We start from the raw sequence: 144,179 nt of genomic DNA, 5'->3' as shown, positions 1-144,179 counted from the left end.
GCTTGAGGAGGCCGCACCAGTAGCAGGAGGCACCACATCATCCTGAGAGGAATCATCATTAGCCTATGAATAGTCATCAAAGGAAGAATCAGAAGCCTCGACAATCAGGTGATCACCATTAGCATCCTTCTGCCAAGTGGTAGTGCCTTTACAACTTGAGAGAGAACAATTTGTGGCCAAGTGACCAATAGAGAAGCAACAACGACATCAAAAGGGAAGGCCCTCATAATCTAGTGAGTGATTCCATGGCCTATCCCTAACCATGAGAACCACAACCCTAAAAGAGGTATGGAGATTTCAATATCAATCATAATGTGTGCAAATGTAGAAAGATCCATGAAGGACGTGGTATCATCAACCTTCAAGAAGTGGTCGATAGAGTTACCAATGGCCTCAAAACAAAAATTCTCACAAAAATGAAGGGGAAGATTGGGAAGACACACCCACACTAGATGCACATTGAGTGGTTTAGCAAGAGGGTTGAAGGAGGCTCTCCATGGTTTGACCAAGAGATTTAACACCCCAAGCCAAAAACTTAGTCAACGCCAAATCATAGTTAGCAGAAGAAACAAAAGAAACAATAAAAAACCCTTAGCACAAGGGAAAATCTCAATGTTACCAGCAACCAAAGGCTTCTAAGAATCTATCACTGGTTGATGAAGATCTGGGAGAGAAGGCCAAAGACCAACAAATCTACACACCAACCTACAATGTTGGTAGAAATCCACATTTTTCACCACATCTTGGCCACAAACTATAAGAGGGGAAGTTTTGGCATAAACAAGAGGATTTTCTCCTTGAGAGGAAAGGCAACAATAGATCTGAAAATATGAGCAAAGCTCTTCCCACCAGTAGTAGAAGAAGGCCTTGGAGGAGGGACCTCAACACACACAACACCATTCAAGGATCCAGAATGGATAGAGGGAAAAAAACCCTCAAACATAGTGAAAGCTAGAGAAGTAGCGTCACCCACCACCAAAACAATAGAAGCCCTAGAGGGAGTAGGTAACCCAAACCCAACAAAAACACACGAGGGTGCAAAAACCCCCATACAAGAGGAAAATCTCATAGGTGGAAGGGGAAAAAACACCAAACCAGATGTCACAAGGCCTGAAGCAAAGTCAAGACCATACATCATTGCAAGAGTAGGAACCTAAAGCAACATTAGAGTTGAAGAAAAGACAATAACTATTGTAGTGGGAGCCGTGTTCAAAACTAACACATGGGTAGAAGTTGAGTTCAAAACTGACACATGGGCAACAGCCATTAGGAGGATTAGCACCGATGTTTGTTTATTCACATTATTTTATAGTTGAAGATGTGGAGGTGCCCTCTTTTTCCTCATTTTGGCATGAAGCATGAAGTATCTTTGATCCTTAATCCCTAGCATCCTATATATTTTTTTAGGATTAAGGGATTGTTCATCCTTTTAAAGGCTATGTCAATAAATTATTCAATCCTTTAACTCCCTAATATACTAAAAGGTCTATGTTAGAGGTTCACTAGTTCTTCTAACCTTGAAAATTTTGACAAGGTGAAAGCAATAAGATGTCATAGGTTATGAGATACTTTGAATCCCCAAAACACTAACAAATTCCTAGGTGACAATCAGTTGAATTTGAATGTCAAAGGTTACGAATATTGCAAACATATGAAACGCTGACAAGGTGGAATAAAGTCTCAAAGCTTAGCAAATTACATGAACCTCCAAACTTCAACAATAGGTTCCTTGGATTTTGAAATGTCTTCTCCCGCTCAGGTTTTCACCTCTGCATTTTGACCGTTTCTTGGGTGTGGCACCTCTGCTCCATTTGGATGTGGTGTCCCTCCTTCATCCTCACTAGCTATGATCCCTCCCCCCTTGGGCGTTGGCTTCTCTGAGGACCCGACTGTCACTACGTGTGCGCTGCCTCCTTCGATGTGTGACGATCCCTGTGACTCCCTTGTTCCTATGGTGGTCTTACCGCTTGTTGGGGGTGGTTCTGGTGCTCCCCACGTGGGAGCTTCCCTTTCGGAAGATGGTCCCCCTCTCGTGGATGCCCTCCCAGAGATTGTTGTTATTGCTAACTCTTTAGCTCTTAATAATGGTTCTTAACCAACTGCTATTGGTGCTAAGGTTCCACCCAGGCCTTCATTTGCTGGCAAGCGTAGCTTTTCTCGTGTGGCCAGGTCTACTGCCCAACCCTCCAAGGGTGTTCGTCCTCTTCCCTATGCCAAATCCTCCCCCATGGTGGTTTGTGGGCAGGATGTTGTGGACAAAATTGAGTTCTACCAACGTTGTGCATTAGTTTGCAGATTCTTTGAGCTCTAGCCTTTACTTCCTGACCTCCATCGTTGGGTGAGTGACTCCTGGAGGCCTTTGGTAGCTCATAATGTTGAGATTTTTCCTTGTGCTAAGGGCTTTTTTATTGCTTCTTTTACTTCTTCGACTAATAGGGATTCATTTTTGGGCAAGTTGTGGGCTTGGGGAGTTCACCCCCTCTCTGTTAAGCCTTGGACAACTTCTTTCAACCCTCTCACTAAACCGCTTAATGTGCGTCCAGTTTGGGTTCGCCTTCCAAATCTCCCTCTCCATTTTTGGGAGCTTTCTTGCTATGAGGCTATTGGTAACTCTTTAGGCCGATTCTTAAAGGTGGATGATGCCACCTCTTCTATGGGCCACACTACCTTTGCTCACATCCTAGTTGATATTGACATCTCTTTGCCTCTCCTGGGAGATGTGGTTCTTATGGTTGGTGATCGGCCTTGGACACAACTGTTAGACTTTGAGGGTCTTCCCTTCCGCTGTCAAAAATGTTTCTCTACGGGCCATCTTGCTTTGGACTGCTCTATCTCACGCCACAAAGGTGTTGCTACTTGGTGGAAGGATGCTATTGTTGATCACTTGACCATCTATGCTTTTGAATCTTATTTTGATGGTTCCTCTCAGGAGGTTGAGGTGCCTTCTACTACTGCTAATGTTGTTGTCGATTCCACCGTTTTGGCTCCTCCTACCCTGACGGACCCTATTGCCTTTGATCTGCAGCTTCTCTCTACACCTACTGGTCCTTCTTTCGATGCTCTACAACAGCCTTCTGTTCTACAAATATCTCTTGTTCTGCAGCAGTTGATTGTTGTCTCGCAACAGCCTGTTGCTAGCTTCACTTATGGTTTACAAGCTAGTTCCTCACCGCTTGGTCATTCCCTTGATGGCCCTGATAATAGTATCGCCTGGACTGTTGTTTGTCGCAGGCGGAAGGGGAAGTCCTCCCCGCCCCCCCTTGGATCAGTTCTCCACACCCCTTCTTGAGTTGGGTCTATGTTGTTGAAGGTTGGACAAGTTTCCTTTGTTCAGATTTGTTAATCCCAGACTTGCTCTGATGTGATGTCTTTTTGCCTGTGGGCTTTTCTTTCTTTTTTGATAGTCTATGACTATGTTAAGGGTCAGCACCCTAGTTAACGCTGCTTTTTTAATTAAAAACAATAGGTTCCTTGCACCTCCGAATCATAATTTTTTTGGATGTCCGTCAATTTTTTCTAGCTTCTAAAAGAATAAAGGAATTAGAATAGTGCATATGTTGGCAAATCCTCTATTTCACGTAGTGATTGTAAAGGCAAGATTCCATAGTTGAGAGATACATTTCCTTTCTTGTGCACACATAAACTAGGTTAATTGTCAATTAGATATGTGTAATATTCCTCCTACTAAGCCCACACCAAGATGAAATTTTCAAATTGTGATGCCTCTTACTTGCAAATGGAAATAGGGAGGAACTACATTGAGGGAATGAAAAGAAGAAGAACTTTTCAAACTTTTTACAATTTATGTTTTCCTGAGTTGTCTCATGTGTATACCATATCAATTTTACTACCAAAGGATCTATTGATGAAGGAGGAAGGGTAAATCCTTTTACCCTAAGAAAACATGAAACTAAAAGGTTGTTTATACCTTCTACAAGAGGTTTCTACCTAATGGGGTTGAATTTTAATTGAATGTTAAATTGGAAAATACCTTCATTCCTACCACACAATCACTATAAAATGAGGAGCTCAAAGATACCACAAGAATATGGCTTTTGTAGATATAAATCAAGGGTCCAAATGGTGTTATGTGTCTACAATTGCTCCCATCTTCTTTTTTCTTCCTGTATATACACCACCTTGCTGGGCATTTACAAAGGTTGGTCTCTATTCATAATTTTCAAACAAAATTTGAAGTGTTGAGGTTTATGCAAATTAGGCTATATACTTGCATTGTATTTGATACTAGATTAATGTAGAACATTCTTGTTTGTGTCAATTTTTTCTGATGGCTTTGTAATTCTTTTTAGTAAGTCAAAATAAGACATAATTTATGTTGTTATTTCACATGTTGTATCCACTTATGTTTAGGTGTTAGGGGAATCAAGGACTTACTACATTCACATTTGTTCCTCTTTATATCAATTCTTAGTTTGCATTCAAGGAGTGCCACAAAATTATTCTACTTATGCATTTATATGCAAAAGTAGAAACTTCTAGGATTGATATGTGGGTTGTTTAAATTTATTATGAATTACTAAGAATAGATTACTTCTTAGAATGAGAGGGAAATTGAGGGTCTAAGATCTACAAGATAGGTCCAAGTACATTAGGCTCAACTAAATACAATGATTTTCTTTTTCATTTTAGTTTTTTTGTCTATATATAACTATGTTACTACAAGAATTGGTTCTAGTTGAATAGTTGAAGTTGTTCTTACACATTTTTAAATTGAAAAATCATAGTTCTACTAATGATAAATTATTCTTAATTTACTATCCATTATGAACAATCCAATTTTATAAATATTTATAAAATGTTTTGTGAATTTGCAATTGATGAAAATCACTAGAAGATTTGTGTATAATCTCTTTTCCTAGATTAATAATGTGGTAAATGCCATAAATGAATTTATCTACATGAATTATTGATTAATTTTCCATCTTGTAATGCATCATATAAGCCATCTACCATGAATATAGATTTGTGATTTGCAGGTCAAGAAACCTACATAAAGAAATATTATCATGGCTAGTTCTAGGAATGTTTTTATGAGTAGATAGAGGTTGTTTATGTAGTCTATTATTTTATGTTATCTTTAAAAATCTTTAGGAACATTGTATCAAAGTTGAAAGGGCTCAAAGTGAAAAGGAAGCTCATCCACCTTTGATTTGAGCTTAATTTTATCCCTTGTATAAACTATTTCATCCCTAATTTTGGATATTGTGATAGCTACCTTAGAATTAGGGGTTACTAAAAAAAGAACAACAACAAATTGACAACTTTCCTAGGAAATTGGTTCCTAAATCCTTGGTTCATTCCTCAAATGTGGCAAGTTTGAAAGCTTGAATTGATGACTAGTGTGATGTTTTGTATTGCTTCATCTTTGCTATCTAGTTCCCTGCAAAGGGTGGTGACTATATTTTTGTGATTTAGAATTTAGCTAGTGCTTTCAACATGGATAGAAAGATCATTGTTTAAATGCAATCCTAAAAACAAGTTGGTTGGAGAGATGTACATGAAGGAAACACCCATTATGGGGAGATCAAAATAATGGTGTCTTTCAAATTTACCAATCAAATTTCAGAAATAGGAACTTCAAGCAGAGATAGTTCGTTCATGGATTCCAAAGAGAAACTATACACTTTGAACATTCAACTAATAATATAATTAAAAAACAAAGAAAAATACAATGGTTTGATCATGAGATAAGAAGATAAGATATGCTTGTTAGTAGGATAAATGTCATAGTATGATTGGTAAGTATTTATAAAATGGTCACATATAGTATCAAGATTGAAAGATATATTGTGATGGTCTCCATTTCACTTTTCTCAATACAACACATAAATACAAAGTCAAACATGGTTGTTATGTTTCTTTGGAGAGGAGGTGAGTGAGCTTTTGAAATTAGTTGATTCCCAAAAGGCTCATATACAAGGTTACAATATGGTTATTGGTAGAAGAAATGTGGATAAAAGGGTATGTAGTATCTTTGCACTAGATATAAGGAAAATGTTGACTAATATCTCCCTATTCCCAATATACCATAAGATGATGAAATTAAAGAATTATGGTCACACTTCAAGCTGTTGGAAACTTAAAGAGCAATATTTGAAAATATTACTGATCTCCCGAAGAGTAGAAAGGAAGAATTCCCATATAATTTTTATGAAGAAGACTATAATGATAAGGGTACTCAAATACAAGTGGATGATAACTATTGGTGGGAATTGTGGGGATAGATCCCATAATGTGCAAAATTTGATATGTGACATCAAGATGTAGAAACACATGATACTAATCGGTATCCTTTCCGTGTTAATTTTTCATATGGAGATGTTGAATATGAAGAAGAGGTTTAGTATCACATTGCACAAGAATGATAATGACTTCTTGCAGAGCTAGAATTACAAAGAGATCAACTTGTCACCATAAAGAATCCAAATGCCCTTTCAATGAGTAGAGATGATGGTTTTCCTTACGAGGAATAATTTTTTGAGTGCTATGCAAATTAAGATAACCAATATGTTGCATTTACATATGACTCCATGAAAGAAACAAATGACTACAATTATTATGTTGCAACTAAATCATAGTTTTTGGATGAGCACAGTGTTGACGTAGAACAATGTAAGTCAGTCACTCAACATAAAATATCTAATGGAACTCATACAACCAACCAATAAGTAGTATTAATGCAAATTCAAAATAAATATTACCATGTGATGAGACAAGTACTTGGATGAAATTGTGATACTGTTGTCAAGTTAGAGAAAAATTCTACATGTAGTAGTGTTGCCCAAGTTTTGGTCCTTATTCAAAAATTAGCTTGGCTTTCTCTTTGTTAAGTTAATCAAGTCGTTTTATCGAATTGTTGGTTTTTGAGTCATGTTTTGGAACACCCTTTGGAGTTTGACAACCTATTTGGAACAAACCAAAATCTACATCTTCACTTGCATCTAGGTCTTGCCTGATGTATTCATGTTCCATCCTTTCAGTTGGTCCTCGATGTCTCACTTTGCATGAGGATCTCCAACATGTTTCTCATTTTGGGCTCTCAAAAATAAAACAAAACCTTAGTGTCTTTATTGAAAAAATATTTTTCTAGTGTCTAAGTCCAAGTTCAAAAATGCTTGTCCAACTTCGACATTGGTTCTCGAACCTCTGTTAGGGCCTAACATTGAAAATGGAATGAAAAGTTTGAAAGATTGACAAGTTCAATATTTTTAAAGATGATTTTAAGGAAGTATCATCAGAACCTGATGGAAGTTATGAAAGCTTCTTAAGAAACTTTTCAAGTTCGAAGACAAATTTCGGAAGTGGGTGCGCTTGGCGACATCCTATAAGGAATTGTTTATCTCCAAGGCATAAAGAGAAGTATTGATAAAGAAGTTACTTACAATCACCTAAAGCGATTTTTGGAACATGAAGCAGACTCTGACAAAGTATTGAGAGCAATTTAGAAGTCTGATAGCAGTTAATGTTCCAAATTAAGGGAAGCTTCAAGAGTAAAATTGCACGAATTTCAAATGTACAACATCTATAGATAAAGTTGAAGTAGTTGAGCACTAATTGTACTTGTAGATTGAATTATTTATCTTCATTTCAAAGTTCAAATTGTGATAAAGAGATGAGATTTAGGGGAAAAATCAAGCATGTTAATCATGTTAAGAAACTGTGCAAGCCAATGAAGAGGTGAGTAGCTTATAATCTCATAGGGTCCATATTCTTTCCAAAATTCACTCTCAAGGTGTCTTATAGAGAATAGTGCTAGCCGTTTTTAGGTTTTTTGGTCAAATTATGTGAAATTCTTGTAAATTGTGGAAAGATGAAGGTTAAATATCAGGGTTATGAGCATTTGGATGGGCTATCTAGTTTGTTTCTAGAAGTGGGGGACACAAAGGTGAATTTTATAAATTTAGACAAGTTTTGGTAGTGGGTTCAAAACCCTAATAGGCACCAAATCACCCATAAGTTAGTAGGAAGTGGTTTATTAGATGTTGTCGCTTTCCCTGTAGTCCTGCAATGTGCTAAGCTAGTTGTTGGAGTACATCAATCGGTACAATCTAGATACCAGGGAAGTAAAAACAAAAGACAATTAGTTTCTAATTACCCTAGATCGTGCCACTATACATAATTTCTTCCGACTTCCAAATAGAGAAGTGTATTCCCATTGGGATTTTGTCTTGTCACAATGTAATTTTAATGCCAAGAAGGGGGCTTGGAGGAATGTGATTTCAAAGGAATGGTTTTCACCACCACGGATAGGGTAATCAAAGTTGCACAAGACCATACATAGAACCCACCTCAAAGGAGAAAATGCCAACATCATAGTCTTGTTACATCGGCTACATGGAGATAGAGATGCTTAGAATCTAGATGAGTGGATGTTCTTTTTCATCCAAGTCATCTGTGCTAGAAAGGAGTATATGGCTTGGGCCTCATTGATCAGTGACATGCTACATAGTATGATTACTTCCTTTTGTTTCAATCATTTTTTCTAGATTTCGTCATATTTTCTTTATGCCCTAGCTTGCACCAAGCATTGGCCTAGACTTAACTATGTGGAAGATTTTGAAGATGAACCCGGATTTGCAATTGCGACAAAGTTATGCCAATTTCAAAAGGGTGAATGATGTATTCACCATGGGTTTAGTAAGAGAACTGCAGGGGCACCTTGAAGTAAGGATATTTGTTGAAGCTGCTTAGTTGGTCAACTGATATGAAACAAATTTCTTCCAATTTCATGCCTTCACTTACATCTGGGTGGGAGGTTTCGATGGCTTCCCATTTATATTCCCTAGGTATGTGGAAGATAAATGGGTCCTTATTGAATTGTGTAGGAAATTTTATGAGGTCAATAAGGGATGTGTTGAGAAAAGGAAGATAGGAATTCAATTCCCCATCTCTCTAGGTTCGTATAGATGTAAATCTCAGTCAAAGGCATTAAATTGTGTAAAGAGTCTAGAAAAATATGCATTAGATGAATATGAAGTTATTAGATTATACTTTGACAACAAGGGTTTTGTTAAGGATAATTTATAGTTAGGCCCCACATATGATCATGTGCCTCAGTTAGAAGATTGGGGCAATTGTGATAATGATTTGTAAGTAAGAAAAAGGGAATGGACAAGGATGACCTTAAATCAGATAATAGGCTACCAATTGGGTTGGGAGGTAACCAGTGTAGTGGATGATGGGTTGGACCTGATTGACCCTACATATGTTTTGAATATACAAAGACAACCTCTAGACCCCATAGATTGGAATAAGCCAAAGGAAAGTGATCTTGATAATAGGATAGCAATTGTATTGAAGAGAACAATGATGTGGGTAGCAAAGAAGAAGGGAGAAGACTTAAAGGCCACTCCACAGAGAGAAAAGAGGGCTACCACTTTAGGAGGATTTGGTACTATTGGCACTTCTACCTCAACGCCTATTGCTCAAGTGAAATCCTCTATAATAGGAGGGGATGGAGGCAATGAAAATCCTCTGAAGAAAGATAAGACCCCAAAGAAAACTTGTGGAGGAGTCCCAAAACCTAATCTAGGGGGAGAAGGAGAAAAGAGGAAGGGAGTTAATGAAGAAGAATAGGGAAAATAGAAGACACCAGAGCTAGCTGATCAAGGAGATAAAGATAAAAATACAACAGACGATACTGAGCAAGATGTTGTCTTAATGGAAGTCTATGGTACATGGAATCCTAGTCAAGGTAGGCTTAAAATTCCCTTTCCTTTCAATTTGCAAAATATTGATAGGACACCTCCTATTAAAAGAACCCTCCTCTTATCCCCAAAAACTATGCAAAGTGCTTCTAAAACTTTATCTTTCTCCTCATGGCTTGAAGTTTCACTTTCCAATAAGAGAAAGAGGGAACAGATTAGGGAACAAGCTAGAGACTCTATATCTTAGATCTTGCAGTCTACTCCTACTCGCAAAAGTAAAAAGCTCAAAACTACTGCATGCCTTGTCGAGGATGAAGACTTAGATTATTTGTTCCTTGAAGTTTCCCACCGTAATATATAAAAAGACCCAAGTTAGGCTACTATAACTAGCTTTAACATTGCTTGCATTAATATGGGACCTTCAAGTGTGGATGTAGATTTGCATAACTTTCAAATTACAGCTACCAAGGTAATGGAGAGGGTGGAAAAAGAGAAACTAAGGAAGGATTAAATGTTCTTATGGATTCATTGTCTGATTGCTTAACATCTCTGCTTAAGAGCCCAATGATACAACAAGTGTATTTGATCCTAAATCTAATGTAAATGGAAATGATATCAAAGTTGCAAATTGATATACATTTGAGCCAAATCACTAAAAAATGGATTGATAACATAAAGGATTGAGCACCCTTATTCATAAAAAAAATGAAGTAAATCTTATGAGGAGGTGGTACTTGCTAGGAACGATATGACCATTAAGACAAGTAATTCAAAATTAAAGGAAACCACACATTGAAAAACTATGAAGGGCATATAGGAAATTGTAGACATGGGATTAGACACAATTGTTAAAGAGGGTATACTTCCAAATCCTACCTCTTTCCTATGTGAAAGTTGGATAGACAGTTTAAAATGGAAACACATTTTTTTGCAGCAAAATATAAAATAACAAAATAAGTTGTTGACAGAAGCTAATGACAAGATAATCTAGATCACATAGGAATTTGAAGACATTGGGTGTCACCTTAAGAAGAAAGACAACCCAAGCATTGCTACAACAGATGAACTTAAGATCGAGTTTGTCTAGAATGTAGACATTTTGTTTGATCCTAAGACATATGATGAAGTGAAGCATGAAGAGTCGGCAAAAAATAATGCTTTACTAATTTGGGGTGTCAGTCATTACAAGACATTCTTGACCAGCAATAAAACCATCAAGAATAAAAGGGCTCAATGGGCAACAAGAACTAGCAGTGTAATCATTCCCCAAGCCAATGAAATCCTAGGTGTCTTGAAAGCGTTACAAAGTTATAGAGACAAGAAGGCTCAACAATAGGTGGCACCATAGGGAGATGCTCCCACTTCTTAACGAATTTGGTTCAATAAATTTGCAATTTTTGTTTTCCACTTTAATTAATGTCTTATTAAGTTTTCTAAGAGACTTTGGTGGAAGTTTAATCAATTCTTGAAGTTAAAGGAACCGTTTTTCAAGATTTTGTAGACAACTATGCTTTGTAATCTTTAAATATGCATGTAATGGAATTTTCAAAGGATCCCAAATTTCAGTCCCCCTTATCCTTTGAGGCATGAGTGAGACACAATCAAAGTCTATTGGTCAATTTTGTATTTTCCTGAACATTAATTTTTGAGTTGCAATGCCTTTGTGCATCTGGTTTTATAAATTCCATGTGTTATTCTAAAATCTTGTTTTCAAAATAGAAGAATACAGTTACTCTTTGCGGTGTCCATATCCTCATCAGTTATCTTATATTCCTAGAAGTTAGTATGATTTAAAATTATGTGAATCTCAGTTGAATGAAGTGATTAATCTTTGTGTTAATGTTGCATTTGAAGGGTCATTTTATGTGTGAATGTCTATTTGATAAAATAAGTTGTTCTTGTCCCTATTATATTAAGATCTTTGTTGTTCACATATGTCATGGTGATAAGCAGATGTTAGTCCCCTTCCTACTTTCTAGTTAAAAGTATATCTCCCATTTTAAGTTTATTTTTCAGATTATTCAAGTAGATTTTTATAAGGGAGTTGTGCCTTCATTAAAATTTTAAGGGAAACTACTTGCCAAGCTCATGTTAGTTTACCCAACTATTGCTTAGCTCTTTGGTCTTCTTTGTAGGTATAGAGTCAATTGAAGATCAAATTAATAAAGACCAATCTGTTAACCAACAAGTAGTATGAACTTACAATGGGTAGAGGATACAATCAATAATAACAATGTTGTCAAGAAGGTGATAAAGAAAAGGAAGAGTCTAGTGTAGCAATGGGTAGTGAAAAAGAAAAAGGTACCAATAGCTCATGAACATGAAGTTATAAAATGAGAAAATTAAATAATGAGCACAACTGGTTCAACCCCTGTTGTTGAAAGTGCAATGTGTAGGTGAGTTTATGGTCAAGTCATGCCTTACACCCTTGGTGTGAATTATTTGATCTTTCCACATGGTTAAATGGACCTATTTTGTGAAGAGTTAAACATACAAAGGGAAGAGGAATTCCCACACATTGATCAATCTTGGTGAGTTATATATATATATATATATATATATATATATATATATATATATATATATTCCCTTCTACAATGTCATATGCTATTGCTATTATACATCAAAACGATGATGATAAAAAGGAAAATTCTATTGTATTAAGTAATTGGCTTTCACTTGATGATAAGTGGAGGTGTGGACCAGATCGCATATATGGAATATATTGGTACCAATGTGGATACAACAAAGTTTATTGAAGTAGATTCCAAATCTATATCCACCTTTTGTTACCTCTAGAATGATTGAAGGGACACAAATATTTTATTTTTGCTAGATAATGAGAGTTATCCCTTGGATGAGATGATGATCTGATGCAGAGTAGGGGTTTAGAAATCAATTTCAAGTGAAAATAATTACTTTTGGCTGCCCTTGCAAATTTCAAGTCACTAACTTTGGTGGTTCCACTTTCAAGCCCACATTTCTCCTAGTAGCCCTCCTGAAGGGTTTAATAGGGCATAAATTCCAAACCAGCCTCCATTCCAATAACCTAAAACCAGTTTTGAGTACCCTTTTGGGAGTTTAACAATATATGGAAAAATGAGATAGGTTACTTCAAAACAAAGGGCTCAAATCTTGACTGCTACGTAGTGGATTAGGCCTAATTAGAGCAACAAATGGAGTTTTTTGGGCATAAATTTTCATGCAGATGAGATATCCAAAATATAATCATATATTTGAGTACAAATTTTGGTCTTATTTAACATATCTTAGATTTAGGAAAGGTTGTTTTGGAAAATGACCCTCAAAAATAGACTGGTAATGTTGCCCTTAAGCCTAATTAGGCCTCTTTTCCAAAGCAACTATATGAGCTTCTTACCCCAACCTACCGAACTGTCTTCTTGAGTCTTAGACAAGTAAAAAAAGGTCTGAAAATTTCACTTTCCCCAATTGGAACAATTCTCAAATCACCTTTTTTGCAAAACCCTACATCTACCTAGCCAAATAAGACAAATACATAAGGATATTGGGCTAAAGCATCAACAAAACCCCAAAAAATTCCATTCCTTGCTTCTAAAATTCACACAATATTGAAAACACATGGAAATCATCCATTCCACCAAGTTTCAGTATTCTTTCATTGGTGGAATGGATCAAACTTCATGATTTTTTGTGCACAACCTTTCAAACCCTAGTTACCAGGTAGTTTTCAAAAAAATTGCAATATCTTGGTCCACACCCAATGAAAATTTCTCAAACTAGTTGCAAACAAAAGGGGATTCACATCTCTATCCAACCAAGTCAATTACACATCTGTACTAGACTGTATGTGGATGTATTGTCCTCTAGAGCAACAAAAAACTATCAAAATTGTAGAGAATAGAATGTACTTTATTGATTTTCTTCAAAAACAAGTTTTCCAACCTTGACCTCGACCATTACATCATGTATTTAAACATTTCCCACCATATCTAACCAGCTATAACTACTTTTAAAATCCTATGACCGTTCAACTTCCCACCTTTTGCATTTTGCAACTTTTCATATAACAAGTTTTACAAGATTTTGCAATATTTGAAAGTTTGAAGGCAAATGACTTTAGTTACATTCTAAATGGTTTATTATGACCTTATTGGACAATATAAGACTCAAACACCCTAAAACTTAACATAAGACCTTATTTTAAAAAAATGGACTATCATGGTGTCGCTACATCATACACCCAGACAAAAGAAGAACTCAAGTCCCCTTGAGAATTATGCTACAACAATTCATGCTTGAACACATCTTTGCTTTTCTCTCCAAGTGTCTTTCCATCTGGTAACCCTTTCCATTGGATCAAGAATTGAAGCTTTGCATTATTATTTGCATTGATAGACTCCTTGCCACCTAGAAATTGCTCCATCCTCACAAATCGACTTGATGAATGTCCCCTTATCTTTCCCTTATCTGTAACTGATGCTAAACTTGTCTTCATACCTGCAAACATATCTTTGTCATTCTTATCTTGAATTTCTCACTGCTTTACTCTTGTTGCACACATGCAATCACCTACATATTCTTGCCAAACACCTTCAATCACTGCACCTTTTCTCTTCATCTCTTCCACTAGATTCTCTTCCTCTAGAATCTTTGTTTTATCAGGTTTACGAACCTTTGTACTGGCATAAATAGACTGCCCACCAGCCTCTTTTGAAATCAAAGGACAAAGCACCTCTCCCACCATGATCTCAACATGCTTCACTATGCAATATTGCATTCTCACAATCAATGCCACATATATTGAACACAGCCTAGGCTTGTTCACTCACCAAAACAGATTGACTTTCATTCAACCAATTTCATTTTATTAACCATCTCTATAGACACCATGTTATTAGTACTCCCTGAATCTATTACTACTTTGCATACATTTCCATTGCATTTGCAAGTGGTCTTGAATAGTGTTATCCTTTGTGTTGATTCTTTCTCCTTGGATGCTTTGAGGAGTGTTCTTCTCACCATCAAGGATTCCCCAACTTCTGAAACAACAAGCTGATTAGGAGAGTTTACACTTTCATAGTCATCCTCTTGCACCAATTGAACTCTTTTGTCACCATCACTTGAAGTAGAAGCTTGTTTATCTGGACACCTCCATGCTTGATGCCCAAATTGATTGCAAAGATAACACCTTCCTGAAAATGATCTTGAGATTCTACCTCCACCAAATCTTCCTCTGAAACCTCTAAATCCACCTCTTTGATCAACAACTTGGTCTTTTCTTTTACTTGCATCTTCTTGGTCTTCATAGGCTTGCCTTGTACCTCTTCATCTACTAATGTTGTCTTTGCCTCTTCCTCTACTAGTGTTGCCTTTGCCTCTCCCTTATCTTTGTTGCCTTCTTTTTAACTTCTCTTCTACTCGAGAAGCTAACTGAAAACATTCTTCAACTGTCCTTGGAGTGGCTAAACTCAATTTATCTTGAATTTGAAATCTCAAGCCACACATATACCTTCCTATCTTTTCATTTTTGCCTTCAACATCACCAGCCCTAATACTCAACTTGTGAAATTTGCCAATGTAGGCCATGACATCCTTATCCTTTTGCTTTAAGCTTTGCACTTCTTAAAAGTTTGTATTGCATGATCACCTAGCAAGAATTGTCTCTTGATCTTTAACACTATCTTATTCCATGAACTGATTTTTGGTTTCCCCTTCTTCACTCTTTCCTCTTGTACATAATTCCACCATGTAAGAGAAGGAACTTTCAACTTAGTTTTTGCAAACTTTATCTTCTATTCTTCAACAACCTCCTTATACTCAAAGTAATTATCTAGTGCATCTATCCAATCCAATACCTCTTCTGCATCCAACTTTCCAATTCTAGTTTCACATCAAAATCATCTTCCTTAATAGCTTTCAACATCCTAATCATCCTCATCTTCCTAATCATCCTCATCTCTTCAGGATCTAGTTGCACAAACCTTTGAAACCCTAGTTACCAAGCAATTTTCAAAAAATTGCAATATCTTGCTCCACACCTAATGAAAATTGCTCAGATAAGTTGTAAACGAAAGGGGATTCACATCTCTATCCAACCAAGTCAATTACACATCCATACTAGACCATGTGTGGACGTACTGTCCTCTAGAGCAGCAAAAAACTATCAAAATTGTAGAGAATAGAATGTACTTTGTTGATTTTATTAAAAAACAAGGTCTCCAACCCTGACATCGATCATTACATCATGTATTTAAACATTTCCCACCATATCTAACCAACTATAACTACTTTTGAAATCCTATGACCGTTCAACTTCCCACCTTTTGCATTTTGCAACTTTTCATATAACAACTTTTACAAGATTTTGCACTATTTGAAAGTTTGAAGCCAAATGACTTTAGTTACATTCTAAATGGTCTATTGTGACCTTACTGGACCAGATAAGACTCAAACACCCTAAAACTAAACATAAGACCTTATTTACAAAAAATGGACTATCATGGTGCCCCTGCACCATGATCATTAAAGAGCACTTGAGTTGCAACTAGAAAGATATGTGTCAATGTTAGAAAATAATTAAAATGGGTTGCTACTTGAGTGTTCCAAGTGGAAAATAATATGGCTTGTGGCATGGTCATATAGATTTGCTAAGGGGTGTGGTGATGCATACTACCTCAACAGATTAGCCAAACAAATGGTGAGATTGTTACTCCATGATATTAGGGATTAACAGTGCATTTGTAAGTATTGATCCTATGTTGTGCATATTATATTTTGTTTCTTCTTGTGTCTTTTTTGTTATGTGTCTTTACATGGTCTTGACACTTGTTAGTAAAATCAATTGTGATAATCCCATTTCCTTTTGGGTGTCATTTGTTATGTTCTACTCCCAAAGATTTAGCTCCTCCTTATGTCCCACTAGTACAGATTCGAAACAAGAGGTAATATTGGAGCCCTATTTTACATTCCTCAAGATGAAAAAATATTAAGTTCCTACCCACATTGTTGCATTTGCCTTGTTCCACCATTTATTAATTGATCTAAAAGAGTCTAAGTTATTGTATCTTGTTTGTTGGCATCCCTCATAATCTTATCATGTGTTAGAAAGGGCATAAATCCAAAAAAAATGTGGGATGTGTTCTGTTCCAAAATGCGTGCAAGTTTTTGAAGTTCCAAAATTTTCCCTCCTAGAATACCTCCCCTCCAAGCCCCACCTTTACCAACTTTTTCCTATCAAGAGTTCAATGTTTTCCTTCTAGTCATACTTTTCCTTCAACATTAACTTTTCCTTTGTCTTTGTTATACTTGCAAACTCTACATTATCAACATATGTTTCTTGAGAACCTTGAACCTTGACACTTCGCACTAAGTTAATTTTAGAGGATTCAAAGTGCCAAACATCTTATTCACATACCTTGTGGCACAAAGTACAACATATCCCCAATCCCAAACTCCCAAATCCTTCACACAAATTTATCTTCTAAGTTGGAGTTTTGGTCATGATTTTACTCTATTAATGCAAAAAAAAAAATGAGTTGTCTACTTACAACATGAAATATTCAAGGGAACTCATACAAACAACCAATAAGTCCAAGACAACAGTGAATATGAGGAAGCACATGCAAATGCAACAACAATGTAGATCCAAAATAAATATCAACATTTGATGAGGCAAGTACCTACACAAAATGACAATATTGCTCCTAGGTTAAGAGGAAAATTCCATATGCAACCATTAAAAATTTACAATGGGTAGAGGATAAGATCAAGAATAATAATGTTACCAAGAAGGTGATAAAGAAGAAGGAGAAGAGTGTGACAATGGGTAGTGAAAAAGAAAAAAGGTATCAACAACTTGCAAACATGAAGTTCTAAAATGAGAAAATTTAAATGATGGGGCACAATTGGTTTGTCCCTTATTATTGAAAGTGAAATGTGTAGGTGAGTTTAAGTAAGAATCGAATGTTACTTCTTGTAGTCAAGACATGCCTTACACCCATGGGTGCAAATGATTAGATCTTTCCTAATGGTCAAATGAACCTATTTTGAGAAGAGATCAATAGACAAAGGCAAGAGGGATTCCTACATAGTGAGGTTGATTATTGCAACACTAAAAATTGAAGCCCCATTCATTGATGCTAGTTGAAATTTTCTCTTAGAAGGCCATGATGAAGAAGTGAACATTGTTAATTTCCTCCTTTCTATTGCTCCAATTGAGAATGTAAAAGATGAACCAATCACTTGGAGTAGAACCATCTAATACATAAATGCAATTCAAGGAAGCTCTTTAGGATTCACCAATCTCAATTGTTCAATTTTTTAAACCATTTTATATTTTCCCCTCTACCATGTCATATGCTACTATTGTTATACTCCAAAAGGATGAATATAGACAAGAGAAACCTATTGCATTGATTAGTAGGTCTTCGAATGATGTTAAGTGGAGGTGTGCACCATGAAAAGATAAGATCACATTATGGAATTTGATATTGGTACTAGTGTGGATGCAACGAAGTTTAATGAGGCAAAATTCAAATCTATACCCACCTTCTTTTATCTCCAAAATAATTGAGTGGAAAGATATTTTATTTTTCATAGATAACAAGTGTTGTCCCTTTCAATGGAATAATGATCATCTATGAGCACCTAAGTTGCACCTTTAGAGGTATGTGGTGATGTTAGGAAAAAAAAGGGGGGTCTACTATTCAAGTGTTCCAAGTGGAGAAGAATATGGCATTTGACATGGTCATATAAATTTGCTAAGGGGTGTGGTCATAGTGCATACTACCTCAAGATCCAATATACTTCGGATTACCAATGCCTTTGTATGTATTAATTCTACCTTATATTTATTTTTATTTATTTCTTGTTGTGTCTTTTGTGTTATGTTGTGTGTGTCTATGCAATCTTGATCCCTATTAATAAAAATGAAGTGTGATTGTCCCAGTCCCCTCTGTGTTTCCTTATTTTAGGTTTATTCCCAAATATTTGGATCCTTGTTAGTTCGACTAAATGAAAACATATTAAGTCTTTGCCCACTTTGTTGCAGCTGCCTTATTTTAACCTACAATTTATAGCTAATCTAAAAGAGCCTAAGTGGGTCTCCATTTGTCAAAATTGACTATGTTGTTTGTTCTCATCCCCCATATCCCTATCATGTGTTGGAAGGTGCAAAAGAAAAGAAAAATTCTCAGTGGGGGACGTATTATGTTCCAATTCCAAAATGAAAGCAATTTTCCAATGTTTGGAATATCACCTCATAACAAACCTCTTCTCCAAGCCCCACCTTTACCACCTTTTTTCCTATTGGGAGTTTAGAGTTTACTTTAGGTCATATGTTTCTTTTGATCCTATCTTTTCCTTTGTCTTTGTTAGAGTTGCATACTTTACCTAATTAGTATGCCTTTCTTTAAAACCTTGAACATTGACAGTTTGCACTAAGTTACATTTCAGAGTCAAAGTGTTAGTCATCTTCTTATTTGCATCCCTTGTGGCATGAAGTACAACATATCCCCAATCCTTGACTCCCCCATCCTTTACAATAAGTTTCCTTTGAAATTGAAGTTTCGGTCATCCCTTTACCCAAGTACATTTTCCTAAGTATCTTTAATCCCTAACTTTCAACATTTCCTTCCATATATTTTTATTAGAGTCAAAGATGTGAGGACATCTCTAAAGTGGTACATCAGTCATGAGTATTGAGCCAATCTTGATCCCTAACATTTTTCTCTATGTAATCTTATGGCATTGTAGTTTCAAATATGTCCTTATTTGGATACCTAGTATAAGAAATCCCTTAATCATAATCCCTGAAACATTGAATCTCAAATCATTCACACTAAATTACATTTGGAGCTAAAATGTTGGTCATTCCTTTTCCTAAGTACATTTTCCTTGGTATCCCAATCACTGAATTCCAACATTTCCTTCTATATGCTTTATCAGAGTAAAAAATGCAAGAATACTTCTAATGTGGTACACAGTATGAAGTATTCCTGACACTTTTCATTGTATTACCTTATTGGGAATACAATTTCAAATTTATTCTTATTTGCATGCCTAAAGCGATGTATTTCTTTCCTCCCCTAGTTCCTAACTCCCCAATAATGGTGTTAGTTATGAGATATCTCTAAACCCCAACCCCTAAAACTTTTCAACTCATGTTTTGCATCATCCACTCTTACCTATCTCTTTGCATAATCCAAAGCACCATAAATGACCAAAATTGACATCTTAAAATCCTTTTGTGTCCTTGCCTTGTCCCCCTAATTTGTTTCATAAGTGAAATGGCTAAGGAAAAGAGAAGTATTCAAATCCAATTTGTCAAAGTGTTAAATTTATCCTTGCTTCCTCTAAGGTAAGAGTTAATATGTCTCCTCAATCTCGAACTCTCTAACATGTCGCCTTAAATATTCTTTTCGAATTGGAGATGCGGATACCCCATATTTGTTTACTTTTGGCATGAGCATGAAGTATCTCCCATCCCTAACATCCTATAAACTTTTTCAAGAGAGGATTGTTCATCCTTTTAACTCCTTGATAGACTCACATGACTATCTTAAAGGTTTGTCAATTCTTCTAACCTCCAAAATGTGCCAACAAGGTTAAAACAATGAGATGTTAAAGGTTACAAGATTCTTTTAACCCCTAAAACATTGACAACTTCCCAAGTGACAATTACATGAAGTTAATGCTAGAGGGTCACGAGTTACTCAATCCTTTGAAAGGTCAATAAGGTAGAACAAAGTAAAGTTTCAAGGGTTAGCAAAATCCTTGAAACATTGAAACTTCAACGAAAGGTTTCGTGGACCTCTAAATCACTAGAAAACCAAATGGCCATCAAATTTCCACTAGCTTCTAAAAGCATACAAGAACTAGAAAGAGTGCATATGTCGATGAATGCTCTATGTCACCTAGGGATTCCAAAGGCAAGATTCCACAATTGAGAGATGTATTTCCTTTCTTGCACAAACATGAACTAGATAAAGTATTGATTAGAGAGGTGTGATCTTCCTTGTGATTAGCACATTAGAATGAAACACTCAAATCATGATGGTTCTATACCATAAAGGGAAATACAAAATAGCTACATCAAGGGAATGAATAGGAGAAGAGTTTTCCATGACTTCTTATAGTTCATATTTTCCCAAGCCAATCTCATGTAGATACCTTGGTTGATTTTACCATCAAAGGATTGATTGATGAAGGAAGAAGGATAAATCCCCTTACCCTAAGTAGATGTGAAAGTAAAAGGTTATTTCCATTTACAAAAGATTTCTAACTAATGTGATTCAATTTTAATTGAATGTTCAAATGGAAGTTACTACCATTCCCACCCTACAATCACTACAAATGAGGAGATCAAAGATACCATGAGAATATGCCATTGGTAATTGCAAATCAAGGGTCCAAATGGTGCCATATGTCTATAGTTGCTTTCAATCTTCTTCTTGGTTCCTTTATATTTACTAGCTGGTTGGGCATTTGTAAAGGTTGGTCTTTGTTCATGCTTTTCAGGCAATCCCTCGAGTATTAAATACGTTTCAGGTCGTAGACTTGAATTGTACTTGATGTCTAATTAATATAGAACATTATTTTGTGTTAATTTTTTGTGAACTTTGAAATTATTTTCAATAAATCAATATACAACATTACTTTTGTTATTATATTGCATGTCTCCACTTACATTTGAATACTTCAAGGGATTCAAAGAATTAATGGGTTCACATTTGTTATTTGCTATATCAGATCTTACTTAGTTTGCATTCAGGAGGTGTATAGTAAAATTATTCTACTTGTACATTTATATGCTAAAGTAGGAACCCTTTTGGGATTAATATGTGCCGTATTTAACTTTGTTGTGGATGTCTAAGAAAGAGTGTACTTTTGGAAATGGGAGGGCAATTGAGGGTCTAAGCTCTGCAAGATAGGGCCAAGTGCATAAAGCTCAATTAAATACTATGATTCACTTTCTCATCATGGTTTTTTGTACAGATCTAACTCTATTGCTACAAGAATCAGCACTGGTATAATAGTTGAAGTTGATCATGCACATCTTTAAATTGAGAAATCATATTTCTAGTGCTCATAAACTATCATAATTTGATGTCATTTCATTATGCACAATCCGTTGTTATAAATCTGTGTAAAATCCTTTGTGAACCTACGGTTGATGAAAACCATTAAAGAAAATGTGTATAACGTATTTTCTTGGGTTACTGATGTTGTAACTGATCATGAATAAATGTACGTACAGGAATTATTGATCAGATTTGCATCTTGTGATGCATCAAAAAATCCATCTGCCAGAACATCTTTTAAGTTTTGTGATGCCAATTAAGATTTAAATAGTAGTGAGGGCAATTAAGCCAATATTCCTTTTGTTCTTCAGTCATATATTATCAATAACTAGTTTAAGCCTTATAGATCAACACCCTTCCATAATACAGGTAGTTGTAGTAATGGTCATTTTCCTGTAAATAGATGTTAAAACTTCTAATAGATATAGATCATCATTTAAGAACTCTTCTAATTGTGGCGAAGCTTGCGAAGAATTGCAAAAATTAAGGTTTCCTATTTCCCCACAAAGTAAATTCTAAAACTCATTCAAAACAGATCAGCTGAAGACGATTGATAAATCACTTGCCAGAGAAACCTAACTGGCAAGGTTTTTCCAAATTATATTTTGTTTCCATTTCAGAAATTATAATCTTACCCTTGGGAAACCTTTTTCATCATATTGTTCATACTTCATAGTGACAGTGCACATATTGCAATTTGCCAATTTGCATTCAATTGTTCATATTCTCTTTAGACAAATTGCAGAGAGCACATCTTCTACAATCAAATTATCTTATAAAGAATGTCACTTTCCTGAAAAATTGAATCATATATTCCTGGACCAGCAAGAAAAGTTACCAAAAGCATTTGACATCTGGTAAAACATGTTTACTGAAAACACATGAATTCTGTTCAAGAATCAAAACAAATGAGTAAGATATATAGATATGAAACATTTGATTCAAGTTCTGTTGTATTGGTTTCTAACTGAATATGTTCATGGTAAATGCATCCATATCACACACATCCAAAGCATTAAAACACATGCAAGGAAAGCAATAGTTGCCAAGTAGAAAAACCCAATTGTACAGGAACTCAAAAGTTAGTGTCAAGTTTTTTTCAAATTTGAAAACTTGACATGCATATTAAGAAGTGGTGCTTTGCAGTTGTTACCAAACAACAAATGTTTCTGCATCAGTAGAAAAATGTTTTTGCTGTATTTTTCACTTATCATTTGACAGTAAAATGTGAATCCTTGAATGCAGCATGCAATTTATTGCATTAAACACTCAAACTGGATTTCAATCTAATCTCCAGCCCATATAGAGACACAGCCAATGCTCAACAGACTTTGGGAACTTGCTCAGCTTGACTGAATCGATTTGGAATGGCTATATATTTCCTAAACTTGCACATTCCCAACGTTTGAGCATTTGGGCTTTATAATGTTCGATAGTAAACTAGTGCAAACAAGAGTTTAGAGAAGCCATTTAGGGAATCCTTCAATGATAATAAAAATGCATATAGATTACAAGTATAAACTCCACGCATCTGCAGATTGAGCCAAGGAAGGATTATGTTCCAACAGATACCTCACAAGGCAATTTGAGATTTTAATTTTTATTTGGGTCATCTAATTAACACCTATCCTACATAAAAAAAAAAGCAGGAGGCTTCATACTAAATATTAAATAGTATAAATCAGGAACAAGAACAGTTTTTATATATAAATAAGTCCCATCAAATGAGAAAAAATTTCAGCTTATTGATGACAAAGAAATTCACACCTGTCAAATTTCTATTTGTCACAACCCTCATAGCACCCATAGTATGAATCTTCTATTGTGATGGAAGGCCAAGGCCTTTGTTCATTACATGCTTTATATTACAAAAGTCTTTACTCTTTCTACTTTAAATATGGATAAAATGGTAACCATACATATGATTCTGATGCACCAAGAAACTTAATATCAAAACTGTAAAATATACATTGAGACAGATTGGTAAAAAATTTAAGAACATAAAATTGATGTTTTGAATCCAAAACTGAATTCAGGTTGGCATATTATTGACGGATCTGGGAATTATTATCCTCCAAGTATCCTTTATAGTACTCTGTTCAGGTTCATACTTGATGTTGATTAGTGGCAGTGGAACCTGACGTGCAGCTATACGTGAGCAGAATCCAAGTTCCAGAATGTGGCAAGCTTAGAAATGCCTTTTTGATCCCAATTCATCTACATCCAACCAATAGACCTGCATTTTCCATTTCCATCCTACCTTTTCTTTTACATATCCTATCTAAATATTAACTCAATCTATGAGTGGATACTCCTGATATAGAGGGATCCATCAAAACAAACAATGTGTAATCTTGAATTAGAACTGGTTGAGTTATTTTACTATAAATCATTAATCAAAATATCAGATTCTTCCCTGGTTGCAAGATTCTTTACACGCACAGCACCACGTTTCCATTCAGCATCACCAACAAGAAACATTCTCTTTGCGTTAACTCTCTCTGCATGCTTGAAAGCCCTATATCATAAATCAAATAAGCATATTATGGTATATCAGCAAGTCAAACTGTAAAAGTTATTTGAGATTTATGTCACGATCAATCATGTATTAGTTATTGAATAATACAGACCATAAACCCATACAATTTTGAGATGGTGTTTGGATGAGAACCATGTAAAAAACCATCTCTTGCCCCATATATTCTCAAGGGAAGATAGGGAATACACAACACAGGTGCTCTTGCAAGGTAACAAAAATAAATTGGGTGGCCGAAATTTTCTGATATGTCATTATGATATATCCAGTAAACACAGCAAGGATGCATGAAGGAGCAGAGAATGGCAGGAAATCAGTCATTCCTATAAGGACTTGAAATCTCTGATCTTACATGTCACATGTGGCATGGATAGCTCATCATGCCAGATATGCCTAAAGGTTAGGCACATCCATAGCTAAGGATGGCCCTGTTAAAGGTACATATTTTCCAGCCACCATATTTAATGATTCCCTAATTGGAAAGAAATAATAGTTTTCTAGATTCAAAAAAAATTACAAATCTTACACAAATATATTTTCTTTGATGACCACTGCAGTAACAAAAGCAGTTTACCAAAGTGCTATGTGCAGCATATCATAAGGATTCTAATCCAAATAATGGGGCATAAAGTCATGGCACTGTATAAAATTCCAATCCGGACACACTTTAGTACCCAGAACATGAGCATGCAAGTTACGAGGAATTTCAACAACTCTAGATGCACAATGATACTGTGATGCAAATCATTGGCAAAGTATTTTTGAAATTTGATGAGAGTGAATAGAAAATACTCAAATCAATGAATTTTGACAAAAAAATCCTACTGAGATTAATTATATCACTGGTACCCAGGGTAGCCCACATCTTCCACACCAGGCAAACATTTCCAGAAAAAAAAACAGGCGGAGAAACAAGAGACCTGGTTGGGAAAAATTAACCTGAAAATTTCCTGCTAAGAAAATGCTTGGAAAGCAGAATTGAGATTCTGCATTTCCATCCCTGAAAAGACAATACCAGATGATTGCTAAAAGACAGTAGTAAGAGAAAACTAACATGAAGCAGAGAGAATGATTGTAAACACGGAACATAAAATCAAGTACCAGATGTAAAGCTGTTTCACATACAAAGTTACCTTTCAGAAAGGACTTCTGCAAGATCTGTTTATTTAATTTCCAAAACAAGAACATCTAATGAGAGATTGCTGGTATTTTAGATATTTTATAGCTTTTCTTATATGTAGCAATAGCATCGAGAAATTCACCGGCAAACATTTCCATTAAAAACACAGGTGGAGAAACTAGAGAATTGCCTTGGAAAATCACCCTATAATATCCCTCCCAATAAGGAAATTTTTCGATAACGGAATTAAGAGGCTGATTTCCATACCCAAAAAGATAAAATACTGGCTGATGGACCAACTTTCAAGCTAAAACACAGTACTAAAAGAAAAATAACAACATAAAAGAAAGATAAAACCAATATGCTATCCAGTGACAAAAGATGTAAAACTGTTTCCTGTGCAAAGTTACCTTTAGAAATGGCCTCCTGTGAGATTTGTTTATGTAGTTTCCTAAACAGAATCATTTAATCAGAGACTGCCAATATTTTACATATTTTTTAGCCTTCTTATACAAAGCAATAGCATCTATAAATTCAATTGCAAATTTTTGACCTTTCTTCAGGTTAGTTTTTTTGTTATCCAAGTCTTTCTGCCTATTTTGCATGATAATGGAGCTTTACCAGTATATTAGGATGATCTATAGATCTATAGTTTTAGTGGTTTTTCTTAACCAGTTGTGTCTATGGATGGCCATGGATGTAGTTTGCATGGACACTGCTGTTACAAAAAGCTAATTTTTGTATTCAGGGATATAAACATGGAAAAGAGATGCTGAATGTTCTTTTTCTGGGGCTGAAATTGTAATCTTTTTTTCCTAGTTGTAAGCTATATTGAAGAATGCATAACAGAATATACATTGAATTCAGCCACATTACAATAACAGCAATATACAGCCAAAAAAACTACAGGCCACAAAGGTGAAGTTGAATTCTTTGATGTTCTTTTTAAGAAGTGTTGGACCCTTTGTCAACTCCCAATTTGCAAATCCATTTTAAATACATACATTTTCTTCCCTTTGTCAGTTGAGACTGAAAGAGAGTAGCATACAGACCACCAAACATCGATGCCACAAGAGAGCTGTCTTAAATCATCAGATGCAAATCGGTTTTATGAAGAAACAAACATTATGACATTATATATTATATGATGACATGACTCAGTATTCCAAGAACTATATATCTAGAAAGAAAATGCCCACAAGAAATCTTAAAAAGAAACAAAGGGCAAAATCTACCCTTACAAAGAACTCCCAATATCCCCAAAGGCTTCTTTCTATGCAAAGAAAATACTTAAGAAGACGAAAACAGTGCAGTCAGCTAGGATGAAGTTAGAGTAAAAATTTCATTGACATGGTAAATATAGATGAAAAACGTGTGTATGACAGTGAATCACATAGAGCTAGCAAGTATAGGTCATTGGATTAATACATAAGGATTATTATTAATGATTAATAATATAAGTATTTAAGATTTATGTAAAAGCCTTTCTGTTTTAATTCAACAAGAGAAATGCTTAACACATAATAGCAATGCAAATAATTTATAAAGAGATTATTAGTGATCTCAAATCAAATGTGAGGATTCTGACAACAATAATCAATTGCAACTCCTACCATTTCAGGCGTTTGTCCTCCAGAATAAGATCCACAACATTCCCTCTGCTTCTTAAAGAGGAAGCCACCATAGCAGCTGCTTGCCTAAGCTCCTTGTCCAATGGAAAAACTATATCATCAATTTCCTGAGTAAGCACTGGGAGCAATTCTTTTTCCTTCAGCAACTGTCATCAAGACATATACGGAAAATGTAAGGGTAGAAAAATTGTAATGGCAAATTTTAGAGCATAATTGGAAAAATAATAAAATATAGATAAAGCATGCATAAGATTGAATTTTATCTTATCATAATGAATTGTAAGGATTGTGATAAAGGCATTCTTTATGACTTAGGCAAGGGATTCCCAGCTCACGGCAGGGAAGTGATTTGGCTGAACGAAGTAATGATCTTCCTAAGGGCACCTAATTGACCTGATGAGCATGGGATTTCTAGTTTGGCTGCTGAAACTTCTGATCCTTCTTGATGTGTTTCTTGCATTGACTATGATGGTCTTGTGCTCCTTTATCACACAGTTGTGTGTCATGTTATACTATGAGACTTGATTACTGATGGCCTGTAGCTTTTCAAACCTTGTTAATTTTACAGCTATGGTAGTAGCCATTGGATAGTGGCCTCTTGTAAAACTGCTATACAGTCATTTTGTGGTAGGTTGGTTTTGGATTTTGGATGTGTTTGTCCTTTAATGGGCATATACTTCATTTTTAAACTTTTATTTCGATTATATTAATAAAATTTATATAAGCAGTGAGAAATAAAGTGAAAGAAATAAATTTAATTAGTAGAGCAACATGACTGCAACAAAAAGTTCAGTCATATTCTAGATACAGAGAGAATGTTATGAGCTTTACTTCTACTATGACAGCATCACCAAAACCAAAACCACATGCAGGAATATCTTCACCACCAAATGTAGAGAGGAGCTGATCATACCGCCCACCTCCACAAACTGCCCTGAGTTTTCCATCTCTGTCAAATCCCTATGAAAAAAGAGTAAAAAGTTCATCAGGATATGCCCCTGGCTTTTGCTTACTAAGTTAAGAGATTAAATCAATTAAGACAAGTGCTTTGATAATGTACATTTTAATTTTTGCACAATAAATAAAGAAAGAAATTTATTGATGTCCACAGATGACAAAAAGTAGGTCAATGGATTGCAAAGGTGTCCAATCAGAATATAAAAGTACTAGGAAAAGGGACTTTCGGTTATGAAAAGTAACTGAAATATAAGCACTAAAGAAATATAAAAAGAGCAAGAAGAGTAAACCTAAACAATCCAGTACACATAGGAAGTCTTAATTGCTACTAAAAATTTATAATATTCAAAGAGAAACAGCTTTAAATATAAGAATAAAGCTTAACAATCATGCAATGGTCAACTTGCAACTTAAATAAACCAATAAGCAGGCATTGATACCAAAAGAATTACGAGTAAGATGGGAAAACTATTCCAGTAACTCCTGTGCTCCACCCTACGAATGAATATATGCAGTGGAATCGAAAGGAAGAAGATTTAGACGGTTATCTGATGCAAAATTATTTGATTTTAAAAGGACAAATTTCATGACAACCATGTAAGATCATGAGCAAGTAATATAGGGACCTGTTTTAAATTTTCAACCAGCATGGAAGCATATCATTTATTCATTTTCCAGATGATTTCATCTGGACTTTCACTGAAGGTATTCTGCAGTTTAGTATTTACCTTTATATCCTTGGGAAGGATGCCATAAACACTCAAAAGTAACCCTTGCATTTATGTGGTTATTACTCATTTACCAATCATTAAGGCATTATTGAAATCATGGCAATAGATAGAGGAATTTTGCAAGATAAGATAGAAGGCTATACAGTAAAGTAAAATAGTCGGAAATTGGTGACATGGCAAAGCAACAAGGATTCTGTATTATCATGAGAGGCAATAAAATTAATATTTACAATAGGTGCAATGATTTTGATGCAGTAAAATGAACACAACAGATTACCATACACAGATTCCATCCCTCGTGTTACCCAAGGTCCCATCCAAAAAAGGAAAAAAGAAGCAAAGAATAACAAAGAGAGGAACTGAAAAGAATCAGAATGACTGTTTAAATAAGTTATTTGCAGGAAAAAAGAAATCGAAAGAAAATAGATTAAATAGAAAATTTTGAATGGTAGCTTGAAGATAATTCCTAATATCAAAATCATTGACATAAACATTACCCTAAAATCATGTTGAATTAGTATGGAAACTAATGGGGAATAATTTACCTCAAATACAGTTCCAGTGTAATAGGCTAGGCCACGAACGACAGATGCATCAAATTCAATCCAATCAGCATAGCCATAATCATTTGCGAAAGAAAATAGTTGTTTCAGTTCAGAAACTCCACCATCTGAACCAAGCAACTCTGCAATACATAAAAAATAATCAATTCCTGAATGTGTTACTACAAAATATTCCATTATAAATTTCTATATTTTGGAAGTTGTAAAACCCAACGTGGATTTGCCTACAAGATATACCTCTTCAAGGTTTTTTGAATCATAAACATTTTGATTATTCCATCAAAAGGGTCAGTTAATTTCATTGAAGGACATGTCCTGAAGCTCACAATTTCACATTTAACTTAAAATGTGAATGGTAGGAACAAAATTTGCAATCATAAGCTAATGTTGGGCAAGCAAGTATTGAATAATATTGGCAAACCTTCAAGTTCAAACAATGACAATGACAAAGCCTGAAGAATTCCTCCAACAGCATCTGAAGGGATTCCAACTTTTGCTAATTCCATTTCAACCTCTTCCATAGGAATTTTACCCATCTGTCAATATACAATCAATACATTGATTATATGGAAAATGACATTATGAAAAATCATTAACAGACTTACTGAATAAGTTCAACAAGACATCAAACCAATTGGCATCAGGAAAATTAGATGATCAAATTGAGGTGGCATATTACACAATGCAATGCTGCTCCTATTTACCCAAATTATGCCTCAAGTTATACAGGGCTGATGTCTTTGGTTTAATTGCTCATTCACATGTCAAAAGCTTCTACATACATACATAATCAAACAATGTAACAAACATTTTGGGTATAATTTGTTAAAGGATAGAGTAAAGTATCGACAAGATTTAGGTAAAGAAAATATCTAAATTTTTTAGATAAATTATCTCATAGCAATCAACTTACATATGAAAATAAGTGGTAGTGAAGAATCACAATGTTTCATAAATAGATTTACTGGAATAGAGCATTAGATATCAGTTCAATTCACATTAAGAAAATTCCGTTAAACAAATGGAGGTGACATAACACAAACCAATGACTACCCATATTACCCAAGTTAGGCCTTTCTCTCTAATCAATAGTTCATAGACATTTTGTGCCCTTAATAGATTGTATGATAAATTAATGAAATTTATAGCAAACTGGCTCATATCTATTCTGGCATCCCTAGGATCACATTAATGAATAATCAATTAGCTTGCAAAGGAAATAATTTCATCCAATCAGCTTGCAGAGGACAACAACTTGGTGTTACATAATCATATATTAAAAGTTCTGCTAGAGATTAGCTTTGAACCAGTGTTCCACGGATGTTGGGGATGGGGAGACGGGGGGACGTGGGGACGGGGGGACAAAGGGAAAAAGTTTCGGGGACGGGGAGACTTGGGCCTGAGAGGGAGAAATGCATTTCCGTGGAACACTGCTTTGAACCATCCTGTGATAATTTAGTTCAAGGACTGTAATAATGGAGCCTTTACTTGCTTGTGAAATGCTACATGACTGCATTGCAGCCTCCATTTCTTTGTTGAGGACTTCTTTGAGGTCTGTATGACATAAAAGTAGAATTCAGGATTGTGGCATCTACTCTCAATAAATTCAACAAAGCTTCAGCAAGTTCTTGCACTAAAGAATCTGTTGCAATGATGACATTTTTTCTAGTGGCTTGTAACACAAATAGAGTTTTCTTTGCACCATTGCTAGTCTTGGATTGTCTATTCCCAATTCCACACCTTCAGGCCAAGCAACACAAGCTCTCAGGACTATCCTGGCACCCTAGATGAGCTGCACAACAAGACACATTAGATTTCAGGAAAAGTAGTGTGTTGATTCATTTTTGCAACTTCCATTTATGTGTTCTACTTTTAAACCTATTTATTGAAGCATCATATTTATTACTCTTCTGGAGACCATCAACATCTCTGAGCATCCTTTCTCAAGGCCTTGGTTACTGTTGACGTGTATTTTGTACACGATCATACACAGAATAAAATACCCAAAGGCATCTTATCCTCTCTTGAATAAAGTCTCTAACTGCTGAAGATTCGCATGAAGGATCAGTTAGGATGACTCCAATGTTCTTTTGGTAGGGTCTCTACGTGTGGATAAGCTCTCTGTGGTATGATGTGATTTGCTGGAATCACAAGGGGACTTACATCTGATGATTGAACTTCCGATCTGCTTTGCTGGAACACAGGCTCTTACTGGCTTAGATTTGAAAAAATGGAAAAAGGATGAGGGCGAAGAGAAGATCTAATCCTAATACTAAGAATGTAGGAGCAATGATTTGATTTTTGATGAAACTCTAACTAGGTCTTGTTTTGACATCAATGGACCATATCCACAAGGCTAGTGCGATCTTCTAAGGGAAGCTTTATGATGTTCAAATCATCACTGCAGGCATAGACACCATCAAGTTGATGCATATCAATGAAGAAGCGACAAATTGAAATTGAGCTTAAGCTGAATGATTCCAGTTGACTACACAAGGCAAGTCTGCAATCAACAAACTGCTAGTAGTATGGATATACGAATTCCACCATTAATCAATCGCATTTCCTCCATTCATCTAATCATCTACCATCTAGGATTGAAGACTCAACAAGAAACCATGCAAATTACAAGAAACGACACACTTCACCATTACTTCAATGAAAATGGAGTTTGTTTACAATCAATGGCAACAATTTCTTGCCTTGTCCTCCTATTCTACTCTAATTACTATTCTATCAACTTCTAACTACTCTCTATCTACTAATTGCTTTCAACTATTTCTATATTATCTCTCATCATCTTTACAAAATGAAATGTCAGGGCTTATATAGTGCCCTCAATACAATTCGATGGCCTAGATCAATTCGAGATCAATGGCCAAGATTTTACAATGAAAACCCTAATTAGGGTTTGTTACAACCATTACATAACATTTAATGCTTGACCAATGATAAAATTGTATTGCTTGGACACATGTCCTCTCTAGAAAATCGACCAATGGATAGCCGGGGTAGGTACATCAGAGTTTGTGCCACCTTCCATGAGTTAAGTACATTGAATCTGGACATGCTGAGGTGGACCTCACTGACTGGAGGAGTGATGACTGGGATGCCACCTCATCTGACACTTGTAGCTTGCTAGATATTCAATTTGATGTCGTTGAGAGGCTATCTTTAATTAACTCTTGTTCTAACTCCTTTTGTCCTTGATGTGCAAGACGATTGATGTACCTTGCCTTGGAATGCTGGATTTGGAAGAGGTCGCCCTTGATGACGTTAGTCCAAAGAAGGCCGTCCTTGTCGATGTTAGGCTGGAGGAGGTCGCCCTTGATCTGGCTTGATTTTCCTTGAGAAGATCTCCATTTGATGCCTACACAACATTTCAAAATTAGGAACATGATTTTGCAATGAATAACATAGATTAAATTAATTTTTAGGAAACTTCATAATAAGTCCTTGAGTTATCATTTCCTAAAAAAAACGATTGAGCTTATTGAAATTCAAAATTTAAGGCTATGACGATCAAAATTCGAAATTAAAACAATAAATCCATATCGCCATACCTCTCTTGAGAGCTCACTCTAGAATGCAAAATGAAGAAAATTCGCCTAGGCAAAATTGATATTAGATGGCTTCAACGTGATCTCTTGTTCAAATTAGGAACTTCGCCACCTTTGATATGTCCTTGACGTGATCTTCAATGTCCTTGGCAAGTTCGCTCAAGTGGAAACTAAGTTCGCACTCCTTTGATGATATTAGCGCCTTCCTTTGCTTGAAATGAAATTCGCACCTCTAACACACAATTCGCACTACTCCTTTGTCTTCCTCAAATCGCACTTGAATGATAAAATGGTAATGTGAAAATAACAATCTTCACCACCCTTTATAAGCGCTTACACCACCAATTCACTTAGGCCGACTTTTATAAAATAAGACAATTTAAATGATTTTTAATAAATAATAAAGGCCGACTTTCATAAACCAAGCGCTCCATTTAATTTTTTAATTAATTAATAATTAATTATTAAATGCCATCGTTTTTTAATTAATAAATTTGATCTTTTTTTGCAAGGCAAAAATAATTAATTAATGATCAAACGCAATATTTAAATGCCATTTTTAATTAAATTTTCAAATTATCGAATTTTCTAGCATTTAAATAAATTCAAAATGTTTGTTTAGCGCAAAAATTGGAAAAGTGGGAAGATTCAAACCTCATCGCCCTGGTCCCTGACTGAGGGACAGGAGCGATCTACCATTTTAGTCTCGATCCTTGTCCTTTTGACGTTCAAAATCTTCATTCCTACGTTGAAATTGCCATTTTTGCTAGGGATTTCGAGCTTGATTGACTTGTTTTTGCAAACGAATGCCCTTTAGATGTGATATCGCCCTGGTCCCTTGGAGAGGGACAGGAGCGATCTTCATGCTTTCTACTTGATTTTGCATCTTCGATCTCCAATCTTCATCATAAGGCAAATAATGACATCATTTCTCCACTCCACGCTTGTTTCATTTGACTTCTACGAGGCATATTTGATGTTTAGAGGATCATCGCCCTGGTCCCTTGGAGAGGGACAGGAGCGATCTTGATGTTTTCTCCATTTCAAGCTCAAATTGGTAACATTTTAATGTTCTCCTCCTTTGTATCGCCTTCCAAATGATGTTTTAAACTTTGTGCAACTTTGCTTTGACGTGATCTTCAAAGGATAACAAGTGTTCTAGCAAATATCGCCCTGGTCCCTTGGTGAGGGACAGGAGCGATCCTGGTGTGCTGGCTCAAATTTGCAAACTTCCAATCTTTGCTTCTTGTTCATCGCTTTCCAAATGGCGTCCTTGATCTTGCCTATCCTTGCCTTGTCTTGATTTTGAAGGAAAATGAATGATCATGTGCAAATCACCCTGGTCCCTGACTGAGGGACAGGAGCGAATTTGATGTTTCAAGCTCAACTACACTTGGCCACCTTCAAAAATTATCTTCAATGGTCTTATTGTGCCCCATTTTATTCATCTTTGGCTTGGAAATCATTCAAACTTGGCAAGAAATTCATCTAAGACAAAAAATCGCTCAGGTCCCTCCCTGAGGGACAGGAGCGAACTTGAGCATTTGGGTCCCTTGTTGATGTTTCATAATCTTCAATTTGTCTTCAACGGGTTCAACTCACCTCCTTTCTTGCCTTCGAACATAAAACTTGCTTGATCTTTGCCCAGTGCATACCCTATGAAGAATTTCGCTCTGATCCCTGGGAGAGGGACGGGAGCTACAATAGACTTCGCCCTGGTCCCTGACTGAGGGACAGGAGCGATTTTTGCATTTTGGTTCATTTTTCTTCACGACGGCACTTCAAGTTATATTCATTTGGTAAAATGCATCTCTTTGGACTTCTTCAAATCATCAAGTCGTTAAAATCCTGCGAGGACAAAGCAATGTCAGACTTTAAGCTCCGGTCCTTCACTGAGGGACAGGAGCGAAATTTGCTCTCTAGGCCAAATCGTTACAATTTTCATCAAAAAAAGTCTTGGCTAAGGAAGATATCATCTTACTTAATGCTATGAATAAAAGTTAATGTCCAAAAAAGGTCTAAAATTGTGCATATAAAGAAAATCGCTCTGGTCCTTCAGTGAGGGACAGGAGCGAATTTGACCTTCTAGGCAAAAACTTCATCATTTCATTGTTTTTGATCAAGTATGGATGCTCTATCATGCTCATTTCGTCCTTCACCATGCCTTTGATGTCTCAATTCGTCCAAACAAGGTCAGAAATGACTCCACTAAGCTTTTTCGCTCTGGACCCTTGGTGAGGGACACGAGCGATTCGCCTTGGACCCTTGGAGAGGGACAGGAGCGCTTTTCGCTCTGGACCCTTGGAGAAGGACAGGAGCGAAAATTGACTTTTCGAACTCTCTATCAGGACATTTAAGTATAAGTGACATTTCCTTCTATGTTTCTTCTTTCTTATACTTTAAGTTATATTCCATATATACTTTCAGGATGTTTGAGAGTGGTTTCAGACCTCCAGGAGTTATATTGCAAAATCTAGTTTTTTGAGGTTTTTCAGTTTCCAGACTTAGTCAAATTTCAGGATCAGAACATCACTCAAGCCGGACTTGCTACCCTATTGATCTCCCCGACAGCACTCAAAATGCAAAGGCCAACTAACAAAACCCTAAAAAAACCTAAAGAACAAACCCTAAAAAGCAAAAAAGCAAGGGTCCCCATTTGCAATGGGGCGATGTGTGAAAACGTCACAACAGTTACATACAATCTCCTGCCCAACTTCTTGGACTTAAAAATGACTCTTACAGTCATCATTCAAGTCGGCCAATAATTCTGTATCTGATATAGAGGGATTAACTCTGTCTCTCATGAGGTAAACATATCATTTCACTCACGTTTGAGTGATGGGTGGAAAGAAATGATGGGGAATCTTTGAAAAAATGAATAGAATACAAAAATGTATTCTTCTATTAAAAATCTGGATAAAACATTACAAATGGATTCACCTCCTTATATAGGATTTGGAGTGAAGATAAAACCTTAATAATTAGAAATTAACTAATCTAATGTAAAGTCACTTTATTACAGAATTTTTATTTATCTCTAATATCCCTCTCAAGACTCATTGTACTAAAATAAACCAAACTAACATTAAGCATTTCAAACTAAAAACACACTGAACCATCAATTCACCATTCTTTAGAAGCGTTACTTTGAAAACAAACCATACACCAAATATAACTCCATCAAGCTGCCTTGAACCCTCGTAAAGGTGTAGCTCTTGAGCCGAATTCCCATGTTCTTAGATTACCACCTCCCCGGACTCTCAAGCCACTGATCTCCCAAACCATTGGACAACGATCCATGTTGACCTACACTCACAAAGCTCTATCAAGTTGTCTCATGACCCTCACAATGGTATGATTGCCAAGATCAACAGACTCCCAAACTAACTGTGCAATCATCCATTCTGATCTTTTTCTACACTAGCTTTCTACCTATCTTCAAAGAACTAGACCTATACAAAAACATAAAAAGAAATTTCTTCACCATTATCAATATTTGGATGGTCTTCAACAATGGCTACATTAGCTCCTTTGAGCTTTTCTTTTAGAACATCATTCACTTGAAGTCTACAATTCCACGATGAATTCTGACCCATTTTCAAGCAATAATAGCATTCTGCCCCCCTTTTGTCCTTGTCATATCTTTTATGGTTTGAGTAAAATGCGATCTTATTTTGAGGATCATCTTTTGTATCTCCTACAATAGTTCTGTTTTCTTCAGCTAGAAGAGCTGAAATCATATCTTAAAGACTTTTAGAAGAAATTTGACTATGAGTAAAGATGACATTGCTGAATTTTGAAGATAAATTGTTTACTAAAATAGCTTTAGCATACTCAGCATCCACTACAAGTCTACAACATTGAATTATGCTAGTTAATGAAGAAGAGATCTCAGATTGTTTGCATGGATTGACATAGTGATTCCATCAGCCGACTTGAACTTGAAATGTTGTATCTATAAAGAAAATTTTACATTAATCATTGTTGCTCCAAATAGTATATTCAAATTCTTTCAAATTTCCTTAGATGGTTTTGCAAGATCTATATGATGTAATTCAAAATTGGAGAGGGCACAATCATTGTGACTTGGACTCACCCGAGACTCAGCAAGCTAATTTTTTACCCGGACCTGGACATGGCGCCTAAACTTGACACAGACTCGGCAAATTGGAAAACCTATGAATTTAGAGATTTTTAAGAATTTAAAACTTGTATCATGCACCCTTTAATAAATAAACCTTAAAGACGCAATAAACTCATCATATAGAAGCTACTTTGATCACATACACAGGTATACATTGATCACATATATATAAACTCAAATTTAGCTAAAGGAAATAACACATTTAGATATATAAATATTGTTAATGTATACAAAACTCCTGAAATATGAAATCTATGGCATTAATAGTCCAAAACAAATATCAAAACAAAAATTAGAAAACTGTGGCTTGGAGGAGCCTACATCGCTTGGCCCAATATTATGACAAGTCCTGCATGGGCATCTAATATAGGTCCTAGATGATGATGTAACCATGATATCTACCTCTGTCTTAGTGACACACCAACATCCAAGGTGTCTGCCTGTGCTCTATCCTCCAATGCCATGGCTACCACCTCTACCTTTCTATCCACCTAGTCAACCCAATCAAGGTCTTCATCATTGAAGACAAGATCCTCAACCTCAGTGATCCAATTCGATTGTGGATCCTCTAGTGTGTAAGAGTACCCTTGTTTGCCAATTTTAAAAACCTTTCCCACTGATATTTTTGCAACTTTCCTCAATGAGCATTTTGGTCAAATAGTTTGCATGTCTGAAAGATGAAAGATTTTGGTTTGCAGAAATATATATGTTTCAAATTGTAATGGTTTCATGTGACTTTCATGATGTTTCGGTACTCTTTTGAAGAAAAGAAGAATACAATGATTTAACCATCAACAACAGTTAATACCCAAAAATCAACAGTCGGCTGTTATGATAGAGGTGACTGAAATACAAGGGCAAATTGTTTTTATTGCAGATTCAAACATATAACAGTTGCACAGCTGATTACATCACTTAAGCATATAAAATGACCTTAGATATGTAAGGATCGATGTCTTATTAAATTTCAAGTGACAAAGCTTTTAGAGATGGATTCTCTGATGCATAACATCTGTCAGTATTATTCACCCAGCAGCTCAAACATCCTCAGCTACCGCACAACATTTTAGGGAATCTCCTTCACATCACTATGAATAAACTAGCAGCAAGAGGACTGAAGAATGTCCACACCCCTGCAAACCTGATTATGATCACCCAACACTATGAAGATTATGATCACCCAACACTATGAAGTAGTCTTCTCACACAAAATCACCACATTTCAGATAAGATTTTCTGCTCAATATGATTTGCACCTCCAAACATTTATCATGTTGCCCAATCTACCTTACACGTCCTCTCTTGACACCAGCAAAGACCAAGACCCTGCTCAACACATTATGCCTGGTTCAAAGTGCCAATCGACTCCATCCTAACTCCAGCAACTAGGAAAGGGAGACACGTCTAGCATATCCAATTCCGACGACCTTCAACAAGGGTTTATTGCTAGGCCCAACACAATGAAAATGGTGGCCAAAAATGGTATAGTATTGACTCAGTTTGTAAATCGCCCTCAAATCTGAAACCTCTTTTTTGCACAAATGCAAACCTTGTCTAGATTTACCTTTGAAGATGCACAACGAACGAGGGTTCTTGTCCCCACTCAAACCTTCAGCACTCTGTCAATCCCTGTATGGAACTGCTGTGTTGAAGACACAGGATTTTCGTCCTCAACTCCAAGAAACCTTTGGGGTTTTCATCCCATATGCAAGAGTTTGGCCACAGGCACAAATCTCTGAATCTTTGCAAAGAAGTAAACAAACTCTCAATCTTCTATATATCACAAATGAGACCCTCAGCCTTCTTTTATAACCAACCCCGATACTTTCTAAAACGTATGATATAAAATCACTTTATAATTTAATTAAGACTTATATCCCCGAGAAGTGATTTATTTAAATATTTAATTATTTAATTATTTTGGGCACTTTAGTCATAAGGTTAAGCATCCAACATTTAAAACTTTCCATTCTTATTCCAAAGAGCTATTATACTAAGGTAAGTGTTAAATTATTTTAATTAAAATGGAAACTTTAGTAAAATTAATTAAATATAGCTCAATATTACCCAAGTAGTGAAAACAATCGAAATGCGTCAAAATCAAAAACTGATTGCACAGGATTGATACTGATGATGAATGATGATAATCGAATTTGACTGAGTAACTCACTATAAATAGACGCTCTCTCCAAGAATCTTGGAGAGTACACCAAAAGTTGGAAATAACCTTGAAAAGTGCCCTCTGAATCCTCTAGGCCATCTGAACTCACTGGTAACATCAAATATCCACTCTAATATGGTTGACACACTTAGACGATTACAGCCAACTACAAAGCAAGAGAACCCAAAAATGGAGACACTGCAGTGCTCCCTTCCCAAAGATTATGTGTCCTCAAGCAATGCCAACTCTACCTAAAAATCACCATATTGATCCAAACTGAAACAAAACATGATTCCAAGGTCCCAAGTCAACCTAGGAGGTTTTTAGCTCAATCCACTCAAAGCATTTTCCTATTGGATACCTATACAAGAGACAACTGAAAACCACCTATAAGAAGAGTAATCAAATACAGCAAAAACTCGGTCAACTCAAAGAATTTCTCTTCAAAGAAACTAATCCAAGGAACCATAGGAGTAAGCTCAAAATAGTCAACATTAGCTCTCTCATTCCCAACATCTTGCACTTCCACATAATTAATTGTCACTAAAATCTAATTTGTTGTCCCAAACACAAGTGCAAATTGAATATAAGAAATAACAATAATTTTGTGCCTAAATATCCAACCAACACCAAAACCAATTAGTCACATCTGTCGTTCTCTCCGAGGCCCAAAACTAACCCTGACAATGAGCTGATTGGACTCAAGTTGCTCAAATCTGCAGCTATGCAAGTCTGAATTTTCAAGATGCAACATTTGCAAAGAAAAACAATTGTTGCAATACTGAATAATCTTGGCCAAAATAAAATTTCTGATCACTCCCTTGGCTAGAAATGTCTTCCCAAAGGCCACCAACTCAATAGAATACCAAATTTTACTCATAATCTCTTTGCAATCCATTTGCAAGAACTCAAATGGACTCATATGAAGACTGAAATAAGTGGTAACAGCAGCATTATTATCACTTTTTAGGTCCCCATCTTCCCATGTGTAGTGTCGTAAATTGTAAACCCTTAATTAGATTGTCCAATTCCACGCTTAGTTGACAATCACCTTAGTGTGTCTCATTGCATTGTGCATTATTGGACTTCCTTAGGCATTTAATTAATAATTTAATTAAACCTGTCATTTCACATATCATAAAATTGGGCCCTTGATCTTAGGTGTGCCCCTTTTTATTATTTCATCCTGATTTAATCCTAATCTTACCCCAATTTCAACCTTCAAAGTATATCCTGCATATCTATACATTATAGTTTGACCCACCGGGTTGGATTCAGCATTAGAACTTCGTTATCTTTCATTTCTCGAAAGTCGGAAAAATATTGTCAGGATCAGGGCGACCTAGCTATCTGGTCCCAATCTTTTTTCCCTAAATTTCATGAGGATAATTTGGTGGTCTTATTGAATTCAAATCCCGCTGTGTGAAAATATATTAATTCTAGGTCGGCTTTTGATCAAATTCAAATCTAGGGTTTCATACATAAGGCAAGTCTTTTCCTCATTTGGGGATCTAATTCTCACATTCAAGAGGAGATCCTTATGAGATGAAAGTACTGCTTTTAGGTGAAGTCGTAGACTTGCAAATTCATCCATTATCAAGTCTTCATCAACCATGGAAGCTTCAAGAGACATTGGAGGATAATAAGGGAATCACCGACTAATGATTGGCTTATACCTCTTCCTAAGGGATTGGGTATGATTTCTTCTTGTTCTTGTGTTCTACATTAAGCTTCAGATCTACATCATATTAGTTTTCAGACTCACATTATGGCTTTAGATTTGCATTCTAATTGTGATTTAAAGCATTTTCATTTACAATCATTTAGGGTTCACTCTAACACATTTGAGTAGGGCTCTTGTTTGCATTTTAGCTCATAGCAATCTTAGACACACTTAAGATTCAAGAGCACACAATTTTCCAATTACAATATCGGCTATTTGTCGAGATGGAAATCACCAAAACAAGGGGGTTGACCAAGGAAAACCCCTATATAGGCACAACCCTACCATTTTTCGTCTTGTAGGTGCAGCTATAAGTATCCGACGGAGCCGAAAGACTTTGGGAAACTTCAGGAAGCTGGTACAAGTCTGTTATCAAAAATTGAGCTTGGTTTTTAGAGACCAAGGTGCTAGGGCACCCTTGTCCTAGGTTCAAGGCATCAAAGCGCTTTGGTCCTAATTCTGCTCCAGATTTCAAGGTTGGCATCAAGACTATTTCACAATTCAAACTTCCTAACCACATATCGGTCTCAGAAGACTAGAGTGTTATGGTGCCTTGGTCCAATCAGTTCAACCTTAGATTTCAACCACATGTGCACAGTCAGATCCTCCTTTCATTTTTGTTTTTGTTGTCTAATTTATGTTATTTGCCAGTTTGCTACAATATCTTTTTATTCACTTTCCTTTGTACTTTAACTATAGTATTGCACTCTCTCATACATCACATATTCACTTCCATAGTAGCAAAGGAATAGAAACCCTAGAAGTATCACTTGACTCTCCTTCACAAGAGTTAGTCAAATAGGATCACTCCTCTAGGTGCTTCCATATTCCAATGTTTGTGTGAAAGTGGATTTAAGTCCTAATACTACTTGATTACATTTTGACACATTACACCATGGTATGCTTCTCCATCATCTTTAGTCATCAATAACCCCTAAAAGAGATATTATGCATAGATACCAACACAAAGAGTGACTTGTAATGTCCCCATCCTAGTCAGGGACTTGGGATTGAGGAGTTAGCCTATTTTTGGACCCTTGTAGGCTAACAAAGTATGGATAAAGGGGTCAGTAATGCAGTATCTTGAGGAGTGGTCTATCTATTTGTTCTAGTTCAGTGTTGAGTTCATTTCTGGTCTTCGTTTCATCAGTTTCTGACACTTTATGAGGATTTCCTATTTTTTAGGGAAAAATTGCTAATAATAGACATGGTCCTATTTTCATTGGCATGGCGAACTGTGGCCCTAGCTTCTGGCAGATTTAGTTTCCGAGCAATAATGAGAGAGATATGAATTTTTAAGTGGTTCCACAGGCAATTAATATTTTAATGAAATATTAACATAAAATCATAAAGTGCATAACTTAAATTTATTTAAGTGAAAATTTATTATCTCCTAAGCTAGGCATTGCTTTTAGGGTTAAGTTGGGAACCCTAAAAGCAAGTTATTATTTTTAAATCCCTAATTGCCAAAAATCGCACCTTTTGGGTATTTAGGCAGCCAAGATGGAAATTAAACCTCATTCTTGATATTGAGCATCTGACATTTTCTTCTGAGCACTTGGCTATGGCGGCTAGGGTTTGGACCTGTTTTGGAGAGCGTGCATTCTTTGGAATTCAGTAGCTTTGAGATTGTGAAAGATCAATCGAATTGTTGCAGCTTGGTTGGCTTCATTCAGAAGTCAAATTGAATTGAATTGGGGCAGATTTGGCTTCTTACAAGGCAGATTTGTCGTAGGGTTTTCCTATTTACTGTTTTGTTGTTGATTCTTCTGTGGTTTGGAGGCTTCTTTTCCCAAACACACAGCTTGCTCATTTATTGGCACCATCTTCTATTGTTTGGGTGTCAGTATTTAAATAAGAGCAGATCTGAATTGTTCCTGAATAAAAATCAGAACTTTGTAAGTTGCTGATTTATTCTTTCTTTTCAATAAATTGGCTAAGGACCTACGGGTATGTTTGTAAATTCTCCAATTCATTGTTTCAAATGATTAAATTTATATATTATTCAATATGTGTTGCAAATTAAAGAAACTGTAAAAATCCTCACTGGGGACTAACGATACTATAATGTTTACAACCAAACTGTGCAGAGAGATACTATTTAATACTGTAATGTTTACGACCAGATTGTGCAGAGAGATACTATTTAATTTAATCAGTTGATCTTTGAAATGTCTATGGATTTCGTTAATATTACCAATGTAGGCAATTTAACCTTCTTGCTCCACATCCCATTGATTGGACTACCATTTTATACATTCAATATTCAACATTGCGTAGATTGAACAAATAATACATTAAATAACTGTTGATTTAAGCATTGCTGGGTGCACCTGTTAATCTGCAGTATTGTTGATACCAGTTCTGTCGTGGTGATCTTCCTGAAATGTCACCACAAACTCATTGATTGGCTACGTAACAGTCTTCTGCTCCGGACTTGATTCCGCTGATTGCTAATCTTACGCAAAATGGGCTATTCCCGATATCAGGCCTCTGCATATGTTGCCAATGACGCCTCCCTTGCAGTTGGACTATCATCACCTCGTCTCGGCATAAACTTGCATTGTTGGGGGTTGATGTTGTTGTAACATTCTTCGGTGTTTGCCAACCGACTCCCGTCTCCCCTCTACGAATTACGCAACTTCCTCCTAATGGTTTGCCAATGAAAAACGACCATATCCGTTGCGTGGTGGTGATACACGTGACTTGCAGAGTCTTCAGACGCTCACGCTGAATGGAATGTAGACTGTGTGAGAGACTTTACCCGCATTCACCACTATTGTCTTTTCTTCCCTTACGACTGGTGTTAGGAACACACACACGTCTCTGCAATCTTCAAAGATCCACGCTAAAGTTTAACTTCTCGGATCAATGTCTGGTTCAATGTTTTTGGTTCCAATAGGCCAGTACAGGCTAACGAAAGGAATTCAATTTTCAAGTGTTGATATCACTTAGATGATCAATTTCCATCTTCAAGTATGATGCTTATCAAAGAAATCTCCTCCCCCTCTCAACTCAGATGCCCATCCTTTTATTTTCACCAGTTGGTTCAAAAATCCCGTGATAGCAGTTGGTTCAAAAAAAATCCCGTAATGGTTAGGATTATTTACGGTGATTAACAAAAATACATATAATGCCTTTTCATTATAATATATGTAAATATTAATTTTTATATAAATGAATGGGAGATTTATATAAAAGAATTAATATTTTTATACATACGTCTATCATTTATTTTTTATTAGGGGACATGACAGAAACCCTCTTCTGCAACTTCTGTCTATTTCTGAAAGACCATCTTAATAATTAAAAATTACAAAGAAGATCTACAAATTACAGCAGGTTGAAGAGTTGAACCAACAAGGGTTCATCACATGACTCCACCATGTTGTTGTTGTGCTACTCTGATTTCCAGGTGAGACCCACCAAGAGCACATTTGATGATTCTTTTAGATTCAACACTCAAGGTATCCATCCCATCAAACTGTAGACCACAATAGTACTCCCTTCCTTGTGGTAAACCCACAAGGTCAACCGTCAACCCCTGATGATTCAATCCACAATAGTCCACTGTAGGAAGTAAACCATCAATGATCCTAGGCGGCTCGATAGGTAACTCAATTGGTTCCACCTCATAGTCACACACCAAACCTAGATCCCACATCTCACTTGTGTCATCGAGAACAAGAGTCACCTCATCATCCAACTCAACAAGTGGATTATCAAAAGTCAAATCAACACTTATCACAAATAGTGGGTTATCAACAACAATGTATTCCCCACTTTCTAACTGAGATTGGACTCTGCTCTAAGTCACCTTGGATTTGGTCAAGCTCTTCTATCACCTACTTGAGTTCTATTGCCCTTTGCCTATTTTCTTGTTCCCTGAACCATTCAGCAACAACAATCTGATTTTCTGCTTTTAGAATAGCCACTTGAGTATCTTCCAAGACATCCCTAGTGTGTCCTTAAGCTCTAAGGTGAGCTTATCAACCTCATCCACTTTTCCTTTCAGTGCATCAGCATACACTTTAGCAATCTTTAAGCTATGATCTCTGTCTGAAAGTAATTGCAAATAATCAGATTTCATTGACCCCAAAGCTTCCACCTGCAAATATGCAAGAGAAAATTCACCTTCCATGCCTTTTTGTCTCCTCTTAATCTGGACCTTCCAGTAGAGATCTTCAATGCTCTTGTGAGTGTCATCAAATAGTACTAAAGATGCAACAACCATATCCTCTATGACCTTCAGCTAAGTTTTCAAACTATGCGTCTCAAAACCAGCACCTTGAACTATATATTTTCTGATTGGTCCTCCAAATCAGCCACCTTAAGGTCATCTTGTTTGCATAGCTTAGACTCACAAGTTAGGACAGCCCCTTGGTCAAAAGGAAATTCATCAACTGCTACAATAATTTCAAATTCATATGATAAATCTCTTTCCAACAACCTGTTGATTCTTCCCAATTCTGAATTCACCAAGTAAGCATCCTCATTAACATCAACCTCAAATTTGGGATTTCCCAAGTTCCTCATTTTGGCCTCCAAAACACAATCATGCATAAATGAACTGCTGCTAGAAATCACACATGATTCATCAAATCTTTCAAGGGTGTTGTCAATGTCATCATAGGCCTCATAATCCTTGTTGGATTGATCTGAATGTATATCCAAGGTTGTTATCTTGTCATCTATGTTAAACAAATCCTCATCATATGAAGATTCATGGACTTTGGTGAAAATAACCTATACTTGTTACTTGTTCAATCCACCTACAAATGCTTGTTGTGTCTTTTATAGGAAATAACCACTTGATTTTATAGGAATAAGCCACCTAAATGCATAAGCCATCCTAGTAATGAAACTGATGGCAACAACATAAAGGCACAACCCATGAATGGAATGAGGTGAGACCCTATCAAACAATTGCAGCAACTAAAATACCACAATCTAGAATAAGGTAACACTCAGTAGAGAATAGGTGATAGGTAATTGTTGGCCAACATAAGCGAGGAATAAATACCATAACCTCATAAATGACCACTAGTCAGCCAATAATAGGCTTGATCCACCCAAAAAGTCAACAAAAGAAATACTCAATAGCCATATGTAACTACTGCAACTTTATTGAGATTGCCCAACAAGAAGGTAATAAAACACTTGCCAAGATGTGGGTGTAGCAATCAATTTCGAATATGTTTAAAAGGAATGCCACATAGAGGAAGTTCCAATTGGAAAGAAGAGGGAAAGTAAAAATCACATGGCCATAGGGGAAAACACCCAGCAACTAGCCACATCACATGACAAAACCTAATAAAACACAAAAATTAGAGAGAAAAAATAAACCAAATTTTGAGCGAGCAGGATTGCAAGTGACCCAGATGCCCTTGCATCAAACAATCAAACCTGCTAAGTAAAATGTTCCATGATTTTAAAAACTAATGAATATTTTACAAAAGCTGGAATTAATATTCCATGCTTGATAACCTTGGATGCATTCATCCAAGTTGCTTTATCAATTTCCTTGCTCTTCCATTTGACCAAGTATTCTCTGTATTCTTTTTCCTTTGTTTTCTTGACTACTCAAGAATCTATTAGTCTTTCAACCTATTGTGACCATTTCACACATCGCCGCCCCATTGCAAATGGGGACCCTTGCTTTTTGCTTTTTAGGGTTTGTTTTCTAGGTCTTTTAGGGTTTTGTTAGTTAGCCTTTGCATTTTGAGTGCTGTCGGGGAGATCAATAGGATAGCAAGTCCGGCTTGAGTGAGGTCCTGATCCTGAAATTTGGCTAAGTCTGAAAGTCCTGATCCTGAAAATTTGGCTAAGTCTGGAATGTCTTGATCCTGAATTTGACTAAGTCTGGAAACTGAAAATCCTCCAAAAACTAGATTTTGCAATATAACTCCTGGAGGTCTGAAACCACTCTCAAACATCCTGAAAGTATATATGGAATATAACTTATTTCCTTCTATGTTTCTTCTTTCTTATACTTAAATGTTATATTCCATAAAAATTATCCTGATAGAGAGTTCAAAAAGTCAAATTTCGCTCCTGTCCTTCACTGAGGATCCAGAGCGAATTTCGCTCCTGTCCCTCTCCAAGGGACCAAGGCAAAGCGCTCCTGTCCCTCACCAAGGGTCCAGGGCGAAAAGGCTTATTTGAGTCATTCCTGACCTTGTTTGGTCAAATTGAAACATCAAAGGCATGGTGAAGGACAAAATGAACATGATAGAGCATCCAGACTTGAACAAAGACAATGAAATGATGGAGTTTTTGTCTACAAAGGTAAAAGCGCTCCTGTCCCTCACCAAGGGACCAGAGCGCTTTTCTTTATATGCACAATTTTTAGACCTTTTTTGGACATTAACTTTTATTCATAGCATGAAGTAAGGTGAAATCTTCCCTAGCTAAGGAATTTTGAGATGAAAAGTGAAAAGATTTGGCCTGGATTTGCAAAATTCGCTCCTGTCCCTCACTGAAGGACCGGAGCTTGATTTTCAAATTTGCACTGTCCTTGCAGGATCAGGACAATTTTATGATTGGAAGAGATCAAGGAGGGCATGTTTTGTCCATTGAATATAATTTGAGTGGTCCACAAGCAAGGAAATATACCAAGATGACAAAAGGCGCTCCTGTCCCTTGCTGAAGGTCCAAAGCGATTTTCTAAAAAGTGCAATTTTCTTGCAAGGACGAAGCAAGTTTTGTGATTGAAACGAATGAAAGAAGGCATTTTTAGCCCGTTGAAGATAGTTTGGAAGCCTAACAAAGGATAGTTTGGAAGCCTAACAAAGGACGGATAAGCTTGGATTTGCAAAATCGCTCCTGTCCCTCACTGAAGGACCGGAGCTTGAATTCCAAATTTGCATTATCCTTGCAAGATTTAAGTGATTTCGCGATTTGAAGAGGTCAAGGGAAGTATGTTTTGCCCGTTGAATATAACTTGAGTAGGCTACAAAGAAGAGAATCAACCCAAATGGCAATAGGCGCTCCTGTCCCTCTCCAAGGGACCAGAGCGATTTTCTCACAAGACAAATTTTTGGCAAAAGTAAAGCGAGTTTCATGTTTGGGATGAATGAAGGAAGGCATAATCGGTCCATTGAAGATAATTTTGAAAGTTAGCAAAACATAAGTGAGCTCATAATTGCCAATTCGCTCCTGTCCCTCACCAAGGGACCAAGGCGAAAATGTTCTAAGGAGCACTCAGTCCAAAGATCGAATAAATTAAACTCAAAGTTCCAAATGAAAATGCCATTTTGAACGCCTAGGATGAAGTTTTGAACGTGGAAACAAGAGATGCAAGGCTTAAAATACAAGAGCGCTCCTGTCCCTCTCCAAGGGACCAGAGCGAAGTTATCAACATTCATTATTTTTTGCCTTATTTTAGCAAATCGCACTAGATGCCAAGTTCGCTAAAAAACTTTGAAATATTTTTTAAAAATTCTAATTAAATTGGCATTTAATGAAAAGCGCATAGCATTTAATAATTAATTTTGAGCCTTGGAAAATCGTTTTTTTTTATTAATTGAGGCATTTCGAAATTAATTATTATTAATTTAAAATTTAAAAGAAGAGCGCTTGAGGTATCATTTTTTATTGCTTAATTAAGTCGGCCTCTTCCTTTTTAGTTTTATTTATTTTTTGGCCTATTTTCATCAAGTCGGCCTATGGGGAGGTGAAATGGTGAGCGCTCTATATATTTGGCATGTGTTTTTCATTATTCAAATCATTCGCTCATTGTTTCAAGTGCAAACTTGAAGAGCAATTTGAGGAGGGCGAAATTCATCTTGAAGGCTATTGGAGAGGAGAATTTCTTGCTAGATTGGAGGATAATTTCCAGATTTTTGAAGACATTTGAAGGCGAATTTCCAGATCTTGAAGAAGCAAGTGGAAGGTGGAGTTCTTTTCCAAGCTAAAGGAGGCGCATTTTGCTAAAGGGAGTCTTGATCTACATTTTGCCTAGCAAATTCACTTTATTTTTGCATCATTTTTTAGAATTAATTCCCAAGTGGAGGTATGGCGTAATCACCTTGGCACCATTTTTTTTTTAAGATTTAAATTTTGCGTTTTGTTTTGAAAATCCTAAATTAGGAAATGATAACTCAAGATTTATCATGAAGTTTCCTAATTAAAATCTTAAATCTTCCTTTTGAATCCTAATTTCTACACTTCAAGATATATTATTAATTGTGAAATGTTGTGTAGGTATCAAGATGGCGACTCTCAAGCTCGAAAGATCTACAAGTCGGCGGGTTCTCATCAAGGACGATCAAGCAAGGACAAGGGCGACCTCCTCCAGTCTAGCATCGACAAGGACGACCTTCTTCGATCCGGCATCATCAAGATAAGGGCGACCTCTTCCAATCCAGCATTCCAAGGCGAGGTACATCAATCATCCTGCACATCAAGGACACAAGAAGTTAGAACAAGGGTTCGTTGAAGACGCAGATAGTTCCAGATGAATTAATTAAAGCTAGCTTCTCAACAACATCAAGTTGAATATTTACCAAGTTACAAGTGTCAGACGAGGTGGCATCCTAGTCATCACTTCTCCAGCCAGTGTGGTCCACCTCAGCATTTCCAGATTCAATGTACCTAACCCATGGAAGGTGGCACAAACTCCGATGTTCCTACCCCAGCTATCCATTGGTGGAATTTTCTAGAGAGGACATGTGTCCAGGCAATACAATTATTTCATTGGTCGAGCATTAAATGTTATGTAATGGTTGTAACAAACCCTAATTAGGGTTTTCATTGTAAAATCTTGGCCATGGATCTCAAATTGATCTTAGCCATCGAATTGTATTGTGGGCACTATATAAACCCCGACTCTTCATTTTGTAAAGGAGGTAATAGAATAGAGCTAGTGAATAGAGAGTAGTTAGAAGGTGATTAGCTAGTTGATAGAATAGCAATTAGAGTAGAGTAGAGAGAGAAGGCAAAGATTGTTGCCAAGATGTTGTTGTAAGAGACTTGTAACTTCATTGAAGAAATGGTGAAATTTATGGGTTGATTCGACAATTTGCATGGTCTTTATACTTCTCATATTTGATTTCATGTTATTAGATAAGTGGAAGAAATGTGCTTGATTGATGGTGGAATTCGTATATCCATACTACTAGCAGTTTGTTGATTGCAGACTTGCCTTGTGTAGTCAACTGGAATCATTCAGCTTAAGCTTAACTTCAATTGTCGCTTCTTCATTGATATGCATCAACCTGACGGTGTCTATGCCTGCAGTGATGGTTTGAACATCATAAAGCTTTCCTTCGAAGATCGCACTAACCTTGTGGAGATGTTCCTGTGATGTCAAAACAAGACTTAGTTAGAATTTCATCAAAGATCATTCATTGCTCTTACATTCTTAGTGTTAGGATTAGATCTTTTCCTCGCCCTCATCTTTTTTCCTTTTTTTCAAGTCAAAGCTAGTAAGACCCTGTGTTCCAGCAATATTCAAAGCAGATCAAACGTTCAATCATCAAATGTAAGTCCCCTTGTGATTCCAGCAAATCACATCATACCACAGAGAGCTTATCCGCACGTAGAGACCCTACATACAAGAACCTTGAAGTCATCCTGATTGATCCTTTTCCGCGATATCTTCAGCAATCAGAGGCTTTATTCAAGAGAGGATAAGGTACCCTTGGGTATTTTATTCTGTGTTTGATTGTGTACAAAATACACGTCAACACAACCTCATCTCATTCCTTTTCAAACAATTGTTGTACCCATTCTTCCTTTTGACAATCAAGACTCACATCTTCTTCACTAGTTTGCCCTTCGTAATGATGGCACAAATCAGCAACATTAAAAGTAAATGAAATATCTACACCTTTAGGAAGCTCCGCCTCATATGTATTGGACATAAACTTCCTTCAGATCTTACATAGCCCAATCTCCTTCCATTTTAGCTTATTCTACATCCCTTGGGGAAATCTTTCTCTCTGCAAATGAGCTAACACCAAGTCTCCAACCTGAAATTCTCATTTGTTCCTCTTGAAATCTATATGTTGCATGTACTTCTTTTTATTTTTTCCAAATTCTTTTAACTTTTTGCTGCAACTTATGTATGTAGTTAGCAAAATCTTCTACTATAATACTTTCTACCCAAACCACCAATTATTATCAAGCTATCTACCCACCTTGGGTTGCACCTATACAGCATTTGGAAAGGAATTTTGGCTGTACTACTATTAACTGAGTTATTATAAGAAAATTGAACATGTGCCAAGAAAAAATACCATTGAGTGAGCTTTTCCAACCAAACATCTCAATAGGTTACTTGGACTTTTATTGAAAACTTTCATTTGCCCATCAATGTGGTCATGCTAGGCTCAACTAAGATTCAATTTGGTATCTAATTTCTTCCACAAAGTGCACCCAACATAACTCACAAATTCAGTGTCTCTATCTAAGACTACCTTTTGGCAATCCATAAAATCTATCACCCTAAAAATATGACATTTTGGAAAATATGTGGCAACAGGTTTGGCATGACTACTTTTTACAAGAATAAATTATGACATTTTGGAAAAACTATCAACTACCACACATAGGTGGAATCACTACCTCTTTGAGTCATTGGTAGCCCACGAACTAATTCCACACTTGCATCCTCCCATTGTCTCCCTAGAATAGGTACAGGCTCATACAACTGCATATTTTGACTCTTTCCTTGGCATATTGAAAAATTCTACAATTTTACACCATATTCTTCACAACCTTAACCATCTTTGGCCAATGATAACCTTCACTCAACTATGTCAATGTTTTTTCCTCTCCAAAATATCTAGTTAGGCCTCCACCATGCTTCTCCCTCATTAGATTTTCCCCCATAGATCCTTTGGTATACATAAACACGTCCCCTAGAACAACAAGCCTTCCTGAACAAAGTAATATAACCATGGTGTCTTGTCTTTATCTACTGGCCTCTTGCATGTAGCCCATGCGTCCTTGAAATCTAAATCATTTTCATATCGATCCTTCATTAAATTAAAACCAAAAACCTCTATTCTCATTTCTTTTAGCAACAAGCATCTTCTGCTTAGTGCATCAGCTACCTAGTTTGACCTACCATTTATATGATTCAAAACAACTGGATAACTTTGAAGAAATTCAAACCATTTCATATGTCTTTAATTGATTTTACCTTGGTTGTTTATGTACTACAATGCCTTATGATATGAGAATAGGAAAAATTCATTTGGGAGCAAAAAGTGCCTCCACTTTTCAAATGCTTGTATAATGGCATAAAATCCCTGATCATAAGATAGTATTGTTTAGCTTCATTCAACCTTTCGCTAAAGTACGCATTGAGTTTACCCTCTTGGCTCAAGACTCCTTCAGTTATTGTCCCACTCACATCACAATCTGCTTGAAATACCTTGTCAAAATCCCGCAATGCTATGACAAGTTCCTTTGTTACCTTCTCTTTCACAAGCTAAAAGCTCTTTATAATTGTTATTGTATACTAAAACTCACTCCTATCACCTTTCATGCTCGCTATGATAAGTGCACAAACGCCACTAAAGTTCCATATAAACTTTTTGTACAAACTTGCTAAGCCATAGAAATTTCTTGACTCAAATCAAAATGTATTTTCTAGAGATGGCCACTCTACAATGGCTTTTACCTTCTTTGGATCCATCCTCGAACTCTCTTGGGAAATGAAAAATCCTAAATACACTAATTCATTTTTTATAAAATGACACTTTTTCAAATTAATTAGCAATTTTTCCTCTTTTAATATTTGCAAAACTAGCCTCAAATGCTTCTAATGTTCCTTATTTATTTTATTGAAAATCAAAATGTCATCTAAATAAACAATCACAAACTTAACCAGAAAATGCTTCAATACCTCATTCATCAACCTCATAAAAGTGATTAGTGCATTGGTCAATCCAGATGGCGTAACAACCACTCGTCTAACCCATCCTTTGTCTTGAATGTGGTCTTCCATTCATCCCCCTCTCTAATCCAAATCTAATTGTACCCATCCTTCAAGTTATTTTTTTGAAATATTTTCCTCCACTCGTGCAATCCATCAAGTCATCCTATTTGAGGTAATAGGAACCAATACTTCATTGCTATTTTGTTGATGAATCACAAATTTGTGCACATGAGCCATTAACCATCCTTCTTGGGTGCTAATATTGTTGATAATGCACATGGACTCTTAACTCTCTTATCAAACATTTATCTAATATCTCTTGAACCTGTTTCCTCACTCTCTATTAGTGTCATCCTATACATCGTCTCGTTTCATAAGCTTGCCCCGAGAGTTAAATCCATGTGATGACTAATAATTCTTATAGTTGGTAACTCATCTAATAACTCATGAAAAAAATTCAATATACTTGTCCAATAATGTCTTCACCTCAAGTAAAATTTCATCTTATTCTTTGTGTAAACTTCAGCAAGTGCAACAATAAAAGTATAACACATTCTTTCCTCTTTTATATATTTTAAAAAAATGCTTTCCTAAAACCAAACATACCTTTGAACTATTGTCCATTTCTTCTTCCATGTCCTTTGATGGGCTCAATGTAAATTCATTCCCATCTTTTAGAATGGTGTAGGTGTTCATCTTGCTTTCTCGTCATATTGTCATGGTTTACTCAACAAAATGTGACAAGCATCCATAGGCATAATATCAAACAATATTTCATCCTTATATAATAAAAAAATCTACGAAACATTGCTCACTTACCAAATTTGATACTCTTTTTGCAACCATGAGACCTTGTATGGATTGGAGTATTTGATTCTCTTTAGTTTGAACTTCTCCACCACTACTTTAAACACCAAGTTGCTCATGCTTCCACCATCAGCGACAAAACTATGCAACATTTTTCTTTGGACATGCACATTGTCCTTAGCAGATTCTTCCTTTGTGCAAGTTCATGCTCCTCTGAATTTAATAACACTCTCTTCATCATGAAAGACTCTCCTTGCTCCAATTCTTCTATACGCTAGGGTGATGCGACACTCTCTTCATCTGCTTGGGCAATGTGGTTTCTTACCTCACCCATTCTTCCAAAGTTTTGTTGTGAATGTGGGCATTCAAAGGCTCTACGACCAACCTCCCCACATTTGTAACACATGAATCCTCTACCTTTTCCTCTTCTATATTAGAATAATATCTTTCTCTTTATGTTATTAATGGTCATTTAAGTTGTTTCTAATTTCGCCTCTAGTTAACGATTGTTTCTTTTAGAAACATTGTCTTTGTAACTCTATTTAAAGGAGCTTTGTCTCCTTGATTAATTGAACAGCATCGATTCTTTGAAACCCATATGCTTTTGCATCTGTATTATGGTATCAGAGCCTTGGTTAATTTTCGAAATAATTTTTCAATTAAAAATTCGTCATGAATTTTTAACAGTTGTTTTTGAAAAAAAAATTTGTTTATTCGAAATTGCTACTTTGGCAGTTCGTTTTGGCTGCAACTACTAGGGTTTTCTTGCTATTTTTTGCCCTCTCCCGCGACCCGTCTCTCCTGCATTTCGCGCAACCACGGGACGTGTTTTTTTTTCCCACTTGCAGATTTTTTTCTGCCATTTTTGGACAGAAATCTGCATTTTCGGCTAGGGTTTTGACCCTCCAGATTCAGTCGAAATTTTTTTCTAAGCACAGATTCGTGGTGAGTTTTTTGAGATCTCAACTGGGTCGTTGTCATAATTTTCTGAGTGCCTCGCTTTTCGTGCCTCGATTTTTGAGCCAGCGGATCCAGATTCCGATAGCAGATTCCTTCTAGGTTTTTCGCAAGGATTTCTGGGTTGTCTTTGGATTTTTCTGGGTCAGCCAGAATTTTTTTTCTTGAAATTCGTGCTAGCCATACTTCATTTTTTGAAGTTTGTACCTACATCTGCCTCTGTTTCTGCATTGGGATTCAAATTTTTTGAATTCCGTGCCAGTGCCTCTTCCCAGTTTTTCATTTTTTGTGCATTGGGAAACGTGCAAGATGGCGTCATTGACCAACTTGATGTTGGAAGGTAGTCAAGTTTTGTGCACTTAGCATCTTCTCAATACCTCGTTTTTCGTGCCTCGAAAAGCGTGAAGATGGCTTATGGGCATCGATGTTTGTTTCGGTTTTTAATATTTTTTTACCTAAAAAAAATTCTGATGGGTTTTAATATTTTTTCCCTTGAAAAAATCTATGGGCTTTAATAATTTTGTCCTAAAAAAATTATCTGTGGGTTTTTAAATAATTTTTTGTCCCTGTAAAAAAAAAAAAAAATCATAAGGGTTTATGATTTTTTCCTCAAAAATTGAACTTTGCTGCAATCTGTTTTTCGTCGCACCTGGAGTTGTTGTGCAAACATCTGCACTAGTCTCTTGTTTGCAGTCTATTTTCGGGCATCTTGCTCATCTGCAATAGTTTGGAGGGTTTGCCGATTTTTTCCTCAAAATAGTGATAGTTGTTCTTGGTGTGTCTCTGGTTACAAGGAGGGACAGTTCTCCAACATCAAGTTGGACGGTTGGTGTTGTTTTGGGTATCTCCAGAAGTTCTGCAGTTTATGGGAGGGTTGGTGGCAAACTCATCTCAAGTGGCAGAGTTAGTGGCAGGCTCTTGTCTTCTGTTGCAGCGTGTTCTGAGAAGAAGGGGGCAACCTTCTCTGTTATTTCTCTTGGTAGTTAGAACAATGACCATTAAAGGAAGGTATTAGAATAATATCTTTCTCTTTGTGTTATTAATGGTCATTTAAGTTGTTTCTAATTTCGCCTCTAGTTAACGATTTTTCTTTTAGAAAAATTGTCTTTGTAACTCTATTTAAAGGAGCTTTGTCTCCTTGATTAATTGAACAACATCAATTCTTTGAAACCCATATGCTTTTGCATCTGTATTAACCCTTCCAAAGGTACAAGAGCAAAATTCTTGAAAGGACCCCTTAGCTCATTTAAAACATTGAGTAGATCTCATTTTGGGCAAAGTTGAAGGCAAATTTGCAAGATCATGGTAAGAAAAGTATCAAAGTTCAAGTCTAAGACAAAGTTATGAGAAAAGAAGTGTGAATTGAGATTAAAAGAGCAAATTCATTCTTGACCCTTCCAAAGGGTCCAGAGCGAATTTTCATTATAGGTCTTGTCCTTCCAAAGGGTCCAGAGCGAATTTCATTAGGAGGTCATGTACCTTCCAAAGGTACCCAAGCGAAATCTCTTCTAGGCCTTCCTGGGGGTCAAAATAATGATATCTTCATATGAAAGAATTGGAATCTAAGGCCAAAATGATGAAAAGAAAGGCAATAAGTGAATTTAGCTAGTAAAGAAAGCTAATTCGCTCATGTACCTCTCAAAGGGTCCAGAGCAAAATTCCTTGGGAAAGAGGGTTTAGCTAATGAAATTGTGTTGAAGGTCTTCTTAAAGATGATTCTAGTGTTCAAACAATCTTAAGAACTATGAATTTGAGAGTGCTTTTATTTGAAAAGTGAGAAGGCTTGAGATAACTCCTAATTCGCTCATGTACCTTCCTGCAATGACCCTCGATTAATAAATATACCCCGGGTACTTAAATTTGTCAAAGACACATTGATCATTGCCAATTAAAATAATAAAAACATGAATTGTTATTTGTAAATATTAATAAGGGAAAAATAATAAGTATTATTATAAATCAAGTAAATAATAAATGATAAACCATTAATCATATATTATTATATGTAAATAATAATAAATAATAAAGAATAATTATTATTATTACAAATCATAAAAAAAAAAAATACTAAATCATTAATCATAAAATATTTGAAAGTAAAATAAATAATAAATTATTATTATTATTATAAATCAAATCAATAATAAATAATAAATCATGATTATCTAAATAAGAGTAACTAGTAATAAATAATAAATAAATAAAATCATTAAAATATAAAATTAAGGTAGCGAATAATAAAAAGAAAACATTAACAAATAAAACCATCATTCATCAAATTATTCAAACAAATGAAGATAGATTAAAACGCACATAGCAAATAAGGATCGATTAAAAACATAGCAAATAAACCAAATCGTGACATTCCAGAAGTCACGCCCACGGGTCATGGCCGTCGAAGAAATATATATCGTTTGGAAAACACGAGAGGGAGGGAAGAAAAAAAAGAGAGGAGGCGCAGAGGTGTGGAGGTGCGAATTTCAGAAGTTCAATAAACATTGCCATAAAACAAAGCCACACGATATAGGTTGGGTAGTATACCCTGTAGCTCCAGCGTACAGGCAGGCATGTAAGAAAGACATCAACATTGTGAAAGCCTTCTCATTACCAGTAAACAGTGAAGGAAGAAGACCCCAGTACGGACGTCCCAGGACAAAGGGTATACGCAACTCTCCAGAAGCCACAGGTAATTTAAAATATTAAATGTGAAGAGTCTAGTTACCAAAGCTGCGTTAAACAGTGATTGGAATTTAGAGGGAGATTCATAATGAATTTCCTAGAGGCAATATATATATTGTGTAGAGATTAATCATATGCATATGTTAGAGATAGGGAAGCTTGGACAGGGGTGGGATCCCTGCCAGGTTATGAAAACATATAATGAGATTACTCAATAATAGAGATCCCATAGAGACCTTAGGCAGATATTACCTGGGTTGTCTTAACTGAGAAAGAGTTCTCAATAGAGAGTTGGGTCAATCCATGGTAAGATCAACCTAAGTAATGCTTTCATCTTGTATAGTTAGTAACCAATCAATGAGTATTTAATTGTTAAGTATGTAGAATAACACAGTTTTGCTACTTATATTAATGACACATATTTATTTATCTTGCATATTATGGAGTACTAACGTTTGTTGCAAGTCTTCAATTTCAAATAGGCAACTTACCCACTAGGGACATTACAGTGGTATCAAAGCATAATCCTGCCATCCTATGGAGTTTATGTTAGTCTACCAGAGGAAGAAGAAACCCAACATGAACGAATTCGCCAATGAGATGAGATCTTATTTGGAACAAACAAATCACACCCTGATTAAGGAGATGAAAGAATCCAATCAGGCCATCCTACAAGCTTTGAAATCCATGGGAAACTCAACCAATAAAAGCCATACTACCGATAAAAGAGATACTAGCTCTAATCATTCAGAGAATAATAATGAATGCTCAACGTCCAAGGTGCCTCAACCCCAATTCTTACCTCACAATGAACCATCTCAGGAAGAGGAGGGAATAGAACAACACAGAATTAGCACTGAGGACATTGCCAGAGCATATGCCGATCTAGACCCTCATATCAGGGAAGTGGTATCCTTTAGAGATTTCTGTGAGGACAAGCGAAGGGAAGCACCCCGGAAGCATAAGAATAAAGGACTCCAACACAAAGTGAACAAAGTATCCCTTCCCAATTTTGACGGGTCAGGGAAACTCACAGCCCATGCATGGTTACAAAAACTAAACACCTATTTTTCTCTAAGCCCCATGACAGAAGAGAACGCCTCCAATTTGTGATTCTCCATCTAGAAGGAGCAGCTCACGAATGGTGGCATAATGGACTTATTTCCCTAGGTCATCAAAGTATTAACTCCTACGGGGAATTCTCTCAAAAACTGCCAGCAGATTTGACAAAAAAGACTCCGAATGGTATTTTCAAGAATTAGTACTCCTCAAACAAACTGGCACAGTGGATGAATTTATTAGCAAATTCCAAGAATTATCTATTATGATTCCTGACCTATCCCAAAAGCGGCTAACTCATATGTTTATAGAGGGGCTCAAAGACCTAACCAAAAATGTGGTGAAACCATTCGAACCCCAAAATTTCGCTGAGGCTATCAGGAAAGCGAGAAGGGTTGAGTCTAACCAATCCAAAGAAAAGACAAAGATCTACCCCTCCAAACCATCCTACCGAAGAGAGGACTCAAGGAAAAACAATTTAGAAAAGCCACGTTATTTATGTATGGAGCCCTGGAGTGTAGGACATAGGTGCCAAAAGAGGGATGAATTAATGAAGAAAAATTTATGTTTCAAATGTAGAGAGCCTTGGGAAAAAGGGCATCAATGTAAGAGAGGCAGAGTAAACCAAATAGAAGAATTTAGCAAGAGGGCTAAAACAGACGAAACAGAGGGATCACTGGCAGTCATCACTCAAAACATGAATAGACCTTTTCGAATTAAAGGAACTCTTAAAGGACAGAAGGTGGTTGCCTTAGTAGACACAGGCACTTCTTATGATTTCATTAGCCAACACTTGGTGACAAAAAGAAGACTAAAAACCCAAAATTTTCCCGGATTTAAAGTCGCCCTTGCAGATGGATCCATAAATCAATGTACAAAAATAGTCCCTCAGGTAGAAATCACTTTTGGAAAACATACAACCAAAAGAGATTTTTATGTAGCAAACATACAAAATGATGTTATCCTAGGAATGCCATGGATAAATTGTTTGGGGTGGTTCGTTATGGATTGCCCTAATTTAGAGATATGTTTTGAGCACGAAGGGAAACAAGTAATCTTAAAGGGCATGCCGGATGGGTGTCCCAAGCTAGTGTCTTGTAATAAAATTGAACAAATCCTTAGACATGATCAAGGTGAATGGGTAGCCCAATGTATGATACTGGGTAAAACTCCTTCAGATGAACAGAGAATCCATATAGACATCCAACCCATCCTTGAAAGATACAAAAAGGTTTTTGGAGACATTCCACCCGACCTTCCCCCAAAAAGAGGTTTTGAACATTCTATTGAATTAGAAGGAGCAAAACCAGTGATTACCACACCTTATAGACACCCCCACAAGTTTAAAGAGGAAATTGAGAAAACCATTAAGGAGTTATTGGAAATGGGTCACATTCAGCCCAGCAGCAGTCCTTTTGCCTCATCAATGGTGTTAGTCAAAAAGAAAGATGGAACCATGAGGATGTGTATTGATTATAGAGCCTTAAATAAGAAAACCATAAAAAATAGATATCCTATTCCTAGGATCAACGAGCTGATGGATGAACTACATGGAGCTTGTTATTTTTCCAAGATTGATTTAAGGTCAGGATACCATCAAATCAAAATGAGAGAGGAAGATGTGCAGAAAACAGCCTTTAGATGTCATTATGGGCATTTCGAATTTTTAGTGCTTCCATTTGGACTTACGAACGCTCCAGCCACCTTTCAATCTTGTATGAATCACACCTTTAGGCAACAATTAAGAAAGTTTCTTCTCATATTTTTTGACGACATTCTCATTTTCAGCAAAACATGGGAGGAACATCTCAAACACATTGAGGAAGTGCTGAATATACTAGAGACAAAGTCGCTATATGCCAAAATCTCGAAATGTGAGTTTGGCCTTAAAGAAATACTCTACCTAGGGCATAAAATTAATGCAGAAGGGGTGAGTGTGGATGAAGAAAAAATCAGGGCCATCCAGGAGTGGCCCAGACCCAAAACTCTCACACAACTTAGAGGTTTTGTGGGGTTATGCAGTTATTATAGACGATTCGTAAAGGGATTCTCCAAGATAGCAGCCCCACTCACAGACTTGACCAAAAAGGGAGCTTTTTCATGGGGTGACAGAGCCCAACAAGCCTTTGAACAACTCCAGGAAGCCATGAGTTCATGCCTAGTATTGGCCATTCCTGGTTTCTCCATACCATTTGAACTACAGTGTGACGCATCAGGGGAAGGTATAGGGGCTGTTCTTATGCAAAGGAAACACCCGATAGCCTTCGAAAGAAGCAAGCTCACAGAAATAGAGAAACATTATTCCATTTATGATAAAGAAATGTTGGCCATAATACACACCTTAGCAAAGTTTCGGCAATACCTGGTATGTGGAAAGTTCCTGGTGAAAACAGATCATAACAGCTTGCGCTTCTTCCTGAGCCAGAGGGACCTAAATGATAGACAACAAAAATGGGTGAGTAGAGTCCAAGCATATGATTTTGATATAGAATATGTTAAAGGGGTGAATAACGAAGCCGCAGACGCCTTATCCCGACGACCTCACGTCAACATTATCACTAAAATTACAAAGGATTGGAAAAAAAATATAATAGCAGAATACGCCAAAGACCCTCTAACCACCGAGATCATGGAAGGGAAGATGCCTAGTGAAGAATTCAGAGTTTGGGATGGTGTGATCCTCTACAAAGGTAGGGTATATCTAACCCCTCAATCTAAAATAAAAGACACCATTCTGAGGGAGTATCATGATAGCCCTCTAGCTAGGCACCAAGGGTACTATAAAACATACAAACATATAAGAGAAAAATACTCATGGAAGGGACTAAAGAAGGACGTTTACAAATATGTGCGGGAATGCATGACATGTCAACAGAATAAAACGAAATTATCACATCCGGCAGGACGATTACAACCACTCCCTATCCCAAACCAGAAATGGGAAAGTATATCTATGGATTTTATAATAGGATTACCCAAAGTTCAAGGGAAAGACAGCATTTATGTAGTGGTGGACAGACTCACAAAGTATGCTCATTTTTTCCCTACCTCCTCAGAGTTTAAAGCACAGCAAATAGCAGAACTATTCTTTAGAGAAGTTTTCCGCCTCCACGGGCTTCCCCAGAACATTGTAAGTGATAGAGATAGTAAATTCCTCAGCAAGTTCTGGCAAGAACTTTTCAGGTTAGCAGGAACAACATTAACACCAAGCACTAGTTATCACCCCCAGACTGACGGGCAGACAGAGATAGTAAATAAATGGATAGAAGGGTACTTAAGGAACTATGTCACAGGCCAACAAACAAGTTGGATTAGATGGTTGCATTTGGGGGAATATTGTTATAATACCACCCACCATTTGTCTATAGGGATGAGTTCGTTCAAAGCACTATACAGTTATGAAGCTCCATTCTTTGGGGGATTGAACACCCAAGATAGCAAAGTACCTAGTTCTCAAGAGTTTATCCAAAAGAATATTGACCTCATGAAGGCACTCAGAGACAATCTACATCATGCCCAAAATCAGCAAAAATTCTATGCAGACAAGAAAAGAGTGGAGAGATCATTTGAAATAGGGGATCTAGTCTTCTTACAGTTGCAGCCATATAAACAGACATCCATCACAAAGAATGGGACAGAGAAACTCAAACCCCGATTCTATAGACCATACCGTATAACATGGAAGGTAGGAGAAGTGGCCTATGAATTAGAGCTTCCCAAAGATAGCCGAATTCACAATGTGTTTCATGTATCCAGATTAAAAAGAGTTTTGGGACAACAAGTGGTGCCATGTGAAACATTGCCCCCACTTGACGATGAGGGACAACTTATCCTAGAACCAGAAGTCATCATTGATACTAGAGAGAAAAAGTTGGGGAACCGAACCGTGAAAGAGGTCCTAATCAAATGGAAGGGGCTACCCAATCAAGATGCTACTTGGGAGAAGGAAGAGGCTCTTAAAATGCTTGAGGACAAGCAAATTCGGGAGGGAAGGACTGCAATGACCCTCGATTAATAAATATACCCCGGGTACTTAAATTTGTCAAAGACACATTGATCATTGCCAATTAAAATAATAAAAACATGAATTGTTATTTGTAAATATTAATAAGGGATAAATAATAAGTATTATTATAAATCAAGTAAATAATAAATGATAAACCATTAATCATAAATTATTATATGTAAATAATAATAAATAATAAAGAATAATTATTATTATTACAAATCATTAAAAAAAAAAAATACTCAATCATTAATCATAAAATATTTGTAAGTAAAATAAATAGTAAATAATTATTATTATTATTAATCAAATCAATAATAAATAATAAATCATGATTATCTAAATAAGAGTAACTAGTAATAAATAATAAATTAAAAAAATCATTAAAATATAAAATTAAGGTCGCGAATAATAAAAAGAAAACATTAACAAATAAAACCAATCATTCATCGAATTATTCAAACAAATGAAGATAGATTAAAACGCACATAGCAAATAAGGATCGATTAAAAACATAGCAAATAAACCAAATCGTGACATTCCAAAAGTCACGCCCACGGGTCATGGCCGTCGAAGAAATATATATCGTCTGGCAAACACGAGAGGGAGGGAAGAAAAAAAGAGAGGAGGCGCAGAGGTGTGGAGGTGCGAATTTCAGAAGTTCAATAAACATTGCCATAAAACAAAACCACACGATATAGGTTGGGTAGTATACCCTGTAGCTCCAGCGTACAGGCAGGCACGTAAGAAAGACATCAACATTGTGAAAGCCTTCTCATTACCAGTAAACGGTGAAGGAAGAAGACCCCAGTACGGACGTCCCAGGACAAAGGGTATACGCAACTCTCCAGAAGCCACAGGTAATTTAAAATATTAAATGTAAAGAGTCTAGTTACCAGAGCTGCGTTAAACAGTGATTGGAATTTAGAGGGAGATTCATAATGAATTTCCTAGAGGCAATATATATATTGTGTAGAGATTAATCATATGCATATGTTAGAGATAGGGAAGCTTGGATAGGGGTGGGATCCCTGCCAGGTTATGAAAACATATAATGAGATTACTCAATAATAGAGATCCCATAGAGACCTTAGGCAGATATTACCTGGGTTGTCTTAACTGAGAAAGAGTTCTCAATAGAGAGTTGGGTCAATCCATGGTAAGATCAACCTAAGTAATGCTTTCATCTTGTATAGTTAGTAACCAATCAATGAGTATTTAATTGTTAAGTATGTAGAATAACACAGTTTTGCTACTTATATTAATGACACACATATTTATTTATCTTGCATATTATGGAGTACTAACGTTTGTTCCAGGTCTTAAATTTCAAATAGGCAACTTACCCACTAGGGACATTACACTTCCTAAGGGTCCAGAGCGAAATTGATCCTAGTGCCTTATTGTTGATGGTTTGAAGTGAGAAATACCATGTTAGGATGGATATATCATATGTGCCTGACACCATCTTTTGTTTGTTTTGCAGATCTACAAGACCAAGTTGGAAGGAGATTAGGCAAGGACAGGGGCAACCTTTTCAAGCTTCATCATCATCAAGGACACCTCAAATGCATGGAGGAAGACTTAAAGTGCTTCTAAGTTGAAGGACTTCAAGTGTTCAAGGAATTGCAAGCAATAGAACAAGTTATCCTCAAGATCTGCATTCTACCACATTAAGAGATCACAAAATGTCAAAGGAGGGATCATACAAACATTTCAAGGCGAGACGAGCTACTAGAGAAGGTGACTTGACCATGACTTCCTATCACCATTATGCAAAATCAAGAAGAAGTCTCATCAAACACAGGAGAGCCAAGGAAAGGTACATCGTTCCTCAAGCACATCAAGGACGAAGGAGGATCGACCAAGGTCATCGCAGAGCAAGTACCAGACAAGGTGGCATCCCAATCACTACTCCTCCAGCGAGAAAGGTCCACATCAGCATGTCCAGATTCAGTGAATCACGATTACGCACGGAGGCACAAACTCCGATGTACCTACCCCTGTTTCCTATTGGTTCTCATGCATTTAACATAATTTTCTCATTGGCTAAAGGAGTTTGTTGTAAGAAACCCTAATTAGGGCTTTCATCTTGTAACCCTAGCCATTGATTGTAAATCAATCTGAGCCATTGAAATGTAAAGAGCTATCTATATAAAGCTCTGGCTCTTCATTTGTAAAGGTTAATAGGTGGTTAAAATAGTTAAAGAGTTAGTTAATAGTTAATAGTTAGAGAATAGCTAATAGTCAAGAGTTAGTAGCTAGAATAGTGGAATAGTAATTAGAATAAAGTAGGAAGAGAAGGCAAGAGATTGTTGCCCAAAATTGTAAATAAACCTCATTTTTCATTGAAGTTAAGGTGAAATGTGTTGTTTCTTGCAATATGCATGGTTTCTTGTTGAATCTTCATATTAGATGGTAAATGATTAGATTGAATGGAGAAAATTGTTGAATGCACTCGTGTGGAATCTGCCTAGTCCATACCACTAGCCTCTTGCTGATTGTAAGTGCACCTTGTGTGGTCAACTGACATTTAGGAGCTTAATCTTGAATTGTTATGCGTCTATTGTTCATGCATTAACTTGAATGGTGATCAGTGTTTGGCGGTGATGATTTGAACATCTTCAGAACTCCCTTAGAAGATTGCACTAAGTTGGTGTCAGATTGTTCTAGTTGAGGGTGAGACCTAGCCCAGTAGGACTCCACCTAGTCATTCATCCATCTTCTTACATTCTAAGTCTTAGATTAGATTTTTTGAACCCTTTACCTTTTGCTATTTCTTTATTATCTCAGTGAGTAGATAGGAATTGAGTTCCAGCAAATCAAGCATTCAGGCATACAAACGTAAGTCCCCTTGTGATTCCAGCATAATCACATCACACCAACAAAGCTTATCCACACGTAGAGACCCTACATATAAGAACCTTGGAGTCTTCTCAAATGATCCTTAAGCAAATCTTCAGAATCCGAAAGATTTTGTTTAAGAGAGGATAAGATACCTTGGTATTTTATTTTGTGTTCGCATGTGCATGAAAAACACATCAACAGTATCCCATGCTAGCTTGGATGAGCTTATTTTAATGTTGGGAGTGATGCACTGGACAATACAGGAGCCCCCAAGTGCTGGAAATCGCTCCAAAGTGTTTTATTCTCCTATTATATAATTACCAAAAACAATTGAATGAAGAAATAGTAGATCAGGTACTATATTCTGATTCTTGCCAAGAGAAATCTCCGAAATCAACCACTTTTCTCCACTGAAATGCTGATGTAGTCCAAGTATGCTATGAACTCTCTAAATGAACCCTTGATCTGTCTTTATTATCTCCCAACAATGAATTCCCAAACAAATTCTGATCCTAAAACCCTTTGATTTATTTATTTGGCTTCACAGGCCAAGTATGGATGGTACGGTCCTCCTGGGAATTGTACAACCATCATTATTTGGCATCTATCTTGCGGGAAATGTCCTTCATTTTGTTTAAATCTGCTGATGTTGGATCAGACTTGCTGTAAATGTAAAATCTCCTCCAAATATTGACCCCAAATGGCTTGAAAGAGGATCCTTCAAAGATGCAAGTGAGTGGGTTTTCGTCCAAACACTGAAGAAGATTGAGAGTTTTCGTTCCCAACCTGAAATTCCAGCCGAGTTGCAAAGCTCTCTAAGGAAGAAAATATCAATAACAAATGAATAATGAATGCCAAATCATTCCCGTACACCTCTTTTAACCTTCTCCAAATCCCACGCCCAACTTAGGGCTCCAAAATACCAAGATTCCAAATGGAATATCCCAACTTGGCCGCCCAGCTTGAGGGTTCGATTTATCATGAATGGGACCATTTTATTAAAGTTTATTTCACCTTTAATGCCTAGAGAGGGGTGCCTAAAGGGGTGACTATATTTCTTTATTAACATCTCATTAATCCCCTTTTAATAAAGTTACTTTATAAAATAGTCTAATTATAAAAAAAGTAACTTCATAATGAATTATTATAAAGTTCATATGATATAAATCCATCCAAGCCAAAAATTGGCTAAGTATAAACCTTTTGTAACCGAAATCATCTCCTGTCCACTAAATTCACCTCCAGAGATGGCTAACAGATGAATCTATGACTCTTGAGGGATCAGCTAGGAAAGTGGGGACATTACAACACAATTGTTCCATTTTGCATCATATTAAAAGCTGTGAATTAGAACACTAACATTCCTAGTTTGGGTTCATGATCTAATTAATAGCCAATGTGAGTTGGGAACTAGATTTGGACCCCAGATTTGCCTGGATACATAAATGATATGGGATTCGAACCCTAAATGGTCATACCCAAGCAAATATATGGCTCAAATCCCAGACCCAACCTATCCAAGTTAAACCATGAGACCTTTCTTTTTCCCTTCTTTTCTTCACTCTATTATTTTTCATCACATTTCATAGAAAGGAAAGATAAAACCCTCTTGTATCTCACTCCTAAAACCAGTTTCTTTGTTAACACTGAGAAACTTTTATAAACAACACCATTAAAGTTAGAAGCCTAGTAGAATGTGGTAAGATTACCGTTCCCCAAGGCTTCTGCTACTTCTACATTCTATTTTGGCTGATGAGTATATGCCTGAAGATAACAGTGTTTTGGAGGTGGTGTTATTGTTGGCACTGCTGCTTGTTTTAAATTTGTATGCTTCTCTGTCTTCCTTTTTTTCTAGTTTTGGAGAATTGCTCTTTCTTTTTAAGGTAAGTCTTGGAGTATTACCTGCTGCATTTCTTTTTAAAAGCAATAATTATTGTCTTCACATTATTAGAAATAATGCATGCTTTACATTTTACCACCCTTGTAAGCATGCTTTACATTTTACCACCCTTGTAAGCAGGCACCAAATTAGTATTGTATGTTTTATTTTTCATTTTTATGCTCTCAGTTTGGTCCACACGAAAGATCCACATATTTTAATATTGAGAGACATGATCTTATAAAAAAAATATTGTGTTTTGTTTATTATATGTATGTTGTGTACTTATCTTCACTTAATTCCTGTCTTTAAGCTAAAATGTGTATATATTTTTTCCACAGTATATATTTTTCACAGACATACCCAAAACATATCCAACCCCCCAAAAGTTGTACCCAAACCCAAAGCAGTAACTTAGATATTATGGGATCAATGGATTATTACTGCATATTCAACACATTTTATTTAGTATGTACTTTGAAAAGTTTCAGCTTCTTTTAGTTTGTGTAAGTTATGCTATATTTATTTGTATTTTTGAAATTCAAATAATATTTTTTACATATTAGCTTATAGCTACCCCCTATTGTCTCTAAAATCCAGAAAAGTTTTGCTGTTCCCTAAAACCATGTTATCCCATCCCTGAAACTCAGAAAGAAAGAAATGAAAGAACCTGAAAGAGAAACAATGTCATTCAGTGCTTAATTTAGCATGCATTTAAATGTATTTGTATTCCATGTTGTTATTCTCTCTCTGAATGAAAAGCCTTCAAGTATTTTTCACAAAAAAACAAAATTTAGAACATTTTGATTTTGTTCACTGCTGAGTCTCTCTGACTTTCAAGTGACTAGCCTTCTCTGAGTCTGAGTCGATAACTTGTTATGTAACTATGCATTAATCCTTAGTGGGTAAATTATTACCAAAAGATTTTTATTAATGCTAGGTTGGGAAGGTGTCATGCCCCCGCCTAAGAAGCAATATAAACCTTGAATAACAGCCAAACCTGGGCCGACTACCTCTGCAAATACTGGAGCCCAAATTAGAAGTCAAAATGCATTAAATAAATAAATCTATATTTGCTTATGTTGGTCCACCCCCTCTTCATCTTGGCACCCATTTTCATGTGTAAAAAAATAAATAAAACATGTTCTATACTATGGGCCAACCTTCTCAAGTGCAGCGTCCACTCTTGTAGCATTTAAAATAAAAATAAAAAATAGTCAGAAGAGGGCCAACCCAATAGAGATGAGCACCCATCGTGTGCAAGCAAATAAATTAAATAAAAATAAATTGTTGCTGTTTTGGGCCGACCTCCTTGAAGAGTCACCCCTCTTGGGTCAAAGGGTGTACTTGGCATGGTCTATAAGAAGATAAGTTTGAGATGAGAGTGAGAGGGAAAATTGTGAAATATTACTCCTATTTAGATCAGATATAAAGGAATAAAAATCAGAATCATGGAGCAGCTATATGACAGATTTATGAGCGAAGATCATATTGCAGATTTGTGAGTAGAAGATCAGTAAATCATTGTTTATTGCAGGCTGTAGCATCACCATTCAATTGTGGTACGCATAAATATGTATGTGCTATGTATGCTTGATGTATGGGCTATAATATATGCGTAATAATGTATTTAATGAAAAATCCTTAATAAAATGATTTGCTGCAACCAACCATGAGGAGGTTAGGAAATGAGTACAAAGAGGAGAAACTGTTATGAGGCCCTCTTCTAGGCACACTACCTCATGGTGGTGACTGATAGTCCCATAAGGCCAAGGGGGTGTAAGGAGTGCCCTGCCCTTGGGCTTAGAAAGGAAGGGCGCTCCGGACACCCTATTGTGAATTCCTCACCAACCTCAACAAGGGTTGATTATTGGAAAGAATCAAAAGGATCTCAATCGTAGACATCAAATAAAGAGGCATGAGTAGATACAAGTGTCCTCACTAGGTACACCACCTCATGAAGGATGGATGGCAGAAGGTCACATGAGGCCAAGAGGGATGGTATATCCGCTCTTGGGCCTAGGGTAGAGAGTTGCTTTGGGCGCCCTATCATGTCCCCTTATGCGGGCCGTTATGGTTGAACCCCAAATAATAAATTATAGATATTATATGATTAAGATGGTTATGAATATATGTGCTCTAACCCTAGTAGTAATAATTGATATTGTGTATTGTATTTTTCAACAATTATCTGACATGATTGCAGGATCTCAACCAAGATCTATCTTGTTCACCAATTTAAGTTGGTAAATGATATCCCTAACTCCACTCCATTTCTTGTTTTACTTGTGATGCGGGAACATCCCCGGTCAATGAGCAATCTTGCATCAAACAAAAATATTTCCTTTGAGTTTTGTTTTGTTCAAGTTCAGTGTTTTAGTTTCTGTGTTCTTCCAGTAGCTGGTTGCTTTTCGTTGCGGATCAGATTTTCGGTTTCCAGGCATGTTCTTATGCTTAATTCCAGATTCTCAGTTCATTTGGATTCTTTTCCGGTGATACGTTGCTTCCGGTTTGATTAATCTGGTTCCCAGAGCAGCTTTTGAGCTTAACGGCTAATTGTTGATTTCTTCTCGTGCAAAACGATCTCTTGGCGTATGGATCTATTTGGGGTCTTGCTCAATGATCCTAAGTCCTTGGCTGACCTTCCTGTTGATCCGCACTCCTTGGTTGTTCTTTTCCGGAGGAATTTCCTTTCATTCTTGGGGCCGACCTATTTACACGTTTCATTTTCCTATCTTGGTAAATGTAATCTTTTGTGGCCGACCCAGATATGTTTTGGAGGGTATAAATATTGTTATATGAGATCCTTAGGAGGCAGTTAGAGGTTTATGATTTCTTAGTTACGGGATTGATAATTCGAAGGTCTCTCAGAGATCCGGATGGATTGTATTCTGGCTTGTTAGGCTGCATGTAACCGGTTGATTACCGGATGATCTATGATGAATGTATGATGGTGCGGAAATCTAATTCTGTAATTTTTCAATGTGTTGTTGTTTTCGTTGTGTTACTCTTGCTGCATGATCTGGTCTGTTCTCTTTGACGACCCACCGGATTATGGCTGCACCAACTTGGAATTGTGATTTTAGGGCAAAAACTAGGGCATTTACAAAAGGGGGCATTACAAAAGGTATAAGTTCAACAATGGTGTTGTATGAGTTGTCAAAGGGAATAACCAATACAAAGATACACTAACCTTTTGGGATTGGTTTGTGCCAAAATATGATAATTGTCTTGTTAGGTAAAACCTGAATGATGTAAACATATGGAAATGGCCTTTGGAATGCCACTCAATTCTGTGGCATCTCTTTTCTTTCTTAGTGCAAATGCAAAGTCACTTTTCTAAGTTTTCATGGAATCCCTCCTGCATGTAGAGAAACTTAGGAAAGACTAAGCTGCCCCTATCATTTGGTGAGTGAATATGTTTAAAAAGGATTTAGTTTTGTGATATCAGTGCTAAAGCTGACATCATATTTCTCCTGATGTCAGAATAACACTCCCATTGTGACTGACAAGTGTTTACTTATTGCATGTTTTTAGGCATTGTTGTCATTTTCGTGACACCCTCGGTCCATCAATGAAAACCGGTCAGAGATATGTTCCATGGACCAGTGCTGCCCTAGTTGATCAAGAACAAAACCAATGAAGGCATGAAGTGTTTAAGTGTTGTCTTGTCAAAAAGAAAGTTCCTAAGCCCTTTCCTTCTTTGACCCCGGAATCTCGAAATTCCCAAGTTCCTAAGCTTTTGCCTTCATTGACCCCGGAATCTCGAAATTCCCAAGTTCCTAAGCCTTTTCCTTCTTTGACCTTGGAACCCCGGAATCCCAAAATTCCCAAGTTCCTAAGCTTTTGCCTACATTGACCCCGGAACCCCGGAATCTCGAAATTCCCAAGTTCCTAAGCCTTTGCCTTCTTTGACCCCGAAATCCCGAAATTTCCAAGTTCCTAAGCCTTTGCCTTCTTTGACCCCAGAATCCCAAAATTCCCAAGTTCCTAAGCCTTTGCCTTCATTGACCCCGAAACCCAGAATCCCAAAATTCCCAAGTTCCTAAGCTTTTGCCTTCATTGACCCCGGAATCCCCAAATTCCCAAGTTCCTAAGCCTTTGCCTTCTTTGACCTCAGAACCCCGTGTTGTGACGTTTTCACACATCGCCCCATTGCAAATGGGGACCCCCTTCTTTTTAGGCCCTCCCGGTTTTTTGGCTTGCGTTTTTGTGGTCTTTTCGCAGCAATCTTGTCAATCTCTCTGATTTGCAAGTGTTTGGAGGTCATACTAATTAAATCTGTTTTTTGTTTGAGCGAATTCGGCTAAGTCTAGGACTCGTTTTGTGAATTTTAGGGTTTTTGCCTTCTGTCCTAGATTTTAGGGGTTTTCTGTTAGGGTTTTGGAAAAACTGAACATACAACTGGAATTAGGACCCTAAAAGGAACCTCCCAGTAAAATTTGAGCCAAAACGGAGCAACTTTCTTTTTTTAGAAAGTTCCTATTTTTTAGGGATTTTACTGAGTCACGGATTGGTCTAATTTTGCCAAAAATTAAACTTACTATTTTTAGTAAGTTCTATTTTTAGTAAGTTTCTATTTTTAGTAAGTGCTTTTTTGACCTATTTTGCCCAAACCTTGACATTTTGAAACACTGACTATTTGGGAAAATCTATTTTTGGCAGGATCTTCACAGGAAAACACTGAAAGTTGAATATCTCCAAAGACGCTAAAGACTGAACGTTCCTGAAGACCATTTCTAAATCCGGAAAAGTCAGAAGGCAGACAAGTTGGATCAAAAATGGTTAAGTTTGGAACTCCTATTCCAGAAGAGGAAAGCATGCAAAATCATCCAAGTCCAGAAATTCACATCAATCCACCAATGTCATCCTGATCCAAAAATGGCCTAAAATCTGACTAAGTCTGGAAATTTGGAAGATCTTCCGAAATCCAGAATTTGCATTATGATTCCTATGGACCTGAAACCACTCTCAAACATCCTGACAATATATATGAAATATAACTTAAAGTATACTTAAATGTTATATTTCATATATATATCCTAACGAAGAGCCTGAAATGATGGAAAAATCCATGAATCCATGAACATGGTGAAAATGCGCCCAAGACTGGGTTGGGGCGCTAATTTCAAAAATGCATTCACAAGTGGAAAAATCCACTAGTCCATGGACAAGGCCAAAATGCGCCCAAGTTTGGACTGGGGCGCCAAAACCAAAAATGCATTCACAAGTGGAAAATTCCACCAGTCCATGGACATGTTGAAAATGCGCCCAAGTCTAGGCTGGGGCGCTAAAACCAAGAAGCCATTCACAGGTTGAAAAATCCATCACTCCATGGACATGTTGAAAATGCGCCCAAGACTGGGCTGGGGCGCTAAATTCAAGAAGGCATTCACAAGAGGGAAATCCATGAATCCTTGGCATGGTGAAAATTTCACCCAAGCTAAAAATTGAAATTTTGCCTAAGGCACGAAATTCAAGGAGTCAAGGAGGAATAAAAAGCAGAATTCCCCTCGGCCAATTTTCGATTATCCTATTTTTAGACACCAAATCCTGACCAAATGTGGAAAATTTTATAGATTCAGAATCGGGGTGAAATTCTTCATCCAATGAACCTAGCTCCTAAATTTTAGGAGGATCCCTAAAAAATAGGGATGTTGAAAAGGAGACATGGACAATTCACAAAGTAATGGAAATTCCTTCCTTCAGAACATAATTCCAGGAAAGGTGAAAATTTGACTAAGTGTTGGAAACTCATTCCTTCATGACAGAGTTCCTGAAAAAGGTGAAAATTTGGCTAAGTGTTGGAAATTCCTTCCTTCACGGCGGAATTCTTGGAAATGTGAAAATTTGGCTAAGTGTTGGAAATTCCTTCCTTCAGGACAAAATTCCAAGAAAGATGAAAATTTGGCTAAGTATTGGAAATTCCTTCCTTCGGGGCAAAATTCCAAGCAAGGAAGAAATACACACAAGGATGAATTGAACATAAAATTTCTAAGGCAAGGAAGGAATCAGGGATGAACTAAACAAGAAATTTCCCCTCCAGGAAAAAATTTGAAAAATCCATTCTCGGGCATCAAATCACATCCAAATTTCAAAAGTTTTACAGATTTGGATTCGTAGGAGAATTTTCTCTCCTGGACCGTGGAACCTTAATTTGGAAATTTTCCTAAAAAATAGGAAATGTACAGAAATGATGAAAAACCTTCTTCAAGCAAGGAAAGTTGAGGAGACTTCAAGAAAATTCTTCCTGAATCAAATTTTCCCTCTCCAACAATTCCAGATGTGTAGGAGCGGATATACGACGGCAGAGTCCATTTGCATGGCAAGGATCTATCGAACGCATGGCAGTATGGTGGCGCATTCATTGCCGGAATATTTGACCAAATGGCAACCTGGTCATTGCATGTTGAATTTATGGCAGATTCCTTTTGCATGCAGCCGCCGCATGTGGAAATGATGGAGCATTTATGACATAATGGGGTGATTTTTGCATGGATGAATATTCAACGCATGTTGGGCGAATTTGAAGGAGGTGGTGCATTTAATGCGCAGTGGATGCTATTTTGGGTACTTTTGAATTAATTGTATATGGGCATGATGGGTTATTAATTGGAGATTCCCACCTTGTTGCATCATGTGTGGAGAATCTTTTAGGGAAAACCCTAATTAGGGTTTGCATGTAATCATGGCCCGAGGCCTATATTAAGGGGTGACCCCCTCATTTGTAAAGAGAGGGAGCTTTGTATGAAATTGTTGCGATAAGTTTTGAGATAATAACAATGAAACATTGTTCTCTGATGGTGTCCAATTAAGTTATTTTTTTAAAGCTTGCATGGTTTCACCTTCCTCACTTAGATTAGAAGTAGTAAAGTGCTTTGATTTCAATGGAGAATGTAATGGTGTCTGATGAATTTCCATGGTTCATACTTTTTGTATCTTGCTGATTGTAAGTTGCAGTGTAAAGTTAGCCTGAGCCACTAAACTTGTGCTAAGTTCAGTTGTGGACAATCGTTTGGATTGCGCCATTTTGGGTATTCAGATGCACTTTCCCGATTTGAAAATCCTTCAATATCCTCAGAAGATTGCACCGGTTCTTGCGGAGTTGTAGTTGAACTTGGCGAAGCAGAGCTTGGTTTATTTGAAATTTGTCCACCTGAGCACTATTCATTGTTATCACCGCCCTTAGGAGTAGATTTAGATCCTTCTGAACCCTTTCCCTTTTCTTTCAGTTCATTTTAGTCCATTTGAAGCAATAGCATTGCAGAATTGCCATATCCGATGATGGAGTCCCAGCCACAGCAAAGAAGTGAAAGAACGATGCACGCGTAAGGCCCCTTGGATTACCAGCAATCACATGAGCCAACTGATTCACGTCCACGCATTGAAGGAACCTTGGAGTCGATTGTTTGAACTTCTTGCAAACTTAGCATGCAATCGTACTTTGATCAAGAGAGAGTGAAGTGACTGTTAGGCAACTTTATTTTGTGTTAGACGCTGTCATACAAAACACGTCAACACCCCGGAATCACCAAATTCTCAAGTTCCTAAGCTTTTGCCTTCATTGACCCTGGAACCCCGGAATCCCAAAATTCCCAAGTTCCTAAGCCTTTGCCTTCTTTGACCCCGGAATCCCAAAATTCCCAAGTTCCTAAGCCTTTGCCTTCTTTGACCCCAGAACCCCAGAATCCCAAAATTCCCAAGTTCCTAAGCCTTTGCCTTCATTGACCCCGGAACCCCAGAATCCCAAAATTCCAAAGTCTTCCAAACTCTGGAAACTCAAGTTTCCCAAGTCTTCCCAACCCCGGAAACCCAAGTTTCCCAAGTCTTACCAACTCCTGAAACCCAAGTTTCCCAAGTCTTCCAAACTCTGAAAACCCAAGTTTCCCAAGTCTTCCAAACCTCGGAATCCTAGGTTTCCGACTTGCGACACTTCTAGATGGCGTGATCAACACTCAAAGCTCTCAGTGCCCCACCAACTCTTGCGATTTGTACACTTTCATTCATGGAGCTACAGGGGCGCATTTAATGTTTCTGCAGGATTGCCATAAAGTGGAGTTCAGGGCCATGCTTCTATATGGTTACTTGATGGCCTTCATGTCAGGCTTGCATGCTCTGACTTTGAAATGCCAGGCAATCCACCTTCTAGAAGTACTTTCCTTCTTGGGATTGCCTTGTCAGGGTATGGCCAAGTTGCTTGCGTGTACACCATGGCAGGTTTGTGCACTTGCCTACCTTCCCTGACTAACATTCCTCTGCACACACAAGGGTCAAGGCTTCCCTTCGTCGACCATTGGTCTCTTCTCTACAACCAGCTTGCTATATAAAGGTTGTTAAGCCTCATTGTAAAGGGTTCTCCCCCTGTTGGCTTGAGCTATTCTTTACTTTTTCACTTCTCTTGAAGACTTGTATATTTCTTGCATTTTGGCAACTGTAAGTTTGGCCATTGGCCTTATAATGAATTGAAATCATTTTTCTTGCCTTAATTCAACTCATGCATGTTGTGTATGTGTTCTTACCTTCATTGTAAGTGTATGTTTGTGGCTTTCTCTCACATATATGTTGTGTTAACCTATTTTTGGGTGTGACTTGTGGGAAACCTTCTCCCCTCTTGACATTCAACAAGTTCTAACCTCTATACATGCGTTTGGGGTCATTTATGCAACTGAAGTTCGTGCATCTCCAAGGTATTTCAATTGATTCTTTGTGTCATTTCTGGGTGGGGAGAGAAACATCTCTTATCTTGGTGCATCACCTCCTTTCATTTTAGCATTCTTTTCTTCCCTTTTCCTCTGCAAGTTGTTAGGGGAGGTTTAGAAGCAGGATTTGGAGTGTTGAGTTGGTTCAACACATACACTTGGATTGAGAAGGAAGTCGGCCTTCTCCGAAGATTCAACCCCCTTGCGCATGGTCCCACACTTCGGGGTTGTTTCCATGTTTCACAAGGTTGCTAAGTTGATAGCTTAGCAAGGGTGCAAACTTTTGTGACAATAGGCATCATTATTGATCCATTTTATTATGAGATGCTTTTTCAAACTTGAAAAAGAAAAATAATCAGTCCTTATATAATTTTTGATCACTTTCAGGGATCATACAGTACATTTTCTAAATGAATAAAATATTGTGCAACATTTGCTCTCCTTAAGATTTACTCACACACTAATTTTTAAACATGATTGATATACTCATTCATAAGCAATTATCTTGACATTATTTGAGCCTTACTACATATGAATGCACCAATGGGATCCTGTGGATGTTAGAAAAGGACAGCTAACTCTTCAATAGTCTTGAACAAGAATCACATGACAAGCATATGTTCTCCAAGAAACCATTTCTTGCATAAATTTAGTAACAAGTTCTCAGCAACAAGAGATTCAGAAAAAAACGACAACAATACATAGTTTAATAACTTTTACAGAGTAATTTATCCAGCTAACTGGCTAACAACAACAGACAGCCTACAGCTACATGGTAGTTGTCAAGCATATTACTGATCTCCTAAATTAATAGTGAGCTTAGGAATTCTAACCTTGTCAACAATGACACAAACAGCTGCAAATGAATCTGTGGGTACAGAATAACGGTCCAAGAGTGCTTGAAGAACCTGAAACAAAATTTATATCTTTATGCTGGAAAAGTTGAGTAAAAGTACACAAATGAGTTAACACTTGCTGCTATGGGTTAAGACAATTAAATTACAATTAGTAATCAAATTTGATTGGTTTAACAGAAATAGTGACCAAAAGCACACAGGCAGCGTAAAGATAGAATAATTGAAGCAACCAAATGCAATAAAATCAAATGAAAAACAGATTAGACGTTCTACATTGTTGAATCACTTCCAATCGTGCATGGCAAAATGCTTTGATATCTATATCGACATATTCAGATTACAAATTAAGCAAAAAGTAACATGAAATAGACAAGATCATTCAACTTACATCTATTCTTGATATAAAAAAGAGATACAAAGGAATTATTTTCTTTGTTTCTCTGACTTTCAGGAATAGTGGTATGGCTGGGCTTATCATGCCCCCGCCATGACAAACATAATCGATAAGAGAAAATTGACTTGATTCAAGACTTCGCAATTTTCTGGAGACTTAGTTCAAACAGGACTGCAATGGGGAAGGATTGACTGGTTAATGTTCATGGTCGAGGAACATAACACTTTTTATATATCATTTCCTCTCCTAGGTAACAGCAATCACATTATTAGTGAAAATGGTTTGCTAATACGGGTTGGTTAGCATAATAAGGCTAAGGGACGTTTCATTAGTTACAAAAGGTAAGTGATTAATTACAAAAGGGCAGCGGTCAAACAAGGAAGAGCCGCCTTTGCCACAAGCAGATACAACCATAGGAAGGGACGTGACTTCTCATCACCATTGGAGGAATACATATACAACTCATTTGAGCACTCAAAGAGCATCATGGAAGAGAATGAGATCTGATATTGATAACAGATTCAGACATACAGCAGTTTGATATTATAACTGTAAATTGGTATGGAATTCTTGTGATATATATAGCATAATGAATCTTAATTATGATTGCTCACTTCTAAACAATGTCTATACAGTCTAGGAATATGGCATTAATAAATGATTTCTTATATATATATATTCCGTAATGCTGTAATGTGAAATTCTTTATATATTTGTTTAAATGCTACAATCAGCCATGATGAAGGGGAAATGGTTATAGGACACTTCAATAGGTACACCACTTCATGTGGAGGGCAAAGGGCCACATGAGGCCAAGTGGGATGGTATATCCGCTCTTGGTCCTAGGGTAGAGGATCTCTTGGGCACCCTATCAAGTCACCTTATCCTAGTTTCACTATGGTTGAATTTTTCTGATAAATTAGAGGTATCTTATGATTAAGTTTATGTTCCTAACCCTAGTAGGAAAGATCTATTTTATGGACTACACTTTCAATGAGCTTGGAAATTCTGATTCAGGGCAAAAAATAGGGCATTTACAAAAGGAGACATTATCCCTCACTATATAAATATATATGAAAAACTTTTTGACATCACTGACATTATGGAGAGAGCTGGAATTCACATAACATTAAAATGTATGTCATTAAACAATGAACATGCAATATTGATCATTCAAAATTGAATATGAAAATTTAGTGAAATGCTGAAAAAATAATAATGAAATTATAAATATGAAAATATGATTAATATGTTTTTAATAATCATGGTAACTGTTTGAAAATGCCAACTACACTTTTTTGAAGTTTACAAATGTGTTTTTGCATTTTTTTCTAAACGATTATTGGTGTGGGGATTGCTAGAATGTCTATGGGAGGTTTTCAGCAGATTGAGGACGTCCTCAATCTATCCTTGAAATTTTGGCACATTGGAAGTTTGGGATCCTAAATGATGCTGAAGATCTTAAAATATGTCAAGGCACTACTTAGAAATCCAAAATTAGAATGAAAGGAAGGATCTCTAAACTCGGGAAAACAAGAGATGAGATGATCAAAGAGTATGTTAAGAACTTCATTGTATTTACAATTTTTTATGGGAAAAAACCCCATAACAAATTAACTTAAGAACCACAAATTTATTTGATGAATAGCTATTATACATAGTTAAACAAGTGCGGAGGATGAATAGATAGCTTGATGCTTACAAGCAGAGCAACTACTTACCATCCACTGGTTAACATTCCAAGCTCTAACTATGTCTTGGAGTACCACGGAATAAGTGCTTGAAATTGTGCTTACACTACAGGCACTCAATTATACCAGATATGATGAGTTAGCCTAACCAGTTTTGACCACAAGTGATTGAGATAATGACAAAGCCCATGCTTCATGCTGCACTCACTTTCATGTACTGATGTGATATTGTGAGACAAACAAGTTCCAAGTTCCTCTTGTCTCAGTCTCCCCTCCTTGAGAAATACTATCTCCATTGCAGCAAGCTGAGAAAGAAGGTGAGAATTTGTTTTACAACCTGAGCCTTGTTTAATTTTTTTGCACCTAAGTTTGATGACCTAGCAGAGTGGAATTACTCAATTCTTATGTGTTTCACCATGCATCAATGACTTGATCAAGTTCTTCCAATGTACTGCAATCAAGATTGATTTCAGCTCTCTTTAGAGCTTTTCTATTGCATCAATGGAAAATAATGATGCGAGAACCTTCTATAAAAATTGATGAAAAGAAAGATAAGTTAGAAGATTAAACTCAAAGATGTTATCTCCAACCTTCCTAGTGATGGTGTATGGACCATGCAAAGGTATCACATCTTGTCATAAGTTCATATGAGCTATTCCTTTTACAAGTAGAGTAATACACTATCACCATCCTAGAATTGTTGTTGCTTCTGATGCTGGTCTCCGCAGCTTATAATTAATATTGATCTTTCAAAGGATTGTCTAAACTTAATGTTGAATGTCTTTAATCAACTTGATGAACTTGTCAACTTATTTGTAAGTTGAAGAACTAGTAATTGTTGTTGGCAACATAGTATAAGCTCCATTGATGAGTGCCAATGGTTGGAAACCCAAAATACCTAAAATAGCTTGTGTTCATTAGCAATATTAAGATCTCTCTTGTTTCATATTGTGATTGGCTCTACTTTATCATTTGATTTCATGTACATAAATATTAAATATTGATAATCTTCAGTATAAGGCAATTCATGAGCCATGTTAGTCTTTCATAGTGTAGAAAGATACTGATGCTTGAGATGTCCACACCTTGTGCCAAAGTACACTATTGTTCTTCTCCATTACAAGTGGATGTGAAATTGCTGAATTGGGATCAACAAGTTTGTATAATCCTTTCTCACCAGCACCAACTATAATCACATTGTTATTATGAACGTGACCATACATTTGTTGCCATAAAATTCATTGAAGATGAGGATTCTTTGTTATTTCACCAACAAACAAGAGGTTTTTGTTCATTTCTGGAACATATCAAACATTCTTAACATTGTAACTCACAGTATTGTTCAATGTGACATGAACATTGCCATGCCCTTCAACATAGTGAGTTCATCCGTCACCTGATGAAGTTTCCCTTTTGCTCTTATCTCCAGCGAAAGTCACATACCAGTTTGTATGAAATTCATAACATCTGGATGCATCTAAGTTAAAATATCATGCCATGGACTTAGTTGACTCTTCCTAGGTACAACAAAAGTAATAAAATTCTATCACCTCTTGATCATCACTCTCAACAACATTGCATGCTTCCATCTCCTTTGAAATGCGTAGTCACTCTTTCATTTCTGACAATTTCTCTTGAATGTCTAGGCTTCTTAAAATACTAACATCTTATTTTTTATTTGTAAGATGCTTTACCTTTTTCAAAAGAATATTTGATTGATGGCTCATGTTTTACTTTCCCTGTCCCTTCATATTTACACAAAATGCACTTTCTGCATTGACCAAGGTGGTATCTTTCATTTGCTCCCTTCTCTGATCCTTTCACAGAAGAAAAGTTGATAACTTCTCAAGTCCAGCATTTGTGTCTGCAATCAAATGCAACCCAAATGCAGGATTCAACAAATGATCCATAGGATGATGGATCAAAGCCAATATATCATTATCATAGGTTGTTTTCTGAATAGTTGATGATTGATCACTAAGATCCTTTAACTGCAACAAGTATTCAAAAATGGATACTCCCTCATGCAACTTGGCACAAAACAAGAGATTCTCAAGATACAATACCCAACTAGCTTCTAATGTTTGTTGTTTAAGCTCTTCCAAAGTGTTAGCACCCAATTGACATTCCATACGTCCAGTACCCGTTATTTTGCAACTGAAAATTTTATAAGCATAATCCTCTTTCATGTCCTCTATCAATATCAGTGGGATAATCAACTAGTTTTTCTTCTTTATTTAGCATATTTTGATCAAGTTCACAATACTCACAAATAGTGAGTATTTAACTATTTTGTAGTGTTCCATGGGAACCTAATCCCAGGGATTTGGATGATGTCCTAGATGTCCCAGGAGCTCGGAAACTGGGGAAATTCCCTTTTATCAGAATAGACAGCCTGCTCCATTTGCTTTTTAAAAATTTCAGTTGCTTTTACTTTGTTTTAAGTTACTTTAATAACCATCCCACTATTATTCCCCTGCTGTCCACAAAAATTATCAAATTTTTAGCTGTCCCTCAAACTGCATCCTCCCATCCAAGAAACTCAAAGAAACATAGGTATTTTGTGACTCCACAAGCTATAATTTTTCCCCATTGATTCCTAAGACTCGAGTAATAACAAAGCTTTATATAATTATAGTGGCTATATTTCTAACCTTATCATAAAATTCCTTTTGTTTCACAATGCAAATATTATCAAGCAAAGACCTCAAATAATTGCAACCAAAATATTTTTATAATATAGGCACACCACGCAACTATTCATTCACTCTTCGTTCATATGCCATAGGCCACAAGACTTCCACACAATAAAGAGGGGCCACTTATGCTTAAAACATATTTTGATCCACACTCAACATTAATCTAATAATGAAAAACCTACCACACTTTACTTTAATACTCCACTCACTTAAGAAATCAAACAGAAATATGCTATGGTATACGTTTTTATTTTAATCAAATCAAATCAACTCTAGATTACTTTTCTTTAATATTTATCATACAGAGATCCCTTACTCCCTCATATCAACGATCCCTTTGAACAAAACGAAGGCAAAATATCATGCATCTTCATTTTCTTTTCTTTTCTGTTTTAGACCGCACTTTTATTCATACATACACCTTTTCTTATAGACTACACCTTTTATAAGAGATTGCAATCTTTTTATTCAATAGATAATCCAACCACATCAAGAACACACAAAATTGCATGCAATGTGTGAGAAATAGTGGAAGGTGAGGCAGCCTGTCAGGGTGTAGTTGGGAGCAATGATGCCATGTGCTAAATCTAGCATCTGCTTGCTGCCCTACCATTCAAGCCCTTAGTGCTCATATAAACATTGATGTTACAATTCTCAACTGCTGCAGATGATAGCCTGTCATGGATAAACAATCAGAAAATCATGTCCTCCCTGGACACAATATTCCAAAGACTGTCATCTCCCAGAATTGCAGCTGATGCACACAAAGACAACCCAAAGTCACTCAGCTTGACAAGACAGAAGTTCCAGTCATGGGAGAATTGAACAATATTCACATGCAATTGGCCGCAGACCCAAGGGTCCAGAATTTTATAGATATATCAGTAGTGGATATTCCAGATTCATATGGAATGCTCCTGAGTCGAGATTGGTCCCGAAAATTGAATGGATATGTATCGACCGATTTCGCACACATGTGGCTACCATGGAGAGGAGTTCCAAACCAGATTAAAATTGATAGCACCCCAAGGTTGAGATTGATGATAACTGAATATGGAGAGGACAACGAAGTTCTATTTTTAGAATCCGACCTAGGAACATATAAACCAAAAGTAGAGGAGATCTTGATGATACAAGATATACAAGATGAGAATACCCAACAAGAGGTCATGGAGTCAACTGAGATCGTCATTGAAAGCGATCAAGGATCCGACCAAGAGGACGAAGGGATGTTTGAAAACTTCAGAAGATTTGTACAAAGAAACATCCAGCAAAGTGTGCAACTTGGCAATCTAGCATCCGTTCGAGAGTTGCTTCTTCCGAATTGGTGTAGAATTCACAATGCCGTCCACTCAGAATTATCTTGTGCTTTATGCCAGACCGCATTGGAGCAAGTAAACAAAAGAATCCCGCAGACACTAATTGTAGAGGAAGCTCAAGATTCAGAGAATGAAAGCTCTACAGACACCGAGAGTTCTGTAGAAGATGAAGCTTCGTCCGATACAACAAATGAAAGTCATGAAAGTCTAGAAACAGACAATCAAGAAAATCAGATATGGACATTAAGATTCGACGGTTCAAAGTCCAAACAAGGATCCGGAGCTGGATATGAATTAATTAGTCCTAAAGGAGAAACATACCTTGCCGCTCACAGATTGCAGTTCCCTTGCACCAACAACGTAGCAGAATATGAATCTTTGGTTCATGGATTACTGTTAGCCATCCAAAAGGGGGCAAAGATACTGCAAGTATACGGAGACTCAGAAATCGCAATAAGGCAAATCAGGAAGCAATATGTTTGCCATGACAAAAGGCTAACTAAGTATAGAAATCGAGTCTGGGATCTAATGGAAAGTTTTGATGCTTTCAATATCAATTCAATTTATAGACATCAAAATCAAGTGGCCAATTCACTTGCACAGGCCGCGAGCTCATTGATTCCATTAGCAATGGAAGGATTAAAGAAGTTTACCATCGAGTTAATATCAGTTCCTTCAGTCCCGGATAACATTACCAATTTCCAAGTTTTCGAAGACGACAAGCACATTTTAGACTTCCTATCCAGCACGGACGTCTTCTTAACACAGATCATAGACGAAGATGAAGTAGGTGAAGCTGAGTTCGATGCCGAAGGAGTTCTGAACTTAAAGACAAACACTATTCCGAAAGGAATGGTTGAATTAGAAAGGATTTTTGATCCTGACAAGTTGAAAGAAAAGAAGAATCACAGTGTAGAAGGCAATATGTGTGACGCGATCAATCTAGGTGATGAGACACAAGTTAAAAATGTTTTCATTGGAAAGTCCTGCACAGCAATTGAAAAAGAAGGAATCCTAAAAAACATGAGGGACTTCCCAGATGTCATTGCATGGAGCTATGAAGATCTCAAGACCTACGACACTACGATTATCACTCACACAATCCCGTTGAAACCAGGAAGCAAGCCATTCAGGCAAAGACAAAGACCCGTCAACCCTTTGTTAGAACCGCTGATATACCAAGAAGTGAAAAAGTTACTCACAGCTAAAATCATCTTCCCAGTAAGACATTCGACGTGGGTCGCCAACCTGGTGCCTGTTAGAAAGAAAAATGGAGAGATCAGATTGTGTGTGGATTTCAGAAATCTTAATAGAGCGTCAGAGAAAGATAACTATCCGCTCCCATCATTAGATGAAGTATTGCAGATCGTCAATGGATCGCAGATGATGTCCTTCCTAGACGGATATTCAGGATACAATCAAGTCCTAGTCGAACCTGAAGATCGAATAAAGACTGCTTTCACCACCAAATGGGGAACATTTGCCTATAAGAGAATGCCTTTTGGACTCATAAACGCCGGGGCCACATTCCAGAGAGCTATGGACATCGCTTTCAGAGATTTAATTGGTAAAAGCATTATTATATATATGGATGATATCACAGTTTTCTCTAGACAGAGAGAAGATCATGTGGACGATTTGAGAAGAGTCTTCCAAAGATGTAGAAGATACGGTGTCTCCCTTAATCCGAAGAAATGCATATTTGGAGTCACAGAAGGAAAGCTTTTAGGACATGTCATTTCAGAGAAAGGAATATCTATTGATCCTGAAAGGGTGAAGGCCATATCTACTATCAATTTGCCAGCAAGCAAGAAAGAGCTCAAATCATTTTTCGGCAAAATCAACTTCGTCCGAAAATTCATTACCGGATTTGCCGAGATTGTCAGACCATTGAATGAAATGTTAAAGAAAGATGCAAAGGTTGAGTGGACTCCACAAGCCAAAAGGGCATTTGAAGAAATAAAGACCGCAATCATGGAGGCGCCAGTTTTGATTAGTCCTGATTATCTCAAACCATTTTATTTATATTCCTTCGCTTCTGATTACACTTGTGCCGCCATTCTCACCCAAAGAAGTGAAGAGAGGGATGAAAATCCCATTGCTTTCATGAGCACCCCGTTGAAAGATGCAGAATTAAGATATCCAAATGTTGAAAAGCAAGCATACGCATTAGTAAAGGCAGTTAAGAAATTCAGACATTACCTCCTGAGAGCCAAGATTTATGCAATAGTGCCTGATGCGGCAGTCAAGACTCTGCTCATGCAAAATGAATTAGGAGAGAGAAGAGGAAAGTGGGTCGCCATTATCCAAGAATTTGACATTGAGATTCAGCCCATGAAACTTGTCCGAGGACAAGCCTTGGCGCAGACATTGGCAATAGATGGGCCAGGATTAGTCCAACAAATTTATGAATTAGAAGATGTCACGCCTGATGAATGGTACAAAGACATTGTGACATATTTGCTCAATCACAGATGTCCCGCTCATATGGCACCTACACAAAAGAGAGCATTAAGACTAAAGTGTCAACATTACGTGCTTCAAGGATCTGTCCTATACCGGAAAAACTATGAAGGAGTATACCTGAGATGTGTTGGCAAAGACGAAGCAAAGCAGATAATTGAACATTTCCATTCCAAGTTTGGAACCGGACATGGAGCCAACCTCGCCACAGCTCACCAGATCCTAAGAGCAGGATATTACTGGCCTACGCTTTTTAAAGATACATTCAATCACATTAAGACTTGCCACACATGTCAAGTCGCAGCTATTAGAGAAAGAAATCCTGCCATGCCACTAAATCCAGTGATTGAAGCCAGACCATTTGCTAAATGGGGAATGGACTTTATTGGTGTTATCAACCCCGCATCCTCAGCACAACACAAGTACATCATTACAGCTACAGATTATTGTACCAGATGGTCAGAGGCACAGGTACTTAAGGTTTGTTCTACTGAAGTTGTAATCAAGTTTCTAGAGGAGAACATAATCACAAGGTTTGGATGCCCTTATGCGTTGGTTTGCGACAATGGATCGGCATTCACATCATTGAGATTCTCAAATTGGGCTTTTGAGTACGGGATAACCCTCAAGTTTTCATCAAATTATTATCCTCAGGGTAATGGATTAGCAGAATCCACAAACAAAAATTTGCTCAGTGTTATCAAGAAATTATTAGAGAGAAGTCCAAGAGAATGGCACACCCAGTTGAGATTTGCCTTATGGGCAGACAGAATCAGAACAAAGAACGCATTAGGTATTTCGCCTTATTTTCTAGTTTATGGCCAAGACCCAGTCTTCCCCATGCAACTCAGGATTCCAACCTTGAGATTCATTCAGGAGTACATGGAAGACACTGATGCAGTACAGGCCAAGTTGACACAGTTGATGAACCTAGAAGAGAAAAGAGATCAAGCACTGGATAACTTTGCTAAACATCAAGGAGTGGTGAAGAGATGGTTTGATCGACAAGCAAGAGTCAAGGCGTTCCGAATTTCGGATCTCGTCCTGTATTGGGACAAAGCGCATGAGAAAAGAGGAGAACATGATAAGTTTGATAAGCTTTGGAAAGGTCCTTATCAAATTTCAGAGATATTGGGAGAAAATGCATTTAGGTTGCAGACTTTAACTGGAGAGGACATTCCGTTGCCTGTCAATGGGAGATATCTCAAACACTATTTCCAATCCTAAAATGCCAAGGCCTTCCCTTGTACATAGCTAGTTTAGTTTGCTTTCGTCGTTTTCCGTTTGTTTGTTTTTCTCGCGTTGGTTTGCCTTTTGTTTTTCTTAGTTTAGGTGCTTTTGTTTTTTTAGGTTAGTTGTTTTTGTCCTGAGGGGTATCCATTTGACATTGGGTGATTTTGTTATATAACGCTCTAACTTCCTGCTAGGATGTTGGATGCATTTGGAAAATCATGAGGTCTTTTGGAATTACCAAGGGAGTTTCTTTTAATGAAGCTTTGAGTCAGGACGTATTTGCATTGAAGTAGGTTAGCTTATTGAACTCACGTATTCTGTCCTTCAGTTATTATATTTTCACATATTTATAATCTCCGAGTCATTATGGTTTACAGGCGAAGCTGTGATCAGTGAAAAATCTAAAGTCTAGCTTCAGCGCCACCGCAATCCTCAAACCCTAGTGAGTTTCACTACTCACGAGCCAAAGAATTGACAGAACTGAAAAGCAGTATCAAAAGAAAAGTTGAAAAAATGAGAAAATCAAAAAAAAAAATGAGCTAAAAGGAAATATCAAATTGGCTAAAGGGAATTTACGAGTAACTCCATCGGGGCTATAGACGCCTGACTGGCAATGGAGCAATGTTCGTGAGCTTGCGGCGATAACCTCGTCGGGACTATGGACGTCTGACTGGCAGCGAGGCTCTATCCAGGATGCTTTTGGAGTTTAGACAAACTACGTAGCTTATCACAGGGGAACCTGAAGATCATGATTGTCTTGTTGAGGGGAATTAACGCATTTGCACACACATGGGTAACTGTGGACTTGATACTTTGTCTCAATATGATGGTCTCTTCTTGTAAGTGTTTCTTAACTCCTGGATTTGTTGAGGGAGGTTTTCTGAGTCTTCCTTTAGAAAGATTGATTCCCAAATGTTTTGCAACATTTCTCAGTGGTGTCGCCAGATGTTGTGACCATTTCACACATCGCCCCATCGCAAATGGGGACCCCCTCTTTTTGCTTGTTTTTCGCTCGTTTTCGCTTTTGGTTTTTAGGGTTTTGTTAGTTAGTTAGTTGTCTGGATTTAGGGCTAAGCCTTAGGGTTTTAAATCTCGCCTTTTCAAGCCAAAATCCAGTCGTTTTTGAGAGCCTTTTGAGCTTCTTTTCTGGAATGCAAATTTTGAATGCAATGATTTCGCCAAAATGGTCTAATTTTCAATTAGAATGTTCATGCAGAGCTTAAACTTGTCTAAATGATGACCGTCAATATGAATTTTTGTCTGCCTGAATATTTTGACCAAATTTTGACTTTTTTGAAGTTTGATCCTGGGCATCGGAATTGATTTGTTTTTGCCTCGTGAAGTGTTAAAATGTGAAAAATCTTGTTATTTTGGCCTGTAGGAGCAAAATCGCTCCTGTCCCTCAGTGAAGGACGGGAGCTCAATTTCAAATATCTCATCGTCCCTACAGAGTCCAGACAAATTTTACGTTTGAAATGATAGAGAACGACAAGATCTTTCATTTGAATATAAATTGAAGATTTTCATGAGCACAGAAATGCCTCCAGGAGCAAAATCGCCCCTGTCCCTCAGTGAAGGACCGGAGCTACAATTCAAATTTCGCCTTATCCTTGCAAGATTTTGAAAACTTAATGATTTGAGGACGTCCGAAGGAAGATACTTTGCCAAATGAATATAATTTGAGATGCAAAAAACGAAGGAAAATGACCTATATTGACTAAATCGCTCCTGTCCCTCTCCAAGGGACCAGGGCGAGGTACCTTGTAGCTCTCGTCCCTCTCCTAGGGACCAGAGCGATTTCCTCCATTTTGCAAAATCCAGACAAGGGTCGAGGCAAGTTTACGTTCAAAAACAAGGGAAAACATGAGATGAATGCATTGAATATAAATTGAAGATTTTTGGACGTTCATACCAGTGCTAAATGCCTAGTTCGCTCCTGTCCCTCAGGAAGGGACCAGAGCGATTCTTGATATAATTGCTTTTCTTGCAAAGTTACAAATGGTGCCAAGGCATGGGCGGATAGAGTAAAGAAGGACGAATCCGTTGAATATAAACTTAGCGCATGGCAAAGTGAGATGAAAGCCACAAGGGAAGGATCGCTCCTGTCCCTCTCCAAGGGACCAGGGCGATACAATGGTGATGATGCGTCCCTCCAGAGTTCAAGGTCGTCCCTCCAAGGTTCAAGGCCGATCCAAGTTAGGACGAAGGGTGGCGAGGACATTTCAAGGCATTTCCATCAAGCGCAACGTTGCAAAGGTCATCACATGGAAGGATTTGCACTCTAAAGACCTAGATCGCTCCTGTCCCTCTCCAAGGGACCAGAGCGATATCTACATAATGGCGTAAATTTCAAAAGGCAAACAAGTTTCAAGTTACCAAGAGGGTCGAAAGGACATCATTCCACGCAATGACGATAATTGCAAGTTGGTACAAACAAGAACAAACATGTTATGATGAACTTCGCTCCTGTCCCTCAGGAAGGGACTAGAGCGATATTGATATATTAGATTAATCCATGCAAGATTTACGTAAAGACAAAGGTACACAAGGTTACATATGCTCCAAGACATCGTTTGAAGATAATTTGCAAGAGTTTTAAACGTCAAAACATTGCTAATCAAGGTAAAAGTCTCCCATCGCTCCTGTCCTTTGGACAAGGACCAAGGCGATCCTATCAAAACACTCACGTTCCTTCAAAGTTCAAGGCGAAATGAGGATAGGAAATGCGAAGGACATCGTCGGGGAGACATTACAAAAGAGATCGAAGTTTAAAAGTCGCCAAGATCAAGGAGAAATAATGGATCGCTCCTGTCCCTCTCCAAGGGACAAGGGCGATGGTCCCTTTAATTCGTCCAAACATATGATGAAAGCGAATGGGAATAAGCGCAAAGGACACAAGCAATGATATTTCGAAGGTCAAAGATACAAGATGAACATAAAAACATGGAGATCGCTCCTGTCCCTCTCCAAGGGACCAGGGCGATAATGGTCATAGGATGCACTTGCTCGCACAAGGAAGAAATTCAAGTTCGAAAGACCACCAGATGATCGATTTGGGACGTGGAAATGAAGGAATTAAACGTCGAAAACGCAAGAATCATGCCAAAGATGGTGAATCGCTCCTGTCCCTCTTCAAGGGACCAGAGCGATGAGGTACGTCCCTCTATTTACATATTTTTTGGCGCCAAATTAAACAATTCGAATTTACTTTAAATGCTAAATCAATTTAAAAAATTGAAAATCCATTTTTTATTGGCATTTAATATGGCGTTAACATTTATTAATTATTTTTGCCTTATTTAAAAATCGAAATTTGCAATTAAAAAACGCAAGGCATTAGTAATTAATTAATTAATTAATAAAAAAATCGATTTGAGCGCTCATATATAGAGGTCGGCCTTGTTATTTCATTGCAAATCATTTAAAAAATGGTTTTGTTTTTATTAAGTCGGCCTAAGGGGTAAAGGATGCAAGCGCTATATAAGGGGGGTAGAATTATCATTTTCTACATCATTATTTTTACCTTCCTTTATGCGAGTTACCAAGAGGCGAATATAGTGCGAGTTTCATTTATCCAAGGTGGCGAAGACACTCCAAAGGTGGTGCGAATTGCATTGAAGACCAAGGGTGGCGCGCTTAGACATTCCAAAGGTAGTGCGACTTCAAACCATGGTGGCGTAGACATTCCCAAGGTGGTGTGAGGCGTGCGAAGTGTGTTGGAAGAGGTGCGAATTGCATTGAAGATCAAAGGTAGAGCGAATTTGAAGATCCATCCAAGACCACGCCTAAGGCGAATTTGCTAAGGACTTGGTGATTTATTTGTGCGAAATTGAAGATCACATTCTCTCCAGAGGTGGCGAAATCAAATTTGAGGGGATCATATTGAAGATTATCTTTATACCTCAATTTTGCCTAGGCAAATTTTGTTTTTGCATTCTAGAGTTAGCTCTCTATCGAGGTATGGCGATTTGATTATTATTGTTTTATTCCTTCATCGTCATATTTCAAATTTTGAATTTTAAATCTCTTAGCTCAATCGTTGTATTTTAGGAAATGATAATTCTAGGGACTTATCATGAGGTTTCCTAAAAATCTATCTCTCTTATCCACGTTATTTATTGCAAAATCTATTTCTTATAATGAAATGTTGTGTAGGTATGGCAACCCCAAAGGCGGGAGCATCCACCAGTCGCTCGGCTCTCATGAAAGAAGATCAGAAGACTGAAGAAGTGGAGACCAAGATCGTGTCCAAGTGGAGCAACATTGGAGATACAAACTTGGGGAACTTTAGCACGAAGAAGTTCCGAGAGGTCCCTTACATCGGCAAGCCATCACCTGTCGCCCGGAGAATAATAGAGAGTGGCATTATCAAGGCGGCCGGTTTTCCTCCAGCTATTCAGTGCCACGAGTTGATGATCGAGTGTGCCCGTCATTACAATCCACAGTCCAGGACAATTGTGTCCAATGAGGGAAACATTTTGGCGTACCTTTCAGAGGAAGCCATAAGTGAAGCCTTCCATCTTCCAGAGCACAGGGACATGATATACAAGAGCATTGAAGGAGCCAGATCAGTGTACGATGATGATCCAGATGCCTGCTTAAGCATAATCAACAAGAACTGGCTACTCAAGAGTCGTCCCCGTCTGAGCAAAGTACCGAACACACCACACCGGATCGATTTCCAAGAGGAGTACAGAGATTTGATTACCATGCTCAACAGAGTTACAGGAGCACCTCATGCCTTCTATTTTGAGAAATGGATGTTTTATTTCATCCAGGTGATTGTTCAAGGAAAGGGTACAATACATTGGGCTAGGATAATTAGCCATTGCTTAGACGTACAGTTGAGAAGACTCAGGGCTACTAAGTCCTTCCACATGAGTTCATATGTCATCTATGCCTTAATCAGGAGCGTTGAGTACGCAGGACTACCTCACAGAGGAGTGATTGGAAGAGGACCCGGCGAGGTCAGAGTTTGCGAATCCTATACCTACTTGCATCATCCACCAGGGAAGAACTACAAGTTAATCAATGATACTTTCACGATGAACATCACAAGGACGTTGCAAGGAGGGATTCACAACAGATTATCTCAGGATGCCCAGGAGTTAATCAAGAGGTACGGTGCTTGGTTCATTCAGTTTCCCAAGTTCACTTACATTAGAGTGTATGGATGTCCTTTACCTCCATACATGTTGCCGAGATACCCGACAGACAGGATTGTGTTACTTGAAGTAACAAGGCAGTTGGCAGCATATGTGAAGGCATTCAGACACAGACATCAGAATGGAGTTCAGGTACCTATTATTTTGGGTAATTCAGTTGAGGTATGTCCCAATGTCTCAGCCATGGATGACGCAGAGAGGGAGTTAGCCTTGTATCCTTTTTCATCTTTTGCTTGGAGGAATAGTTTTGATCCTCATGGACATTTAGAGGAGACAGTCGGTAGAAGATTTAGACATGAGTACCAGATTGAAGATTTTATGATGAATCTCCTAGATGATCTCGAAGTGAAACGTAAGATACATTCTAGATTGCCTTTGGATTTCATCAGGAAATGTAAGATTTACAGAGTAGCCGACCAAGCTCAGGACAACGGCAGGCACATCCAATCTTCATATGATAGAGAAAGCAAAACAATAAGTTTGAATTGGAATGAGCCCGAAGCCGTGGATTTAGATGATTTGATGGCACCAGTCTTGTCTTGTACTCGCAGATGGGTAGACATTCAACATCAGAAGTTGAGAGAACAAGGCATAGCCATGTCTTTTACTTTGGAAGAAAAGCCAGCCGAAGGTGGAGCAAGTGTGAGTGAAGGCAATCCCAATCCTAGGAATTCAGGTGAAGGTAACCTTCGATGTGCCAGTGAGGGCAATCTCCATCCCAGAGGTTCAAAGAGAAAGGAAAGATCAGAAAAGAAAGAGCCTTCCAAGAAAAAGCAAGGTGCCAACAAAGATCAAACACCAGGTACTTCTTCCAAGCCAGAAGATAGAACAGTTCGAGTGGAAGAATCCATGGAATCGATGGTACAGAATGATAGACAGGAGGAAGAACAGGCACAGCATGTTTCATCCGATGGATCTCTCCAAGACTATGATTTAGATAATGATAATGAAGTAACATCTCCTCCCAGACAAGAAGAAGTAGTACACAAAGAAATTCAAGTTCAAGAGACAAGATCAAATATCCCAGATTGGTTGAAGGAAAGATTGACTAAGGTGATCGTAATTGAGGACGAGGACAGTGCAATCGATCTAGAGAGCCTTGTTGGACGCTCACATATGACAACAGAGAAGAAGAAGGCTACAAAGATGTCCAAGATGATTCGAGATGAGACTGGATCTAGAAAACTGCAGATAGCTACACCGGCGGCAGACAAATATGAGGGTGAGATCCTAGCAGAGGACTATCATATACAGACTATTGAGTTAGGACCATCCACAGCAGAGCAGACTCTAGATGATGCCACCGACACATTTGAGGCACTGAAGGATAAGTTTAGAGAAGAAGTAGAAAAGAATAGAAAGCTTGAGAGAGAGGTCGGTGCATGGAGAACATATTTCAGTCACATCAATGAACCTTTGGGACGTCAGGATCCAGTTAGATCACCATTGCAGGCATTGCCCCTTCAATCAATCAATGAAGCAGAAAGATTCAAGAATATGGTCCAGCGTACATGTAATTGGATGGATAGATCTCACACGGTGGCCATTGAGTTTATTACAAGGATGTCGAAGATCACCCACCAGGCTATCCAAGTTCTTGAGATAATCCACAGATTGATGGCAACAGTAGCTGCATTTGCCCATACCAAGGACGTTGTCATTCCTGTCTTGAAAGTTATAAGACATACATCCAGAAGAATTTTAGCACAAGAGAAGATCTTGGAAGGCGATTCTCACAGTTTGTTTCAGTGGTCAACCTTACTCCATATAAAGAGTGTTCTCTTTGAGGACATCAGTATTAGATGTGGTCAAGTTGAGGAGGTGATCAATCCGATCCAGGACAGAGTATTTGAGGTACTTCGTACCATTCTTGGCAGAAGGATCGAGGTCGAGACAGATGTGGATTTACAAGAATTTGAAGATAGAATCAAGATCATCTTTTGCAAGGACGCAGATGTTACAGATGAGCAGTATGATCAGATGTATGCCACCATGCTCCTGATTGATAGAACAAAGGAACTTGAACCTACTTGGGACACAGCTCTTCTAGATGCATTTGATCAGGTTATCCACTTAGAAGAGAGTATCAAGAATCTTCCCGAGATTCCAAGCACAGAAATCGAAGGAATCGTGACAAAATTCATTGCATATGCTAAGAAAGAAAATTGGAAAGGGAATAAGATTCTAGATGAAAGGTTGTTACAGATGACATGACATCTTATTTCTCATTGGTTGATACCTCCTAGATTTTTGTGCCAAATTTAATATTCGGCTATGTATTTAATATTGTTCAGTAAAAGGGAGGTCATTTGTAACAAACCCTAATTAGGGTTTAGGTGTCATGATCTTGTCCATTGATTTACTTTCAATCTGGACCTTTCATTGTAACTGGGGATGCTATTTATACCCCCATTTTTCATTTCATTTGTAACAGAATAGTCAATAGAAAAATAGAGAATAGAGTTGAGAAATTAGAGTTGTAAGCAATTTTTATTTTGTAGCAAGATTGAGTCTTGAAGAGAGAAGTTCAAGCAATTGTTGTATATGATGACTTGGAAATCAATAAAATATTGAAGTTATGGTGTTTTGTTGCAAATTTCTTAAGTTATCTTCATGGTTGTTGGATGTACTTGAATCACGCTCAATCAAAGTAGTTTGTTAATTTGAAAGGCTAAGTGTGAGATTTGATATTTGGTAGGATTCGCAATCCAAACCACTAGCTTCTTGCTGATTGTAGGAACGCCTTGCGTGGTCGACTGGAAAACATTTTGAGTCCTTAACCTTCAAGCATTTTCGCATCTAGGATATGTACCTTCGTAGTAGTGTCCTTGGTCTTTGATGCATTGAATACCATTATTACCTTAGAAGATCGCACTAATTTCAATTAAGTTGTTATCTTATGGCAAAATTGAAGTTGGTTGAGTCTTGCCAAATCTCATTCATGCTAAGTCGTTCATAGGGTTAGGCTAGATTAGACCTCTTAAACCCTGTCCTTTTTCCATTTTTTGAAAGTTCTTTTTAGATTAGTAAAACCTTCGAACTTTTGGAATCCGTAAGACGCCTTGAAGGAAACAGCAAATCACATCATACCACTAAAAAGCTTGTCCACACGTGGAGACCCCACTAAAAGAACCTTGGAGTCTATCTAACTGATCCTTTTTGCAGATCTTCAGCAGTTAGAGACTATTTTCTCAAGAGAGGATAAGATGCCTGTCGGTATTTTATTCTGTGTATGATTGTGTACAAAATACACGTCAACACAACAATATACCATTCAATGTGGTGAACAAACCATATTGGGAAGGGTTGGTGGATACATTGGCAATTGCTAGTAAGGGGTTTAATACTCCAATGGCTAAAAATTTCTATGGCCCATTACTAGAGGAAGCCATGAAAAATACACAAGTTGTAATTGATAATTACAGAATAAATATGGTGGAGAAAGGACTAGCATTTTATCAGATGGAAGGATAGATGGAAAAAATTGGAGTCTCCTTAATACTTTAGTGGCTTCAATTATCACATTGGTGTTCTTTAAGTTCATTGACGCCTTGCACGAAATCAAAAATGTTGAGACTTTGTGCTTTGAGAGGCATATCGGTGTTTTTTAAGTCTATAGATGTCTTGCATGAAATAAAAAATGTTGAGACTTTGTTCTATTTGTTAGAAGAGGGGTGATCCAAAAGGTTGGGTTGTGTTGAGGATGTTCACAAAATTGCCAAAGACAATGCAGCAGTATATCCAGCTGCAGGGAGACTTGCTTAGGAGAGGCATTCCACTATTTGTTCAATAGATTGAAAAAAAGGAATCTCCTTAATATTTTAGTGGCTTTGTGTGGCATATTGGTTTCTTTAAATCCATAAATCCCTTGCATAAAATAAAAAATGTTATGACTCTATGCTATCTGTTGGAAGTGGTGATCCAAAAGGTTGGTTGGGGTCAAGAATGTTGTCCAAATTGTCACAGACAACACAGCCGTATATGTAGCTGCAAGGAAACTTATTTAGGAGAGGTATCCTACTGTTTGTTGGAGCCCCTGTGTTGCACATTACTTGGATTTGGGGGTGACTAGATTTACCACCAACTTTCCCACTTTGCAAAGCACTCTAGCCTCAATTCCTTCTCTCAAACAAATGTTTGTGAACAATCCTAGATGAACTCTCCATATTCTGAAAAATTAAAGAGGTCATAAAAACTATTTTCAAGAGGTGTTCATAAAAAAATCAAAAGAGGTACTCAAGGTAAGTAAAACAATTACAAACATTAGTCTTATAGAGAATTACTTATTTGCTCGTTTTTTTCTATTTTTAGTTCTTGTTTTTTAATTTCCTGATAATTTTATTAAAAAAAAAATCAATTTTTTAGGTGACAAAGCCTTTGGTCAAGGTTTTGGATTTGATGGATGTGGATGGCATGCCAATGAGTTACCTCTATCAGGCTATGGACAAGGCCTTGGAAAAAGAGCATGTTGCATTACTATAGTGGTAGCAAATAAAATATGACATTATTTGGCACATCATCTACTGTAAATGGATGACCCAACTCCACCAACCAATATTTGCATTGGTGTATGACCTAAACCCAAGATTTTACTTCATTAATACATTTAAGGGCGATGAGGTCATGCCAAGCTTTACTTCATGCATTGAGAAGATGGCAACAAATGAAGACACTAGCAACAAACTTCTTGATGAGTTAGAAGTCTACAAGGGTGCAAAGGGGAGGCTCTTTTATGCAGCTCAAGCCATTCAAAGGAGGAAAACCAGAAACCAAGTAAAAATAATAATCCTTCAAATTTTAGCTTAATACTAGAAGTAAAAACTTCTAAGTTCTAAACTTTTTACTTAATTTGTATATTTTTTATTGAAATGCTTTATTTATGTATATGTGGTGGGAGAATTATGTTGTTGGCACACTAAATCTTTCAAGGCTAGCTATCAATATTTTGTCCCAACCTTTTATTGTTTCTGGGTGTAAATGCAATTGGAGCCTATTTGAGAGCATTCACACCAAATAGAGAAAAAAGTTGACCAGGAGCACCTCAATGACCATGTCTTTATCCAGTACAACCTATGCCTTAGAACCAAAAATGTGCCAGCTCCTTCTCCTTATGCCATTGACTTGGATGACATCAATCAATTTGTTGATTGGACTGTCAAAGTCAAAGAAGCACATGATGATATGTTCATTAATAAAAATCTTGCTGAATTGGAGAGAGTAACAGCAGCAGCAGCAAAGGTGGATGCATTGGAGAAAGATAGACATATTTGAGGAAACAATCAATCTTCATGTTGATATTGACTTACCTTCTAGTTTGAGGCTCGAAAGTTACAATAGGAGGGGAAAAGGTGGATAATGTATTTGGTTGTTTATGAAATATTTCTATTGTCAACAATTAATCAAATATTATCTATAATTTTAAAGTAATATAATGTATTGATTGACTTTGAAACTTTGAAATTTCAAATTTTGAGTGTTTTAGGGTCATATGACATGTAATCTTTGAATTATGACAATTATGATCTCAATAGACATGTTTGTTCTCTAAATGCATTGTTTTCTGTTTTTTTGTGTAATTATGTTATTTTTATTTTTTGGCCAAGCTTTTTCCAGAATTTTCCTGAGTAACAAGTCCAAGTCAAAATATTGGGCTACTGACTCCAAGTTTTCCAACTATGTTCATAACCAAGTTTCAAGCGAAAGATTTAATGTACTTTAACCAAAGTTACGGAAATTTTGACTAGGAGATTAGAACAAAGATCTAAAAACTAACTGAACATATTACATCTTTTCTTTCTATTCTTACAAGATTGATTTGCTCTAAATTATAAGCCTTCTCTTCAGGCATACCCTTCTACTAGAAACTTTGATTCCCACATCTGACGCTGTTATTCCAAGTTGCTTGAAGAATGTGACAATAGCAGAAAGGAGTTCCGCTTCAGCCTGCAATAAAATAAGAAGGAAACACTACTTAGATTTTTGTAGGCATTCATTGTATAATCTTATGATCTTTAGATCATCTATATATAATACAATGTTGATGGCAGAAGACAAATGGAAATCACAAATTTTGTTCTTCAGATTGTACAAATATAATTTTTTAACACATTATGTTGATGGCAGAAGACAATTGAAATCACAAATTATGTTGAATGCCAGAGTTTTCCGTTTTAAATAAACATTTTTTGGCAACAGTTTATCAGGAACTAATCCACATTGCTCAGATTGCATACAAATAAGGAGTTGTAACTTGAACGAGAATAATAGAATAAGATCAAAACACAAAATTTGGAACTTGAGGTTGCCAGAAAAGCTTTCCTTTACTTTTTATTCTTGTTTCACTATCTATTCAAGCAACACATCCAGGTATCTTATTTGGCATACCAACACTCTTATTACTGATTAAGTATACAGTTCCTATCACCATAAGCATTGTTAAAACCAATTTCATCCTTGAAGAGCCAATCTTGCACCTTACTGGTTTATTTCAATACACATTTCAGGCTGTAGATTGCCTAACAACTAAATTTAAATTTTTTCAAATTTAGATATGAAAACTTATCAAACATAATTATTTTTCACTAATAATTTGGTCAGTCGGTCATTTGATGTATGTGAACTGCATAACGTATTGAACAATTCTCAATAAGATAATTTGAATTGTCAAACAAAATAATAGAAAAAGTAAGACTACAATGATTCTCTGGTGGTAACAGTTCAACCTAGGACTAAGTCAAATTAGTCAGCTTACAAATTAAATGTTGTGTAAGAATGACAGGAACGCAATCAAAACAGATAACTATAACCCTTTTATTTAAACAACAGTTTCTTCCCAGGCCCCTAGGCCCCTTGAAAGCTTTGAATCTCTTTCATTACGGTTTTAATTGCTCCACCATTTATCCAGATTCCAAACAATGGCATGTGCCTTTGTTGCCAAGCATCATGCCCTATAAGTAAAAGAAGAATTCAGCATTACAAAGAGCAACTTGAAAATTGAGGAGCAAATTTATACCTTGCTGGTTTATGTCAACCTGTTGATTAGCCTTTACAATGTCCCAAAATAATCTGCAGACATTTAATTAATAAGCAGTTTGACAAGACTGCATTCACCAAGTCCTAGTTCGCAGTTTCAGGAGTGGTTCTGTCAGTTAATGTGGCAACTGAGTCTTAAACAGCGTAATCGGCTAGTTCTGTAGTTCTAATTTAAATAAAAGTCTCCAGCAGTTGATCAGTTAACTGCCTGGAATTATAGGAATTGTATGTCAATTGGTAAGCACCAAACATTAATTTCCAAAATTTGGGGATGACATGTGTTGCGAAATATAGAGGACGTTAGAGAGGAAAAAGAATCTTAACTTTTGAAATCAAATTCCAAACAAGCCTTATTCTGAAATCAACAGTCTACATTTGGCATCTAGGACAAAAACCCATAGGCGCAATCCGTAGTAGGTTTTGGGGACAAAAACATTCAGAAACCATCATTGTTCCACAATGATAGTGGCAAGAGTTGGTCATGAAGATTCACTAAAGTGTGCTAGCACATTGACAAGTTTTCTGAGAGTTCCAAGAGGAAATCGCCTGTACTGGGTATGCTCACTGAGTGGTCTAAATTTGTAGTTACCTCTGTTGTATGTACTCTTTCATAAGTAAAATGCAAACACAAAAAGAAAAAAGCTATAACAATTTGTGTTCGTTTTTATTGTTAGATCCTCCCTAGTCATATTCTAAGTATTAAAACTAGAATATTTCAGACAATTTTTTGTGAGATAAGATAGGTTTATTTCAATGGTATCAGAGTTGTGATCTTGTCAGCTTGTGGAAAAATACAACAATAAAATGCATAAGTAAAATGCAAAAATAAAAAAGAAAGCTTTTGAAATTTGTTTTTGTTTCTATTGTTAGATCCTCTCTAGGCATATTTTGAATATTTAAACTAGAATATTTTAGAATTAGTTTTGTGTGAGATAAGATAGGTTTATTTTACTGGCATCAAAGTTGTGATAAAGCTAGCTTAAGGGAAATTTCAGACATACACACACACCATGCCCAACGATGAAATAAAAAATTTGTAAGTTCTTGCTGAAGGTTAAATGTTTGAGAGGATATATCATGGATTTTAACTAGTCAAAATCATGAATTTTCTTCCTATTGAAATTGTGTCAAGTTACTACTAAAAGTCACAGATTGTTTGGCTCCAAATATCACAACTTTTTCTGCAAATTGTGGGTTTGTCAGTTTCAGTTTTCTTGAAATTGCAGGTTATTTTTATGCAAAAACATGGTCATTCCTTCTCCAAAAAAAACAAAAAAATTGCAACGAGATAGGGTTTTCAAACCTTTTTGTGGGCATTTTGATCAACTTATTGACATTTCTGAAGATGCATAGAGTTTTGGTGTATTTCCAGATCAGGCCAACAAGTTTTCTGCTATGTTTTGGCATTATTTTATGAAAACAAATTGTGGCTATTTTCTGCTATTCAATGGCTAGGGTTTCAAAAAAATCTTGATAGCAAAGGTTTCTTTCTTTTTTCCTATAATTTCAAATTGCGGGAGAGATGGCTTCATTACCCAACATCATGTTGGAAGGTAGCCATCGCTTCACTGGCTAGAAATACAACACCTAGAAACAACACATGCTCATGAACTTTGAATACAAATGCCTTGATAGGATCATCCTCAATATTAACACTCAACCAACAGTTGTGGGTAAAGACCAAGACAAGTTTGATGAGCATGAACAAGAAGCTGTCATGCTGATCAAGTTATCAATGACCAATGAAATATTTCCAAAGGTTCAAATAGGAAAAAACCTCAACAAAGATTTGGAAGCACCTCCAAGATTTACATGAGACGTCAAATGAGGGCAAGGCCTCCTTCTTGGAAAATGTGCTTTTTTCAATCAGGATGGATGAGAAGATGCCTATGCAGGAACATTTGATGAAAATCAAGGACATTCATGATCAATTGCAAGCCATATGTCGCAGGATGGAAGAAGATATTGTGGTTATTACATTGAAAAGATTACCACGGGCCTATGAACATTTCATTCAGACACTTAACATCACATTTACCAATGTTGACCTGAAGTTCGAAGATTTGTGCAAGAAGTTTTTGCAACAAGACAGATGGAAGAAGCAGTTTCATAGTAGATGTGATACACAAAGTGTAGAATAGGCCTTTGTAGCCAAGGACAAGGGCAAAGGCAAGTAGCCTCAGAAGAAAGGTCAAGGGATTAATGAAGATAATTTGAAGAATCTAAACATTATCACGTCACTATTGTGGTAAACTTAGTCATATGAAGAATCACTATAGAAAGAGGTTTAGCTAAACAAAAATCCAACAAGGAAGGGTCTCCACAAAAGGCTCATGTCACAAAGCATTCTAAGCAAAAGGATTCAACCTTCTATGCTTTCATGGCCAAATGACCAACAAATTAGTCAAAGTCTTTTGTATGGTACATTGATTCTAGAGCATCTCAACATTTCACCCATGTAATGTCCCCTTCTAATTAGTCATCCATATCAGGTAGATTAGCCTATAATTCTGACCCTCGTAGGCTAATGAGGATGGACAGAGGGTCTCTTTCAGTTGGTATCTACTCCAGGATTCAGTATGCTTTGGTTTGGCTTTCGTTTGGCGTCATTTGGACCTCATTTGCTATACATTTGCCATATTTACTATTTATAGTAAGCCAGAAGTTGCTTGAGAGGGGACCTTTCTATTTTTAGAAAGAGCATATGGTCACATGGGGAAAAGTAGGATGGACTCCTGTTTCAGACGGCATAACAAAATGTTAAGTATTTTGGGAGTTATTAATATTTTAGTGACCAAATTAATATTAAATCATTAAATGGCTTATTATAAAGTTATAATCTAACTTTATAATTTCACTTAAGTTGAGGGTCAAATCATCATTGGAAGGGGCCATTTATTCAATTAATTCTTGGAAGCCTAAGCCAAGGTATTAATTAAAGTATTGGAGCTAATGAAATATTATTTCATTTAAATGATTTAAAATGCCTTTTTGGAGAAATTCGAACTTCTTTGGAGATATATAAACCTTGGAATGAGAAGTTCGATTCATTATGTGCTTATTTTCTCAAAACTTGTTTACTAGATAGCATTGGGGTTTGAAGAGACCAAGGGTTTCTGCAAATTTCTGAGCTATTGGGCATTGGAGAGTGTAGCTTCTTCATTGTGGCAGCTATCTGAGGTTGTGAAACATTCATCCGAGGATTGCTAATCAGTTGGCTTCACACAGAGGTCAAGATTGAGCGAATTGGAATAAGAAATAACTGTGTTTAAATCAGATTTGAAGAACCAAATTGCAGCCAATCATATGTTGAAATTTAGGAGCGATTTTGGAGCATTCTTCACTCAGTTACAACCTGTTTTTTGGTAGCCGCAGTCAGCATTGAGGGCGCTAACTGACAAGGGGCGATTTTGTGTTTAAGGCACAGAAAATTCTGAAAATCATCAAGGAGGCAGCGCCTTACTTTGGGGAATCAAATCACAGCCTTTGGAGTTGTAAACTGAAGTTTATTGTAGCAGATCAAATCATTCAGTCAGGTTCCTATTATCCTATTGCCGTTGCTTTTTGGTTTTAGTCAGTTTATAAGGATTCAAAACAATTGGTATTATGTTTTGTCAATGAAATCCATATGTTTATGTATGCATCTTATTAAGATTAGTTGTACTTGATCAATTGTTTATCTCTTGCATTCAATATATCCAAAAATTCCAAAAAAAGCAAATAAAAATCAGAAATTCTAAAACCAAAACAAACCTTCATTCGCCAACAAAACATCAAAGAATCGGTTATTGAAGACAAGGGGTCTTTACAGTGGTATCAGAGCCATCATCCTGCCATCCTGTGTTTATAAGTGCAAGAGAAATCAAATATTATAACAGGGAACAAAGAATACAGCAGTATCAAAACCCACAAGTGCCTGAAGTTGACACTTTCTCAGAGGTTTTAAGAGAAAGAGATAACGGTAAAGCAGTGCAAAACATGGCAGAAGATGACAAGGATGCGAGAATTGAAAGGAAGTTTGACACCATGCTTGAGAGATGTCACGCTTATTAGGGAAAATGGAACAGCAATCAAACAATAATCAGCAAGCTGATCAGAATCAAAATCATCAGAACAATTCAAGAGAAAATAGTGGTGTTCGTGGGAATAGTAACAACAATGATGTGGAGGGTATTGGAAGGGATAGGACAGTCAATCAGCGTGATGCCTTTACTAGAGGATCAGCCTCTAGACCCCTCTTTCCCACCTTCACTCCACGAAAAGAACAACCACATGTTGCTGCCCCTGTACCTTATGCAGATGAAGCATGGCAGGCATATTTAGAATATACCACCTTACCTCCTGATTTGAGAAAACAGTGGACCTTTGATCAGTTCATGAATCAAAGGATGAGAAATGGCGGAAGAAATGAATATCACACCCCCGCACGAACTGATTGTCAGCAAACTCTTGATAAGATTGCCATGCCATATTTTGATGGGAGTGATAAGTGTACAGCTAGAGCATGGGTACAGAAGCTAGATAACTATCTGTCATTGAGACCGATGCTTGAAGAGGATGCCATCAGATTTGCTACATTACACTTGGAGGGTGTTGCTCATGAGTGGCGAACCATAGTTTGATTACTCTTGGTCATAATCACATTACCACTTATGCAGAGTTTACTGACAGGCTGATAGAACGATTTAATCGCAAAGATCCTGAGATGTATTTCAGAGAGTTGGCGCAGTTGAAACAGATGGGTAATTTGGAGACTTATATCGGTGAATTCCAAAGACTTGCAGAGATGGTGCCTAGCATTTAAGAGAGGAGACTTGTCATATTATTCATAGAGGGATTGTTGGAGCCTTTGAGAGGTTGGATTAAGGCATTTGACCCACCCACTTTGTTGGAGGCCATGAAAAAGGCACGTAGCATGGAGCTTGCAGCACCTAGAAGCAAGTTTCCACCTAAGTTCTCTTCTTCCAACAAAGATAATAAATTTTCTCATAAGAGACCAGAAAAAACAGATTTCAAGAATAAATTTCTTATGGGCAAGAATCAAGAGAGTTTGAATGATTTGAGGAAAAAGTTATGTTTTTGGTGTAAGGCACCCTATACACCCGAGCATAAGTGTCCCTTGAGGCCTAAGGCCAAGGCTAGGCAGATGGAATGGACTTATGAGCGTGATGACAATTCTGATTTTTCAGACCAGCAGACTGACCACGAGGATACAGAGTCAGAAAAGGCTTCAGAAGTGTCAGAAAATGAATCAGAAGGCAAAAGGACTACCATGTGCATTACTTCCTTACATCGTGAGAGCACTTTCAGGATGCAGGGAGTTTTAGCAGGGTAGAGGGTCATCACCCTTTTTGATACAAGTGCAACGCACAACTTCATTGATGAGAAGTTGGTAGCAAGGCACACAGGAGTTTGAGGGAGTGCGGGTTAGAGTAGCTGATCGTTATGCACTCACTTGTAGCAGAATGATCACCGATCTCCCTATGCGTTTAAGCGACTATGAATTTAAGGCTGATTTCTCTGTGGTCAATATGGGAGACATGGATGTGGTGCTTGGCATGACATGCATTCATGCTATTGAGGAGCTTACACTTAATGTGAAACATATGGAGTAATGATTTGAAGCAAATGGGAGGAAACATGCGCTCAAGGCAATAACAGACACAAGCTTGCAGATGATCTCTTTCAGGAGGATGGAGAGATTAATTCGCCATGATCAGCTAGAGTGGGCAGCAGAATGTAGAATAATGCCTACACAGTTGGAGCAGCAGAAGGTTGATTATCCACCCCATATAGAGGACTTGTTGACTAAACACCCCAAGGTGTTTAGTGTCATTCCACCTGGTAGACCTTCCGACAAGGGTATTAAGCTTGAGGAGGGTGCCAAACCCGTCATGATCACACCTTACAGGCATGCAAAGAAAACAAAGGATGAAATTGAGAAAACAATTAAGGAGTTGTTGGACATGGACCACATTTGTCCAAGTCTCCTTTTGCTTCATTAGTGGTGTTGGTAAAGAAAAAAGATGGTACTCTTCGAATGTGCATAGACTACCATGCTTTGAATAAGAGGACCATCAAGAACCGATACCCCATTCCAAGCATTGATGAGTTGATCAATGAGTTACATGGCGCATGCTTCTTCTCGAAGATTGATTTAAGGTCAGGATATCATCAGATTCGGGTGAGGGAGCCGAACATAGAGAAGACAGCCTTTCGGTGTCGCTGTGGACATTTTGAATTCCTGGGTATGCCTTTCGGCTTAACCAATGCGCCAGCGACATTTCAATCCACTATCAACCGGGTATTCCAGCATCAATTGAGGAGATATGTCCTTGTATTTTTTTATGACATCTTGGTGTATAGTAGGACATGGCAAGAACACCTAGCACATTTGGATACAATGTTGGGTATTTTAGAGAGGGAGTCTCTGTATGCCAAAGAGTCCAAGTGTGCATTGGGTTTGACAAAGTTATTATATCTTGGGCACATCATCAGTGCTGAGGGGGTGCGGATGGATCTAGATAAAGTTTGGGCTATTATGGATTGGCCTACTTCAGAGAATCTTACGCAGCTCAGAGGCTTCATGGGTTTATGTGGTTTTTATAGGCACTTCGTCAAGGGTTTTTCTCCGCAGGCAGCACCTTTGACAAATTTGATGAAGAAGGGGGCTTTTGTTTCGACCGACCAAACACAGCAGTGTTTTGAGAAGTTCAAACAATTGATGACCACATGTGCAGTATTGGCTATACCAGATTTCTCTAGGACATTTGAGCTTCACTGCGACGCATTAGGAGAGGGAATTGTTGCAGTCCTCATGCAAGATAAAGACACAGTAGTGTTTTGAGAAGTTCAAACAGTTGATGACCACATGTCCAGTATTGGTTGTACCAAATTTCTCTAGGCCATTTGAGCTTCAGTGCGACGCATTAGGAGAGGGAATTGGTGCAGTCCTCATGCAGGATAATGTAATGTCCCCTAAATAAATGATTGTCAAATGTTAAACAATATTAATTATTTTATATTAACCTTCCATTCATTAATATAAATAATTAATATTACATGTTTTATTATTAAAAGGCATTCTAATAAAGTATCTGCTTTAACATTGTAAATAGTTCTTAACTATTACGGGAATTATAACCAACTTTGTATCAATAAAAGAATGAGCGTCAGAGATGGAAGGGATGCCTGGAAGAAACAAATTGATTATTTGCGTTGATATCAGAACATGTTGAATAATTCCTTTCGCCAGCCATCAACTGGCCTATTGGAACTGTGAAGAGACGAAGCCCAAGGGGGAACTATTGGCATGAAGTATCGTTTGTAATACAAGACAGGAGAAGCCTATCAGAAGCTTGCCGAGGAGGCACGCAAACTCCATCCATTTCCACGTGTTCCAGAAACCCGATATCGGGTGTAGCATTTGGCACGCAAACTCCATTCACTTACTCGTGAACCAGAAAACCCGATATCGGGTGTGTCCATGAGTTGTTCCTGCAGTCACGAAGAACCACAGCTTGCGTAGTGGATGCCGTGATGGAGTCGTGACCCAGACTCATCACATAAACCGTTGTTCCGTGAAACTAAGTTCAGAATGCATTCGTTATGGAGGGCGCCTGCTAATACGCTTCACGGTGAATTCACGAAGACTCTCCGATAGCCGACAGCCACGTGAATGGACTTCAACAGCCACGGCAAATCAACAGGTGCACCATGAAATATTTAATCATACGATATTGAATGTTGTATAATGATTGTCCAATAAAAAGCTATGTTTATCAATAAACTTGAAAGTTAATTTGGGACTGCACGGGTTATACTATTTAATGAAATTCATAGGCATTTCAATAGGCAACCGGCTAAGTTAAATACTACATCTCTGTATAATCTGGACATATACATTTATTTGCAATCAGTTCCTAGTAAGGAATTTTACAGATAAGCACCCCATTGCCTATGAGAGATAAAAGTTGAGGGGGTCTGAGCGGACCTACAGTATATATGATAAGGAGATGTTGGCCATAATGCACGCATTGGCCACGTTCAAGCAATACTTGGTGGGCTCTAAATTCAGCATCAAAACAGACCACAATAGCTTGAAACATTTCCTTGGGCAGTGTGATTTGAATGATCACCAGTAGATGTGGGTTATTAAGCTGCAGGCATATGACTTTGACATCACCTATGTCAAAGGAAAGAATAATATTGTTGTTGATGCATTGTCTTGTAGGCTACATTTGAGTGTTATGATTGAGATTACGGAGGATTGGAGGCATTTGATTTCAGAAGAATATGCTAAGGACACCTGGGCCTCTAGCATCATGGACGGTACAGTGCAGGACAACAAATACTCCATTGTAAATGATCTCATCATTTACAAAGGGAGGGTATTTCTTGTACCACGATCAGAGATGAAGAACAGGATTCTGAGGGTCTTACACAATTCCCCCATGGCAGGACACCCTGGTTATTATAAGACATATAGGCAGGTCAGGGAACATTTTACCTAGAAGGGGCTCAAATCCAATGTTCTTCAATATGTCAGAGAGTGTCATGTTTGTCAGCAGAACAAGCAAGAACATACTTATCCAGTAGGACTTCTCCAGCCACTTCCCATTCCTAACAGGAAGTGGAAATGTTTATCGATGGACTTCATTACTGGATTGCCTAGAGTCCACAGCAGAGATTGTATTTATGTGGTTGTTGATCGGCTCATGAAGTTTGCCCATTTCTTTCCGATCTCAGCTACTTATTCAATAGTTCAGGTTGCAGATTTTTTCTTCTGGGAGGTTTTCAGACTTCATGGGTTACCACGGACTATAGTCAGTGATAGGGACAATAGATTCATGAGTAATTTTTGGCAGGAGCTGTTCAGACTTAGTGGAACCAAGCTCACCCCTAGTACGAGCTACCACCCACAAACTGATGGTCAGAGGGAGAGTATAAACAAATGGGTGGAAGGTTACCTCCGGAATCATATAGCCGGAAAGCAGCAAGCATGGGTGAAGTGGTTGCATCTATGCGAGTATTGTTATAATACTACTTATCACATGTCCATCCAGATGACACCATTCATGGTTTTGTATGGGTATGATGCGCCCAACTTTTTGGACTTGTTGTTGAGTGACAGCAGAGTGCCGAATGCCAGGGATCTTCTTCAGGAGAGTCAGGACATTGTGAGATCACTGAAGGAGAATATATAGAAGGCACAGAACCAGCAAAAACAATATGCAAACCAGAAGAGAGTTCAGCGATCATTTGATGTAGGTGATATGGTGTACTTGATGTTGCAGCCTTATAGGCAATCCACCCTTAAGAAGAGTGGTGCGGAGAAGCTCAAGCCGCGTTATTATGGGCCTTTCAGGATTGTTAGGCGGGTTGGAGAGGTGGCCTATGAGTTAGAGGTGCCGGCAGATGCAAAGGTGCACAATGTTTTCCATGTGTCACGTCTTAAAAAGGTGATAGGACACCATGTTACTCCTTCCACAGTGCTACCTCCTCTTGATGATGAGGGGAAATTGATATTAGTACCTAAGGCCATCATTGATTCCAGGGAGCGCAGATTGAGGAATTGTCGGTTGAGGATGCTACATGGGAAAGAGATGATATCTTGCAGCATCCTGAGTTGAAGTTGTTTGGGGACAAGCAATTTCAGGGAGGGCGGACTGTAATGTCCCCTTCTAATTAGTCATCCATATCAGGTAGATTAGCCTATAATTTTGACCCTCGTAGGCTAATGAGGATGGACAGAGGGTCTCTTTCAGTTGGTATCTACTCCAGGATTCAGTATGCTTTGGTTTGGCTTTCGTTTGGTGTCATTTGGACCTCATTTGCTATACATTTGCCATATTTACTATTTATAGTAAGCCACAAGTTCCTTGAGAGGGGACCTTTCTATTTTTAGAAAGAGCATATGATAACATGGGGAAAAGCAAGATGGACTCCCGTTTAAAACGGCATAAAAAAATGTTGTATTTTGGGAGTTCTTAATATTTTAGTGGCCAAATTAATATTAAATCATTAAATGGCTTATTATAAAGTTATAATATAACTTTATAATTTCACTTAAGTTGAGGGTCAAGTCATCATTGGAAGGGGCCATTTATTCAACTAATTCTTGGAAGCCTAAGCCAAGGTATTAATTAAAGTATTGGAGTTAATGAAATATTATTTCATTTAAATGATTTAAAATGCCTTTTTGGAGAAATTTGAACTTCTTTGGAGATATATAAACCTTGGAATGAGAAGTTCGATTCATTATGTGATTATTTTCTCAAAACTTAGCATTAGGGTTTGAAGAGACCAAGGGTTTCTGCAAATTTCTGATCTATTGGGCATTGGAGAGCGTAGCTTCTTCATTGTGGCAGCTATCTAAGGTTGTGAAACATTCATCCGAGGATTGCTAATCAGTTGGTTTCACACAGAGGTCAAGATTGAGCAAATTGGAATAAGAAATAAGTGTGTTTGAATCAGATTTGAAGAACCAGATTGCAGGCAATCATATGTTGAAATTTAGGAATGATTTTGGAGCATTTTTCACTCAGTTACAACCTGTTTTTTGGTAGCCGCAGTCAGCATTGAGGGTGCTAACTGATAAGGGGTGATTTTGTGTTTTAAGGCACAGAAAATTCTGAAAATCATCAAAGAGGCAGCGGCTTACTTTGGGGAATCAAATAGCAGCCTTTGGAGGTGTAAACTGAAGTTTATTGTAGCAGATCGAATCATTCAGCCAGGTTCCTATTATCCTACTGCAGTTGCTTTTTGGTTTCAGTCAGTTTATAAGACTTCAAAACAATGGTACTATGTTTTGTCAATGAAATTCATATGTTTATGTATGCATCTTATTAAGATTATTTGTGCTTGATCAATTGTTTATCTCTTGCATTCAATATATCCAAAAATTCCAAAACAAAAAAACAAATAAAAATCAGAAATTCTAAAACCAAAACAAACCTTCATTCGCCAACAAAACATCAGAGAATCGGTATTGAAGACAAGGGGTCTTTACAACCTACAAGAAAAACTGGTTCATAGAGTACACAGCTTGCTTACATTTTGGGAATGGAGCTCAATTTGCTCTCACTGAGTTAGATTATGTGACATTGACCCAATTTGGATGTCATATTCAGCAAACATAAATGCTATATAGTTGACAAGGAATCCAAGAAAACCATTGTTGTTAGTATCCAAGATCATGGTTTGTATCAACTTGTTGATACTGAAAAAGGTTTGGAAGCATGCATTGCAACCAAGAGTGCATCAAATATCGGTATACTATAGCACCAACAGTATGGGCACCTCAATTTATCCTACCTCTCAATTGGCACGAAAAAATTTGTTAGAGGATTTACCTGATATATGGTAGAAGATATAGGATTTTTGCACAGCTTGCCAAGAAGGGAAGTAGCAGTCCTTTTTTCAGATGGACAAAGCTTGAAGAGCCTCAAGAGTATTGTTGTGTTGTTAACACACACCCCATCACAAATGGGAACCCCTCTTTTTTTTTGCCATTTGCTGGCTTAATTTTGCTTAGTTTGGCAATAATTTTGCTCTCTTAGCTTCCCAACCATTGCAAAGATAGAAAACTTTTGTTAGTGCTGAAATGCAATGATCAATCTATGGAACGAGTAGGAGTGCAAGGTTTATCTTAGGAAAGGGTGTGAATTGCATGTTAACCTTGTCAAAATATCAAGTCCTAGTTAAAATGCCTAGGGTCGCCCTAGAAATGCAATGGTGAAAAAGCGCAAAGGAAAGAAGATTGAAAGAGTTGACAATGGCTCAATCTTGAAGTGTAAAGTGTTCCAATGCAAGAAATGGAAGTCTAAGTTTAGGAATAGAATGAATGAATAATCCTCAAGCAAATTTGGAAAATCCAAGATCACGACAAGGAAAATTCAATGATTCCAAGGCCACGATAAGGAAAAGTCCAAGACCAAGGCAAAATTCTGCTCAAAAATCCAAGAACAAGGTCAAGATTTGGTGGAAAATCCACACCCACCTTGAATTTCTGCTCAAGAATCCATGCCCACCTTGAGATTCTACCCAAGAATTCACGTCCAACTCCAAACTCCACCCAAAAAAATCCACAACCAAGGTGGATTTCCATTGGAAAATTCACAGCCTAGGTAAAAGTCTGCCAAGAAAAAATCAATGAAGAAGTGGAATTTCCGATTGGAAATCCTTACACAAGTGGAATCCCCGCTTCGAAATTCACGATCATGTTTCAAATCTGCCTAAGAATGCAAGCATAACTTCAATTTCTGCCAAGGATGAGGGGTGAGTTTTTTTGTTACAAAATGGGATGAAATAAGAAGCAATGAAAGGAGGATGACTTGGATGAGATGACATAAAATCCTTCCAAAATGCAAACGCCGAGAGTGAAGAGATCGGCTTGACATGAAGTGGAAACATTTTGAAATTTGAAATTTGAAAAAAAAAAAAAAAAAGTGCAAACTTGGCTGACCCTTGCCAAGGATTAAATTGCTACATGGAGTGCCCATAAATGCAAGATCAAAAGAATCATTTTCACATCAATTCAAAACAATTTAACAACAGAGAAGGAGCGAATTACAGCACAAGAGGGCGATTTTGTGCAAGGAAATCAGAGTTGAAACCAAGTCTTGAATGAGAAAGAGGGAGGTGCTTGATTTTAAAGAACCAAGATAGGAAGAGGTTGACATTGAAAGCTGAAAGGAGGTGATTTTTGAAGGAAAAAACAGTTATTTACTTACAGACCTGAGTGAGTTCCTTCACAGTTTAGGCAATTCCAGATTGCAAAACAAGAGAAAACACCATTACAACCTGAAGCAACATTGTTTGGGAACAATTTCCATTAATTCCAAGTTAAAAGAGTGTTATATCCAGATTGTTGGAGGTAAAATCAGAATGCATTTTTCTAGAAAAATTTTGTGCAAAAGTGAAAATAAAGGTTTGAGAAGGTTTGTGAAGCATTTTCTTCCAATTTTGGGATTGTGGATTAACAAAGATATTTTTGAAATTCCAAAATGTGTTTTATTCGTTTCACAACATTTTTTGATGAATGATTTTCATGCAATTTCCTTTAGTTCTTCTAGAAGTGCAAGACAATGAACTTTCATTTTCATATCATAGATTTCTTGCATTTCACTTAAGGAATTTTCATAATAGCAATAGCATAAATTATTATTTGATCTCATGCTTGGATCTCAATATAATCAGTTTCATCTTATTTATTTTACAAATAGTTTTCATGACATATGAGAAATATAAACTTAACTAATTTTGTAAAAACCCAGCCCAAACAAATATCAAAAATGGGTTTCAGTTTTGTATTGATTTTCCAATTAATGAATACATAGAACTTAGAAGTATTTCTAATTTACAAAGTACAATATCTATTTCAAATTAACAAATTTATAAATTAAATTTCTAGCCCCTAGTAATTGCTGGTCCGTTGGAAGTGGATCATCCAATTAGCTTTTGTAGCATGCTCCATTGTTGATTTGATGGAGCTGGAAGTTGTTCTAACTTATTATATCTGACTTGCAAATCTATTGACAATTCATAACTGATAGTGAAAATGGACTCAAATGTAACAATCAATGATTCATTCAATGATATTAGTGGTTTGATATATTCAAAACTTTTGCCTCATCTACCTTTGAAGGAATCTAGTCCAGATCATTCCTCATCTTCTCCTCCATCTGTTTCTTTAAATAAAAATTGTCAATGTATCTCTCAAATGTGTCAAAAGGCTGCGGCAAACCAAGCTTTGTGAATAATTCAACTTTTCATGTAGGTCCTGCAACTTTTTTTCAACCTGATCCAAAAATTCCTTTCTTTCATGTAATCATAACATTTTTGAATCATATTTGATACCTTTATTGAGGCATCAATGCAATTCTGAATATCTTTCGATGCCAATTCACTATCATTGCCTGTATAGAGTTTTTTAAAGATCTTATTGGCAGTTTTCTCTTCTGATTTCAAGTCTTTGTTGTCCATGACATATTGTTTGAGCTTCTTATGATGTTCCATTAGATTGTTCATTGTACAACAATGAAAAAAAATGAAATAATTGATTGATCATATGCATTATTTCCCCCCAAATCTTTTGTTTTATATGCCTTATTGTTTGACTACATACTTCCAATAGTCTTTTTCTACAAGACTCATTTACCTCCCATTCTTTCATTAGGCCTGCGGTCAACTTTTCATTGGCCTATTTCAAATCATCATTGTCAATTTGTAATTGACCTCCTTTTTTTATTGCTTGGCCCTGTTGTGACCTAATTCACGCATCGCCCCATCGCAGATGGGAACCCCTGTTTTTGTTTTTTTAGGTTTTGTCCTAGCTCTGCATTTTCATAAATCTTCATTTTGAGAAAGTTAAGAGTCAGAGTTTTGAGGTCATTCCGGGCCAGATTGAGAATTTATGCTCAGAATTGAATTTGAACATTGCCAAAGTGTTCAGAAGGTCTAAAGGACGAAGATCACAATTGATTTGAGTCATTTCTGACAACTTACTATTTTTAGAAATTTTGCTTTTTCTGCTTTTTTGAAGCTGGCATCTGGGTTTTGTTCTTTAAGCTATTTTATTACTACCCATTTTGTCGGAATTTGAAAATCTCACCTCTAGATATAAAAAGCAGGGCTTCGAAAAAATTTCTTTTTTCTAATATTAGGGTTTTGTTCTTCAGGTCATTTTGATCCTGCCCATGTCTTCAGATTCGAAAAAAATTTGTTTCTAAATGTAAAAAGCAAGAGTTCGAAAATTTTTGCTTTTTTCGAGATTAGGGTTTCAATCCTCATGCCAAATTATTCCTACCCATGTTCTCAGATTTTGAAAATTATGTCTTTAAGGGTAAAAAGAAGAATGCAAACCCTAATTAGGGTTTTATTCCAGGAGATCAGCCATTTTATCAGTACCCATGTTCTCAGATTTCAGGTTTCTAAGAGCAAAAAGCAAGGTAGAAACCCTAATTAGGGTTTATGTTCAAATGAACCAGCAAGGTATCAACATGGCATGAACACTGTTGAAGCGTTCGAATATGACATATTGCAAATTTCGCCTAAGTTGGAGAAGTAAAAATGGTAGATGTTCAAACAAGTTCAACAAGGCTCAAGGGTAGAATGGCTGACGATAAGTTAAAATGTGGAAGAAGTTTCAGCGGGATCAATTAAAAAGTTGTCCAAGAAAAATTATCCAACAAGTGTTAAACTCCTACCATGGGTTAACTAACCCATGGCAAGGGTTACTTAACTCTTGGCTAAGGTTAGCTTATTCAGACACGAAAATGTCTGACAATTTTCAAAGTGCACCTCATGTCCAAGAAAAATTGTCCGACAGATGGCAAACTCCTACCAAGGGTCAACTAACTCATGGTAAAGGTTAACAAACCCCTGCTCAAGGTTAAGCAAGCAAGAAACCAAGGCGTAAAAATGGCCAAGTATGTGCAATTTTTACCATGTCCAACACTTTTAAAGTTCGCCTTAAAATTATGGCATGAAATAAAGATGGCAAAGATTCGTCCAAGGCATAAACAAACATGTCAAGGAATTTTCAAAGTCCGCCTTATCCATCATACCTTCAAAATACGCCTAGGCAAGAAAAAAACATGGCACAAGGAAGATGTGCAAAGTTCACCAAAGCTTGATGAAGAATGTAGGGTCCACTTAGGTGAAGTGGAAGATGACATGGCATTCCAAGGAGTTGAAGATGGCAAGTATGATGACTAGACAATTAAAGTCAATTAAAAATACATGTCAAGATCATATTCTAGAAAGAAAATAAACTCCTAGAATAAAGCAATTAAAACTTGCTAAAATTTGATGGAAGCCTCCAAGGATAAATTCAAACTTCTAGAAGAAAGCTTTAAAACTTCCTAAATTTATTTCCTTGTGTGACAAGCATGAGGATAAGATAAAGCTTCTAGAAGTCTCAAAGAAAATTATAAAACAAGGTTTTATTTCATTTAAAACTTCATTATTTGCCAAATAATGAAATTCAAACCTGTAGAAGGCAAAGGGTTTCAATTTTCTAAAGATAGAATAAAACACAAAGCTTCTAGAAATCGCTAAGGAGCTATAAAGACATGATGCCCATTCATTAATACTTTGTTTGCCAAGGAGAAGTTCGTATAGCAAAGAAGGAAGCATCAAAATTCTGTCAAAATTCACCAAAGCTGAGAGAAGGTAGTAGCTTCAATGCATGATCAGATTATCCAACTTCAGAATTTGCCATGAGAAATAAAGCAAAATCAAGGGTTTGAAGGAAATAAATTTGATAGTCTCCTCAAGTTCGCCAATTTATTGGACAAATTCAAGTCTGCCTAAAATTGGACAAATAAAGCATCACATAAAGATGGAATAAACTTTACCAAAAAGATGTGACAAAAAGACAAACTGTCTGATTCATCCTGAAATTCACCATGGACAGCAAACACAACAACTCCCAAAATTCACTAAGTATAAAAAGAATAGTTCAAGACAAAAGAGATGCATGATTGTCCAAGCTCACCAAGACATGAAAATTCACCTAAAGATGATTGACCAAAAGTTCTTCCAAAATCAAGACGTCAAGACTGACACAAAATTGTCTGAACTTTTCAGACCCTAAGACATGAAGAAATTGTACAAACCCTTACAAGTTTGTCAAACACAAGTTCAAATCCATTCAAATTCTTTAGACATAAATGGAATATGTGAAGATACCTAGCCAGAGTCCTAAAATTTGAGGACAAATTTGCCATGCTAGGAGCATAAGATTCTGATCACAATTCACATGAAATCAGGCCAGCAAGTTGGAAGATAATTTTATTTTCCAAAATTTTCAAAATTCAAAATTTCTAAAGTTCTAGAAGATTCTTAGATAAAATCGAATTTTTGAGAGAAGAAATAAGACTTTCCATTTTGGAAAGATTAAAAAAAAAAAAAACAATAAAAAATTATTTAAAAATTAAAAACAAATAATAAAACAAATCAAAAACAAATCAAAAACTTCTAAATTTAAGAACCCTAAACTCTATATATTTTCAACCAGTTCACTTTCACAATTCATTATTCAAGTTGAAAATTTTGGAGAGCTCTAAAGAGAAGTTTTCTCTTAAAGTTCTGAAGAATTGTCCAGAAGTAAAATTTCGAAGTGTTAGAGGTCAAGAAATCAAGAACTTTCTCTGATTTCAGGACAGATTTTCAGAATCAAAGGTAAATTTCAGTCATAAAGAGGATTCAAAACCTCAATTTGACTGAATTTCCACACCCTTCTGTCTTAATTTTATCAATTTCTTGGCCAAACCCTTCACTTTCAATCTGTTTTTTCAAAAAAAATTAACCCTTTTTCAGGCTGAAAGTGACAATTTTAAGAAGGAGAATAAAAAATTCAGAATTAAATTCTGGAAATAATGTTAAGTTTCATGTGTTTTGCAGATAGCAATGAAGTTTGCCAGCAAGGGAGTGCAGCAAGAATTTAAAATCAAATCCAAATGGAAGAATATCACCGACACAGATCTCGGGGCATATTGATATGGAAGAATTCAAGAAAAGGATGTATGGATATGATGGACACATTCCTACACCGATTGCTCGCAAGATGATGCAGAATGGAATTGTCCAGGCAGCTGGGTTTCCACCAGCCAAGGAATGTACTGAATTAATAGTCGAATGTGCTTTGCACTATAAAGCACAGTCGAGAGAAATTATTGCACCAGATGGAAGAGTCCTGGCTAATCTTTCAGACCTGTCAATCCAAGAGACCTTTGGCATACCAAAGCACAGTAAAACCACCTATAAGACTAAGGAGCAAGCTCAGAGGGTTTATGATAGTCAGTCCGAACTCTGTGCTACGAATGTGAATAATTTTTGGCTGGAGAAGAAGAGACCTCAAGGAAAAGTACCAAAGTATTTGTTGCGTCCATTCTTCAAAGAAGAATATGGAGATCTCATCCTAAAACTGAATCAAATAATGGGCAGCTCTAAGGGTCAATTGTTCCAAACATGGATGTATTATTTCATGGACGAGATCACTGCAGGAACCAAGTTGTTCAACTGGTCACAAATAATCAGTGACAATCTTCATGAGTAGTTGATGAACTTGGAAAGGACAAAGGCATTCCAGATGAGTTCATACATAATCTATCTATTGGCTGCAACCTACAGATATTCCGGACTGATATGTAAAGGCATAGTTTGTGGCCATTAGAAATGGTCATATGATTGTTATCCTCAGCTGCAGCTTAAGGATAAGAGTTTTCGAGCCCATGACGCATTCTTGATGTACGTCACCAGAACGTTGCAAGGAGGTACTCATAACAGACTTTCTCATGAATCGAAAAGTTTAATCAGCAAGTACGGATCTTGGTTTATCCAGTTTCCGAAGTTCACCTATATCAGAATCCAAGGTTTCACTGGTCGTCCTTACCGATTGCCAGTCTAACCAACCAATGGGATGGTCCTGCTAGAAGTTCTCAGACAATTGGAGACATATCAGAGCTTCAAAAGAACAAGGCAGAAGGTAGTTGTATCATTTCCATTCTTTATTGGAAATATGGAAGAATCTTGTTCGGCACAGGCAGCAGAAAGTGCCAGGCTAGAGATGCAGCGGTACCCTTTTACCTTCTACCAATCCAGAGCTAATTTTGATCCTCACCACAACATCAAATCAAAAAAGGAGGAAAGATTCAGACATATAGTGAATATAGAAGACTATTGGGCAAATGTGGAAGATGAATTTGATATCAGAAAAAGAATGTGTTCCAGGTAGTCAGTAAATTTCATCAGGATGACAGGACCTTTCATTGTGCCCGATCAGCTGGAAGATGACAGAGAACATACTCAGCCCGACTTTGATGAGCATGCACCCCTTTCCCATATCAAGTGGTCAGAACCAGATCATGCAAACTTAACCATCCTAATGAGACCAGTCATGAAATATACCAGGTAGTGGGTTGGTCAGCAATGTCAATGGTTGAATAAGAAAAACATAACTTTGACCTATAACCTGATGGGAGCAATGGAAGGATATTCTTCCAATGAAGAAGCAACACAGAATGCCAGACCAAGCCAAAATGCCAAAAGGAAGGGGAAGGGAATTGAAATTGAAGAACCTGTTCAGAAAAGGCAAAGGATAGAACCATCTCATTCTGCCACATCAAAGAATGAAAAATACATATTAAATATTGATGAATCATTGGTTGATATAGAAATTCCTTCTCCAGTCCATCGAGAAAATGCAAAACCAGCCCATCAGGAGGATGATCAACCACCATCTCCTACTGACACGGAAATCCTAGAATCTAAGCATGATACAGATATTGAAGCAGAAGGAGAGTTTCAAGAAGGAATGATTTCCGCTCTCCGGGGAATTGCACGTGACCAAGAAACAAAAGATGACCAAGAAGTGGAAGGCGTTGAGCAGTCTACTGTTCCCGCATGGCTGAGGGAGAGATTAAAAATGAACACACAAGCAGTGGAAGAGCCAGAAGAGGATGACATGGCTGATTTCTTAGCCAGATTAGAATGAACTGCTATGAAGAAGCCGGCCAAAAGATTTTCTACTATCCAAAGAGATGAGACAGGTAATCCTACAGTACAGATTGCAGTGCCTAAAATAGACAAGGCAAAAGGGAACATTGGTCCACACGAGTATGAATTTACCACCTTTGACCTGGGACCAACTACAAAGGCCCAAGCAAACGAAGATCTGGACAATTCAGTCGCATCCATAAAGGCGTAGCTGGATGAAGAAACAAAGAAGAAGCAAGAATACAAGAAAGAAGTGGAACGTCTAAGAGATTATATTCTGCACTTGACTACCAAGCCACTCAATCAAGCAAATCCAGAGACTCTCCTACTTTTGGATTCATGGCAAGTAACCACACATTCTGAGGAAGATACAGTAACAGCTAGAGAAACTAGAGATTGGATAGAAAGTATAAAAGAAGAAGCAGCCAAGTTCATAGAAGGGATCGCATCAGCATATGATCAAACTTCTTCTTTGCTTTCCACGTTAGAGACTTTGGCAGAAATATGGGCTGATTTCCAGGATGTCCAAGATAGAATCATTCCATCCCTTGGAGAGCTAAGAGGAGTCTCATCTCAAGAGTTGGTCAATCAAGAGATAATTGAAGCAGGGGTTGCTTATGATTTCCACAGTTGGCCCTGGACACTGGTTGCACAAAATGAAGTCTTGGAAAAGGTGCAGATTGATGCTGATAAAATAGAGAAGCAGATAAGGGCTATTCGAGATAAGACTTGCCTTATAGTTGCAGAAGTACTTGAGAAAGAAACAATCCACGAAGGGATATGCAGTTGGAGAATCTAAAGATCAAAGTACAAGACATCTGCTTTGTCATCTCAGGACCGGTCTTAAAGAGCCACCTAGCTAGAATATCGAACCTCCTTTCCATCAGGGATGCCTTTCAGAAGCAGCAAGTAGACTGGGAATTCACCTTTGCTTTTTGTGCAGATGACTTAGAAGGATTGGAATTCAAGGTCAACCTATTGCCACATGTCTCCATGGATGAGGTTGATCAAATTGTGTCCAGGTTCATCGAATATTAGAAGAAGGGGGTGCAATCCTAAAAGATAGCATCTCGTGCCACTTGTCTTATGTGCAATTAATCATAGATTTTATTTTGGGAAACCCTAATTAGGGTTGTGTTGTTTAGATCTTGACCGTTGATCTTAAATCGATCTTGGCCATTTATTTTTCTTTCAAAACTCTATATAAACCCCTCTCATTCTCTCATTTTAGTGTTGTGGAGAATTTTATGAGATTGTTGCACAGAGCTATTTGAGTAATAAAATACTCATTATCAGTATTGTTTTGAAATCTTTTTATTGCTAAATGGTTGCATGGTTACATACTCTTTTCAACAATTAGATTAGATTTGCTTGAGTAATTTGTTTCAAGTTGTTAGATGAATGATAGATTTGATAGTTTAGATAGGTGAAATCTCGCTCATACTTTTGTTGAATGAATGATTTTCGTTTAACGTGCAAAGTTAGTCTGAGCTTTTATGTGGATGTTTAACTTCTACTTAGAATAATATTGTTCAATTGTTGGTATTATTCGAAAGTGTGAAAATTATAAGTACAACCTTAGAAGATTGCACCTGCTCTGCGTAGTTGTCAAGCGTGGCGAAACAAAGTGTCGTTACTAAATTTCACCTAATCTATATCGTCTCTTGAGTTCATAGGAATAGCTTAGAAGTAGTATAGAATCCCTGAACCTTCATCCTTTTTATCTTTTTTGAAGTCCTAAACCAGAATATCCAAAAACATAGAGCATAAGTTGTTAAATCTGCCTAAGTTCAGCCTGTGAAAAATATTGGTTAACAAACGTAAGTCCCCCTTGAGATTTTCAGCACACACTACCCAAGCAGCTATCCCACTAAAGTCGCTCGTTCGCACATATAGACCTTGGAGTCGCCTTGTGGTCTTCTCGCAATCTCGGCACAAGTAGTGATTTTGTTCAAGAGAGGATAGAATATCCTTGTGGTATTTTATTCTAAGTGTTTGATAGATGATAAAACGTCCACCAACAGGTCCCATGCAGCATTGGCTTGCGCTAGATTTTGTTCTAATTTTTTTCTTTCGGCTCTTTCATTTTCATAATTCTTCTTCATTTCATCTAATTTTGCCTTGAGATTACTCGGTTCCACCTATGCCTAATCATTATCTTGGCTTGCAAAAGTAGAGCCATATTTTGTTATCCTATTCTCTAAATCCTTACTCTTGTTATCTGCTGCTTTCCATTGTGCTTTCTCATTTGCCAGGCCCGCCTTCAGCTTTTCTATTTGAGTCTGCAATTGAATTTTAGCTCTCTCTAGCTTTAGCAATGACGTGAACACCACTTGGTTGTTACTTTTTAATACATTGATTTTGTTAGTATTTTTCATTCCTGAAAAAAACATTTGGATAGTGCTCACATCATATTCAAATTGATCCATCTGATGCTCTGGTTTATTGTTAACTCTAGGCACTAAAATTGTGTACTTTGTGGTTTCTTTATCTGGGTTAAATGTAGGAACCACCTTGGTTGCTGCAGGCTCTTAAGTTACAGTAATATGCTCTAACAATTGCTTCTTTCCTTCTTTATACGTATCTCTTTTCTTTTTCAGCTCAGCTTCAAATTGTGTGCGATCAAAACCTTGGATTGTTGAAACAATCGAATGCTTGAATGGAGAAATGGTACTACTTCCAGTCTTGGTCATACTAAAAACTGGACTTGGAGGGGTGACTTATGGAGATAATTCCTTTCGACTTTGAGCTGCCATAATCTTTTGCTTCTTTGAAATGCTTTGTTCACTGAGATCCTGTAGTTGTTCGGTCCCTTCTAGTGTTGGCCTCTTCTGACTATCAGTGTGAAATTGTGGGATTGAAGTTTGAGCAGAAACAAATTGAATTGGCACTTCTGCTATTGTTTTCCCTTTGGCAGTTTTACTTTTAGACTGTTATGGTGCTCCAATTCTAGTTCTGTCATGCACATCTCTAGGGGTTACTTCTGGTACATAAAAAATTCCTTGTCCACTAGATCCTAGTGCACCACCATCATAACCCATTTTTTCAGCAATTGCTGCCCTTGAAGAATATTTTCTTTTGTGGCTTCATTTGCAAAAGGCTTGTATCCATAATTTACCTGACCAGTACCACCATCATGTTCAAAAATTTCATAATCATTATCACCACCTTCATCGTCACTGTCAAATTCATTGGGATGCTCTTTATTCCACAAATTGCTAAATTCTTCATCCTCTGGGATGTCATCAAGATCTACAATACTCTTTGGATTGCCTAGGTTCTTCCTCATAAGACCAGAACTCAGTGATTTTTTACTGTGACCAATTTTTTCTTTACAAGCCAAATTTAGTTTGTGGTGTTTTTTGTATAGTACTGACAAAGTTACCCCGAGTTTCTGAGACGGAGACGGCAGGGGACGGCGGGACGCGTTTCCGGGACGGCAAATTTTTTTCCCAAATTTGGGGACGGCAGGGGACGGCAAAGGGGATGGCTATATAAAATATAGGAAAATTTTAAAATATATAGGAAAATTTCAAAATTCTAAATGTTCATATGAAAACATGGATAAAGCATGCATACATACATTATATTCATATGAAAACAATAAAACATGGATATAGCATGTGTATGATACTATGAAAAGTTGAAAACATTTTAGAATGTAAATTCTGAACATACAACATCGTTAATACTCAATAGACAATATGCAATTATGCATTCATAAATCAAAATTTCAATTCATTCACATTGTCAATATGCATATCAATAGACTCGGAGGTTAAATTTTCCCTACTTCTATCGACGCAGTTTCCCCCCATATTTTTCAACGGGGGTTTGGGGGCAACGCCCCCAAGGTGGGGTCGAGGGGCATCGCCCCTTGCGCACTCCCTGTCGCGATACAGGGCGGGGTCGAGGGGCAACGCCCCGCGAGGCCAAAAAAACTTATTCTTTAATAAAGGCGTTGGGTGTTATTTTTCTATTGACTCGCCGAGTTTGGCGATTTTCTAATCTGTGTCAAAATGCCCAAAGGCTACACTGCTGCCATATAGTTTCATTGTCAAAATTATGAATTAAATTAATAAATTTAAAATTTAATTAATGTTATCTTTTAATTTTTTTTATTTTTAATAACAATTTGAATTAATAAGGGGCCTATATTAGAAAATTTAACTAAAAAATTGAAAATACAACTTTTAAAAAAAATTTAATATTTTTTAAGGGCCTTAGAATGGGGGATGTCTGGCCGTCCCCGGGACGGATTGGGGACGTCCCAGCCGTCCCCAGGACATACGGACGTCCCCCAGAGCTAGGGCAGGCGTCCCCCCATTTCGGGGACGTCCCCTCAAAAAACAGGGCAATTTGGGGACAAGGGGAAACGTCCCCTGGCCGTCCCCAAGTCCCCGAAACGTCCCCGGGACGGGGACGGGGGTTTTCAGGTCGGGGACGCGTCCCCGGGTAACACTATTAGTACATGGTTTAGCAGCACTTGTATAGAAAGTTTTGTAGCTCTTGATTGACATCTCTGCCTCCGGTGCTTTCTATTGGTGCAATCGCATTATTTCAGCTAAGAACTCCTTCCCGTGATTCCCAAGTTAATCTCAAGGTTATGTTGGTGTGTGCGCATGTATAGACACTAGGCTTAGGATTTCATAAGTTTCCCTAAGTTACGATTTTATATTTAAGCAAATAAAACAAAGCATATATGGATAGTTCGTTGAATATTCATACATGTCATTTATAGTTAGCCCTAGTTATCAATGTACATGTGATTATCTAGGTATTTGAGTTCACTAAGTACTTAGTAAATCTTTCTCTCTCCGGGAGATAAAGGCTTGTCACGACCACCTCTACCTCTCACAAGTACTTAGGATTAGTGAGCATTATGATTTTACCAGCGACATTTTGTTAAAACTTATCTTCCTAAGTAAAATCCATGATAAGATCTTGTGTTGATAAAGGATGCTCACAAATGGAAAGCTATTAATATGTTAGCATGTTTTCAACTATATACTTAGCTCCAATATATATTAGGCAAGGTATGTAGTGCGGTAAGCAAAAGGATTGTTAAGCATACACAATATGAAAGACAGATTTCATAGTCAACATGGGTTTACTAAGATGAATAAACATGAGGATTCAGAGCTCATGTCAGTAGCACAAGAAAATGGACAAATTCAAAGTGCTGAATAACAAGATTAAGGAACTGAAAAACTGAGGAGCACAAATGGTTGGTGTTTCAAATAACTACTCAAAGAAGTAGCAAGAAACAACCCTAAATGGTTGGTGTTTCAGAGCAACAAATCAAATGAAAACAACAAAATTGAAGGATAAAGAATAGGCGGGGCAGCGCCACAACAGTCCTCTGTAAGCTTAGGCTAAAGAAAAAAATCAGAGGTGGAAACCAAGATGGTATTAGCCAAGGATGAGATTAAAGAAGCCAAACAACTTATGTGAAAAGGTATAAAAGATGCAGATAAATTTATAAAAGCCAAAACCAAACTAGAAGGTCAGTGCAACTAATTGAAGGGAAGCATTTCCATAATTCCTTCATCTTTAACCTCAGTGTCAGTGAAGATCCAACCTACACCCTTGGCTTCTACTCATGTGTGGCCACTGAATACTACTTCCCCATTTGCTCTCCATATTCGTACTGCATATTTTTTACAAAGATACTGACAATGCCATAGAAGGGATAGATGTGGACTGAGCCTGTTAAAAAAACATGGATGGTCCTTACTCCTTAATTTAGGAACAACAAATCATAGCATACAAACAACAACAAATCTAATGGAGACTAACAAAATGAAGCAAATGACATTGAAATGTACACAATGTTCATCTTGAAAAACCCTTTTGGATAAACAATCAAGCCACAAAAATGGTGACTAACCATATTGATGCAAAAACATGATCACGCACTAAAGATGTCCTATGCCCAGAATTTGAAGTAATTCCAGCAGCATTCCAACAGCAATAGAAGTAATTTAAAAGGCTGGTACACAAACAATTCTATCCTATATGGCAAAAAGAGGGGTGGGTGATGCAGTGGCATTACAATCTACAAACTCATATTACCCTGTGGAAATTACTACTTCTATACCACTTGATCAATAAACCTCTAGGTTGACAACCCTAGAGTTGCATCAACAATGGACTCTCCTAAGTTAATATGTTTGATGCTACTTCCAATCATCTACCCTAGTGCATTTAATTCGCTTACACCAATATCAACTATGTGGAATCAACTAAAAAATGAAATAAACAACAAGACACACAATGAGCAAGAATACACACAACAAATATACTTATGGTGAAAACCTAAATAGGTGAAAAACTCTCAAAAGAGTATGCAATTCAACATCCCATCCACAATATCAACTCTAAAACAAGTAGATAGACAATTTAATGGTCTTAATGGGGCTGCAAACTAATCCTATAGTAACATCTATCTCCATTTTGTTCTGTGTGATTCAAAAACCCCTATCCACTCTATCTCTTTGCTTCAACAATCTAGAAAAATGACTTTCTTCCACCAACCAATCGACCATCTCCACATTCAATTTCTTGGGCTTCCCTTATTCTTCCTTTCCAATAAGGGATGACAGTTACCTTGGTATGGCAATGACCAACCTTTCAACTTCCTCTGCTTGGGAATATGGACAATTACCTTCCAATGCGATGACCATCCATGCAACCACCACTCAACTTCTCACCAAGATCCAGAAAGTGCCCACTCGAGATAACTAGAACCATCAATGTATTATAATAGCCCCACCAACAAAGGAGAAAGAGACCACCGACAAGAAGAAACAACCCAATTATCACAACCAAGGATGATCAAATGACTTGTCAACAAGCCCAAATGACTTTTACTTGTTTCTTTGCTTCGAATCCTACAATTTCTCTACTCTTGTAAAAGAATGGGGCTTGTTTTGGTTTTCTAATATGGCATTAAAGTTTGACGTGTGGTGCCATCCTCATGGACACAAACACACACATGCACTCATACACACATAGTAGAGCACACACACTCATACAAGCACACACATACACTCACATAGTAGCACAGACAAATCCACACACACAAATGCTCACAACCATGCCCACACACTTGCACGCACAAAAAGTTTATACACATGACATGTTTCCAAACATCAAGGATTTCGAAAACTACTGAATGAATTGAATTCATAATCATCAATTCCACAATTCTTACCTCTATACCAGAGATTCCAATTATATCCATATTCCATTGGTAATGTTCTCGACGACGTCCTCTGGTCATTCTTTCATAACGCCAACATTGTCCTATTGCAAACCATTTGAGTGGGAACGACAAACCTTTCCTGTATCATTAACACTTATTAAAATCCTGGATTTTTAAATCACCTAACAATGATTTAATCCTTGATTGGGAAATATGTTAAATTTCTGTATCTCTACCGTATCATTAACACTTATTAAAAACCTGGATTTTTACATCACCTAACAATGATTTAATCCTTGATTGGGAAAAAAAGGATATGTTAAATTTCTGTATCTCTACCAATACATATTATTAACTACAATTGAAATAGAAAAAGGTTTTAAGTCTGAAAGAAACCCTTTTTGCAAAACCAGCCGAGCTAAAGATGGTGTAATCTCTGGTCTTAGTGCAACACGCCGCCCACCCTTGTCTTCAAAATTGTAGAGCTGTGAAAATAATCAAATAATCAGATAAATTGAACAGAAGACATTCAAACTAGAAATTTTTTAAAATAAAATTATTATACATTTTCAAATTCAATACTTGTAGATATGTTCCTCTACTATATAAGTATATCACCGACCAAATCTCACCACCATTCCTGTTAGTTATGTCACTCAGTGAGTTAAAAACTCAAATCTGGCAATTTATCACTTATATACATCTATTGAGCTCTAAATTTATAGTTCCACCTTTGTCAGGAGTGTTATATCATTGCTTGTATGCCATCTACTAGTAATCAATGAACATATGATATAACATGGTTGGGGTAAAATTAATAAATGTATTTATTTCAATGGTAGACAATGGACACCATTATAATAAGTAATTAATTGAGGTAAAATTAAATTTTTTTGACAGTTACATACAATGCGAAACAGTATTACCACTTGGATCTTGTATGTTCCATCTTACTGTACCCCACTCCTTGATCTCTTTAACATCCACAAATTCTTATAAAAAATAATTCTACTCCATAATACTTAATAGATTGACCTGTGCACTTTTCTTGCACACAGTCATAAAATCAATGCTACCGTTCTTCATGTCATATCTTTTTCATTTTCTCTCTTGTTATTTTTGATAGACTAGAAAATATCTTATTTACAATACAAAGCTCCTCTCATGAACCTGGTATGAGAGAGAATTAATTAAGTATAGCAAAAACCTTGCACTCATACATTGTTAACTAAAGTGAATCCATGGACTAAGTTACCATTGCATGATTTATCACAAATTATCTTAGAAGTAAAGTAAACTTCACCTTTCTGTCAGAGTAACCTAGTAACCTTTTCTAAATTGTGTGAAGCAGAAAACCAAGAAGTTCAACCGCACACTTCAATGTGTTGATGTTAAAATATAATGGACTTCCCAACTTAAAAAAAATTCTCCCTGGGTTTTTTAATCATAATTTTTTTGTGGTTGCTACAAGAATGAAGAGTTCAAAAGTTCAAAAAAAAAAGACACAAGTAGACAAAAATACATAAAAATGAAATGTGTTTTTGGTTCCAGGAGTGTATATCAATAGGATTAAGAATACCAATCAGTAAAACCATGTGAACATGTTGTGTTGAACAAAAATTGGATTGGACCAGACTGATTACTTAAAATATTTGTATGAAGACTTTCAGAATTGGAAAAGCAGCATTATAAAGAACAACTGATCCATAAAGAGCTTATGTCTATGTTTCTGACACTCATCAACATACAGAAATATGAAACTCTTCTTAACTTGCACAAACTCCCCACATTGCATACAATATCATATTTAACACATAAATGAAAATAACGTGCTCCGAATGAAAGAAACATATGATAACATGCAAAACAGAGTTCCCACACCATGAAAATGAGACAAATATGCAACCATATTTCTGAAGAAACCCTTCAAGGAAGAATACTCCAGGAAGAGTGCAATTTCTTGCCTAGTACCATTATAACAAAGATGATAACCATGTTACATCACCCAGAGGGTTCATTGGAACATAAAAAACAAGACTATGCTGTGTATTTAAACTGCTCTGCCTCCAACTTGATAATAATCTTATCCACTCTCCATGCAATACCATTCCACAAGCAAAAACTAGAAGTTTGTACCCAGAGCAGACCTTTAAAACATTGAAACACTCACATAGACCCCTCTCTATCTCCCATCGTCAGAGAAAAGTCAAAAGGTATTCATGTGAAGCATTCCAGCTTCAAAAAACTTTCAAATTCTAGCTGCAGCCCACATCAGAACAAATTTGCTGTTTTACAAATAATTAGTTTGCCACAAGTTACGAATTTACCAGTGGTGAACACATAATTTGCTACCCATGTAAGTGGCAAATGCATCAAATTTGCATTTCCAGGTACATTGGATGCCTGCAAACTATAACAAATTTGTCAGCAATATTCTAGACCACTCTTTAGATCTTCTAAAGCATTCAACCAGCTATTGTTTCACTATGTTACAATCAGTTTGGCAGTGATTTCTTCTCCCAAGTCGCATCCTGAATATTGAACTCCATATTGACTCCAATGGTCCAGCATGTTTGACCCACTTTACAGATCAACAGCAAAGTAAAATGGGGAGTTGAAAGTAAACAAATGGAATAAAGAAGGAAATACAGTGCTAACTGTTGGAATGATTGGCATAACTGATGCAGATGAGGTGATACAATTAAAGACTGATGACTGAACCGGTAGAGGCTAGAAGACTATTTGTGATGAAGAGATTGAGATTTTGTGATTAGATGACTTGATCAGTTATTTGTGTTGTCATTGATGGCAACTGATGTTAAATGATGTTAACTGATGTTTCCTGATGTTTGGTTTGTCATCTAAAGTGATTCAGTCTACCGGAGACAGGGTTTACCGGCAATATACAGAAGTCTATGAAATAGGACTTTAACCGGTATATGCAAAGTTGTTTTGCTTGAAGCGGATGATTGGTGATGATTGGTGATTTGCGGTTTGGAATATAAGCTTTTCTCATGGTAATGAGTATTTGACCGGAACCGCATCTTGTGATGACTATCGAAAGGCATGTTTCTAATTTCTGATGAAGTTTTGTCAGGGTTTTAGAACCGGTGAAGAAATCATAAAACCGGTAATGATTTTTGGTATGGCGGTGATCGACAACAAGTTCATGTGTTGATGATATCGCGGCACAAACCGCGTGAAATGTTTGAAAGATGTTTTGGCGCGTTTGGAGAGCGAATTTTTTGGGAATGTGTAAAGTGCTTAGCGGAGTGAGCTAAGGGTTTGACTTTGTACCAGATCGACTTGTCATGACGACTTATGATCTTTCAACGGCTGATATTGATTTGTAATAGATTGTAATGATCCACATGATGATCTGTAATGAGTTGTAAAGATCTGTGATGATCTATGATGTAATTTAGGGTTTAGTGGCCGACCTAGTGGAAAGCATTATTTATGTTGGCTTAGTTGATGTTTATTGTGTCGGTGATCTTAGAGAAGAGTGTGAAGTCGTACCTAGAAGAGTTAGGTTTGCTTGAGAGTTGCAGATAGCAAAGCATAACTGTATCTGATTTAGCAAGCTGAGAAATGCAAGTAACAGATCACTTTTTCATTGTTGTTCTCTAACAATTACAGCAAATTAAATTCCTTAACCGGGTAGGTCCTGATAGGTCTTAATCTTGTAAATCCCCTAACAGGGTAGCTCTCAAAAAGAGTGGTAAATCCTCTCACGAGGTTGATCCTAACAGATCATTAAGCTCTTAACCGGGTTGCACATCCAAATCCCTTAACCGGGTGAACTTTAACAAGGTCTGCTCCTAACAGGGCATATTGTAAGCTCCTAACAGGGTCTGCTCCTAACAGAGTGTACTTCAAAAGAGTACAAATCTTTGTGGGTACAAACTCCCACCGTGGTTTTTCCCTATTTGGGTTTCCACGTCAAAAAAATGGTGTTCATGTGTGAAATGATTTTCATGTGATGTTATTGATTATCTTTAGTTTACTCATTATTTATGAATACACCGGTTATAGCAGTTTATCAGAGATTACCGGTACTGTTTAATGAATTGGCATATGTAGTAAATGAAGTTAGATTTGTTGTAAGTTTAATTTGGTTTTAAAGTTTTAAATTGGTATTAATACTGATTCAGCCCCCCCCCTTCCTCTCAGTATTAACCGGATCCTCATAGGATTAACACTAACAGAAAGTAATGACATACTATGACAAAAAAACTACCACCAAAGCATAAAAGTAAATAACCAAAAAAGAGAAAATACTTCATTTATAGTAGTCAGATTCAATTTGGATGGTCAACTGTGCAACTTCTTAAAAAGATAACGAGCCTTTCAGTAGATGCTTTTAGATAAAGTAATGCACAAGAAGTGATTTACAACCATACAGGTGTTACATAAACATTTGTAGCTGGGTGAAGAACATCAAGTTAATTAATCTGATACTATTTAAACTTTATACAAAAAGTATGTTACCCCTGCAAAAGAATTCATTTAAATTTTATCTCATTCAAAATGTACATCAATAAGAATCACCTGTTCAGTTATCTCCTCCCCTGCTTTTCTCACATATAGTGCTTCAGACTCCACAACTGGAAAATCAACTTCTTCAAATGCAAATAATCTGGAAACCTTCAACAAGCACAACAGTTGTAACCATGTCAGAGAAGATTATGAAGACTAAAGAAAATTTTATAAATATTGACAAGCTTCACCTCTCGAAACTTTTGAAAGAGCCAATTGCGTAGGCGCATTTCATTTGGCGGAAAGTCTCTAGTTCCACGTGGAGGATTAACATCAATGACTTCCACCTGCTTTGGAGAAGCATAGGCGGTAGTTGATTGCCCAGCCTTCTTTTCTGTAATGGAGGCTTCTCCTTCATCCACGTCAGCATTTGTTGACACTAGAGCACCTAAATTCAGAATATTAAGTAAAAATTAATTTTTATAGCTGGATGCAAAGTAACACTTATTTTAAGCTTAGCAAACCATAAAAATTTAAAATATTTCTGAATAGTACAACTTCACAAAAAAGGCAATCTTTACTTCAAAATCTAGAATAAAAGTATCATCTTCAAAATGAATGGAAACAGGAACCCATTGTTCAATCAAGAAAACATAGACCTTTTACCATCAACTACTGCAAAACACAATAAATGCATATGTTCCAAATGAATAGAAGCGGGATGCATCATTTAATCAAGAAAGTATAGACGTCTTACCATCAATTAATGCAAATAGTAGCTGAACAATATGTGTGGCTTGAACAAATGTCAACAAAATCCAGAAATCCCAAAGTAAAAATGTTGTGAACCAACTGCATTACAGGATACTCCCACTACCACTGTTGTTTCATGTATCCCACGTATTAGATATAGATACAAGTAGACACGTGATAGATATGTATCCAGTACAATTGCATATGCCATAAAGTATCAGGATACAGCAGTGCCATATCTGGATAGGTCATGGTGTATAGGCTTTATTGTATTATGTTTCCCATACAGCTGGGTACACCATGATGTATCTCAATACAAGAGTACCATATCTGGATAGATTATAGCATACCCACAATTTTTCCACCTTGTACTTGGGTTGTATCCAAGCCATGTTAGAATTTTTGGCATCCAAGATTTAATATGATTTTACAGTATTTTCATTGCAAAAAATTCTAAAATTTTGGTTTTGTATGTTATGCGTCTCTGTATGTTATTTTTTTATTTTTCTTTTGGTATACAGGTATCTCTTATGTATCATTTTGGGGAATCTCTAAATATGTGCCATATCCCTATCCTGGTAAATTAGGCTGTAACTCAACAGAACTAAGTTACTAAAATTAACGAACACAAAAGATATATCTCAACCTTTTTTTGTTCCATTCCCTGATATTAAAACAGAAGTTCATTCCTACCTAGTATGATGGCAGATACTTAATATAGAAAATTATAAATCAGAAAAACTTCAGTTAATCTACTTTACTCTTGTAATAATATGATAACTCACCAGGTTCACCAAAGTTATTGAAAATTTCAAAAGTCCAACAATTTTTAAAGAAACCCTAAAAACCATTTAAAACCGTTATAAACAAGCAGCCAAGTAAATTTTTGCTGTATTTTCTTCTTCCAAATGAATAGAAACAAGAAGCCATTGTTCAATTAAGAAAGTATAGTCCTCTTACCATCAACTATTGCAAAACACTAGCTGAACAATATACGTGGCTTGTGCAAATACCAACAAAAGCTTATAAGTCTCAAAGTAAAAATGTTGCAAAGCAAAGGCTGATTAAGGTTGAAAGTACATTACCAGAGACACCCTACCACTGTTGCATCATGTATCCAGCAATATAAGGTATTGATACGAGAACAGACATACGACAGATATGTATCCACACAGCCAGATATGTTATGAGTTGTATCAGAATACAGAAGTGCTGTATCTGGATAGTCCTTTGGGCATCGAGGCTGTACCTGCAATATATTATGTGCCACATACAGCTGGATACACTGTGATGTATCTTGATACAACAATACCATATTTGGATAGGTTACGGCACATCCACACTGTATCCAGATTCCACAATGTTCCCCCCATGTGATTTGGTTGAATCCAGACCATATCAAAACATTTGCCATCAGAGATTTAACATCATGTTTCAACATTTTAATTGAAAAAAATTCTCTAATATTTGGTTTTGTTTGTGTGTGTGTGTAAATGTAATCTTTTGATTTTTATTTTCTTTTTGTATGGACGTATCCCTGACATCATATCAGGGTCTCCCTAAAAATGTGTCATATATCCTGGTAACTCAATTTGTAACTTGACAGAAGTAAAATTTATGAACACAAAAAAATATATTTTAAACTTTTTTGTTTCATTGCACGATCTTCAAATAGGAATACATTCCCAACTAGTATAAGGCAGATAATCGTTATAGAAAATTATAGATAAAGAAAAACTTCTGTTGGTCTACTTTGCTCTTGCAGTGGATGCGGTAATAGTCAATAAGAAGAAAGAAAGAGATTTGCGATGGATCCTACCCCGACAGGATTAGTGGCAACTGAACTTCGATGGGGCTTCTCAGGGTACCCTGGGTGAAGCTGGGAGCTGGCTTTATTATTTGCAACCTTAGAGATATGATGAAAGACGATTCTATGCTTTGGGACAAAAGGGCACGAGACAGAGTGGGAGGTTTTGATTGCAGCCTATCTTTGGCTTATTCAGAATGGTGTAGAAATCTAAATTTTGAAGGTTACTAATAAATTGTTATGGTATAAATTTGAATTGATGCATTTCACACATTGTTTCTAGGATCAAAGTAAGGTGGCAGATCAACAACCATGGCTTTGAGCTTTCCCACTTCTAGTCTAACATTAGTGAAAAGGTTGATAATTGGAATGGGCTAAGGGAAGTCGTATTGGATGATAGGCCTAATTGATTGATTGGTATTTTATTCGGCTTGATGATCTTTAATTGGATGTTTTGTTTAATTAAATTGAAGAGCTATGTAATTATGAGGGGAAGAGGTGTGGACAAACATGTGTGGATGTTGGGGTATGGTAATGGCTGCCTGGGTGTGCATTGGTCTGGCTAGGGCGGTGAGGCCTTAGCAGACTATTTTGTTCGCTGCTTTGGCTATAGACGTTGGCGTGGGGGATTCGTTTTTTATGTGCAGGGGTGCTGGGTGCAGAGATTGCTGATTCGGTGGGGGGTGCGTGGATTGGTGTGTGGGTTTGGCTTCGGTGGGGGTTTGGCTGGTCGTTTCAGGTGCTCGCAGGTTGCAGAAGGCTCTTGCTTGCTGTGGACCATGGCAACTAGTGTTTTGATTGTTCTATGCTTCTCTTTCGGGTTTGCGGTTGTTTGCTTTTGTGGGGTTTTTTCTCTGAGAGGCCTTGCATGGTGGTTCTTCGGTTACTTGGACTCTCCCTTTCAAGGATGCTGTGATTGGAGGGATTTCTTCTCCCATGGTTCAGGAAAATTTAAGCCCTAGAATGGGTAAGCCTGGTTTCGAGGGGACTTCTTCTTTGAATGATGGTTTTTGACCTCAGAAAGTGAATGGTTGTCATGCTAGGAGTGAGCAAAGGCCCGTGTTGGTGATTCCACTAGACACAGTGGAGGAGGATGTTAATTATCTTTCTAATTATGCCTTAATTTGCAAGTTCATGGGTATTCGAGTCTCTTTGCATTTTTTGGTGTCTTGGGCTCGACATACTTGGACTCCCGAGGGAGATATGGAGGTTCTGCTTGCTGCCAACAGCTATTTCCTAGTGGTTTTCTCAAGCATCTCTAATAGAAACAAGGCCTTTGAAGGTGGTCCGTACTTTTATAATCAAGTAGGGCTTCTCATTAAGCCATGGCATGTTGGCTTCAATCAATCTAAGGAGCTTCCATCTAGAGTTCTTGTTTGGGTGTGTCTCCCTTGGTTCCCATTGGAGTTTCGGAGACGAGATACTTTTCATTTGGTGATGCTATTGCTCGGAAAACCAGTGGGTCCATCGCAGCAAACTATGGATAAAAACGTAATCACTTATGCCCGTGTTTGCATTGAAGTTGATTTGAGCAAACCTTTACCAGATTCAATTGAAATTCAATTTGGATCCTCCTCTTGGATACAACAAATAGATTACAAAACCCTTCCCTTCCAATGTCAAGTTTGTCATGAATATGGCCACTTGCAGTGTATGTGTCTGAAATCTAACAGTGCAGTAAATCTAAGTAATGAATCATCTCACCCACCACCTAAGCAAGATAAAGGGAAATCTCCTGTGGTGGAAGACAAGGAGGGATTTATCTCAGTTAAGGCCCATAATAAGGGTAGGGGACAGAAGAGAACTCTACAAGATAGGCAGATTGATGTGGTCTCTAACAAATTTGATGCTTTGGAGGACCTGGATCAGTTTAATGAGATTCTTGGAGGGTTGCCTTTTGGTCAAGAACTTATGAACACAGATTAAGTAGGTGGAGTGGAGGAAACCATCATCCCAAATGTTGTTTAGGCTAGAGGTACTGAGGCCCATATGGATACTGAAACTCCCTTGCTTACTTCTGGGGTTCCATAACCTTCTTGTTGCATGGTGGGGGAGGGATGCACCAGGGTAGCCAATGCTATGGTTGTTCTAGAAAAAAATCCTCAGGCTGCTAGTAAGAGTAAGGAAATCCCTCCTTCTCTTGGGCTTCAACAAAAAAACCTCAAGAAAACTACTCCAGAGAAGCCTCTTAAGGAGGGCAAGAAGAAGGATCTGGAAAAGGTGAAATTAATTGGTGAGACATTGGTTGAGCCTGGTTCAGCAAAAACCATTGATTCCCATTTCTCTCCATCTCAAAAATGATAGTCCTTTCTTGGAATGTGAGGGGTATGAATAGCATCCCTAGACAAAAGGCTATTCGGGATTTGATTCGTATGCACTCTTTTGATATTGTTTTTATTTAGGAGACTAAGCTTTCAGTTGAAGGTATGTTGAGTTTGGGGCCTAAAATTTGGTCTAGAGGTCAAGGTCAGTGCATTGGGGCTCTTGGCAGTTCTGGTGGTGTGGCTTGTCTTTGGGACCCTCGAAAGGTGGTCCCTCTGTGGTGGATCTCAACTAGATGTTCAATGTCTCTGGCTGCCTCAAGTATGGAAACTGGTGAGGTTGTTCTTCTCACCAATGTAGATACTCCTACTGATCTCTCAAGAAAATCCCTTCTTTGGTCCACATCAGAATGGTCAGGTCTCTTGCTCCACATCTCCCATGGATTCTGGCAGGGGATTTCAATGTTGTTGCTAGTCAGGGGGAAAAAAGAGGAGGTGTCAATAGATTGGATCAGTCCGCCAAGCTTCTAAGAGATAATATTGATCTTTTCAACTTAGTGGACATAAAGCCCTCTAATGGTTTGTTTACTTGGAATAATAGAAGATGGGAAGTTGAGGCTATTTCGGAGAGGTTGGACAGGTTTCTTGTGTCTCAATTTTGGGTTGGGGGCAATTGGTCAACTTGCTCTGAGATTCTTGATTGGAAAGGTTCAGATCATTGGCCTATCAAACTCTTTGTTGCATTCTTCAAATCCTCTAAAAATCCTCCTTTCAAATTCCAACTTATGTGGCTCAAGGATTCTTCTCTTCAGGAGGCTATATCTGATTGGTGGTCCAGAGGGAAGCCTGCATTTGGGAATGCTATGTTCTCATTTCTTAAAAGGTTGCAGTTTATTAAGTATATGTTGAAAAGATGGAATAGGCAATGCTTTGGCAATGTTTTCGCTGCTAAAGCGGCTGCCCAATCTCGTCTGGATGACATCACTCGTCAGATTCAAGACCATGGTCTAACTGAGGAATCTTTTAGTTTAGAAGTCGTTGCTATGAAGGGTCTAGAGGAGTGGGAGTCGCGTGACGAAATTTTTTGGAAGCAGAAGGCTCGCATTGACTGGCTTCAAGAGGGAGATGAAAACACTTCTTTCTTTCATAACTCTATTCGAGATAGGAGACATGGAAATCTCATTAATTCTCTCAGATCTTCTGAAGGGATTCACCTCTCTTCTTTTAGGATGATCTCTAAAGAAATCACTCAGTATTACTCATCTTTGTTTAAACAGGATACTCCCCTAGCTAGGGATGAAGAAGATCTTGTTTTGGGGAGCGTTCCTTCACTAGTTTCTTATGAATTGAATGAAGCTTTGAATAGGGTCGTCACTTTGGAAGAGCTAAAAGGGGTGGTGTTCCAGATGAAGAAAGGAAAGGCCCCTGGGCCTGATGGCTTTCCTATTGAGTTTTATCAGGAGAATTGGGATATTATTAAACTTGACCTCCTGGAAGTGATTTTGGAATCTCAAAGGAATAAGTAGATGCTGAAAGCCTTGAATGCTACATTCCTTGCTCTTATCCCGAAACAAAAAGGGGCTAACTCCTTGGACATGTTTAGGCCTATAGCCTTGTGCAATGTTGTCAACAAGATTGTTACTAAATTGATTGCTGAGAGACTTAAGCCTTGGCTTAACTCAATTATATCTGAGGAGCAGGGGGGCTTCGTTCCTGGCAGACAAATCTTGGATGGGATTGTGATTGCAACAAAGGCTATTCATTCTATGGCAACCTCTAAAGAGAAGGCTATGTTTATCAAGCTTGACATGGCTAAAGCGTATGACCGAGTGAACTAGTCTTTTTTGCAGAAGGTTCTTGTTGCTTTTGGGTTTGATAGTGGCTGGATCAATTGGGTCATGAGTTGTGTTGCATCCTCCTCCTTTTCTGTTATTATCAATGGGGAGTCTTCGGAGTTATTTGGAGCTTCTCAGGGTCTAAAACAAGGGGATCCTTTGTCTCTGTACTTGTTTATCATTATGGCTGAAGGTTTATTAAATCTCGTGCCCGACAAGGCTTAATTCAAGTTCCCCCCCACTCTCATTTATGGTTTGTGGATGATACTGCTTTGATGGAGTTGGCTAGAGTGGATGAGGTTGTTAGTATAAGGACTTTGGATATCTACTTGGCTGCTTCTGGAAAAAAGATTAATGAGGATAAATCGTCCATATTTTTCTTCAACACCCCTAAGCCTATTCAACTGAGGACTGCTCGTATTCTTAGATTCTAGATTGGTGTTCTTCCTTTTGTGTAAATTGACACTCCCATTATTGTTGGTTCTCTATCTTACAGGTTTTGGCAAGATGTGTTGGATAAGATTCAAAGGAAAATTTCTCATTGGACTTGCAGGTGGCTTTCTTCAGCCAAGAGGGTGACTCTTCTTAAGTCTGTGATTTAGGCTCTTCCCTTGTATAGATGTTTTGTCCAGGCTGCTCCTGCTTGCTTTGTTCATGAGTTTGACACTATCTCTTGTTAGTTTTTATGGGTTGGTAGCTTGCTCTCTAAGAAGTGGAGTCTTGTTAAGTGGGACTCTATTTGTAGACCAAAGCAGGAAGGTAGTTTGGTGCTTCACCAGACAAAACTTAATGGTCAGGCCTTGGCTGCTAAACTCTATTGGAGGTGGTGTAGTCAGCAGGACCAAGATTGGGCTAGAATCCTTACCTTGAAATACCTCAGGGATGTGGAGAGTAGTGATGTTCCTCGGTGTAGCCTTGTGGGCAAAGGCTCTATCGTATGGAGCACTCTCAAGAGGGGTACCAATTTGATCAAGCAAGGATTATTCTAGATTTGTAATAGAGGATTTGAGGCTTTATTTTAGTTTGACTCCTAGGATGGAGCTCCTATTATTTCTCTATATCCGCACTTACAAGCTTTGTGTAAGATTTTTATTGAGGCTGGATGGAATAAGGTAGAATCTTACAAAACTTCACCAAAAGTGGGTCAAATTGAAGTCTTTTAGGTGGAAGGAACCACTTGAGTGGCCACCAGGTGGTTCAACTGAGGATCGTTAGGAACAAGGTAAGATTTTGGCTGGTAGATTTTGTAACTCCTTGGGGGGAAAAGATATCCTGGCTTGGAGCCCGAATCCGAAAGGCAAATTCTCAGTTGCTTTGGGGTATCAGGAGTTGGACAGGCAAATTTATGGGAGATATGGTGTTTGTTGGTGGAAGCAAGATTGGAATAAGTTTGCATGGCCTTGTGGTTCAAAATAGATGCCTTATGTGGGATAATTTGCGAAAGAGAGGGTTTTAGGGCCCCTTGATGTGTGTTTTGTGTAAAAACTATGAGGAGTCCTCTTCACATCTTTTCTTTCTATGCCCTTTTGCCAGGGAGATTTGGCACTGTTGGTGGGGGTTGTGGAATAGAGCATGTTTCCATGCTTCCTCCTTAAGTGAATTTTGGAAGCTTTTGGGTAATCCTCCAGCTATGACTCCTTTCTTGCGGATTGCTTGGGATATTGGCCCCTCGTTTATTCTTTGGCAAATTTGGTTGGAAAGGAATAGGAGCATCTTTCGGGATAGGAGCATGATGAGCCATCAATTGTGGATGAGAATTATTAGTTTGTTACAGGAAACTATATTAGCTAAATGTGATTTGACTGTCGTTGTGGACCCTAGAGATTTACTTGTTGTTCAGAGGTTGGGTTTGGTGGGAGGTCATGCGTGGCCTTCCTCTTCTAGGAAGAATCACCATGATAAAAGGAAGGTTCGATAGGATCATTTTTTGTCTCCCCCTCCTCACGATGTGTTGAAGATAAATACTGATGGTTCGTTGAGAGCTCATCCTGGGCATGCTAGAATCAGTGGAGTTGGAAGAGATAATTTGGGGGTTATTCATTTCTTCTTTTCTTTGTATAAGGGACATCATTCTAGCAACTTTATGGAAGCCCTTGCTATCCTTTATGCTTTGGAAAGAAGTTGCGCTCTTGGATGGAGAAAGATTATCTGCGAATCTGATTCTCAAATAGTGATTGATTTGCTTAATAAGCAGCAGGTGGAGGGTTCAAACTGGCATTTGATCTTGGTGGTTGAACAAATCCAGAGAATTGGTAGATCGCCGGATTCTATTTCTTTCTATCATGTTCCTCGGGAATGGAATAGGGTCGTTGACTATTTGGCAAAATGGGCTTCTAGGGAGACAAAGGAGTGGAACATCAATGATTGGGATCACTTGTCCACTGATTATTCTTGGGTTTTAGAAGACTTGGTCATGGAGGACATGAGGAATTATTTGGGAGTCTCTAGTGAGAGCTGATTTGGTGGATGTTCTTGGTTGGGTTGTTTGGTTGGCTGCTTGGGCTGACTCGCTTCTGTTGCTTTGTATTGATCATGCTTGATTAATAAAATTTTCGCACCTTTTCCAAAAAAAAAAAACGTGTGGATGTTTTTTTATGGGAGGCTTTGTCCAGCTTGCTAGTTGTCTAGCATATGTGTTTATGAGGTCGGTCTAGTATGTGTTTCTTACCCTCTATTGTTTAAGGCTAGTGACAGAGATTATTTTAAGTGTTGGCTTTATGGCTCAAGGGAGTATTGGCCATGTCTACAACCCTCTACGTCATGACTCTATTTCCGATCCTAAGCAATGCAGGATTTTTCATTGCCCAAATAGGATTCTTCTCAACGTGGTTAAATTAATAATAGGTAAGGAAGATTTAAGGGATTCTGGAATGCCTAGATCTAGAGGGATGATTCTTGCTCATTTTCATGTAAAATTGGGACTAGCTATCCCATCATCAGAGTTGGGTGGAAATGTTGCATCTCAATCCTAATAATGCAAGTGGCTACAGAATTTGAGGTTGCTGAGGATGTTGGGCAGATTGGTTGTATGTCTAACTAACCGTGGGGAATGGAATTTGCAGGATTTACAAGCAACATAAGCAAAGATTCGTAGTCTCTCCCAGGATACGGAGACTCCTATGGCCTATTGCAAGGACCTAAGCATGGTAGTTCATCACCTGTCAGTTTCTCATCACTAGGGTACTTTGAGGCCACTAGTACATTCTCCCTCCTTATTTGATTGGAGCGAAATTGAGTAGGGCTGCGAAGAGGGTGGAATTAATCCATGGTGTGCACTCCTCTGTGGCCACACCTTGTTCTGTTGCTCTAGTTCCTTTCTTCCTTTTCTCTTTAGTAGGTCAAGGCACGCTGGTGTATGACTCCATTTTTGTTGAAATGGATCAATACCTGCAAGTTATGTCTCACATTTGCTCTGAAATGCTATAAATTGTGCACTGTTATTAACCATATATGTTTTTATTTCATGTTTTATGTATTTCTGGTTCACAGTCTATTTTCATTTAGAATTCTGTGCCCTCGGATTATGTGTATCAAAATGCCAAGGCAATATGCTTTTGACTGTAAAGTTAGACAGGTATTAGGAGCTGAGTGTACACATAATCTCTGTTTGGGCCACTCAAAAATTAACTAACCAGTTCTATTCTTTCAGGGGTGACTTCCAGAAGTTTCTTTGGCAAGGTCGGATGCCTCTAGGTGTCTCCTTGGCAGGGAAGCTTTTCTTTAGTTGAGAGGTGGGGAGAGGAGGGCAGTTCCTGCCACATTCCCTAACATAATCAAAGTCCCTGGTACATTGCAAAAGTCTCTGTAATGTTTCCAAAAGCTGGGGAAAGCATACCTGCCCTTGCATAACAGTACCCAACTAACACTAAATGAATTATTTATGGGTTGTTTAGTTCTATCATCTTATGAAAAGGCATATGACACACCTTATTTGCCATTCCCATGCATACAACCATTAGCAGAATTCTTGCTTATGGTCAGATCTGCCACCTTCAGCTAAAGGCTAATTTTGTTTATAAAGTACTCGACAATAGGCTTGCCCCCACTGAGAAGCTTCCATCTCTTTGGGCCCTAGTTTTCTAAATTTCAAACAACGAAGCTTTAATAGCTATAGGCCATACAATAGGATAACATAAGGTATGGCTGTATATGCACAAATATTGACGTTGAGAAAACTCTATCAGACACTATTCAGCTGCATCTTTTGTATCATGCTGTCGAGCATTATAATGATTACGAAAACATCTTACTCAGCAAAGACTTTCTCAGTGACAAGGTACATCGCACATCCGTGCCCCAGGAATTTTGACTTGTCTTTTTCAATATGCAGTAGGATCAACAAGTTCCTTCATTTTGAACAAATTCGTCACCTGATTCTAAGTCACATTTTCAATCTTTACTTAATTCTTTATATAAGAAAGAGAATGATAATTTTGTTCCTCGGCACGATCACCCTCTTAAATCATTGGCTCTATTTCCACATTCAATGAGGAGTAAAACTTTAATCACATTTCACATCTAAAACACTATGTTTGTTGGTACCTAAGCATCACATTGTAAGACAAGCATGTACCCAGGTTCAATTTTGTTTTTCTCCACTTTGCTCACGGAATGACAGGTTTACTCTTACCTAATCCTCTGAAAGAGAGGAGCAGTCGTACAGAACAGCAGCTCAAGTAACTTTCAGTGAGTCTTCCTTAAATTATACCAATACGCATTATATAACCATGAATAGGTTTTCATGTAATATACCTTCTGCAATTTCAGCATTGACCTTCTCGATGCATGCTTGTGTCAGACATGAGACTAGGAAATGAGAAATAAGCATTTGTTTAGATTTTGGCAGGTTAATTTACGCTGAGAAGCGCATCCTACAGCCCAGGTAGAGCAACTGCTTCCAACACATTAGTGATACTTGCCTCGGCACCAGTTCACATGTACGAGTGATAAAACGTAAGGGATTGAAATCGTACCTGCAGAAACTCCATTTCCTGTGCAACGGCATCGATCCCAGCGAGGTTTCGTCGGCGGAAGCCTGATGTTTTTAATGGTGAAGGATTGGAAAGGCAGAGTTAAAGGAGAGTTTCTGAGAAAGCATCTGGAGGTCGCACACACTGCACCATTTCCTCCCACCATTATACCTCTCACCACGACACAAATAACCGCCATAGATATGACCGTTATCTGTTATAAATCGTAACATTGAAGATCATCTGTGATAATTTGTGGGCTTGTGAAATATGAGGCCTGAAACTAAACATTTAGTATCTGGCATTTTAGGATTTGAAAGTATTTTTCAGGGTTTTATTTCATATTTTGACCAATTATCTGTATTTGATTTATATCTCTGGGTTCTTTTAATGTTTTTGATATTTCTTTTTGGTTTCGTCTTTTTTTTTTTCGTTTCTTTGAAAAAAAAAAATTTGAAAAGGTATATGAAGTTAGAAAGATTTAAAATAACTAGCTTACATATATTTGATTTTAATCAAATATATATATAATACGCGGAGAGATATCTTCTCGAGGCGCCTATTAGAATTCGAGGTACATGATAAAAATAGGTGTCTCGAGAAGATATCTCTCGGCATATTATATATATATTTGATTATATATTTGATTAAAATCAAATATATGTAAGCTAGTAGTAGTCGCGGCGCAACATGGGAAATGATAAAAAATTCAAAATAGAACTATATAATATTATATTATTAATGTTTTTTGCAATAATATGTAATATTATTATTGCAATTATTATTATTATTTTTTATTTGATGGTGGAATAATATTATAATATATTATTATTATTAATTTATATTGTTTTGATTATTATGATATTATTTTATAATTTATTGAAAATAATATTCATAATATAAATTTGAAATATTTTAAATGTATTATATTATTATTTTTAATTATTATTAGTTAAAATATTATTTTTATAGTTTTATTAGTAATATTATATTAATATAGTGCTATACGATAAGTATAATACTATTATATTCTTATTTTGAAACTGTAATATTGTTTTATAGTTATTAAGTGTATAATATCAGGGTCAAGGTTTAAAACTTGGTAAGAGTTAGGGTTATGATTATAGTTAGGGGTGGGACTATGGTTATACATAAGATTATGATCATGATAGAATAACAATTATGTGGGCTTTAGTTGAAGATTAGGGTTAGGGCTAGGGCTAATATCATAGTCAAGTTTAGGTTTTGCATTAGAGATATAATTATAATGAGGGTTAGGGTTATAGTTATAATGAGAGTTAGTATTGTACTTAGGATTAGGGTTAGGGTTGGGGTAAGGGTTACGATCCAAGTTAATCTTAGTGATTGTAATTAGGGTTAAGGTTAAGATTAGGGTTAGGGTTAGAATTAGGGTTAGATACTAGGGTTAGGGTTAAGGTTAAGATTAGGGGTAGGGTTAGAATTAGGGTTAGAATTAAGGTTAAGATACTAGATATGACCGTTATCTGTTATAAATCGTAACATTGAAGATCATCTGTAATAATTTGTGGGCTTCTGAAATATGAGGCCTGAAACTAAACATTTAGTATCTGGCATTTAGGATTTGAAAGTATTTTTCAAGGTTTTATTTCATATTTTGACCAATTATCTACATTTGATTTATATCTCTGGGTTCTTTTAATGTTTTTGATATTTCTTTTGGTTTCGTCTTTTTCTTTTTTCGTTTCTTTGAAAGAAAAAAAAAATTGAAAAGGTATATGAAGTTAGAAAGATTTAAAATAATTAAGGTTGTATAATTGTATTTTTGTCATTCCTTTCTTTGTGTCTTTATTTCATATTATTTTTAAATTAGTGGTTCTTTTAATGATATTAGGTTTCCACAATTCATAGTTTTGTTCCATGTTGTTTCTGGATTAGATTGTGCTACAACTTTTGCACGACATGATCCATTATTAGAATGAATCCATTGGTTCTTTGCATCTCTTATAGTGAATTGTATGATATGAAAGATTACACTCAAGAAAACACACTAATGAAACAAAAGTACTACCTCTCAAATCATTCAATGGAGAAAAAAGAAATGCATGCAACAATAGTACATAAATGTAATTATTTATGTGCTAAAACCCCTTATCAGTGTCCATTGGAAGAAAACAAATTAATCAAACACAAAAGAAATGATATTACCTTTGTTCCTCTTAGTTGCTTCTTCAATGGCACCTTCACCAATGGGTGTTTCTATCAAAGTATGATATGATTGCTTGAAAAATAAAAAATTATGATTCCGCAACCAAAATTATGAAACAATGAATGAAAAAATCCTTATAAATAGATAAATGAAACCCTAGATGCAAACTCAAATTAGCTAGTGCAAGTGTAAACTATTATTAGTTTAATTAAATAAAAGCAAAAAAAAACACTTAAGTTTAGCTTAAGTAAATAAAAGCTAATATTAGCTTAATTAAATAAAAAGAAAAAACACATTAAATAAAATGAAAAAATACTTAAGAGTATCTAATTAATAAAAAGACTATAATTAGAAAGATTTTTTATTTTTTTAAAAACTAAAGATATTTTATTCAATTGGAAAAGATGTTTTATTTTATTTTTTATTGTATGCATGAAGTTATGATCGTCCTCATTTCTAAAACCAAACATCATGATCGTCCTATCAAACATAAACTATCAACTCTTACAACAAGATCAAAATGACTGTTGACTCGCTTGGTCTAGTGAGTCTTATCATTCATGGATTTATAGTGATTAGAGTGGTTGGGATGGTTCATGATCTTTTGTTTTTGTCTTCTATTTGTGGGATGTTTTCATGATGTT

General features: G+C 37.1%; 1 protein-coding gene across 1 annotated transcript; it reads right to left on the bottom strand.

Annotated features, from left to right (window-relative positions):
* Positions 1-23,409: 23,409 nt before the first annotated feature.
* On the bottom strand, positions 23,410-141,694 carry LOC131027672 (histidine--tRNA ligase, chloroplastic/mitochondrial). The gene is made up of 12 exons (XM_057957753.2): positions 141,351-141,694; positions 129,973-130,169; positions 129,794-129,889; positions 125,639-125,727; positions 125,252-125,381; positions 97,351-97,443; positions 76,513-76,587; positions 29,690-29,804; positions 29,251-29,390; positions 27,849-27,977; positions 27,000-27,163; positions 23,410-24,248 (listed from the first exon to the last, which is right to left on the bottom strand). Exons 1-12 carry the CDS (start codon positions 141,544-141,546, stop codon positions 24,113-24,115), a joined length of 1,560 nt encoding a protein of 519 aa, XP_057813736.2. The 5' UTR covers positions 141,547-141,694; the 3' UTR covers positions 23,410-24,112.
* Positions 141,695-144,179: the final 2,485 nt, after the last annotated feature.

Source organism: Cryptomeria japonica, chromosome 8 (assembly GCF_030272615.1).
Source record: "Cryptomeria japonica chromosome 8, Sugi_1.0, whole genome shotgun sequence".
NCBI lineage: Eukaryota > Viridiplantae > Streptophyta > Pinopsida > Cupressales > Cupressaceae > Cryptomeria > Cryptomeria japonica.
Note: the sequence above shows the minus strand (reverse complement) of the source record. Positions and strands in the feature narration are given on the sequence as shown.

Bases quoted from the DNA above. Each gene is read 5' to 3' on its own strand.
- LOC131027672 (XM_057957753.2), bottom strand. From the start codon at position 141,546: ATGGCGGTTATTTGTGTCGTGGTGAGAGGTATAATGGTGGGAGGAAAT. The intron at 130,170-141,350 runs GTACGATTTCAA...TTCTGAATTTAG, and splicing joins AGGAAATGGAGTTTCTGCAG to GTGCTCTAGTGTCAACAAAT. The intron at 29,805-76,512 runs GTTAGAATTCCT...GTATATTGACAG, and splicing joins TTTGTGTCATTGTTGACAAG to ATGGGTAAAATTCCTATGGA.